The sequence below is a fragment of the Erinaceus europaeus genome, chromosome 2, assembly GCF_950295315.1.
Source record: "Erinaceus europaeus chromosome 2, mEriEur2.1, whole genome shotgun sequence".
NCBI classification, from domain to species: Eukaryota; Metazoa; Chordata; class Mammalia; order Eulipotyphla; family Erinaceidae; genus Erinaceus; species Erinaceus europaeus.
Window position 1 is genome coordinate 16,817,690 of NC_080163.1, and position 144,179 is coordinate 16,961,868.

Genomic DNA, 144,179 nt, shown 5'->3' on the forward strand with positions numbered 1-144,179 from the left:
GCAGTGTAAAGGGAGTGTCCGAAGGTGTATCAGCAAGTCCAATATAAGCATCAGTTGAATGTCAACGACCAGGGAAAAAATGCCGCATGTCTATCTCGATGGGGAAGGACAGCCACTGGAACTTTTCTTCTCTGTAGAGAGTGAGCTGGAACCACCAAAACATGACAGGCAAAGCAGAAGCAGGAAAAGCAGATAGAGAGAAAGGGTGAGAGAAAGGCAGTAGAAAAGTCTTGTCCTTTGGAGTCTGTGAATCAGCTTCTCCAGATCGTGTCAAGTCATATCATGGGTTTCAGGGGTGGGTAGCTGTAGTTGTGGGTGATGTCAGAGGACAGGGTCCAAGATGGATTTCTGAGGATTCCGTATGAGCAGATGCTTCTTCATGTGAAGGCTTGACATAGCTGTAGTCAGTTACTTGTGAAGAAAAAACTTGTAACAAATTAGAAACAGTGATTGCAGGCAGCTAGTAGGGAGATAAAGATACTGCCTAAGCCAATTTCAATTTCCAAGAAAACTTTGTAAAGAAGCAAGAGTGAGATTAGAAGGAAAAGTAACACAAGGTTTTAAAGGACGAATCTGTGTTAGAGAAATCTCTGAGCCTAAGAAAGATATTGGAGGAATTATCTGTACCTTCTCAGGAGCTACATTAAGGCCGCTTTTCTTTAAGGCAGAGATAAGAAAATCACGTAGGGCGGAGAGATCTGTATCTAATTCTCCCCATATTAATTAACACGTCATCCATATAATGAAAAACCTTAAGGCCCTTATGAATATATGGAAAAGGGGCAGATTTAACAGCCTCTTGACAAATAGTAGGACTATTAGCCATGCCCTGGGGCAGCACCACCCATTCACATCTATCGGCAGGGCTGGCATTATTAATAGAAGGAACAGAGAAGGCAAAACGTTTACAATCTTGTGGGTGCAAGGGAATACAGAAAAAACAATCCTGTATATCAATAGCTATGATTGGTATTCCCGTGGGAATTGCAGAAGCAAAAGGCAAACCCCTTTGCGGGGAGCCCCAAACCTGCATGATTTTATTAACCGCACAAAGATCTTGGAGGAGGCGCCATTTTCCCTAGTGCTTTTTAATCACAAAGACAGGAGTATTCCATGGGCTCCGGGAATGACGAATGTGTCCCAAGGACAACTGCTCTTGGACGAACTCTTTTAAAATTTCTAGCTTCTCCCTAGGCAAAAGCCACTGTTCCACCCAGACAGGCTTGTTAGAAAGCCAATCTGAGTGGGGAGTTCTGTTATGAACAGTGGCAGTTAGTATTGGGGGTGCTGGTTGGGTCTAGTAGTCTCACAGGAGTGAGTGTGGTGCCCTGCAGAGGCATCTGAGGATATTACTACATCCAGAGATTCCAGCAAGTCTCTGCCCAGTAAATTGGTACTTATATCAGCTATTAGAGGACGAAAGTGTCCGGTAGTCCCTTCTGGATCTTCCCACACAAGCGAATCTCTTGTGAGGAATGCTTGAGTCAACCCTCCAACAACATGTAAAAGCAGTCCTGAGAGGAATTCCCAACTCTGGGGAACCTCTGCTTGTCTTAAGTTTGTTTTGTCTGCCCCTGTGTCAAACACTTAAAGGGAATATTACCAAACCTTACCATCATAGGTGGGTGACCGCTTTCTAACACTGGTGGTCCACAAAATCTCAGACTCTGAATCCGAGCCGTTCACTTGCTCCAGCTGGTTATTTCTACGCTGGGAGTTCCCACATGCCATGCACTCCTCCCTCTGCTATTGCTACATGGCGTGGTGGGCAGAGTGATGGGTTGGGTCCCGGGCTGGGCTTTTGTTTATGGAAGAAGGGTGCAACACAAGCAGGTGACCTGCTTCACTCCCTCTTGAAGGCAGGGCTAAGAGATGCCCTACACCCAGTTTAAATCCCTGTTTACATTTGGCAGAGGCGTGCCGTTCATATGGAACCTTGACCAACAATCTCTCCTCCAATGAAACTCTTTCTGGCATCTGGGACACGGCATTCAGGGTCTCTGTCTCCCTGACTGGAGGCGGGGTCGCAGCTTATTTTCTGGACATTGGTTATGCCAATGCCCTTGGCGACTGCACTGAAAGCAAGCCCCCTTTCGCTTATGTAAGGTAGCTGCATAGGCCTGTGTTATAATGGGTGCCCGACAAGAGCTTGATCTAAGCTCCTGTGTAGCTAAAATACAAGTATCTGGGTGTTCGTTTTTAAGAATGAGACATGCCTGTCAGAAATCCGGAAGTATGCCATCCCAGACAATGGAAGTCAGTATTTAATCATAGTAGCATCTGCAACTTGGTGGCTGAAAGGCAGTAAGATTAGAAGCAGGACAAAATATTTAATAAACAACAATCATAAAGTACAAATAGAACAGATGACTGTAGGGAACTTTGGGTAAAAGGAAGCTAGGAAGTCTATTTTAGGAATGTTCCTAGGAGCCTATGTCTTAGTACTCTTTGCCTGAGCATGAGAGCTAACATGGGGATGGACTAGATGTATTGTCTGGGAGGATAGTTCAGAGTTAAGAGTGGAACTAGGAAGCAGGATTAGAGCAGAGAGTTGCTCAAAAACTTATCTATTCATATTTAGCACTGGAGCCTATACAACCTCTGAGTCTCTTGTCAGTCCGTAGCCACAGCTGGGAACATTCTAGGCTGCACTCACTTCAGAACCAGTCTTTCTCGTGTGGTAAAGTAGGATGGCCCTACTGTTTCAAGTTCACAGTGAGGGTTTAGTCCTGATGAAGCCCACAGAAGGGCTTATGATGACATTCCCAGTGGATGTGGCCAGTGATGGTAGAGAGAGACCTATTAGAGTCTAGGCCCATTGTATCTATGGAGGAATCCAAAGATTTCCTATCTAGGACCCCAGGTGATGGAGGTGGCCTGATAGTAGCCAAAAAAAGCCACCGTTAAGTGAGCCAGTCTCTTGACCTGTTCTATAGTCACTTCTTTATCTGAGGAACTTTCTCCCAGTTGTTAAAGCATTGAGTGTCATTTGTCATATCCAAGCTGGTATTAGGTTTATGGGCTCTGGTCTCAAGTTAGGGAGGAAATAGACCTAGGATTTTGTGGGGGGGTCTTAGCCTCAAGTTTGTCTGCATTTTACTTGTGTGATAAATCTAATAGAGGTTGTCCTAGGGACAATAATTATCCTTTCCTCGACAGATAGTTTTTACCAGTATAATTCTTGGCCAGTTGTATAATGTTTCTTCTAAAGCTTATCAAGGGGTGACAAGAATGCTGATGATATGTCAAAAGAGATTTAAAAGATGAAAGCATCTATCTTCTTTCCTTCCTTCTGTATAGATAATTGAATAAATAAGTGATCGAGGAAAATGAAATAAGAGGTAGGAGAGGTGGGTGTCTAGTAATAATGCCTTTTTAAGCCTATTCAACTAGATTGCCAGGCTTACTAGGTCTAAGTCTAATCATGAAGGGCTATTAAGCACATTTTCCTTGAATTATATAATTTCCCCCTTGCTTATGGATATAGTGTACATGTACTGCATATATATATATATATATATATATATATATATATATATCCATATCCAGTACTCTATGCCCTATGTCAGAACACCTGCCATGTAAAATAGAGCTAGGGGGAGTCAGGCGGTGGTGCAGCCAATTAAGCGCATGTGGCTCAAAACGCCAGGACCAGCGGAAGGATCCTGGTTCGAGCCCCCGGCTCCTCACCTGCAGGGGAGTTGCTTCACAGGCGGTGAAGCAGGTCTGCAGGTGTCTGCCTTTCTCTCCCCCTCTGTCTTTGCCTCCTCTCTCCATTTCTCTCTGTCCTATCCAACAACGACAACATCAATAACCACAACAATGTTAAACAACAAGAGCCACAAAAGGGAAAATAAATATTTAAAAAAAATTTTTTTGATTCCTTTAAAATGGGAACTAGGTAGCCCCATGTGTTAGGAGCAATCTCACCAGATTAGAGGAGTTGGGAGGTTGACATCTCAGGCGTGGCATCTCTGGAGACAATCCACAGTAACAAGTCAGTAGCAGCACAACCAGATATGGTGGCACTGGAAGCGTTGATTTGGTTGAGATCAACAGAAGCAGTATAACAGGTTATGGGATCAGAGAGAAGAAACATCAAGAAGTAGGAGCAAAGTCCCAGAAGCTCCAGAACTAGGAGAAATACAGATCTTAAATCTGTAGTCTTAAGAGTTTAAAATAGTAGTAGTTAGTTATTCTCCATGCTTCTATTCAGCAGCCCAGGACCATCTCATCAGCCTACAGAAAACGCCATGTCTAGTTCACAGGTGTCTTTGCTGGTGGCAAAGCCACCTGGACCAGATTCCTGTTTGCCATCATTAATTCCTGCTACTTGGGCATCATGTTGATCCTGTGGCAGAAGGAAATCATCTTCACTGTCTGCAAGAGGGAACCTGTCTGGCAGCTTTCCCTGTATGTCCTTATGCAAACAGCCTGAAAGGTACAGCAAGGCCGGTTCATAAGGACCTTCTGAGCCTCTGCGGGCACAAATGCCATGAACGTGTCTCAGAGAAGGCTCCGCAGCAGGGCCGCAAAGGACAGCGCCCACACCCTGCACCACCCTGTTCTACACATTACCACAGGAATGAGTCTGTTCAGACGTGGAAAATATTCCCTAGAACCACTTTTTGTGTGTGTGTGTGTGTGTGTGTGTGTGTGTGTGTGTGTGACACTTTTAAAGACATCTTTATTATTGGCTAGAAACAGAAATTGAGAATGGAGAGGGAGATAGAGAGGGAAAGAAACAGAGAAACTACTGCAGCCCTGCTTCACCACTTGTGAAGCTTTCTCCCTGCAGGTGTGTTGGTATGCATGAGACCCCTTATGTTTCATTTGGTTTAAATCCCCCCTGCTTAACACTATTCTATTTCATTCTATTTACATAACCGCTGTTAACAAGTTCCACCCTCCCTCCAGGGCATTTGTGGTTCAGTGATAGGATTCTCGCCTGCTCCACCCCCTCCTTGTCACACCCTGATCCCTTCTTTGTCACACCCTGATTTTCACCAGTCACTTTTCTCTCCACCCTCTCTATGTCACATCCTGTTTCCACCCTACTTGAGAAGTATATATAAAGACAGCATTGTGAGTTTTAGAGTACTTTACCTTGAGTTTAGCGTTCTGCATGAATAAAGAGATACTGCCTACAGCTCAACCATGAGTCCCTGGTGGTCTGTTACCCGCCGGTGAAGCCAGCCAGGTGAAAACAACATAACCCGTCGAAAACAATACAGGTGGGGACCAGGGGCTTGAACACAGCTCCTTGTACACTGTAATGTGCGCACTTAACTGGGTAGTCACTGCCTGGCCCCTAGAACCACCTCTTTAAATTTATTACTAGATGTCTTTTAGTGTTTCTTTTCCTTTTTCCACTCTGTTTCTTTTATGTGTTATGTTTGTTCCTGTGTTCCAAAGGTCATGCACACACCATGCTCATTTGTCCTCAATTACTTTGGTGTCTCTTACTAATTGGGATTTTATTTTGCTTGCTGGAAGGATTCTTCCTGCCGGGAGAGAGCCGCGGGAGAGAGAGATGACCCAGAAACCAAGCTTGTGGCGGTAGCAATACAAAATCTTTATTCATGCAGGCGCCCCAGAGTCGGGCCTGTAAGCACCTGGTTAAAACCATGTGGAACCCCAATCGCTGGCATCCACCTCCTCTTCCCCCCACACCGGAAGAGCCAAGCCTGCCCCAGAAGTGGCTTCACAATCTATACATATTTAGGAGAGGGGCGGAGAAAAATGGGAGGGGCTGGAAAGGTAGAACCTCCCTAGCAACCGTTGCTAGGGATTCAACTGGTGGCAATTAGCAATACACTGCGGGGATGGGCCATACTAGCATGAAAATAGGGTGGTTTGTGAGCCCTGCCAAGCTCAACCATATATGCACAATTTCCCAACACTTCCAATTAAAAATAAACAAGTGGCTGCAATTAGGTACCTCATAGAAATCTTCCTATGGGGGGATGGGTGGGCGGTAGCGCACCGTGTTAAACACACAAAGTGCAGGAGCCAGTGTAAGGAACTGGGTTTGAGCCCCTGCAGGGGGATTACTAAGCAAGCTGTGAAGCCTATCTGTAAGTGTCTTTCTCTCCTGCCTCACTGTCTTCCCCTCCTCTCTCCATTTCTCTCTTTTATCTAACAACAGTAACACCAACAATAAAAATGGAAAAAAGATGGCTGCCAGGAGCAGTGGACTCATGGTGGAGCACCAAGTCCCAGCAATAACGCTGGCGGCAAAAAAAAAAAAAAAAGGAAGGAAGGAAGGAAGGAAGGAAGGAAAGAAATCTTCCAGTTGGCAAAGAGTAGAGAAGTTCGGATGTATAAAGCATGTCACCCATCAACTTCTCAGCGTTCATGTACAAGGACCCCTTGCTGTATTTAAGAATATGCGTGCTATTTCTCTTCTGTCTCTCTAATATGCTTCATTAGAAAGTGAACTCTGTTGGTGTATTGCACTGAAGTAAAAGACTCTGGGGGTAGAGGGTAGTGTTTAAGTCATCATGGAACATGATGTCAGAGGAGGACCTCGTGGGGGCTGAATTGTTATGTGGAAACTAGGAAATGCTACACATGTACAAGCTATAAATAAAGTATTTTACTGTCAACCACTAATACCTCCAATAAAGAAAGAATACTAAAAAGAAAGTGAACTGTCCATCGTACCCCTTTCTTAAATGGCTCCATCCTCTCACTGTATCCTTTGTATCTCTCAGTATTGAAAATCTTTTGTATTGAAGAGAACGGAATGTCTAGTTCACAGGTATCAGAGCTGAAGGAGCAGCGGCCTGGACCACACCATTCAGTATCCTCAAATCCTGCCAGCACAGTGGCATCATGATGGCTGTGCAGCAGAAGAACCGGGGTGGCATCCCCTCCACTCTGTATAACAGGGACTGTGCCTGGCACTGCTTCATGTGCAACCATATGCATGTAGTTCCTGAGGTCCCCTAGGCCCCAGGCCCTGCTGGCCCACTGTGCCTCAGAGGGCACCAGATCCATGCTGGTCTCTAGGGACAGGCCGAACCCCAACTTGTGCCTCGTGAAGTGTAAACTGTTATCGATCCATCTTCCCAGGCAAGATAGAAGTAATGGATGTGATGGAATAAATAAACAGCACCCTTGAGAGTTGCCTCCTCCATCCTGGGATTGGGGACCTCGTTCAGAAACAGGGAGGGAATCTAGAAAGAATTTTTGGAGAGGGGACACAGCATCCTGGACCTTCATTCCTTCTAAAGGTGCACACCATTTAATGGCTGGTCCCAGAAGTATACATTTGCCCTGGAAGCTGTTGGCACTTCATGCTAGTAAATCTGGGATAGCCTGACTGTCATGCTCTTTATATGTGGCTTAGGTAAATAAATGAATAAATAAATAAATAAATAAATGCTGTGAGAAAATTGAGAAAAACAAGTGCCGTGAGAGGCTTTCAAACAACGACACAAGTTGCCTCATTGTTATGCCAGCTCATGATGCTCCAGAGCCGGCAGCATTAGCAGGGATAAAATAGGTGGTCGATGTGCCCGCTTCCGTTCCAGTCCTCTGCAGTGGCAGACACTCCATGCTCGGGCACGGGGAGCTGGGGCTAGTTTGGAGTCGGCTAGTCAAGGGCCTCCTCTCAGCCTCATCACTGAGGGGTGCAGAGCTCTGAGCCAAGTCTCCAAGCCTGTGGTTCCACAGTTTAAACAGCGGCACTGCTCCTGACTCCTCTGCTCCTCCTGGCCTGGCCTGGCCTGGGTGGCTTGGGCCATAGGATGGAGCAAACACGGTTCCAGGCACAGTGCCCTTCCTCCTTCCTTCCTCTGTGCCCAGCCAGAGAAATGCTGGGTCGACACTTCACCTCGGAAACCGGGTAGAGGAAATAATAAGAATCTAGAACCCTCTGATGAAGTCACAACTTGCTTTAAAGTCACAGCTCCTCCCCAAGATCACCCTGGGGGAAAAAAAAAAAACAGCATCATGGGAGAAAACACACACACACACACACACACAGCCTTTCCAGTTTATGAACTCCAAGTCACCTCCCGAGTCTGGGCAGTTACTCCAGCTCTGTCTCGGTCCCTTCTCTAAGCTGGGTCAACAGAACATGTAATAAGCCTTGGGAACTGTCTGAGGGTCCAATAAAAAAGTGGGTGGAAACCAATTTGTTAAATGACACTTTTGAGTTCTTGTAGCTTTTTCCTTGATGACGCAAGTTTTGATCACAGCTCACAGCAGGAGACCTGATACTAGATGAGAGAGTTGAGATTCGGGGCCTGGATTCATGTAACAGGAGTTCCCTCATATTTGGACATCTGGGCTCTAGTAAATTCCTCTCACTGCTTAGAAAATACATGTAGGGAGGAAACAATTACAGAAGCCAGACCTTCTACCTTCTGCAACCCTCAACGACCCTGGATCCATGCTCCCAGAGGGCTAGAGAATGGGAAAGCTATCATGGGAGGGGGTGGGTTATGGGGATGGGGTGGTGGGAATTGTGTGGAGTTGTACCCCTCCTACCTTATGTTTTTGTTCATTAATCCTTTCTTAAATAAAAAATTTAAAAAAAAAAAAGAAAATACATGTAGGGGAAGTCGGGCAGTAGCTCAGCTGGTTAGCACATGGCACAAAGCACAAGGACCGGCATTCTTCTTCTAGCGTTTGCCTTTCTTCCGTAGCCAGTTAACAGCATCAGGTTGAGCCTGATGTAAAGTTTCGAGACCTCCTTTGAATCTGGAGAGGTAGCAGTCATTGACTATGTGGGTCATAGTCTGTCTGTAGCCGCAGGGACCGGCATAAGGATCCAGGTTCAAGCCCCCAGCTCCCCACCTGCAGGGGAGTCACTTCACAGGCAGTGAAGCAGGTCTGCAGGTATCTATCTTTCTTTCCCCTTCTCTGTCTTCCCCTCCTCTCTCCATTTCTCTCTGTCCTATCTGACAACAATAATAACTACAACAATAAAACAACAAGGGCAACAAAAGGGGATAAATAAAATTTTTTTTAGAAAAAAAGAAAGAAAATATATGTAGGATAATCAATCCATCAAGAATCATAGTGAAATTAGTACCTGAGAGTATCCATAGACTACTATGAGATCTGTCTGATTTTTTTTTCTTAATTTTTTTATTTCCACCACAACATCAAACCACCACTGGAGTCTAATTCAGTGAGATTACCAGCAGACAAAAGGCACAACTGGAGGATGACACCAAGGCCTCCCTGTTTGGGGCCACACAGCCCACTGTCCACAGCTGTCTCAGATACTGAGGTCACCAGCACATCTGGCCCCACTCTTTCTCCCTGTACGTTCACTCTGCATCTGATATTCTGTTCCCTTTATTTATTATACTTCTCTGGTGAGCAGTGCCTTTCCTGATTCAAAGGATTACATTGCATTTGCCTTCAATGCCCAGGTCTCTTTGTGAAATCCATGCCATTTCTGCAGAACAACAGGCGTGACGTTTCACCAACTAATGCACTGCTGTAGATTCTTTGGGACATAAGCATCTTCCAACATCTCAGCTCATCCACACTGGGATTTTTTTTTTCTCCCCATCATCCCTTTTCTGCATATTAGAACATTTCCCCTTGATGTTATTCTGTCTCTCTTTCTTTCCTCCTCTCTGTCTTCCCCTCCTCTTTCCATTTCTCTCTGTCCTATCCAACAACAACGACATCAGTTACAACAATAATGAAAAACAACAAGGGCAACAAGAGGGAAAATAAATAAATATAAAAAAAAGAAAACCAGGCACAGTGTTCTTATGAAATGTATGCCATTGTCAAAGGCTTTGGGAAAGAAAAAAAGAAGGAGAAGGAGAAGGAGAAGAAAGAGAAGGAGAAGGAGAAGGAGAAGAACAACAACAACAACTACAACAACAACAACAATGGAAAAGAAATGTGAGAAACTTACACAGTCACTGAGCAATCCATGGGGATCCAACCTGCACTGATTAGGAGCTGAAATTCCGAGATCCTCTTCTCAGGGTTCCCTTCACTTACCTTACTGTGTGTAGTAGCTGCTGGGTTCTTCAGCTTCTGAGGTGTAATAGGATAACTTATTAACTTATTATGGTATCATAAAGACATAGTGCCTCCATTTGCCTTAAATAGTTTAGAGAAAGTATTGAACTAATTTGAACTTGGAATAAAACAGTAGTAGATTCAGCCTTTCTTGCTGAGAAGTGTAGAAAGTTGAGTTGAAAGACGTACTACAGTAAAAATTAGTAAAAGGGGGGAAAGTCAGGTGCAGTGGCGCACAGGGTTAAGCGCACATAATACAAAGCGTGAGGACTCGCACAAGGATTAAGGTTTGAGCCCCTCGGCTCCCTACCTACAGGGAAGTCACTTCACAAGTGGTGAAGCAGCTCTGCAGGTGTCTATCTTTCTCTCTCCCTATCTCTGAGTCCTCTCATTTTCTCTCTGTCCTATCCATTCAAAATGGAAAAAAAAAAAAAAACGGCCTCCAGGAGCAGTGGATTCGTAGTGCTGGCACAGGACCTCAGTGATAACCCTGGAGGCAAAAAAAAAAAAAAAAATTAATAGTGCAGTACCTCATTGTCATCTGACATCTTTTAAGCTGCACTATTTGAACTGAAAGTATCAGAATGAAACCAGTGATGGCTAACACTTTCTCTTTTCTTTCTTCCCTTTTTTCCTGTTTCTTTTGCTCTGTTTCTCGAGGCAAGTGGTTTATAGCACAGTTGTTGGCACATGGGTACAACTTCTCATTGCCCTGTAAGAGGTGGCTGAAAAACGTTTTTTCTGGGCTGGGCTAGCTTCAAGGGCGGTAGAGAGACGGCCAGGGACTCATGGCTGAGCTGGGAAGCAGTATCTCGTTTATTAATCAGATACATCGCCTTTTATATATCTCTTCACCGGAAGTGGCAAAGGAAAGGAAATGACTAGGAGAAGGGGCGGAGCAAAAAAAGAGCATGAACAGAACATAGAAAGCTTCCATCTACCCAGTGGGGATGAAACCAATCCCCTGCAGGCAGGCAGGACGGGACCCAGGTAAAACAGTGATCATGTAAATAGACCACATCTTAAGAAATACAGGCGAACCTAATGTGCTTATCAAAACAGAAGGTCTTATAAGCAGAATTTAGAAGCATACCAACAGTTCTCACCCCAAATTTATGTCCTGTTCCACCGTCATGCTCCAGGACCCGAAGGCTCCCTCCGGCTCCCTCCCTTCCTCTCTTCTCCAGAGTCCTTTGCTTTTGGTGCAGTACACCAAAACCAGTTTCACTTTGTGTTTTCCATTTCTGTCCTTCCTTCTTAAGAGCTGAATTTATGAAAGCTGTCAGATGTCCAAATGTGCGGGAACTCGTGCTACCCATATTCAGGCTCTGAATCGAAAATCTGTCTAAGATGACCTCCTGCTACTGTGATTAGCTTGGCTCAAAATTTGTTTTATCACATAAGATACATGTCTGGGGCTTTGTCTCACTGCAGTAGGGATATCCCAGGTTTCTGAAGCTGCCGTGAGGTTTATATAGTTCCAGTGAAAATCTGTCATCTGAAAGCAGCCATGGAAGGTTGCGTCCCTGGGGGCCGGGTGGTGGTGCACTTGGTTGAGTTCATGTTACCAGGTTCAAGCCCCTGGTCCCCACCTGCAGGGGGAAAACTTTGCAAGTGGTGAAGCAGGGCTGCCGGTGTCTCTCTGTCTCTCTCCCTCTCTATCGTCCCCTTCTCTCTCGATTTCTGGCTGTCTCTAGCCAATAAATAAATAAATAAATAAATAATGTTGTGTCCCTGTAGAAGAAATAAAAATGGAGGAAGGTGACTCTTACTTGATGCGCTCCATGTGTCTGCAAGAGGAAATCTAGTCCATGATGGAGGAGGAGATGGTGGAAATCTCCCTCTTTAGGATCAAGCTGGCACATTTCACCAGGTCCACCACTGCCATGTTGACTTGGAACATGAAGTCGTGCAGGTTATAGTCTGACAACGACGCATTGCAGGTGACACTCTCCCTAGAAGCCGTCACTGGTCTGGCGGTGCACTTGGGCTCAAGGTGTCAGCACAGCCCATCCAAGGTACACGATAGAGACCACATGCAGACTGATCTACATGCAGTGCTGCCAGGTGTAGGGGCTGGTAAAATGGCATCATGCTTCCTCTGAGTCACAGCCACCAAGATGCCAGCAGAGACACCTGTGAACATGACATTGCATTTTTGTGATGGCAGAGGATACAGTGAGAGAGGAGAGCTTTTACAAATGGAGACTATCAGGGAATCCCAGGATGCAATGGACCTACATCTCTTTTTTCTTTTTTTTTAACTGTTGTAGTTATTATTGATGTCATCGCTATTGGATAGGACAGAGAGAAATGGAGAGAAGGGGAGAGAAAGAGAGACACCTGTAGACCTGTTTCACCGCTTGTGAAGCGACTCCCCTGCTGGTGGGGAGCCGGGGGTTCAAACCGGGATCCTTACACCGTGGACCTAGATCCCTCTCTCCACCACCACTAGTCACTTCCACAGGATTGCCATCATAAGCCCTTTTAAGGGCCTCTCCAGGAACTTGCTTTCACAATAAAGTAGCAATGATAGGGATTGCCCCACTCTCTGAAGGGAGGCTGGGTCCAGCCTACTCTGCCACTCGAGGAAGACTGGTCCTAGCATGAGTGCAGTCTAAAATGTTCCCATCTGTGACCATGGAATGTGAGCTCAGATTAACAGGGACAGAGAAAGAAGAGGAAAAAGGGAAAGACATTCAAAAGTAGGTGTGACTTAGAAAGGATGAGAAGGTGGACCATGAAAGAAGTGGGCAAAAATATAGACAGATAGATAGTTACAGAAGTAACAGTCAACCCACATCTGTGACCTTGGGAGAATCACCACAGTCATTGGAGGCAATGGGGGACTGAACTCTGATGATGGTGACAGTGTCAAATTGTACCCCTGCCACCTTGTAATTTTATAAACCAATATTCAGTTACACACACCAAAAGAATGGGGACTATAGAAAGTTGGCTTTCTGATGAACCATTTAAAAAGATAGAGGGAAGACAACATATTCTGAAATATAGCACGGATTCCTGTACACCACCATGGAAATGTTTTATTTTTGTTTTCAATTTATAATATTTTAATTATTTATAATATTTTGCATTATGTTGTAATAGTACATGATAGAAAGATCTCCTGTCATTTCAGTTTCCACACAGATTTTCTGTTAATTAAAAAACCTAAATATGTACACCCACCCAAAAAGATCTGTGTATACCCATGTTCATAGAAGCATAATTTATAATAGCCAAAACCTGGAAGCAACTCAGATGTCTAACAACAGATGAGTGGCTGAGTACGTTGTGGTATATATACACAATGGAATACTACTCAGGAAAAATGGTGAATTCACCTTTACTTTATCTTGGATGGAACTTGAAGGAATCATGTTAGGTGAGTGAGATAAGCCAGAAAGATGAATATGGCATGATCTCACTCATAGACAGAAGCTGAAAAATAAGAACAGAAGGGAAAACACAAAGCAGAACTTGGACTGAAATTGGTGTATTGCACCAAAGTCAAAGAATCTGGGGTGGGCATGGGGGGGAGTGTTCAGGTCCTGGAATCTGATGGCAGAGGAAGACCTAGAAGGGGTTGAATTGTTATGTGGAAAAGTGGGAAATGTTACACATGTACAAACTATTGTGTTTTATTGTAAATTGTGAACCATTAACCACTCCAATAAAGAAAAATAGATACATATGTACACACACGTTAAGAAAACATATCTGCTGGGTCTATTTGACAGCCCTCTAGTAAAGTGAACATTCTAACCTTGTGCAAGTACCTGGGTTTGAGTTCCCAAAAGCACCTGGAAGCACTTTGCACAGCGGAAGGATCACAAATGGTGAAGCAGTGCTGTGGTTCTCTCTCCTCTCTTGTTCCTTTTATCTCACTTGTTTCACACTAGCTTTAATAAGCAAAAAAATGAAAACTCTCTGCCAGGTGGAGGAGGGAGAGGAAAAGGAAGAAGAAATCATCCAAGGGCTATAAACTGTTTTTTTTCTTTTTCTTTCTATTATTTTTTATTTGCCACCAGGGTTATCTTGGGGGCTCTGTGCCAGCACTTGATCCACTGTACCTGGTGGCTTTCTTTCTTTCTTTCTTTCTTTCTTTCTTTCTCTCTTTCTTTCTTTCTTTTTTCTTTCCTTTCTTCCCCCTTTCCTGCCTTCCTTTCTTTCTTCCTTTTTTTTTTTTTTTGCCTCCTGGGTTATTGCTGGGGCTCAGTGCCTGCACCATGAACCCACTGCTCCTGGAAGCCTTCCCCCCCCGTTTTGTTGTCCTTGTTGTTGTAGCCTTGTTGTGGTTATTATTGTTGTTGTTGATGTCGTTCGTTGTTGGACAGGACAGAGAGAAATGGAGAGAGGAGGGGAAGACAGTGAGGAGGAGAGAAATACAGACACCTGCAGACCTGCTTCACCGCCTGTGAAGCGACTCCCCTTCAGGTGGGGAGCCGGGGGCTCGAAAACGGGATCCTTAGGCAAGTCCTTGCGCTTTGCGCCATGTGTGCTTAACCCGCTGCGCTACCGCCCGACCCCCTCTTTCTTCCTATTTTCTTTGATAGGATAGAGAGGGATTGCGAGGGAGACAGAGAGGGAGAAAGTTACACACCTGCAGACCTGCCTCACCTCTCCTGAAGCGTCCCCCCTGCAAGTGGGGTGCTGGGGTTCCCACCAGAATCCTTGCACACGGTGACGGGTGACCTCAGCCAGGTGTGTCACTGCCTGGCGACTATTCCTTTCTTTTAAATTTTTTTTTTAATTTTTAAAATTTATTTATTAGATAGAGACAGTCGAAATCGAGAGGGAAGGGAAGGGAGGGATAGAGAGGGTGAGAGACAGAGAGATACCTGCAACACTGCTTCACCACTTGCAAAGCTTTCCCCCGTAGGTGGGGACTAGGGGCTCGAACCTAGGTCCTTGCACACTGTAACATGTGTGCTCAACCAGGTGCACCACCACCTGGCCCCGACTATTTCTTTCTTACTTGAGGAATTTCAGAAAGTTTCTAGTCCATTTCTTTCATTGTCTAGATCTACATAATCACGTCCATACAATCGGAACCGTTTGCTTGAGAACTTGATACTAGACAAGCAAGGGAAACTACTCAGGAATAAGAAGTCAGGCGGTTTCAACCTGGCTGCACAGAATCAGCTTCCAAACACCCCCCCAGGAGGCTGGCTGCAGGGGGTCCAGGGCGCCCCTTCCCCGCGGGGTCCCCACCTTGCAGGCTGAGAGCGCGGGGCACCGACCCCTCCATACACGTGCGAGTCCTCAACCCGGCCAGGCCGCCACCCGGGGGGCCCACTGCGGCCTGGGCACCACCCTGAGATGTTCTCTCTTCAGAGAGGCCCAGGGCCCTGTACAACCGTCGGGGCAGGGGCGGGGCCTAGGAGGAGGGGGGGCAACCGTGGGGGCGGGGCCCTGAAAACCCCCACCCACCGCGTGGAGCCGTTGAGCTGAGGTACCGGCCTGAGAACCTTGGCCTGGGAGTGGTGACGTCACCAGGCAGGGGGTGACATGATGTAAGCTCGCCACCTCCCAGCTCCTGCAGGTGCTCCTGTGGGCATTCAGCCCAGGACAGGCCTCATAAAGGGGCATGTGGTGGTGTGAAATGAACTTAATCTTTTCAACACCTCGAAAGACTTGTTTACTGTGCTTATCAGAATGTAGGCAAATAAAAATGGTAAGAACAAAAGTACGTTATTTAAAATATTACAAACCTTGAGAATTAGTCCATTTAATTTTACTGCAAGATTAAAAAAAAGCTGATTGACAGATGCAAAGGCTCCTGTGCTAAATATGAATAGACATGGGTCCTAGGCTAGATCCATGGGTTTTACAGTTCATGGTATTTACATACTTTACCCATATTTGGGAGCTACTCTCTGCCCTGATCCAACTTCCTAGTCTTATTCTCTACTCTGACACCATCTTACCAGACAATACTCCTAGCCCACCTGCATGTTAGCTGTCGGGCTCAGGGAAAAATTACTGAAGTCATGGCCCCTTATAATAAACCTAAAATAGACTTCCTAGCTTCTTCCAACATGAAGATCCCAAATTTCATCTGCTATGCTCTTACCTTTAGGTTCCTGATTATGAAACAATCTGTTCTGCTTTGTAGCTTAATACTTTTCAGCCACCAAGTTGCAGATGCTACCATGATGCCAATCTGACTTCCCTGGGCAGACGACCTCACCAATGTGTCCTGGAATCCCACCTCCTCAGAGCCCTACCCCACTAGGGAAAGATAAAAACAGGCTTCAGGTGTAGATCAACCTGTCAATGCACATGTCCAGTGGAGAAGCAACTATAGAAACCAGACCTTTCACCTTCTGCTCCCAATAAAGATCTTTGGTCCATACTCCCAGAGGGAGAAAGAACAGAGAAACTTTTAATGGAGGGAATGGGATACGGAACTCTGGTAGTAGGAATCGTATGGAATTGTACCCCTTTTATCCCACAGACTTTTCAATCATTATTAAATCACTAAAAAAAAAAAAACCTGTCGAGAGTTGTGGGGCTATGTGTAAGCTTGATAGAGCTTAGGGAAAACTCCCCCCATCCTTGGGTGGAGGTCTGGGAAAGACACCCCCTTGTTAGCGTCTCTCTATCTGAGATGAGCAAAGGGGAAAAACAGTCTCTCAGACTTAGTTCTCCCTTTTCAGACTCTCAAGCCCACAGAGATTTCACTGCCTCTCCCCATTAACTACAGGCCACATGGCTGCCTGCCTTAAGGTTCATTCAAAGTTCACATAGTCACCCAGAGTTCACACAGTCACCTCACTTTTGATCACTAGAGAAAGCATACTCCATCAAACACCTCCCTGACATCAGTCAGTGAAACTCCAAACTCTATTTCCTTATAGCCTTTGATAAATCTATCATGCTCTGTTTATTTTCTATCTCACCCTGCTGGTTTAACCCCTGTTTCTCTCAAATACCTTTGGATAATTAAGCTGCTTGCATCATGGAGAATAATTGTCTTGACCTTTATGTATCTCATCAATTCCTGTCATACCAGCCCCCTACCATAGGGTCAAGCTGACCTTTAAGAAACCTGTAATTTCTGACATATTTGAAAAATGTTCTTTGTTTGGTTCTCTATTTAAACCCATGTCCATCTGCCGATAAACGAGTGTTCCAATTCTCCCCGGTGTCTCTTGCCTATATCGCGGTGTCTCTTGAACGATCGAGTGAGAACCGGTCACCTGCCTTCATTGCTGAGAGTCACCCCACGGAAGCCCTGGCAGAGAGTAGATTGATATGCAGAGAGATAGCTCAAGCATTAGAGCGTGCATACCCTGCCACACAGAGACACTGGGCTTTGAGCCCTTGCACCACAGATGGTTTCAGGGTAAATTCTCTCTCTATCTGTTTCTGTCTCTCACCCTCCATAAAAAAGAAACTGAAAAATAAGATCATGAGGAATGGTGGAACTTTGCATGCACTGAGCCCAGCAAAAACCCTGGTGGTAAAAAAAAAAATTTAGAAGGGAAGACTTCTCAAAAAGGGGGAGAAAACAGCCTATGTATATGGTAACTAGGGGGGAGATGATTCTAGGGACAGCACAGTGATTTTAGATGCAGTGGATTTCCTGACTACTCTTCACCAACTTGAAGATTGTTAAGAGATACCCAGTGCAGTCAGTCATTTGTCTTATTTTTCTTTTAAAATTTTATTATCTTTATTTATTGGATATAGACAGCCAGAAATTGAGAGGAAGGGGGAGACAGAGAAAGAAAGAGAGACACCTGTACCCGTGCGTCACCACTCACAAAACTTTCCCCCAGCAGGTGGGAACCGAGGGCTCAAACCAGGGTCCTTATGCATTGTAACATGTGCGTTGAACCAGGTGTGCCATCACCTGGCTCCCATAACTTGTCTATAATAGGAAGAACTCTCTCAGCAAGAGATCTGCCTTTATTGATGTATATACCTTTATATCAGCTCCTCCTCTAGCGGTATAGACGAAAAAGAAATTGTCAGACTAAGCTCTTTAATCATAGATATTATTTGGTGGAGAGCTCATGATCGCCTGAGACCTATCGAAATAGATGATCTACTTGGCAGAGGTAAGTGGAGATTAAGCCAATTAGCTCAGAGAAACCAAGCAGTGTTTCATAGGTTAAGACATGATGTGTTTACTGTACTGGGCTGACCATTTTTTAGAAGGGGGCGGGGGGAGAACACACAGCACTGAAATTTACCACATTCACTCTGGCAGCGGCTGGGCTTGAACCTCTGTCTAGAGCAAGGCAAAGCAACACACTATGCAGTGCGTGCTATCTAGGAATATTAAGGCTGCTTAAGTATGCCTTGTTGCCAACGAGATCTGTAATTCTCTGTTAGATTACTTAACAACATTGTCCCTAACATTGCCCTTTTAAATTTTTTTTACCATCATCATCATTATTATTGGGGTTCCCTGCCTGCATGAAGAATCCATTACTCCTGACAGCCCTTTTCACCTTTTATTTATTGGATAAATTAGAAATTGAGAGGAAAGGGGAAGACAGACAGGGAAAAAGAAAGAGCAAACTGCAGGTTTGCTTCACCGATGGTGAAGCTTCCCCCTGCCAGGGTTGGGGGGCACCGACTAGGGCCCTGAACTTGTGTCCTTGCCCATAGCAATGTGAGCAAACAAGTGGGTGCACCACCCTAAGATTGCCTTTCTAAATTACGCTGTCACACAGATAAATTAAGGATTCAATAAATGCAGTTGCTGATACTGTTGTCAAGTAACTGGATAGACACTATTAGAATTGCCATGATCGGCATTCAGGTCCTGGAACATGATGGTGGAGGAGAACCTAGGAGGAGGGCTAGAGTGTTCTGTGGAAAGCTGAGAAATGCTACACATGTACCAATTACTGTATTTTACTGTTGACTATAAACCATTAATTCCCCCCCCCCTCAATAAAGGAAAGAAACATGCTGGGCTCGTTTCGCGGGCGGGAGAGAGACAACCTAGGAACTCATGGCTGAGTGGGAATGCAATCCAATATATTTATTGATCAGAGAAAAATCTGCCTTTATACCTTCCGAGGCAGAAGTGGCAGGTCAGAAAAAGGAAGTGACTAGGAGAGGGGGCAGAGTGTGGAAGTAGCAAGCTTCCATCTAACCAGTGGGGATTAAACCAATGCCCTGCAGGTAGGGTGGGTCTCAGACAAAACAATGATTATGTAAATAGACCACAGCGTTAAGCAATGCAGGGAGACTGGAGTAATAACCAACAGAAACAAACAAACAAGAGAGAGAGAGAATTGCCATGATCACTCTTCTCTCATTTGAATTCAGTTTAGTACTCAGATTTATAAATTTTCTTACTCTTTGTAACTGCCAGGGTCACATGCCAACATGAATGCACTGATTCCAGCAGACACTGTTTTTCTGTTGAATTTCCTTTAGAAAGAGACAGAAAGGTTGAGAGACAGAGATGAAGAATCACAGTATCTCTCTGCTGTTGACAGAGCCTCCCCTGGGTGCTGAGTGTGATGCTCCCCTGTGCTTCCAGGTGCGGGAACCCTGCCGTCCCACCCAGTGCAGTGTGCTTGACTAATTCGCCTATCCCAGCCCTAGAAAGTCCTTTCCTTTGGATAGTTTTAAGGTCAGGGAAACTCAGGACCAGTGGACAGCTTTCTCTATGCTCTTATCCCACTTAACCTCCCAGAAGGCTTCCCAGGTGGTCACTAAAGAAAGATTCAAGGGATTGACATCTCAGAAGCAATGTACAAAGCCAAAGTTAACAGGAGTAAAAGTCACACATGAAAAAACTTTTAATATTTTAGTCTACAGTTGATTTATCCCCCTAGAGTTGCAAGAACCTTCACTGTGGTGTGGATTTAATGTTTTTAAACAAGACTGATTTCTTTCTTTCTTCTTCTTTTTTTTTCAAGGTTGAGCTTGCTTTATTTGCATCAAGGGCAGGAGGAAGATTTGGCTGAACTTTTCAAGGGATGGCGGCTTGGGATTCTGGTTGATCCCACCAGGAAAGACTGATTTTTTAAAAAAATATTTATTTACTCCATTTTGTTGCCCTTATTGTTTTACTGTTGTAGTTATTCTGGTAGTTGTTACTGATGTCATCGTTCTTGGATAGGACAGAGAGAAATGGAGAGAGGAGGGGAAGACAGAGAGGGGAAGAGAAAGATAGACACCTGCAGACCTGCTTCACCACCTGTGAAGCGACTCCCCTGCAGGTGGGGAGCCAGGGGCTCATACTGGGATCCTTACGCTGGTCTTTGTGCTTTGTGCCACGTGCGCTTAACCCAGTGCGCTACCACACGACTCCCAGGACTAATTTCTTAATCACACACACACACACACACACACACACAGGGTGGGGGGGGGAGCAGGATGTCCCTCTGGCATATGCAATGAATGGTATTGTGTCAGTCAAAGTTCAGGGCGCCAGTATGCCGGGCTAGCTTCACAGGTGAGAGACAGATGACCAGGGACACATGGCTGAGCGGAGAAGCAATATTTCTTTATTCATGAGTGAACGATTCAAAAAACTAATCTAATCTAATCTAATCACAACCCAAATCTGTCCTCTTCTCTCTCCTCCTGCGGCAGAGTCAGGAACCCAGGAAGTAGGTAGGATAGGGGGTGGGGAGAAGCAAGAAGCGCCAAAAGGCAAAGACTAAACCAAAATCTCCTGGAGGCAGGGGGAGTGAGACCAAACCAATGTAACAGAATGACCATGTAAATAGACCACAACATCAAGCAATGTAACAGAAGGGATCCCAGAAGCAGAACTAGAAGCATCCCAACAGTATTGCATTAAACACTTCAGACAGCAGGAGCAGAGCTCTAGCCAGGAAGCTGGAAGCTGGAGTTCATTTTGTATGAAGAGAAGGAAAATTCCATTTCTTCCATTTGTGTTCTGTTTGTGAATCTAACTTGCTATCTTAGGAGAGGTGTAAGCTACTCAGCACTCAGAGAGCAGGAAGACTGGGCCTGAGAAACAGCACAGTGCAGGCGGACAGAGCATGACCTCCACAGCCTGAATACAAGGCTCTCGCTTTGTACGTCATGAGGAAGGTCCTGCCATGGATCAGGAGTTCAGGAAATGTTTGTGTGTAGGCTCAGAGTTATGACCGGCTTTGAGGGGATTCTCAAAACTAGAAGTTCCTTGTTTTTAAGGACATCCATTAGAGGATTCGTACTGGAAAATGAGAAAGGGCATGAGGAAACGAAAGTCTAATCTATCTCTCTTCAAATATCAAGAAAGAAATGATCAATGAAATAAATGAACAAGTTAACTGATTTTTACAAGACAGAACTTCTTGCTAAATAAATGGAGAGAAAAGTCACTACACCCCCCCCCCCCGCCTCCATACCATCAGGTAATATTACTGCCTGTGACACAGTAGTAGGTTGGTAAGTATGGGATAAACATGTGAACAGATGTAACATGAGGTGTTCACTGTAAAAAAAAAAATTAGTATGAAGCAGCCATTATTTTGAGACTTTTGAACTGCAGTTTGAATCCAATCACCCCACCATAGAACTTCCTGATACTCACCCATCAGTGCATGTGTGTGTGTGTTTGGGGGGGGGGGTGTGTGTCTCATTTTTCAGAAAAATCAATGACATGTTATGTTTTACAGAGACCTTGAAGACCAATATCAGGGTCACAACAAGCCTTTCACAGCATCTGCTTAAAGACAACATGCCTTTAGTTTCTCAAAGATTCAGAAAGAATGAGTTAGGTGCAGTTGTTTGTGCTCTTACTTCCACAGATTGGATTATGGTTTATAGTAAACACTGCTGATTTCAGTAACTTTCTGGCTGTTTGTATAGAATCAGGAGATATTTAGAGTACTAAAAATATCCATTTAGAATACTACTATCAACATAGGTATTTCTTCTGGCACGGTGTGTAAGCTAGCATCCAAATTCTAGCAAACTTAGCTCTTTGCAAGTAAATTTTGTTCAATTTATTTATTAAAATTTTTATTTATTTATAAATGAGAAATATAGGAGAGAGAAAGAACCAGACATCACTCTTGCATATTTGCTGCCAGGGATCGAACTCAGGACCTCATGCTTGAGGGTCCAAAGCCACCTCCCGGACCACTATTTTTAAAATTAAAAAAAAAATTTTTTTGATCTATTTTCCCTTTTGTTGCCCTTGTTTTTTTATTGTTGTTGTTGTTATTGATGTCATCGTTGTTGGCTCCCTGCAGGTGGGGATCCTGGGGCTTGAACAGGGATCCTAACGCCAGTCCTTGCGCTTCGTGCGAGTGTGCTTAACCCGCTGAACTACCGCCTGACTCCCTGTAAGTGCCGGGATAGCCTGAGGGTACTTCTTCCCGAGCTAGTGCTCTCTGGGTTGGAGAGAGCTCAACTGGAGCTGATCTAGGCTGCTGTGTGGGAGAGGGATCAGGAACTCGTGCTGCACCAACTTCCGCAGGAGATACACTCTGGAACTCTCGGAGCCGGAAAGCAATTTCCAAGTGTCTTTAATCAGAAGAGCAGCTGTTTTTATACTCTCCAAGTAGGGTGGAAACAGGATGTGATATAGAGAGGGTGGAGAGAAAAGTGACTGGTGAAAATCAGAGTGTGACAAAGAAGGGATCAGTGTGTGACAAGGAGGGGGTGGAGCAGGAGAGAATCCTATCATAGAACCACCAATGCCCTGGAGTGCTTTATGTAAAAGTGATTTATGTAAATAGACCAAAGCTTTGGATCAGTAAAATCCCTATATAGGCATATGGTTAAGCAGAAGCCAGGGGGAGATGGCAACTACCCAACATGTAAGTAAATTTTAAAATAGACCATAGCATGAAATATATCCTAAAGAAATATATTTTAATCACATATGACCTAAACGTATTGCTTAAATAATTGTTTCTTCATATGATAAGACCAAGAGAAATTGAGAGGCAAGGGGAATAGACAGGGAGAGAGTGACAGACAGACACCGGCAGCACCGCAGGACCGCTAGTGAAGCTTCCCTCCTGCAGATGGGGGACGGCAGGCTTAGAGATGAACAAGACGCTGGAGCCTAAGCACAGCTGTCCCACCTGCCTCCTGTGACCCCTTTTGAGTGTGACTGTGATCACCAGCAGCGGCTGCCACAGGGCCCTACCCTAGTGTCTTCATTTTTTTTTTACATCCAATGTAAATGACCATACTACCCCCAGATACTAATATTCTTTTTTAAATTTTTTTTATTTATAAAAAGGAAACATTGACTATACCATAGGATAAGAGGGGTACAACTCCACACAATTCCCACCACCAGATCTCTATATCTCCTCCCCTGATAGCTTTCCTATTCTTTAACTCTCTGGGAGTATGGACCTAAGATTAATATGGGGTGCAGAAGGTAGAAGGTTTGGCTTCTGTAATTGCTTTCCCGCTGAACATGGGTGTTGACTGGTCGATCCATACTCCCAGCCTGTCTCTCTCTTTCCCTAGTGTGTGTGTGGGGGGGGTGGGGGTGGGCTCTGGGGAAGTGGAGCTCCAGGACACATTGGTGGGGTGGTCTGTCCAGGGAAGTCTGGTCGGCATCATGCTAGCATCTGGAACCTGGTGGCTGAAAAGAGAGTTAATATACAAAGCCAAACAAATTTGTAGATAGCTAGTAGGCATATTTTTAGTTATATTCCAAAGGGCCTGTGGCTATACTAGTGCTTTTTTTTTTCCCCTGAGTCTGAAATCTGATATGCAGGTGGATCCAAGTTATTGTCTGGGGAGATAATGTCATAACTGGAAAAGGAACAGAAAGCTGGATCAGGGAAGAGAGTAGCTCCCTAATATGGGAAAGGGGTATAAATATTGTTGACTGTAAACCCCATTAATTTGATTTGTTCTGAGGCCCATCAGCTTAGGAGCTTATTTGACCTCTGCATCCCTGTAGATCTGGGCCTAGACCTCAAATAAATCCCTCTCTCCATTGTTACCGGTCATCTCTATCAGGAACAACAAAATATACCCCTTTGTGGCCCCTCCATAGGACCTTGCCCTCAACTTGGATCAACAACTGTAGAGAATGGTCCATCCTCTGAAGGGAGGCTGGACAGCATACTCTATGCTATACCTGAGGAAGATGGGTCGATATTAGAGCAGCTTGGAATGTTCTCATGACCACAGATACTAATATTCTTTACTCAACCCATTAACAATGAAATCTCATGGGCATCCACATCTTGAAGAAATTCAGAATATTCCACTAAATGACTGAATGAGTGTTCTGTACTGAATCAGAAACAAGAGAGATAATAAAATAGCATTGTGGGAAGGGAAATAACTCACCCAGTAGAGATGCTGGCTTTCCACCTTGGTACCACATGGGGAACTAAGGAATGCAGCTGGAATCCACAGATGGCAGAGGGGTACTGTGGTGTCTCTCCTCTTCCTGTCTATTTTCTACTCTTTTCCCTCAAAATGTAAATGTCCAGTGAACGGTATGTTTTTTTTTTTTATTTGCTACCTGTGTTATCACTTATGTTCTTGGTGCCTGCACAAACATCTTTTACTTATCTGTTTATTTATTTATTTGCCTCCAGGGTTATCACTGGGGCTCGGTGCCAGCACTATGAATCCACCGCTCCTGGTGGCCATTTATTTCCATTTTATTGGATAGGACAGAGAGAAATTTGTTGGGAACATGTGTGAGCCTGATAGAGCTTAGGGAGAACCACCCCCATCTTTGGATGGAGGTCTGAGAAGATAACCTCTTGGTAAGTCTCTCTCAACTGAGGTGAGCATAAGGGGGGAAACTCAGACTTGGTTCTTTCCTTCTTGACTCTCAGGCCCACAGTAACTCCAGTACTTCCCTCCATTAACCGCAGGCCACATGGCCGCAGATTCACTTATTCAAAGTCACCTTCTGATCACAGAAGAACACACCTTATCACACACTTCATCACACACCTCAGACCCCAGATAAGAGAAATTCCAAACTATATGGCCTTTTGATATCCATCTTCTCTCTGTCTCATCCTACGGGTTTAACCCCTATGCTTCTCTCAAATACCTTTGGATAATTAAGTTGCTTGTGTTATGGAGAATAACTGTCTTGTATCTCATCAATTCCTGTCATACCAGTCCCCTAACTTAGGGGCATGCTGACTGTTAAGAAACCTGTAATTTCTGTCATATTGCAACAATAATTACCTCCATTGCTTCTCTATTTAACTCATGTCCACTTTGCTAATAAACGGACTCTAGGATTCTGGGACTCTAGGACTCAGATTCTAGGCACGCTAAGAGTCCCCTGGTGTCTTTTACTTCGTGTCACCCCTGTCGTGAGCGAGAAAGAACCAGCCCGTTACCTTTCCCCTGGAGACCAACCCTGCCGGAGAAGGAGAGAGACACCCAGAAAGAAACTGAGAGAGGAGAGGGAGAAAGAAAGACACTTGCAGACCTACTTTGCCACTTGTGAAGCTTCCCTCCTACAGGTGGGGAGCCAGGGGCTTGAACACATATCACTGAGTGGATCCTTACGTTTAGTACTGTATGACTTAACCAGGTGTACCGCCACTGGCATCCAATTTGTATAGAAGAACTGGGGGCTGGGCGGTGGCGCAGTGTGTTAAGCAAACATGCCGTGTAGCGCAAGGACTGGCCTAAGGATCCCAGTTTGAGCCCCCAGATCCCCACCTGCAGGGGGTCCCCTTCACAGGTGGTGAGGCAGGTCTGCAGGTATCTTTCTCTCCCCCTCTCTGTCTTCCCCTCCTCTCTCCATTTTTCTCTGTCCTAACCAACAACAATAATAACAACATTGATAAACAGTAAGGGCAACAAAAGGGGGAAAAATAGCCTCCAGGAGCAGTGGATTCATAGTGCAGGCACTGAGTCCCAGTGATAAGCCTGTCAGCAAAAAATAAATAAAATAAAGAGCCAGAGAAAGATAGAGAGGGACAGTAAGCTAGACCGAGAGGAGAGATCCCTTCAGCACCCCTCCACCACTTACCAAGCTTCCCCTCTGCAGGTGAGGTCATTTGCCCCTGCTCCACAGACTCCTGTAGCTGGGGCCTCATGCATGGTATTGTGTGAGCTTTACTGGGTGTGTCATCACCCTGACCCAACGCCATGTTCCATTTAAATGGCTCCGGGTGTATTTTTGCTTTTGTTTTCCTTGCAGTTGGTACTGAAATCTTTGAAGACATTTCCAAAGCAGATTGTGTCAATGTCTTCTTCGGTGTATTTGGTGGCTTCTAATTTGTCCTTATCTGTGATCTATTTGGAATTGCCTTTTGTCTTAATATGGTGGTTCATGCCGGGATAGCCTGAGGGTGCTTCTTCCTGAGCAAGTGCTCTCTAGGTTGAAGAGAACTCAACTGGAGCCAATCTAGGCTGCTGCGTGGGAGAGGGATGAGGAACTCGTGCCGAGCTAACGTCGCAGGAGATACACTCTGGAACTCTTGGAGCCGGAAAGCAATTCCAAGTGATTTTACTCAGAAAAGCCGCTTGTATATATACTAGTCAAGTAGGGTGGAAACAGGGTGTGATGTAGAGAGGGTGGAGCGAAAAAGGACTGGTGGAGATCAGGGTGTACTAGGAGAGGGAGCGGAGCAAAAAGACATCATGAACCAGTGGGGATTAAACCAATGCCCTGGAGGGAGGGTGGTGCTTAGTTAACAGGGTTTATGTAAATAGACCTCAGCTTTAAGTGGGATTAAACCAATGCCCTGCAGGCATGCCAGTGTTTAGTTAAGCAGGATTAGAGACAGAAGCTTTAAACCGGGGGAGCTGGCATACTACCCAACAGGTTCAGTTTTATTCTTTTGCATACATTGACCCATTTTCCCCACCATTGTTGAAGACTCCTTTCTTCACATGATGTCTTGGGGGCTCATTACCAAAATTTAGTTGTCTCTAAGTGTGGGGGTCTTATTTCTGGGTTCAATCCTATCCCACTTGTCTGTTGTGCCTACTTTTGTTACAAAATTGGAGTTTTGATTACAGTAGATCTATGGTATAATTTGAGGTGAGGAAGTATGATGTTTACTTTCTTGTTCTTTTTTTTTTCCTCTCAGGATTGCTTTGGCGATTAGGTATTTTCTCATTCCAGGTAAGACTTGGGTACTATATTCCCTTTATAGCAATTAGAAATAAAAAACTTCTTCTCAATGATGCAACTCCAATAGATCCTTCTGAGCCTCCACTGGGGACTCAATAGCAGGGAGATGAAGAGGAAAAATAAAAAACAACCCCCGCAAAAAAAAAAAACAAAAAAAAACTGTGGACTTTTTGTTTTGGGGTTTAACAAATGGGGGAGGCTTATTATATCATAGGTTACTTAGGTACATAAAAAAACCATGACAGCAAAATGGGCTAAGGAGGAAAGAACAGTTAGTCATGATGGTGGGGAGCCATGAGTCTTTAAGCTTAGTTCCCAATGTCCAGATACACTAGTTCAGATTCTGGGGGAAGTAGCGTGGTGGGTCCAGGCAGAAGGCATAAGTAAGGGAAGAGCAGCAGAAGCAGAAAGGCTGATTTCTGCCAGACATTTATTTAAATAACATCCTATACACCTACAGTCCTCTGTGGGTTTGTGTGTGACTGTCATAAGCTTGTCAGGCTGCTATCAGACATATGCTAATTACATTCATATCTCAATACCTTTGAAGAAATTTGCTAGGGTCTTAATAGAGCTTGCATTAAATCCATATAGTGTCCTTGGTAGTATGGTCATTTCGATAGTGTTAATTCTTCCAACCCATGAGTATGGTATATCTTTCCATTTTTAAAGATTTTATCTACTTTTTAGAGTAAATTTTATCAGCCCCCATCTTTCCATTTCTTTGTATCTTTATCTTTCAAGAGTGATGAATAATTCAGTGTACAAATTTTCCCCAGCATTTATGTTTATTCCTAGATACTTTTTTTTTTTTTTTTGCTGCTGTAGTAAATAAGATTGTTTTCTGGATTTCTTCGGTTTGTATCAAGAAATGCCAGATTTTTATATATCAATTTTATAGACTGACACCTTCCCAGTTTTCTGCTGGCTTTTTTGGGTTGGGATTTCTTTCTCTCTCTCTTTTTTTTCCCGCTTTTTTCTTCCTTTATTCTTTTTAACCAGAGCACTACTCAGCTCTGGCTTATAGTGGTGTGGGGGATCTACTCTGGGACTATGTTATCTCCCCTGCTGGTTGGGATTTCTTAATATGCTAACATATCATCTGTAAACAGTGACATTAGTCCTCCTATCTGTATCCCTTCTATACCTCTTTTGTCTGACCGCTGGGACTTCCAAGATTCTGTTGAATAGTAATGGTGAGTAGACAGTCTTGTTTTGTACTCAATCGAAGAGGACAACCTTCCAGATGTTCACCACTGAGTATGATTCTGGTTGTTGTCAGCCATATACAGACTCAACTAGATTGAGGGCTTTTCCCATCAACTCCCATTTTTTAAAAAAAGTTTTGATTATGAAGGGTACTAGACCATATTGAAAGTTTCCTCTGCATCTATTAAAAACAAAAAAAAACATATGGTTTTTCTTTTTGTTGATGTGGTGGATCAGATTTATTGACAGATATTGACCCAATCATGCACCCCTGGGATAAATCCCACTTCCTAATAAATTATAGTGTTTTTAATCGTATTGTTGTACCCTGTTTGCTAGTACTAGATCAGTCTCTTAGCATCTGTGTTCATCAGGGATTATGACCTACAGTTTTGTTTTCTTATGTCTTTGCTTTTGGTATCAAGGTGATGTTTGCTTCATCAAAAGGGCTAAAGAATACTGTCTCTCTTTAAAAAAAATTATTTATTTATTGGATAGAGACAGAGAGAGATTGAGAGGGGAGGGGAGATTGAGAGGGAAAGAGAGAGAGACACCCACAGCCCTGCTTCACCACTTGTGAAGCTTTCCCCCTGCAGGCGGAACCAGAGGCTTGAACCTGGGTCGTTGCGTACTGTAGTGTATGCACTCAACCAGGTGTGCCACTGCCTGGCCTCTCTCTCTTTTTTTTAATTAAATATATTTTTCCCTTTTTTTATTTTCCCTTGTGTTGCCCTTGTTGTATTTTTATTGTTGCTGTAGTTACTATTGTTGTTACTGATGTCGTCGTTGTTAGATAGGACAGAGAGAAATGAAAAGAGGAGGGGAAGAGAGTGGGGGAGAGAAAGAGAGACGCCTGCAGACCTGCTTCACCGCCTGCAAAGCAGCTCCCCTGCAGGTAGGGAGCCGGGGATCCTTGAGCCGGCCCTTGTGCTTTGCATCACCTACGCTTAACCGCTGTGCTACCTCCTGACTCCCTTTTTAAATTTTTTATTTTTATTTTTAAGAGTTTGAAAAGTATAGGCAGCAGCTCCTCCTTGAAGGTACTGTCAAACTCACTGCTAAAACAATCTGGTCCTGGATTTCTGTTATTTGGGAGACTTGATTACTGTTTCACTTTATTGCAATTGGTCTATTTATGTTTTCATTACTTCTGGCTGTCTTGGGTGGTTGGGTTTCTAAGAACTTACTCATCACTTTTAGAATCTCAACAATGTTGAATATTGTTCATAGACGCCTCACATGATAGTTTGGATTTCTGTGGCATCCACTGTGATGTCTCTGCTTTCATTTACAATCTTTTATTAGTTCTTTCCTTTTTTTTTTTAAATTCTCTGAGTCTATGCACTTGTCAATTTTATTTACCCTCTCAAGAACTTAGGTTCATTTTATGTACTGTTTGCCTATTTTCAGTCACATTTGCTTCACTTTTAATTATTTCGCTCCTATTAATTTCACTGCTTTAGTTGTGCTCCAAAGGGTCTGCTAGTTTGTATCTTCATTTCCATTTGTTTCTGGGGCATTTTAAGGTTCTTCTTTGATCTCCCTCTTTCAATAGTTAAGGAGCATGCTGTTAAGTCTCCATATTTTTTTTTTTAGGTGTGTGTGTGGGGGGGAGTGTTTACTAGTTTTTCTTTTGGTGGTGAATGCTCTGAATCTAATAGGCCCAACATACTTATTTCCTTACTCGTCTCTTATTTATTTTCTGTCTGGTTGATCAATTTGGAAGAAAGGGTGTTAAACTCCCATAAAAGTATTGTGCTGCTATTAATACATCTCCTTAGTTCCTATAGTGAGTTTGAATAGGATCTGATTGTAATCCTTAGTTACATTTGTCTTCTGTGTGTTAAATGAGGTTTTCTGTACTTCTGGGGGGTGGAGAGGATAGGGTATTCAAACACTAATTAAAAAAAAATTTTTTTTTAAGTTTTTTTATATTTACTTATTTTCCCTTTTGTCGTCCTTATTTTTTTTATTGTTGTTGTAGTTATTATTGTTGTTGTTATTGAAGTCATCGTTGTTGGATAGGACAGAGAGAAATGGAGAGAGGAGGGGAAGACAGAGGGGGAGAGAAAGATAGACACCAGCAGACCTGCTTCACAGTCTATGAAGTATCTCCCCTGCAGGTGGGGAGCCGGGGACTCGAACCGGGAACCTTATGCAGGTCCTTGCATTTTGTGCCACATGCGCTTAACCCACTGCACTACCACCTGACTCCTGGAAACACTAATTCTTTTAGTTCCAAGGACTCTTTATTTCACAAAGTGATCATAAAGATTATATATGTCTCTATCTGATATCTAGGTTTATAGTTCTTCCTTCCCAGTATTTACATAGTGTTTCTGCCCCTTTGACTTACTGCCCCTGTCCTGCCCAATTTAGTTTTCAATTCTAGTGGCTTCTCCACAATGAATTTTTGTCTCACAACTTATAATAGCTCTACAGGGACAGGCATATAATTATCAGATGTCACTCTATCGAAAATGGAAACACTCAGGAACCTTGCAGTTGCAGCTTCTGAATTGAGCCTGGTCTACAGCTCATTTTAATGAGAGGCTGCAGGCAGTGTACAGTCCTATTCTCAAACAACCAAGTAGGCTGGGCTGTACCTCTGTCTGGTTTCACCACTGGGGAAATGAGGTTCAAGATCACACTTCTGAGCTGTCAGGGTTGGGACATACACCCAAGTCATCTGACTTCGGACACCGGCTTACTAAATTAAAACTCAGACAATGGTCAGTTTTCAAACTATTGACACTACTGGCTAAAGTCCTATGTGGATTTAAATTGAATATTTATAAATGATTTCAAGATCTGTTTAAAACTACACTATGTAGGTTAGACCTGAACACACTAAAGCCTGCTCCAGGAGGTGATGGCCAGGTTGGGATGAAAGGCAGCATACACTGCTCAGGTGAGCCATTTTTGTCACCCTCATCACCAAAATTTCAAACCCAGCTCTTTCAGCAAGGTTCCTTTCTCTACATCAGTACTAGGTACATCTTGGAACATGACTGAACAACCTGTGATGGCTGTGATTTACTGAGAAACTGATCATAATGAAGACAAGTCTTTACACTATGTCTTTTGTAGTAAACTTGTTCATACGGGGGGGGGGGAGAGTAAGAGTAAAAATTCAGTTCTTAACACCTAAATGATTGATTTCACTCCCACCTACCTGAAAATATAAAAATTCAAGTGACTATGTATGGCAATGCACCGTAAAAATTTACTTGAGTAATTCTGTTTTTTTAGTTTTTTTTTTTTTTACTTATTTAAGTTGCAAAAAAATATAAAACCACTGGTCTAAAATGAGAGCCATTAACACACTGAGAACTAACAAAACAAAAAAAACAAACAAGCCAGATGAGTAAAACCAACTCAGGTATAAAAGTATAATTTATAATATCACATATCTCAGAAAAATAAGCAAAAGCACTAAGTCTGTTGCCATCTAGATGAGGTCATCTTCACTCTGGGGAGTGGGGAAGCAATGATTTGAGATTAAAGGTGAACATGTAACGATTATTTACACACAAAACTTTTCCATACACAACCACACACAATTAAATTACTTTTCCCTTAGCTACGCATATAATAGTCTTCTTAAAATAATCTCCGTTTAGAAAAGTATTGTATTAGCTGAGGCTATTCATTCTTGTTAGGCAAATTTCATTTACATAGGCCCCAGGAGTCCAATTGGCAATTGGCACAGTTTTAAGACAAAATAAGTTATTCTTCCATCAAAGGTTTTATAGGATCATCTGTTTTCAAAGAATAATCCCAGATACTTCATTAAAAACAATTTTCTATTACCAGCCGTCAAGCATTTTAAGATGATCACAAAGATTATCAATGCTTTATGAACCGTAAACTTGTTTTGATGGTGTGTCCAGTTTATAATGGGATACGATTTGTACTGAAGAGTTGTTTTTTTTTAAAAAAAAAGATAACCTACATACCTACAATTAATTTGCTGAATTTTAGAAATACAAATATCAACACTGAAGACCACAACAGAGCTCACTGAGATTCCAACATCAACACGGATATTCTTGAAATCCAGTAGTACAAAGGTCACTGGCTCAAGACCGTCACCCCAAGTCAGTTCAGCACAAGATTTGATTGTAAGACTACCCCTGAAAAAAAGAGCACACTTGGTTATACATGGCTTTTACCCTTGGGCTACAGTTACCCGAGAGATTCCCCTTCTTCTCCTCCTCCTCCTCCAAAGTTAGTCATGTGGAGTTGTGGGCCTTCTCTAAGCACTGTGTAGAGTCCTTGGATTGCCAACTCTGATGAAGATCCCGAAGACGGTCAGAAGTCCGTGTGCTGACATTCAGGGCGGGGTGGACTTTACGAATTCCACTTTCCTCCATTAGTGACAGGCCACAGATGCCAAAGTATGCATGCAAGGCATCTGAAAGAGAAGCATTTGGGTCATCACAGGCATTCTCATTTGCACAACGGACAAAAATACTTTAGCTATTCTCAATCTGCATTTCTCCACATTGAACATAAACTCAATACATTAAACATAAACTGCATTTCTCCACATATTAAACATAAACTCGAAGGGGAAACATGAGTTTTGGAAACATGAGTTTCTGAAACATGTCCTCACATCATCTCCAACACCAGCATTTTAAATTTATTAGAGTATCTTTCCCCCCCCCCCCAGAAGACATTATTCGTAAGAGAAAACCGTTTTCTGTGGGAGAGGTGACCTTCTCAACATGTTTTGATTAGACGACAAAGAACAGCAGCTATACAAAACACCTCCTAACATCAGCCGTTCCCTCTTTTGCTTTCTACAGGATACAAAAACACAATGTTTTAAAAGTAACATAAAAGGGATTTTTTAACGCAACGATTGCCATCTCAACATGCTTCACTTCAGACTGTGTCCAGAGACTTCACGTGTGAAATGACAACCCTTCAGCTTCATTACTCGGGTGAGACCTTTCCTTTTATAATATACTCTAATTCCATCTCAGGTGGTTCACTTTCTAACAAGCTTTGGGTCCATGATTGCTCAACAATTTGGCTTCGTATGTTAACTCTCTTTTCAGTCACCAGGAGCCAGATGTCATCAGGATGCCGGCCAGGCTTCCCTGGACTGAAGACCCCACCAATGTGTCCTGGAGCTCAGCTTCCCCAGAGACCCACCCTACTAGGGAAAGAGAGAGGCAGACTGGGAGTATGGATCCACCAGTCAATGCCCATGTTCAGCGGGGAAGCAATTACAGAAGCCAGACCTTCCACCTTCTGCAACCCTCAATGACCCTGGGTCCATGCTCCCAGAGGGATAGAGAATGGGAAAGCTATCAGGGGAGGGGGTGGGATATGGAGATTGGGTGGTGGGAATTGTGTGGAGTTGTACCCCTCCTACCCTATGGTTTTGTTAATTAATCCTTTCTTAAATAAAAAGGAAAAAAAAAGGGATTTTTTTCTTTTTCCTTCCGTCCGTCCTTCCTTCCTTTTTTTGCCTTCAGGGTTGTTGCTGGGGTTTGGTGCCTGCGGTAAGAATCCATTTGCTCATGGTGGCCACCTCCTGTTGGTGTTGTCGGACAGAAGAGAGATTGAGAGAGGAGGGGGAAGACGGGGTGGGGGAGAGAAAGACAGACACCTGCAGACCTGCTTCACTGCTTGTGAAGAGACCTCCCCCACCCCGAAGGTGGGAAGCCGGGGGCTCAAACCGGGATCTTTGTGTGGGTCCTTGCACTTTGTACTATGTGTGCTTAACCCAGTGCACTACTACCCAGCCCCCAAAGGAATTTTTTTTTTCTTCTTAAAACTGAAAGCAAATCTTGGAACCTGGGGAACATTGCCCCTTCCCACTGAATCTAACCTCTGACAATTCCTGAACTATGCACATACGATCCTAATATGAAGACCTGTGTCCATAGCAGCACAATGTGTAATAGCCAAAGCCTGGAGGCAGACCAGGAGTCCAATAACAGTGTGGCAAAAAAACAAACAAGCAAACAAAACCTATGTCATATATACACAATGGACTATTACTCAGCTGTTAAAGATGAGGTCAGCACCTTTGTGTCATCTTGGATGGAACCGGAGGACATTATGTTAAATGAGTTAAGCCAAAAAGAGAAGACTAAACACCAAATGATCTCACTTCTTTTTGTTTTTTTTTAATTTTTTTAATATTTATTTATTTTCCCTTTTGTTGCCCTTGTTGTTTAACATTATTGTGGTTATTGATGTCATCATTGCTGTTGGCTAGGACAGAGAGAAATGGAGAGAGGAGGGGAAGACAGAGAGGGGGAGAGAAAGATAGACACCTGTTGCAGACCTGCTTCACCGCCTGTGAAGCGACTCCCCTGCAGGTGGGGAGCCGGGGGCTTGAACCGGGATCCTTCTGCTGGTCCTTGCGCTTTGCGCCACGTGCGCTTAACCGGCTGCGCCACCGCCCGACTCCCATGATCTCACTTCTAAGAGGGACTTGGTGAATAGGAACAGGGAGGGAGAACATGGAATGAAAAGTGAACTAGGCACGGTGTACTGCATCAATACAAAGGGCTTGGGGGAGAAGAAGGGTGTGGTGGAAGAGAACTGTGCAGAATGAAACTGTACTCACGTGTCAGTGACTGCACCGTAAAGCAGGAAGCCCCTCAGTTAAGAACAAAATCCACTCATTCAAGGGCCATATCCCTCCGCACCCCCCCCCCCCCCATGGTCATAGCTGCACTATTTACAACAGTCAAGAATGTGGAAGCAGCCTAAATGTCCAATGACAGGTGACTGGATAGAAAAGTTATGGGACATAGAGTCAAGGGAACACTACCTACCCTGGAATCAAAAAAGCAAAGACTGAACTGGAGAAGTGCGTGCCGAGTGACATGAGTCAAAAGGTACAAGTACTGGGTGGTTCTGCTCAGATGTGGAATGCTGATGACTAAAACAAATGATCTTGCTCGAACAACTGTAACCAAGTTGTCTCTCGGACTCTGTGAGAACACTGGCAAAAAGGTTATGGTGACTTACACTGATCATATAGGGTTATAAAGTTATTCCCCCTGAGGTTTCATAGCTTTGTAAAACTGTTAAATCACTAATGAAGGGAAAAGTTAAAAGTGTTTATCTGAGTATCATTTATTATTACAAACATGACAAAGAGTTGTGCTTACTCAAATGTTATCTGATTAAAGGTATCTTCATTAATGGCCTGCCCAATTTCCCTGGATAGCTTTCCATGGGATTCTTGGGTTTCATCTGGATAAATTTCTTTTAATTTCAGATCACAAAAACAAATCATATGTTCCCTGTAGAATTTTGATTCTTAAAGAGTTTCTTTGTCATTTTCATAGTTTCCTTGTAGCCATTTTAAAATTACTTAAGGCAGGAAGCAACTCCATTGGACCGTCCAGAAATGAGGAAACTTTACGCAGGAACTGACACAACAGAAAGTGAGAGAAAATACATTGGGAATGACATCAATGAGGAGCTGTATAAAATTTAAAATCTGGGAGTTGGGCAGTAGTGCAGCGGGTCAAGTTCATGTGGTACAAAGCACAAAGACCGGCATAAGGATCCCAGTTCGAGCCCCTGGTTCCCCACCTTCAGGGAGTCTCTTCAGAGGCGGTGAAGCAGGTCTGCAGGTGTCTCTCTCGTCCCCCTCTCTGTCTTCCCTCCTCTCTCCATTTCTCTCTGTTCTATCCAACAAAAATAACAACAATGACAATAAATAACAAGGGCAACAAAAGGGGAAAAATATATAAAAAATTAAAATTTTCCTAGATCTCTAAAATTATTTATTTCTCAAAAGGATTTTCATTATAGCCAATGAATCAGAATTTAACTACTGTATTTTACGTCTATGTTATATATGTGTGTATGTGTGTGATACACAGGAGAGTGAGACTCGTGGCCAGGCAGTGGTGCACACATTACAGTGTTCAAGGACCTGAGTTCAAGCTCCTGGTTTTCACCTGCACGGGGAAAACTTCACAAAAGGTGAAGTAGGGCTTCAGATGTCTTTCTGTCCCCCTCCTCTTTCAATTTCTCTCTGTCTCTATTCAATAATAAATAAAAAGATTTAAAAAAAAGCGAGACTCATCTGTAGATAATGTATTCAAGCACTTTAAATATTCAATACATTCTCCATAACAACATTTGATGATTTCTACATATTTCATCTATAAACATATACAAAAATTTATGTCAAACATACTAGCAGACTTATAGAAAGCAAAAGAAAGTTAATTTTAAAAGCAAGAATCATTTTGGTGGTCTGGCAAGTGAAATAGTAGTAGAATGCAGGATTGTAACCATGAGATTTGGAGTAAAGCCCTAGCATTGACCATACTAGACCGAAGCCTTGGTTTTCTCATTCAAAAAAAAAAGGGGGGGGGGAGGAATTTTAAACAACTAACAGTTTCTACAAGCTCTAGGAGCAGGCTTGTCATATAAACTCAATTCCACATACAAACGTAAGTTCTGTAGTACAGAAATTCTGAGGACATGGTGACGTATTTGTAAAAAGTATTACTTTCGTGGTCTGGGAGGTAGCGCAGTGGATAAAGCATAGGATTTTTAACCATGAGGTCCTGAGTTCAATCCCCAGCAGCACATGTACCAGAGTGATGTCTGGTTCTTTCCATCTCTCTCCCCTATCTTTCTCATGAACAAATAAGAAAATTTTATACACACACACACACACACACACACACACACACACACATATATTACTTCCAAGCATTTACACCACTAGTAAAGTCAACAGATTCTTTTGAGAAATGCTAACAATTTTTCTTTCTGTAAATTGATTATTATCATTTTATTATAACCAGGGTTACCACTTGGGTTCGGCGCCCACATAATGAATCCACAACTCCTGGCAGCTATTCCCCCCCCCCCCTTTCCTAAAGGTAGGGAGCAGGGGTCTTGAACCTAGATCCTTGGGTGCACCACTGCCTGCCCCACAAAAGAATTTTCTTGTAGAAAAAGCCACTGAGGCTGGGTGGTGGTGTACCTGGTTGAGCATACACATTATGGTGCGCAAGGATTTGGGATTAAGACCCTGGGCCTCACCTGTAGAGGAATGCTAAACTAGTGGTGAACAACGCTGCATGTAGGTGTCTTGCTCTCTCCCTCCCTCTCAATTTCTGTCTCAGTAATAGTAATAAAAAGGCTTCTCTAACTGCTCAGAAGGAATTAGTGTGTTTACACCAAAATGCTCCCAGGGACCATGATTGCCCTATGCCCAATCTTTGCTAAAACAGCACCATGCACTCAAGGAAAACCATGAGTGGCACCATGACCAAAATCATTCTTTTTAAAAAAGGTGTATTTATTGGGAGTCGGTCGGTAGCGCAGCGGGTTAAGCGCACATGGCACAAAGCATGAGGATTGGTGTAAGGATCCCGGTTCGAGCCCCTGGCTCCCCATCTGCAGGGGAGTAGCTTCACAGGCGGTGAAGCAGGTTTGCAGGTGTCTATCTTTCTCTCCTCCTCTCTGTCTTCTCTTCCTCTCTCCATTTCTCTCTGTCCTATCCAATGACGACGCCATCAGTAACAACAATAATTACAACAACAATGAAAAACAAGGGCAACAAAAGGGAAAATAAATAAATAAATATAAAAAAATAGAAACCGATATTCTAAAAAAAAAAAGAAAAGAAAAAAGATGTATTTATTTATTTACTCACGTGAAAGAGACAGAGAAAGAAGCAGAGCCTCACTGTGGAAAACGTAATGCCTTTGATCTAATTTGGATCTCAGGCTTTTTAGTTCAAGGCTTCAGTCACTGGGCCACTTTTCTTAAATAAATCTATAGCATTTTAGATAGATAAGTTTTAAATGTCATCTTGCCTTAGGAAAGGCTACAGTTTATTTCTAAAAGGGCACAGTTTGCATGTCAATACAGCCATGTATAGGTGTGAGAAACAGTTCGTATTCATATCAGTTACAGAAATAAAAGTTGTTTTTAAATGAAACAATTTTTTTAGGTTTTTTTTTCCCCTTTTGTTGGCCTTGTTATCATTGTTGTTACTGCTGTTATCGTTGTTGGATAGGACCGAGAGAAATCGAGAGAGGAGGGGAAGACAGAGGGGGAGAGAAAGACACCTGTAGACCTGCTTCACCGCCTGTGAAGGGAACCCCCTGCAGGTGGGGCCGGGGGCTCAAATCGGGATCCTGAAGCTGGTCCGTGTGCTTTCCGCCATGTGCGCTTAACCCACTGTGCCACCGCCTGGCTCCCAGAATTAAAAGTTTTAGGAATAGACAAGGTGATAGTTTCACAGTTTTGTGAGGACTCAAGCTCCAGCCCTTGGCCACCACATGGGGGCAGGATGCAAAGAAGCTTTGTGAGAAATAGAGCAGTGCGGTGATCTCTCCTGCTGTCTAAAAACAAACTAACAATTGCCAGATGTGGTGCAATCCTGTACCCATGAAGACCCCGAGGAAAGCTGGGTGGCAAAATCAATCAGTCTAACTGCAGCAGGACATTTTTATAGCCCCATTCTTTCTTTCTTTTTTTTTTTTTTTTTTAAATTTTTTATTTAAGAAAGGATTAGTGAACAAAAACATAAGGTAGGATGGGTACAACTCCACACAATTCCCACCACCCAATCCCCATAACCCACCCCCTCCCATGGTAGCTTTCCCATTCTCTATCCCTCTGGGAGCATGGACCCAGGGTCGTTGAGGGTTGCAGAAGGTAGAAGGTCTGGTTTCTGTAATTGCTTCCCCGCTGAACATGGGCGTTGACTGGTCGGTCCATACCCCCAGTCTGCCTCTCTCTTTCCCTAGTAAGCCCCATTCTTTCTTGATGCCTTCATACATATAGAACGTAAACGGACCTAAACTTATGCAAGTTAATAAGACACAGTTTTATCTAATCTGAGCTTTACAACAGTGGCTAAGTTTTCTATCATATGTTCACTCTGTAAAGATGTTTTAAGATCTACTTAAGGAGTTTAAAAAAAAAAAAATTACCTGGATGACTGTCTGGCCACTTGGCAAATCCCCCTATGAGACGATCTTGAGTTGCTAAGATGTAGTTCCTATTTTTCTCAAAGTTAGTGTACTGGAAAATTTTCAGAAGCTGAAACGACACAGAAACTATGTATTATAGACAACAAGCTTTCACATGGGCTCATTTTTCAGATACCATAGCTCTGAATGTGCTTTTCTCTTCAGAAAGTCCTTGGTCGAGCCTTTGGGAACTTCAGCTCATCATGATCTGTTTTATAGACTGTATTACTCAAACCTCTTGCTAGTCAGTGAATTTGGGATCTGTCCAGCTTAGTCTGTTCTGTTAAATAGTGAAATTTTGTCACCCAATTTTTAATTCTTATAGTAAAACTGTAAGCTTAGTTCCACTGATTTTTTTTTTTTTTTACTTATTTTCCCTTGTCTTTTTATGTTGTAGTTATTATTGCTGTTGTCGTTGTTAGACAGGGAGAGAGAAACGGAGAGAGGAGGGGAAGACAGAGAGGGGGAGAGAAAGATAGACACCTGCAGACTTGCTTCACCACCTGTGAAGGGACTCCCCTGCAGGTGGGGAGCGGGGGTTCGAACTGGGATCCTTATGCCGGTCCTTGCACTTCGTGCCACGTGCACTTGACCCGCTGAGCTACCACCCAACTCCCTCCCAGTTCCACTGATTTTTAAATCCATCAAATGGCACTCTTCTCCCCACTCCACCCGCCCCATTAGGTATATCAACATGTGGCAGAGAGAAATATGAAAAATGGGTGAATCTGAGTGAACAGGTTACAATGCACAAGGACCCAGGTTGGTTCAAGCCCCCGGTCCCCACCTGTAAGGGGAAAGCTTTGCACGTGGTGAAGCAGTGCTGGAGGTGTCTTTCTGTCTCGCTTCCTCTCTAAGTCTCCTTTCCCACTCAATTTCTGGCTGTCTCTATCCAATAAATAAATAAATGAAGATAATTAAAAGAGAGTGTGAGAGATGGGAAGGTTGGACGATTAAAAAAAAAAACAAAAAAAAAAAGAAAGAAAATACATAAACCTATCTGTATTTTTCAGAAAGTTTATACAAGTAATAATAATAATAAAAAAAGGAACATCTAAAAAAGGGTTTGACAGGAATAATCCACATTTCATCTTTTGATGGTAGTATCTTCCTCCAAAGCCTTTGCAGGCATGTTCAAAAATCCCTGCTCAGTGATGGACAACTGGTCAGTTTCAGTAGCAAGATTTGACCAATCTGATACCTTCTTTCTTACTTTAGTATTAGTCACCTGATTTTTATAGGAATGGACATTTTCACATAGCACAACAGATAAGTGAATTCTATGGGGAAACATAACAGAAGACTAGCTTGGCCAGAGAGAAACGGGAAAACAGAAAAAGCTTCGACCCAACAGTATTTGCTGAACAGCGCCAAGGTCAAACTCTTGGAATATGATTCATGTTAACACCAGAGTCCAGACGCCTCAGTTTTGCTGCTCCTCTTACCTTTAGAGTCGCTCCCACCCAAAAGGAATAACAGGTGTCCACAGGCTTATTGGGTCTTCCGTGGTAACCGTTCTGCTGCCTCATTATACACCATCGCTTTATCCTGTTCAGTTCTTTTTCGGAAAAGACTTCTTCCAGTTTACCCATCAGACACAATGAGGCAATGCCGCAAAAAGTTGATCCTCCTGTAAAGAAAAACCACGTACAAATTTAAAATTCAAATGAAATGCCAAGGGACATGTCCTAAAATGGCTGTGGGAAAAGGGATGAAAATGCTTAGAACGGGTGTTGGGCAGGGTGCAGCGGGTTAAGCACACGTGGCGCAAAGCATGAGGACGGGTGTAAGGATCCTGGTTCGAGCCCCCAGCTCCCCACCAGCAGGGGAGTTGCTTCACAGGCGGTGAAGCAGGTCTGCAGGTGTCTATCTTTCTCTCCCCCTCTCGTTTTCCCCTCCTCTCTCCATTTCTCTCTGTCCTATCTAATAACGATGACATCAACAGCAAATAATAACTACAGCAACAATAAAAACAAGGGCAACAAAAGGGAAAATAAGTAAAAATTTTTAAAAAATGCGTAGAACATAATAAAATGGTGGCCCGGGAGGTGGCGCAGTGGATAAAGCATTGGGCTCTCAAGCATGAGGTCCTGAGTTTGATCCCCGGCAGCACATGTACCAGAGTGATGTCTGGTTCTTTCTCTCTCCTCCTATCTTTCTCATTTAATAAGTCAATAAAATATTAAAAAATTAATTAATTAATGAAAAGTAATTTAAACCTAAGTGACAATTAGGTTTATAAGTAGTCACCAGGTGGGGGCTGGACAGCAGTGCATCTAATAAAGATCACTATGCTTAAGGACCTGTAGGGGAAGAAGCTTCAACGAGCAGTGAAGCAGTGTGATAGGTGTCTCTCTCTTTCCCCCTCTATCCCTCTTCTCTCTATTTATATCTCTATGAGAAAAAAGCCACTTGGAGCAGTTGATTCATAGTACAGGCATTCAGCCCTAGCAATAATCCTTGTGGTAATAAGAAAATAATTAAAAATCACCAGGCATTGAAAGGAAATGGTGAATTATTTTAAACCTATAATGAACATTTTACTCATGAGAAAAATGGAGTACTCAGAAAAAATAAAGACTTTTAAAATCATATATGGTTGATGACAGAGAGGAACTAAAATTTAGGACAATTCTTCCTGTTCACGACTCTGCTGAGTCTGATTTTAAATCTTTTAAAGACAGGATATTTGTACATTACTTATGAACTGGGGTTTTAGCTCTCTGAAACTACAGACGAATTCTTACATTTCATGTAAGCTAGACGAGGTTAATAGATAAAATGCTGAGTCAACACAAGAACACTGTGCTTAAACAAGGGGTTGAGGTAGGGAAAGAGGAAGAAACATTTCCTGGAATGTGCATGAGCCGGGAATTGAACCCGGGCCTCCCATGTGGCAGGTGAGAATTCTACCACTGAACCACCCAAAAATCTTCATCTACAATATTCTTGGCTTTAGGTTCACGATTAGGCAACACTTTGTTCTGCTTTATTATCTTAACTTTTTTTCAGTCACCAGGTTCCAGATGCTACCATGATGCCTACTTGACTCCCCTGGGCAGACGACCCCACTATGTGTCCTGCCTAGCGCCTTGCCCCACTAGGGAAAGAGAGAGACAGGCTGGGAGTATGGATCAACCTGTCAACGCCCATGTTCAGTGGGGAAGCAATTACAGAAGTCAGACCTTCCACCTTCTGCACCCCACAATGACCCTGGGTCCACACTCCCAGAGGGTTAAAGAATAAGAAAGCTGTCAGGGGAGGAGGTGGGATATGGAGTTTTGGTGGTGGGAATTGTACCCCTCATCCTACGGTTTTTGTCAGTGTTTCCATTTTATAAATAAAAATTAAAAAGAAACAAAGAAACCTTTCCTTCCTTTTTTTTTTACCAGAGCACTGCTGAGCTCTGGCTAATGGTGGCTGGGGGATTGAACATGGGACTCTGAAGCCTCAGGCACAGGCACTAAAGTCTCTTTGCATAGCCATTACACTATCTAGCCCCCTCCCCCCTCAATCCACTCTGACTGTGAGATATTGAATAATCTCACCTTCCCCAACATTCCACTCCCTGAATATGTGAATGATACCTGTCCAGGAAAAGGGGACTCTGCACATGTTAAGCTAAGGCTCTTGAATTGGGGAGGCCCCTTGGAATAGCTAGGAGTGCCCTAAGTACAGCCACAAGTGTCCTCTTAAGAGGGGAGCAGAGGGAGATGTAACTGTAGCCAAAGGTGGCAACGTGACTAGTGGAGCAAGGTGAGAGGAAGTCAAGGCAAGCCAGCAGCCAGCAGTCACCCGAAGCTGGAAGAGCAAAGGAACAGACTCCCTCTTCACCCCCATACCTCCAAGTAAGAACCAGCCCTGCTTACATGTCTCGGTTTCAACGATCAGGTTAAGAGGTGTGTGATTTTTAAGTCTATTTTCACATGTTAAGATGGTGCAAATGTGGTGTTTTGTAATTTTTAATGAGGAGCTGATCTATCAAAAAACATCACTTGAGTGGTCCAGGAGGTGGAACAGTGGTAAAACTTTGGACTCTCAAGCATGAGGGTCCTGAGTTTGATCCCCGGCAGCACATGTGCAAGAGTGATGTCTGGTTCTTTCTCTCTCCTCCTGTCTTTCTCATAAATAAATAAAATCTTTATATATATATATATATATATATATGTATATATAAAAACATCACTTGAGTCTCACCTTAAGAAATTATCCTGGGAGTCGGGCAGTAGCACAGTGAGTTAAGCGCAGGTGGCGCAAAGCACAAGAACCGGTATAAGGATCCTGGTTTGAGTCCCCGGCTCCCCATCTGTAGGGGAGTCACTTCACAGGTGGTGAAGCAGGTCTGCAGGTGTCTATCTTTCTCTCCCCCTCTCTGTCTTCCCCTCCTCTCTCCATTTCTCTCTGCCCTATCCATAACAACATCAATAATAACCACAGTAACTACGACAATAAAAAAACAAGGGCAACAAAAGGGAATAAATAAAAAAAAAAAAAAAAGAAATTATCCCAACATGTCTTCACACTCGTGAGGCTTGAATGGGTTAACAGAAAACACTGAAGGAGGGACTGGGTGGCCGCTCAGCCAGTAGAGAGCACACCTCACCGTGAGGCAGGAGGATCAAGTGTGAGCCCCTAGGATCCACCTGCAGGGGGTGGGAAGCTTCACAAGGAGTGAACAGTGTTGCAGATGTTTTCTTACCCTTTTCTCCCTTTCTCCCCTCTAACTCTGTCTCTCATACCCAAAACAACAAAGATGGCCACCAAGGGCAGTGAAGCAGTATAGGCAACAAGCCCTACTGATAGCCCTGGTGGTAAAGAAAGGGAAAATACTGTATGACTCCCTTTTTTTTTTTTTTTTTTACTTTATTGGGGGATTGTTTTACAGTTGACAGTAAATACAATAGTTTGTACATGCATAACAGTACAACCCCCACTAGGTCCTCTGCCATTCTGTTCCAGGACCTGAACTCCCCCCACACCAACCCACCCGAGTCTTTTACTTTGGTGCAATACACCAACTCCAGTCCAAGTTCTACTTAGTGTTTTCTCTTCTGATCTTGCTTTTCAACTTCTGCCTGTGAATGAGATCATCCCATATTCATCCTTCTGTTTCTGACTTACTTCACTAATATGATTTCTTCAAGCTCCATCCAAGATGGGCTCAAAGTGGCGAAATCACCATTTTCACTCTGAAAATGTCCAATAGTTCTAGTTTATCTATCTTCTCATTTAGCTCCTTCGTTTCTTTGTTTTCTGCCTGGATGATCTGTCAAGTTGAGAGAGTGGGGTGTTGAACTCCCCTACAATTACTGTGATGCTGTTAATATATTGCTGTAGCTCTTTCAGTAGATGTTTGATTTATTTAGATGGCCTCTCCTTGGGTACATAGATGTTAATAATCATTAAGTTCTCTTGATTGACTGATCCTCTGAGCACTAAGTAATGTCCATCCCTATCTTTTTATTTATTTTAAGGTCTGTCATGTCAGATATAATCATAGGTGTTCCTGCCATTTTTTTGTTGTCCATTGACTTATATGGTAGTTTTCCATCCTTTCACTTTGAGTCTGTGTTTGTCTTATTGAGTTAGGTGAGATTCCTGCAGACAACATATGGTTGGGCTGTGTTTTCTCATCCATCTTCCTATTCTGTGCCTTTTAATAGGTGAATCCAGGCCATTGGCATTTATTGATATCAAAGATTGAAGATATTTTAAAGACATTATTGTAGATTTTTAGAGTGTTCTGATATATGGCATGTTTATGGTGATCTGACTGTTTATAGGTGACCTTTCAGAACTTCTTGCAGGGCAGGCTTGGTGATAGGTAATTCCTTCAACTGCTGCTTGTCTGAGGTTTTTATGCCTCCATCTAAGTCTGAATGAGTCTAGCAGGATACAGTAGTCTTGGTTGAAAGCCTCTGTCATTGAGCACTTGATAGATATCTTGCCATTCTCTTCTAGCCTGTAGTGTTTGTGTGGAGAAATCTGCTGTTAAACTTAAGGGTTTTCCTCTGTAGGTGACTCTGTTTTTCTCTTGCAGCCTTCAGGATCTTTTCTTTATTCTTTTTCCTTTTCATTCTAAATATGATGTGTCTTGGTGTTTTTAAGTCTGGGTTAATTCTGTAAGGGACCCTCTGGGCTTCTTGAACCTTTATGTCTTTTACGTTGTCTAGTCTAGGGAAGTTATCAGCTATTATATCCTATAGATGCTTTCTTCCCCTATAATGCGTATATTACTTCTTTTGAAGTCATCCCATAGGTTTCTGTTGTTGTTTTCAGTATCTTTTAATCTCTTTTTTGAGATCTCTTACTTCTTAGTTTTCTCTAATTGTCCCCAGTCTTGCTAATTCTGTTTTATGCCCCATTTATTCTTTTTTTAGTCATAACATATATAATTTATAAAGCTGATTCCTTCATACAGAATGAAAATGAAAGGGTCATTATAAATCTCATTTGAAATAATTTATTTTTAGGGTCCTGTCTTAAAAATTATATTTAATATCAGCTTGGAATTCTAAGTCCCTGTGAAGGATAACTGGTTATAAATGTCAGAAGTGAGAAAGTAATTTGAGCTGCACATTTTTAACTTGTTGACTTTCTAGCAGTAGACTGACAGAGGTGAGATGCCTAGTCTGGCTCTCCTTGATGCCTCATTTATTCTATTCTCTCTCCTTTGCTGTTTTCTGTAGCTCAGCTGTTTTGCTACTCTTTTCTGATACTGTCTTGATTTTTCAGCTAGTTGTGCTCTTAGCTCAGCTATTTCAGCTTTCAGCTCTCTAACTCAGAAAGTTAGTGCTTTCTTTCACAGTCTCATTTGTTGTTTCTGCATTTCTGACGATGATTCTTTCAAACTCCTTCCTCACTTCTGTGACTAATCCTCAGCTAGCGTCTGGATATTGATCTCATTCTTCTGTGCTTCTACCTTTGGGGGGCTTTTAGCTGAACTTTTGTCCTGGTTCATTTCTCCAATGTTTCTCTTTGGCTTAACCATTATTATAGTGTGTTATAAGGTCCTTTCTCAGTACTTTTCAGTCAATTGATAACTTTTGCCTGGATTGACTTGTATCTAAATAAGACACTTAAGAGTTCACAGTTGTGGAAATTAACAGTTGTTTCAATGTTATCTCAATTCCTGAGTTGAAGCACAGTGGTTTTTAAAAGTTTCTTTTGTTCTTTTTCTTCCCTGTAGGCTATGATAGCCTGGGGGCTTTTTAGCTATAAGTGTTTTTTTTTTTTTAGCTTAATCACTCACTCTGGTGACTTAGTGGGTTCCCAAAGTAGTCCTAGTCTTGTCTTGTTGCAGTCTGAGGTGATCTTTGATATTCCTTGTTCTTTAGAGAAGTTTATCAACTGAATAGAGCTGGAGGTCTGGGCAGAATTGTGGTCTCTGGATGCTCTGGTGATTTGGTGGGTTCCCAAAGTAGTTCTAGTCCTGTCTTGTTCAGTTCCAAGTAGTCTCCTTTGATATTCCACTGTATGAATATCTTGGGTTGGCCACTTGCTAACAGAAGAGGGTCAACCTGGTACCACAGTGCCATCAACAGAGGAAAGGTTATTAAGCTGCACCAAAGGCTGAGACAAACTGCTGATCCCATGATGGTGACTATAAGAACAAAACTACAGGCTCTCACTTCTTTCAAGACGTCTTACCATGAGATTCCAGTCCTGCTCCCTGGGCCAGCCCATTGTCATAAGACTGAAAAAGAAAAAGAGAATTGTTCAGGTTATTCAAGTTACAAGGCCAACAATGAATGAACATATATGTTAATTTCTGTTTCTGGGTCTACTTTCTTTTTCTCTCTCTTAAAAAAAAACAACATACACACACACACACACACACACACACACACACACACACACACACATATATATATATATATTCCAAATAATACACTCTTTGTCACAAAGATACAGATCTAGGCATCTTCAAGTGCCTCACCTTGTCTTAGTCACTGAGTCAAGTCACCATGTCCTTACATTAGGCAACTTCTAAGAACAGACAAGCTCCTCTCCCATTTTTTCTGGTCACCAGAGCTATTACTGGGGTACAGTGCCTACAGAACTATATTAGCTGCCAGCAATGATATTCTTATTGATTGACTGATTGATTGATTGCTACCAGGGTTATTTATGGGGCTTGGTACCTGCACTATGAATCCACTACTCCCGGCAGCCAAATTTTTTTTCTATTTTTATTTGACAGGACAGAGATAAACTGAGAGAAGAGAAGAGATAGAGAGGGCGACAGAAAGACACCTGCAGACTTGAAGTCCCCCCCTCCCCCACAAAGGTGGAGAACGGGGGCTCAAATCCAGGTCCTTGCGCATGGTAATATGTGCACTTAACTGGGTGTGCCACTGCTTGGCTCTTCCTAGTAGCAATATTCTTCCCATTCTGTCTCTCCCCCCACCATCAAAATGTGAGAGACACAGAGATATACAGACAGAGACAAGGGAAGGGACAGATAGTATTACTTTATTACTAATGAAGCTTCCCTCCCTGCAAATAGGGACTTAGCAGTTTGGATAGCCAGGGTTTAAGGTGCCTACTTACATTTAATTCTCCCCATGTATCATATAACACTGAATCAGCATAACAACAGAGATGTAGAAAACTGGGCAGGGGTAGATAGCATAATGGTTACACAAACAGACTATCAACCCTCAAGCTCCAAAGTCCTAGGTTCAGTCCCCTGCACCACAATAAGCCAGAGGTGATCAGTACTCTGGTAGTAAAAAAAAAAAAAAAAAAAAGGGAGTTGGGTGGTAGCACAGTGGGTTAAGCGCAGGTGGCGCAAAGTGCAAGGACCAGTGGAAGGATCCCGGTTGAAGCCCCCGGCTCCCCACCTGCAGGGGGGTCGTTTCATAGGTGGTGAAGCAGGTCTGCAGGTGTCTGTCTTTCTCTCCCTCTCTGTCTTCCCCTCCTCCCTCCATTTCTCTCTGTCCTATCCAACAACAATGACCAATAACAACAATAACTACAACAGTAATAAAACAATAAGGGCAACAAAAGGGAATAAATATTTTAAAATAAATAAATAAAGGGGGGAAGGCATAAAACTGAACTTTAGCAAAGCTGCAGATATTCAAGAGCTCTGATCACCTGCTTTAGAAGAAACCAGCAGATCCTAGCAACTTGTCTCTATACTACTGACACACTTTATCAGAGCACAGAGGTAATCTGTGAGCAAGAGAGAGAGAGATAAGGGCAGGCTAGAAAAACCACTAGGTTCCAGATGATACCACGATGCCAACCTGAATTCCTTGGGGACAGGACCCCAGCACACTATGTGTCTTGGGGCCCCACCTCCCCAGATCCCTGCCTCACTAGGGAAAGAGAGAGACAGGCTGGGAGTATAGATTGACCTGCCAAAGCCCATGTTCAATGGAAAAGCAATTACAGAAGCCAGACCTTCCACTTTCTGCATCCCACAGTGATCTTGGGTCCATACTCCCAGAGGGGGTAAAGACTAGGAAAGCTATCAGGGGAGGGAATTGGATATGGAGCTCTGGGGGTGAGCATTTTGTGGAAATGTACCCCTCTTAAGATCCTATAGTCTTGTCAGTATTTCCATTATATATATGTAGCAGCAACAAATGCTGGAGAGGTTGTGGGGACAAAGGAACCCTTATGCACTGGTAGTGGGAATGACAATTGGTCCAACTCCTATGAAGAGCAGTCTAGAGAACTCTCAGTAGGTTAGAAGTGGACCTACCCTATGATGCAATTCCTCTCCTAGGGATATATCCTAAGGAACCAAACACACCCATCCAAAAAGATGTGTGTATACCATGTTCACAGCAGCACAATTTGTAATAGCTAAAACCTGGAGGTAACCCAGGTGTCCAACAACAGAAGAGTGGCTGAGAAAGTTATAGTATATATCTATATCTCTATATCTATCTATCTATATAGGAATACTACTCAGCTATTAAAAATTGTGAATTAGGGTGGGGGAGACAGCATAATGGTTATGCAAACAGACTCTCATGCCTGAGGCTCCTAAGTCCCAGGTTCAATCCCCTGCACCACCAGAAGCCAGAGCTGAGCAGTGCTCTGGTGTTTCTCTCTCTCCTCTCTTCATCTCTCAAAAATAAAATTAATTAAAAAAAAATTAAAAAAAAAAATTGTGAATTCACCTTCACCTCATCTTGGATGGAGCTTGAAGAAATCATGTTAAGTGACATAAGTCATAAACAGAAGGGTGAATATGGGATGATTCCACTTATAGATAGAAGTTAAAAAATAAGACCAGAAGGGAAAACTCAAAGTAGAACTTGGACTGGAGTTGGTATATTGCACCAAAGTCAAAGACTCTGGGGTGGGGGTAGGGTTCAGGTCCTGGAACATGATGGCAGAGGAGGACCTAATGGGGGTTGAATTGTTATGTGGAAAACTTGGAAATGTTACACAGGAACAAACTACTGTATTTTACTGTCAACTGTAAATTATCACTCCCCCAATAAAGAAATTTAAAAAGGGGGGGGGGAGGGAAGAAGGAAGAAAAGGCGAGGAAGAGATAAAAAAGGAAGAGAAGAGGGAAAGGAGAAAGGAAGAAAAAGGGAGGAACAGAGAGAAAGAAAGGAAGGAGAGAGGGGAGGAAAAAAGAGGGAGAGAGAGGGAGAGAGAAAGAATGAATGGATGAATGGATGGAAAGAAGGATGAAAGGAAGGAAGGAAAGAAAGAAGGAAGGAGAGGGAGTACAGCATAGAATCAATGGCATACACACACTGGAGAGCTAGGGAGAGAGCATAGTATTTACGCAAGGACTTTGATGCCCTAGATTCTGAAGTCCCAAGTTCAGTCCCCAGTACTATCATAAGCAAGAGCTGAGCAGTGTTCTTTCTGGTTTAAAAAAAGAGAGAGATAGGAAGAAAGAAGATGATAACTGAGGGCACTCTCTGTGACCTGATACAGACTGATTTCCCAGCTGTACTGCCAAGTTAAAAACAAAGAAAAAGAAAAAGGGGAGTCGGGCTGTAGCGCAGCGGGCTAAGCGCAGGTGGCGCAAAGCACAAGGACCGGCATAAGGATCCCGGTTCGAACCCCGGCTCCCCACCTGCAGGGGAGTCGCTTCACAGGCGGTGAAGCAGGTCTGCAGGTGTCTGTCTTTCTCTCCTCCTCTCTGTCTTCCCCTCCTCTCTCCATTTCTCTCTGTCCTATCCAACAACGACAACAACAATAATAACTACAACAATAAAACAACAAGGGCAACAAAAGGGAATAAATAAATAAAATAAATATAAAAAAAATAAAAGAAAAAAAAAGAAAAAGAAAAGAAAAAAAATGCAAACTGCAACAACTTGTCTACCGCATGCCATTTCTGAGTAAGGAAGGAGAAACATGAAGACACGTATTCATAAGAATGGTTACTTTCGGGAGTTGGGCTGTAGCACAGCGGGTTAAGCGCAGTTGGTGCAAAGCACAAGGACCAGTGTAAGGATCCCGGTTCAAGCCCCCAGCTCCCCACCTGCAGGGGAGTCGCTTCACAAGCGGTGAAGCAGGTCTGCAGGTGTCTATCTTTCTCTCCTCCTCTCTCCATTTCTCTCTGTCCTATCCAACAACAATAATGACAACAATAATAACTACAACAATAAAACAACAAGGGCAACAAAAGGGAATAAATAAAATAAAATAAAAAAAAAAAGAATGGTTACTTTCGGAGCGGATGTGAACAAGAAGGCAAAGCAGAAGACAGAAATAGGAGTCCCAGGAAGCTCACACATCTCCACAGGCACCTTTGTGCAGTTCGACTTTCAGAACCAACTCAGTATCTCACATGTGAAGTAAACAGAGTTAACCAAGGTGAGGAGAGTCTAAGACAGAATCTTAACAAATAGCTTGTATTTCAGATGAATAACAATAAGGAAGAAAAATAAAATAACTCCAGTATTTCTTTCTTCTTTTCTTTTTTAAAGATATTTTTCTTATTTATTGATTCCCTTTTGTTGCCCTTGTTGCTTTATTGTTGTAGTTGTTGTTGTCACTGATGTTGTTGTTAGATAGGACAGAGAGAAATGGAGAGAGGAGGGGAAGACAGAGAGGGGGAGAGAAAGAGAGACACCTGCAGATCTGCTTCACCACCTGTGAAGCGACGCCCCTGCAGGTGGGGAGATGGGGGCTCGAACCAGGATCCTTACAACGGTCTTTGCACTTGGCACCAACTGTGCTTAACCTGCTGCGTTACTGCCTGATTCCCAACCCAAGTATTTCTTTTCTTCTTTTATAGAGAGGCAGAGAGAAAAGGACTATATATGACGTTCCCCTCAATGCAGTGGGGGCTAGGATTGAACCTGGACCGTGCACATGACAAGCCACCCTTTGCAATCAATTCTAGATGGCAGTTCTTTTCTTTTTAGATTTTTTTTAAAAAAAAGATTTTATTTATTTATTCATGAGAAATGATAAGAGAGAGAGAAAGAACCAGACATCATTCTGGTACATGTGCTACCGGGGAATGAACTCAGGACCTCAATGCCTCATCCACTATACCACCACCCAGACCACTAGATGGCAGTTCTGACAAATGACACATGCAGAAAGCAATTTTTTGCCTCCAAAGTTTTGCTGGGGTTCAGAGCCTGCACTACAAATCCACTGCTCCTGGAAGCCATCTTTTTGTCACTGTTGTTGTTGTTGGATAGGACAGAGAGAAATTGAGAGAGATGAGGAAGACAGAGATGGGGAGAGAAACATCAGATGTCTGCAGACCTGCTTCAGCGCTCATGAAGCAACGCTCCCTGCAGGTGGGGAGCCAGGGGCTCTATGTGCACTTAACCCAGTGCGCTGCCCCCCCTGGTCCACAGCAGAGAGTGATCTTACTGCACCTTGTTACAGAAGGCCCCAGGTGTCCGAAAATAATAAATTATAGAAAATAGTCAAGGAACAAACATGACTCACCATACTTCTTCTGATATAACCGATAGCTTTCTTCATCTCCATGCCAGACCAGTCATTGAGCATGTAGCAGATACAGGAGGCGCAGTAGACAAAGCGCATGTCATTTTCACTGCCTTCAGGGACAGCGCAAAAACTGAAAGCAGTGGTGATATGATTTGTCATTCACATGGTACCATATAGCATGTGTATGCACGCACGAGCACACGCGCACATACAGAAGCTCACTTTTGGGAGCTGGGCGGGTAGCGCAACGGGTTAAGCGCACGTGGCGTAAAGCGCAAGGACTGGCATAAGGATCCTGGTTCGAGCCCCCGGCTCCCTACCTGCAGGGTAGAGCAGGTCTGCAGGTGTCTTTCTCTTCCCCTCTGTCTCTCTTTATTTCTCTCTGTCTTATGCAACATCATTAACAACAACAATAATAATTACAACAATAAAACAAGGGCAACAAAAGGGAATAAATAAATATTAAAAAAAATACAAGCTCACTGTTAAAGCAGGGTAAGAAAACACTTTCCCCATGTCTCTACTCAGGAAACTCTATCACAAATATGGATTTAAAAAATTAAGTACTTGTAAGAAATTAATGAGCCCTAGCTTAGCTCTATATATACTAACAACGCTTGGTTGACCTATCAGGCTTTTAAAATTTTTGTCTCCAGGGTTATCACTGGAGCTCGGCACCTGCACTAGGACTCCACTGCTCCTGTGGCCACCCCCCCCCCCGCCCCCTGCCCCCCCCCCCCATAGGACAGAGAGAAATTGAGAGGAGAGAAGATAGAATGAAAGACAAATGGGGCTCGGGTGGTAGTGTACCTGGCACAAAATGCAAGGACCGGCATAAGGATCCCAGTTCGAGCCCCAGGCTCCCCACCTGCAGGGGGGTCGCTTCACAAGTGGTGAGGCAGGTCTGCAGGTGTCTTTCTCTCCCCCCCTCTGTCTTCCCCATCTCTCTCGATTTCTCTGTCCTAGCCAACAACATCAATGGCAACAATAACAATAATGACGACAACGAGGGCAACAAAATGGGAAAAAATGGCTTCCAGGAGCAGTGGATTTGTGGTGGGGCACCGTGCCCCAGTGTTAACCCTGGAGGGAAAGAGAGAAAGAGAAAAAGAAAGAAAGAAAGAAAGAGAGAAAAAGAAAGAGAGAAAAAGAAAGAAAAAGAAAGGCAGGCAACTGCAGACCTGCTTCGCAGCTTATGAAGTGACCCCCTTGCAGGTGGGGAGACAGGGGCTCAAACTGGGATCCACTTGAGGGTCCTTGTGCTTCATACTATGTGCAGTCAACCCAGTGCACTTCTGCCTGAATCCCTCATACTTTCTTTCAGAAAAAATACACGTATTTAGTTATATAGTATTTCCAATGACATCAATCTATTGTACGTGCCACCACTTATTTCCCCCTCATCAATAACTGTGTTATTTAAACATAAAGTAATATACAGAATGAAATGCTAATCAGCTGTTAAAAATGATCAAGTCATCTCTTTCACTTCATCTTGGATGAAATCTTAAAGGCATTAAGTAAAACAAGCCAAAAAGAAGGGCAAATGTCATATGACCTCAACTATAGATGGAACTCAAGAAACAAAGCCCAAAAGGAAAACAGAAAGCATAACTTCGATTGGGTGGGGTATACTGTGCCAAAGCAAAGGACTCTGGGAAGAAGAAGTGGGGTTGGAGGGGATAAAAATGGTTTGGGGGGTATTGATGGATCCTTGTGTCAACACCGTAGTACAAGCCATTAACACCCCAATAAAATGGAAACAAAACAAAACGAAAAAAGCTAAATTCTGCTATTCTAGTTATCTTAATTCACATGAGAAATGTTGAGCTATTTCTCTGGTTAGGCACTTATTAACAAAATGCCTGTATGCACACAGTGGACTTTATACTCCTCTGCAATTCCATGCAGTACAGTGGCGGTAGTTACTCCTAGTAGTAAAAGATAAAAAAAAAAAAAAAAAGAAAAGAAAAAGGAACAAAGACTAGTCCATACCTTCCATCTTCCAGCTGAAGTGCTCTCAAGCCTGCTAAGCAAGCTTCTTTATTTACTCGGCTCAAGTCATCTCCAAGGATTACTAAACATGAAAGACCGGTGTAGGTCATTGCTATGTGGCCACTGTCATAAGGATGTGCTGCTCCAGGACTCTAAATTCAAAATTAAAATGCTAATTAGCAAGCAGGAAGGAAAAAAAAAAATCATTTCATTAGCTAATTCAACATGCAGTTTCAGGAAATAACACAATTTGAGAGGCCAAGTGGTGGTGCACCTAGCTGAGTGTACATGTTATGGGGTGAGAGTGGCTAGCATAATAGTTACGCCAAGAGACTTTCATGCCTGAGGCTCCAAAGTCCCAGGTTCAATCCCCTGCACCACCATAAGCCAGAGCTGCTCAGTGCTCTGGTAAAAAAAAAAAAAAAGGGTACATGTTATGATGCACAAAGACCCAGGTTCAAGCCTAATCCCCACCTGTAGGGGAAAAGCTTTCCTAGTGGTAAAGAAGTGCTACCGGCATTTCTTTCTCTCTGCTCTCTCTCTCTCTCTCTATCCTCTTGATTTCTGGATTTCTCTATCCAATAAAGATAATAATAAAAATCTATTTATCTATTTATACATGAAGAATGACAGGCAGAGAGAGAGAAAGAACCAGATTATCACTCTTGTACATGTGCTGCCGGAGATTGAACTCTGGACCTCACTCTTCAGAGTCTAACCTAACACTTTATCCACTGCGCCACCTCCCAGACCACAAAAGAAAAGAATTTATAAAATAACAATAACAAAAAACAAAACAAAACAAAAAAGGAAGCACATAAAAGCCAATTTGAGGAAGGGGGAGACAGCATAATGGTTATGCAAACAGACTCTCATGCCTGAGGCTCCTAAGTCCCAGGTTCAATCCCCCGCACCACCATAAGCCAGAGCTGAGCAGTGCTCAGGTGTTTCTGTGTGCCTCTCTCTCTGCATCTCTTTCAAAAATAAGATTAATAAAAAAGTAACAAAAGTTTTAAAAAAGCCAATTTGAATATTTATACTGATTTACGTAATCTGGAAATGTTTTTACTTATTTTTTTAACCAGAGCACTGCTCAGCTCTGGCTTATGGTGGTGCAGGGGATTGAAACTGGGACTTGATCCTCTAGCAGCAATTGTCTGTTGGTAAGCTTCTAATTCTGCTTCTAAAAAACCCTTCTGTTTCATTTGGTTTAATCCCCCCTGCTTAACACTACTCTATTTACATAACTAAGCACCTGTATGCCTGTATGGGATTGGTTTGATCCCACTCAAAGCTGCGGTCTATTTATATAAATCACTAACTATGCACCACCTTCCCTCCAGGGCATTGGTGGTTCAGTGGTAGAATTCTCACCTGCTCCGCCCCCTCTCCTTGTCACACCCTGATTTTCACCAGTCACTTTTCTCTCTACCCTCTCTACGTCACATCCTGTTCACACCCTACTTGGAAAGTATATATAAGGACAGCATTGTTCGTTTTAGTTTAGTTTTTAGTTTAGCTCGGCTTAGATTGTGCTGCATTCCGCATGAATAAAGAGTTACTGCATACAGTTCAGCCATGGGTCCCTGGTCCTCTGTCTCCCATCAGTGAAGCTCAGCCCAACAATTGTCATTTTGAAATATGACATGAAAAGATACAGTTGAAAACACTTATTCTGTTCATGAAGTTTACTTACGCTTAAAATAGCCAGAAATTTTTGTTTCAGCTGTCAAGGCTTTGCTGGGGCTTCATGGCCAGTGTTAGTCTACCACTGTTGGTGGACTCTCTCTTTCTCTTTTCTTTTCTTTCCAGATAGTCAAAGACAGAGAAGGATACAGAGATAGAGGGAGGAAAGATAGCAGAGAGCTGCCTGTGAAGTTTCCCTTGTGTGTGGAACTCCCATGTGATGACAGGACGTTTGAATTCATGTTGTCGAGCACGGGAGCATGGTGAAGTGTGAGCTTCGAGGTAAGTAAGCTTCTGGCCTTGGAGTGGAGCAGCTGGGAAAGTGACTCAGCCCTAGTGAGTAGGTCTTACATGCAGGCGTTCTCAGGTTTAGGGCCCTTACACATATGCTGGTGTGGTACTATAGGCTCGATCTCTTGCTAATTAAAAGCATATTCCTGGTATTTCAAAAATGTTTGGGGAATGATGGTGGTGGACGGAAGTGGAAGCAGGTGGCTGTCTTTTTAAATAATGTTACCAAAGTACAGTTTCAGTCCAAGTTTAGGTATACATATACATCTGGGTATGGAACTGTGAAGTGGTCATGACTACCAAAGGCATAATACCCAGATATACAATCCATTATGACTAAATAAAGAGGGATCTTTATCCAGGGCTGAGGTTAAACTGGACAATACTATATATATGTGAAAAGTTTTTTTTTTTTTTTTGCCACCATGTTTCTTGCTAGGGCTTGGTGCTACATAATGACCCCACTGTTTCCAGGGACCATTTCCCAAGGTGAGAGACAGAGAGGAGAGACACCTGAAGCAATGCTCCACTGCTCGTCAAGTCCCCCACATCCTGTAGATAGGGACCAGGGGCTTGAACCCAGGTCCACGAACATGGTAATGTGTGAGCTCTAGTTGGTGAAGGAAGGAAAATGAATGAATTCTTTGCTTTCAGATACCCTGCTAAAAGCAATGGACGCACATGACTGAAGATGGCCTCTGCAGATTCACACAACTTTCACACAGGCAAGCTAGCCTATAGCCTAAGACAGAGGAAGAAAGTTAAAGCAGAGACCCACCAGATCATTGCTATTCAATGCAGCATTTTGAAACAGATTACAGAAAAACTGGCAGCATGCCATTTACCTTCAGAATGCAAGTGGATGTAAACTCAAGATGTACTCAGTGCAGTCAGACACTGAGCCCACAAGGGGGAAAAAAAGTGTTTATGGTATGAGACAAAATTTCCTTCTGATAAAATGACGATACCCTGTTCTGCTTCGACTGCAGAAGAATACTTGTATTCTGTGCATTGATGAGACTCCTGCAGAGTTTGCTCCAGCTCTGTTTCTTTGAGGAAGAAAAGAGCTCTTCACTTAGTTAAGGTTTTAGGCCTGGTACCTTAGAGTCTGCCTGTCACCATGAAGGCTGTCGAATCCATCACTACTCAGGTCTGATATCATTGCCTTGGGCAAGACCTTTTCTCAAGGACAAGCGAGATAGATAGATAAAGCCCTTCTCTAGCACATAAAGCTCATTAGCATTTTAGAAAGCTCTCTGGGGGCAGCAGAGCACAATGGGTTAAGTGCACATGGTGTGAAGCACAAGGGCTAGCGTAAGGATCCCAGTTCGAGGCCCCGGGTTCCCCTCCTGCAGGGGAGTCACTTCACAGGCGGTGAAGCAGGTCTGCAGGTGTCTATCTTTCTCTCTGCCTCTGTCTTCCCCTCCTGTCTCCGTTTCTCTCTGTCCTATCTAATGACGATATCAATAACAACAATAAGAACTACAACAACAATAAAAAAAACAAGGGCAACATAAGGGAAAATGAAAACTATGTTTAAAAAAAGAAAGAAAGCACTCTAGGCCAACTTTTTCCAGCTAGGAGATACAGAGACAGAGAAAGAGGGGAGAGAGGGAAAGGCACCACAGCATCCAAGCTTCCTCCAGCAGAGCAGGCACCCTCCCAGGTGAGCTATCTCATTGGCCCAAGTCATTTAGTTTCTCCTTGAAATCATCAAACTACTGACACACACAGGAAAGAGAGATAATCTCTATAACAGGGATTTCTGTTGCCTGTACTGTGCATTCTTTTGGGTTACAAGGTGTAGGTGTTCACAGATTTCTGATATGGAGATGCAATTTCTAACATATGTTACTAAGCTGTATTTAGTGGTACTGCAACATGAACACGTGGTTGTTTTACTTGGTTTCTTCTAAAATGTCCCCAACTTTCACCCGACTCAAGCGGAACTAACCTTTGATGGATTGAACGGAATACCCAGGTATGAAGAGCCTCGGAAACCACAGCGACTTAGATTTGATCCTAGAAAATAAAAATGTACTCAGTCACAGTATACCTAATACTTTTATTTTTAAAGAATTTTTTACTATCTTTAGTTATTTACTGGATAGAGACACCAAGAATCGAAAGGGAAGGGGTGATAGGGAGAGAGACAAATAGACTGTAGCACTGCTCCATTCACCACTCATAAAGCTTTCCTCCTGCAGAGGAGGACTGGGGCCTTGAACCTGGGTCCTTGTACACTGAAGCATGCGCTCAACCAAGTGTGCCACCACCCAGCCCTGTATACCTAATTCTTTACTGATTCAGAAACAGCTCAGTGATATGGCCTTTCAGAAAAAGAGCATTTTAGTGTTCAAGCTTTGCCACCGTCTCTATTTTTATGTGAGATGATGGTGACTGAAACACGAGAGGGAAAAAAATGACAGGAAACTGAGGAACAAATTCTCGAATACTTTTCACAAAAAACAAACAAATGACTAATTAGAAGTAGAAACAGTGGGGAGTCGGGTGGTAGCACAGTGAGTTAAGTGCATGTGGTGCAAAGTGCAAGGACAGGTGTAACGATCTTGGTTCAAACCTTTGGCTCCCCACCTGCAGGGGAGTCGCTTCACGGGTGGTGAAGCAGGTCTGTAGGTATCTATCTTTCACTCCCCCTCTCTGTTTTCCCTACCCCTCTCCATTTCTCTCTGTACTATCCAACAATGCATGACATCAACAACAACAATAATAACCACAAGGGCAATAAAAGGTGGGGGGAAGAAGTAGAAACAGTGACAGCTACAACACAAATCAAATGTAAATACCACTTGCGAATAATCCAAAGCGGACATCAATGTGGAAGTGTGAAGCAGAACTTAGTGCTGTGATTATCTCTATTTAATTACAGATAATTATTAACTGTTTTCTTAAAAAGCAAATGACTGCTAAATGATGAGGTATTGGAATGGTATGAGAGTACTGGATTACCAAACAAACTTCAACAGATACTGATTTAATAGTTTGTGAATAAGTGATTAGGATTGGCTAGTTGAACACATGTTATGCAAATTACACTAAAAACTCACTCACTGTCTTTTGTGGGAAGAACCTGCAGGGAGTAAATCCACTCTATTATGTCATCTTTGTTCACCACATCTAAGGAGTCCAGCATATCCAGCCCAGAGAGTGCAAAAAATGCAATTGTCAACCTAGAAGGAAAAAAAAAAAAAGTAAAATTCCAGCCAAGCCATCAAATCGTTTAAGTTTTTCTGGCTCAGGAAGACAAGAAGCTCATTCTAATTTTATAATAATATAATCAATACTCACATCCTGCAAAAGTCAGAAGCCCAATTTATTTTATAAGTTAACAGTATCCATCAAACGTTGGTATCCATTTTTAATTTGTTTTTTTTTCCTGTTTTGTGGGGGGAGACAGCATAATAGCTAGTGACTTACCTAAAGTGCCAATGACCTGTAATATTCTACTCAACCTCCCCCTGCTCCTCTAATCTAGAATGGTTTTCAGTTTTGCTGTAGACCAAAACATGAATGGCTGTAATTTATTTGTAAGGCCTTATAATAGGGAAAAGCAAAAGAAAGTTGGAGATAGATAGAAACAGGCTGGGGTATGGATTGACCCGTCAGTGCCCATGTCCAGTGGAGAAGCAATTACATTATTCAGAACTCTTACCTTCTGCACCCCAACAATAATTGTGTGGTCTATTGCATCAAAGTAAAAGACGTGTGTGTGTGTGTGTGTGTGTGTGTTTTCAGGTCCTGGAACATGATGGCAGAGGAGGTCCTGGTGGGGATTGAATTTTTATGTGGAAAACTGAGAAATGTTAAACATGTACAAACTACTGTAGTTTACTGTTGACTATAAACCATTAATCCCCAATAAAGGAAAAAAAAGAAAGAAAAAAAGAATATTTTTGATCCATATTTCCAGTGGAAGAGAAATGAAAGGAGGAGGATGACCAGTGGGGATGGGGGGGGGAAGTGGGGGTTGATCCTGTATTCTAGCTCTTGGTAATGTGTGTTCCACCAGGTGCACCACCACCCAGCCCCTGCTACTCCCGTCTATGTTAAAGAATTGCAGAAAGTATCTAGTCCATCTCTAATTTTCTTGCTGTGAATAATCAAGCTCAAAGAACTCATGCCATCTGCCCGAGATTCTGATCCTAACACCTAACCAACTAACACCACTCAGGGATTCTAAGTCAGGGGGATTCTAAGTCAGAGTGTGCTGCTCTCCAGAGGGCTATTTCAGCCTGGCTGCACACAGAATCAGTTTCAAAACAAACAGCTAGAGCCCAGCAGCAAAACCTAGAGAGGCCCACCACACCCTACTCCACGACACCAAAGCTGAAGATTCTAGGAGCGTTAGGGGGATGTGAGTGGGGAATCCAAGCATCAGGTATTTTATAAAGTGTTTCCTGGTGAAGCCAGGCTTTCGAAGTACTGCTGTAGAGCAGAGGTTGTCCACTTGGGGCCATACTGCTCCCCTATGGCAGTTCTAAAAACATTCTTTTTTAATTTTTTTTTTTTTTTTTTTTAGTGACTTGCTTTTCTTTTCCTTGTTCTTGGCAATGGATGCACCGGAGACCAGCTGTTGGTGGGGACTGGGAAATAGCTCGCCAGGTGGAGGGCCAGGTGTGAGTCATTGGCCACTGCATGGGAGCAACTTCACTAGGAGTGGAGCAGGTCTGTGGGGTCTGTTGCTCTGTCTTGGGGAACACTTTGTGCAATGTCTTTAGGTGGGCATAGACAGCATAATGGTTAATGCAAAGAGCCTCTCATGCCTGAGGCTCCAAAATCCAGGCTCAATTCCCCCTGCACCACCATAAGCCAGATCTGAACAGTTAGCTCTCTGGTTAAAAAAAGGACGTCTTTGGGAGTCGGGTAGTAGCTAGTAGCGCAGGGGTTAAGCACACATGGCCCCGAAGAGCAAGGTCTGGCTCAAGGACCCCGGTTTGAGTCCCTGGCTTCCCACCTGTAGAGGAGTCGCTTCACAAGTGGTGAAGCAGATCTGCAGGAGTATATCTTTCTCTCCCTGTCTGTGTCTTACCCTCCTCTCCCCATTTCTCTCCGTCCTATCCAACAACGGCATCAATAACAACAATAACTACAACAAGGGCAACAAACGGGGAAGATATATATATGAAGAAGGTCTTTGTCTTCAGGTGGTCATTAGAAATAGTCTCTTTTAGAAAGGGTGATTAATCTCAAGAAATTTGGTTTGTTAATACTTACACTTCCTATAAGTTTTCAAAAGCCCTATTCTAGCAAGCAAACACAGGATTCTTTTGCAAGTTTTGCCTGTCTTCTTCAGTTGTACTCTAGGGTTTACTCTCATCTAATCTTTGTTTCTTGACCACAGGATGCAGAAGTATCACATAAAATGTGCAACACTGACTGACTCCGTCTAATGCAATGTCCAAAGCACAACAGAAGCTCAGAATTCAGGAACTGTGAGAGCACAACAAAATAACTCTCTTGTCCTCCAAACCCTTCCAGCTTGGGAGAGCTACGTTTCAGACAGCAATACAGAGTATAAAGATCATCTCCTCCTCCATCCTCTCTTTATCATTCCTAGACTTTGAAAACTCTGAATGATTAATGCACAATCTCCTCAGCCACTGCCAGATCATCACATACTTCAGCCAGCTCCAACTCACAAGATAAATGCACTTGAACAGATTGCTTCAGGCGACGTGGTGCCTTTCTGGCCAATCTTCTCTTATCCGATTTACAATTCCTGGAAAGTTAAGTCTCTACTCCCAAGCTTAAGCGGCTATGTCGCTCCTACGCACCGAACAGCCCCACACAAGTGAGAGTTCCTGGCTTTATGAAGGAGAGGGAAGCACGGGAGAAACGATTTGTTTGAAATACGATGACAACCTTGTTGGCTTTTTTTTTTTTTTTTTCTATTAGATGAAGGAACCAGGTCAAGTGACTCACAGGCTGGGAGAGGGAGCCAAGAAGCTCCGAGTTGACAATACAAATAGCTTGGATGTAAAATAAATAAATAAAATAAAATAAATTAGGGACCCCCAAGCCCCCGAGTTTCAATCCCACCCGGAACCTTCCCTCTGCAGCCCCGCGGGAGGAGGAGGCGCCCGGCGGCCGCAGGTGGGCAGCGCTGGGCGGACCCAAACTCCGTGACCACCCCGCCGCTCTGGCCACGGGTTACCTGCTGGTCTCCAGCGACGAATAGCGCTCGGGCAAGACGTGCAGGCAGCGCTGGAAAAACCGCACGTGCCGGTCCCGCAGGAAATCCAGCCGCTCTCCCTCGCCGTTCCCCTCCAGCTTCTCGTCCTCGGAGGCCGCCATGATGCTACGGAAGCTACGCCCGTCGCGACCCGGAAGCAGTTGGCGCGCGTTGTGCGGTAACCCGAGGGGTGGTGGCAGATGATGAATGGACGCAGAATTCTGGTCACCCTGTCACGGTCTCGGGCCGCTTCTTCTTCTTTTTTCCCCCCATTTTTTCCTTCGCTAGCCCCCCAGCCTATCTTTCTTACTCTAAACCTCAATGATTTAGCTCTCGTACATCTTGTAAAAGTGCTCCCCGCCCCCAACTCACAATTCCCCCCCCAACTATTATAGTTCCCTCCTTGGGTATTATGGAAGTTCAAGGTCAATAGATTGAAGTTCCATGAAAAAAAATAGGGTGCGTAGCTATTAACTTGCCAGCAGACTTTTAATTTTTCTTTGAAGGTCGGATTTTAAGGTGAAAGGACAGAGAAACAGCCTGCTTTGGACAGAAACAAATGGTTATTAAATAGCTGCCCATGCTACCAAAGTTTAGAAGTGTTCCATATCCTCTCTAGGACATTAAGAACCACCATACTGAATATACAAACGGGAGACTCACATACATTTATTCATGTGACTCGTAGCATCATCTTTACATCTTAAAATCTATTTTTTAAAGAATTATTAAATGGGACCGGATGGTGACGCACCTGGTTGAGTACACGTTACAGTGCTCAAGGGACCCGGGTTCGAGCCCCTGGTCCCCAGCTGCAGAGGGAGTTTTGCAAGTGAAGCAGGGCTGCAGGTGTCTCTCTTTCTCTTTCCTCTCTATCTCTCCTACTCTCTCGACTTTTGGCTGTTTCTATCCAATAAATAAAGATTAAAAATATTATTAATTGGATTGGGGAGATAGCATAATGGTTCTGCAAAAGACTTGTAAGCCCAAGACTCTTGAGGTCCCAGGTTCAAGAGCTGAGCAGTGTTTTGGTCTCTCACTCTCATTGAAGATATTAAAAAATAAATTATTTATTTACTAATGAGAGAGAACCAGAGCATCAGTTTGGCAAATGCGATGCCAGGGATTGAACTAAAGACCTCATGTCTGGGAGTCCAGTGCCTTATCCATTCTACTTGTGCAGAAGACAAAGCAGGGGCACTATCCGTGCATGCTCTCATTGATCTCTTGGGGAGTGGGTTGTGGCATGTCTGCTTAAGCACACACATAACCATGAGCAAAGACCAGGGTTCAAGCCTCTTTTCCCCTACCTGCAGTGGTGATAGTGGTGAAAACTTGCAGGTGTCTCTCTTTCTCCTTCTCTATCAATTTCTATCTGTCCCAGCAAACAAAATAGAAAGGGGGGGGGGAGAGGAAAAAGATGACTTCGGGGATCTGTGATTCATAGTGCCAGCATTCAGCCCCAGCCAGATTGCTGGTGGTAAAAAAAAAAAAAAAAAAAAAATTTTTTTAAAGCCAAACAGGGTAGCGTAGCGGGTTAAGCGCACATGGTGCAAAGCACAAAGACCGCTGCAGGTATCCAGTTTGAGCCCGGGCTCCCTACCATCAGGGGAGTCACTTCACAGTCAGTGAAGCAGGTCTGCAGGTGTCTTTCTATCCCCCCTCTGCCTCCCCTCATGTCTCAATTTCTTTCTGTCCTATCCAATGACAGCAGCAACAACAATAATAATAATTATCACAACAATGATAAAACAAGGGCAACAAAAGGGGGGAAAATGGTCTCCAGGAGCAGTGGAGGCACCGAGCCCCGGCAATAACCCTGGAGGCAAAAAAAAAAAAAAAAAGCCAAACATACCTAAAAACCTGTAATAGAAGATGTGTTTATTTTACTTCCTTTATATGAAGATTTATTTAGTGTTAATTTAAAAAAATATTTATTTTCCCTTTTGTTTGTTGCCCTTGTTTTTTTTTTTTTTTTTTTTTATCTTTATATTGGCACTGTTTACGTATGAATGTGGTTTACAGATACTGTACTTGTATGACTCTGTATCAGTCAACCGCTGATTTTTGTTTTCCAACATAAATTAACAACTTGTACATGTCATTCTTTCCCCCAGTCCTTGCACCTTGAGCCACATGCGTCCATGTTATTCTTTTTTTTTTTTTTCATCCAGGGTTATTGCTGGGCTCGGTGCCTGCACCATGAATCCACCGCTCCTGGAGGCCATTTTTTCCCCTTTTGTTGCCCTAGTTGTTGCAGCCTCGTTGCATTATTATTGCCATTGTTGATGTTGCTTTGTTGTTGGATAGGACAGAGAGAAATGGAGAGAGGAGGGGAAGACAGAGAGAGAGGGGAGAGAAAGATAGACACCTGCAGACCTGCTTCACCGCCCGTGAAGTGGCTCCCCACTAGGGGAGCCAGGGGCTCGAACCGGGATCCTTACGCCGGTCCCTGCGCTTTGCGCCACGTGCGCTTAACCCACTGCGCCACTGCCCGACTCCCTCTTTAGGTGTTTTTTAAAAATTATTATTAAACAATTTGTTCTGCTTTATATCTTACTGCTTTTCAGCCACCAAGTTGCAGATGGTATCATGATGCCAACCTGCCTTCCTTGAACAGACAACACCTTTTCGGGGTATCTCTCTCTCCGGCGGGGTGGTCTCCAGGGGAAAGGTAATGGGCTGGTTCTTTCTCGCTCACAACAGGGGTGACACGAAGTAAAAGACACCAGGGGACTCTTAGCGTGCCTAGAATCTGAGTCCTAGAGTCCCAGAATCCTAGAGTCCATTTATTAGCAAAGTGGACATGAGTTAGAGAAGCAATGGAGGTAATTATTGTTGAAATATGTCAGAAATTACAGGTTTCTTAACAGTCATCATGCCCCTAAGGTAGGGGGCTGGTATGACAGGAATTGATGAGATACAAGACAGTTATTCTCCATAACACAAGCAACTTAATTACCCAAAGGTATTTGAGAGAAGCATAGGGGTTAAACCCGTAGGGTGAGACAGAGAGAAGATGGATATCAAAAGGCCATATAGTTTGGAATTTCTCTTATCTGGGGTCTGAGGTGTGTGATGAAGTGTGTGATAAGGTGTGTTCTTCTGTGATCAGAAGGTGACTTTGAATGAGTGAATCTGCGGCCATGTGGCCTGCAGTTAATGGAGGGAAGTACTGGGGTTTCTGTGGGCCTGAGAGTCAAGAAGGAAAGAACCAAGTCTGAGTTTCCCCCCTTATGCTCACCTCGGTTGAGAGAGACTTACCAAGAGGTTATCTTCTCAGACCTCCATCCAAGGATGGGGGTGGTTCTCCCTAAGCTCTATCAGGCTTACACATGGTCCCAACAACACCTCATGAATGAGTCCTGGAACCTCATCTCGCTAGAGTCCTATCCTATCAGGGAAAAATAGAAATAGGCTGGGGGTATGGATCAACATGCTAATGTCCTTGCCCAGTGCAGAAGCAATTAAAGCCAGACCTCCCTCCCATCTTGTGCACCCCATAAAGATCTTTGGTTCATATCCCCAGGGGGATAAAGAATAAGAAAACTTCCAGTGGAGAGGATGGGATATGGAACTCTAGTGGTGGAAAAAGTATGGAATTGTACCTCTCTTATCCTACAATCCTACTAATTATTATTAAATCACTAACAAATAAATTAAAAAATAGTCATAAGAATCACATCAACCAGTATGCTTATCTTAGAAGTAGAACCTGAGGGAGTCAGGTGGTAGCACAGCGGGTTAAGCGCAGGTGGCGCAAAGCACAAGGACCTGAGTAAGGATCCTGGTTTAAGCCCCTGGCTCTCCGCCTTCAGGGGAGTCGCTTCACAGGCGGTGAAGCAGGTCTGCAGGTGTGTGTCTTTCTCTCCCCCTCTGTCTTCCCCTCCTCTCTCCCCTTCTCTCTGTCCTATCCAACAATGATGACAACAATAATAACTACAACAATAAAACAACAAGTGCAACAAAAGGGAATATTTTTTTTAAAAAGTAGAACCTAAAAGTTGTATTTGTGTGCAACAAAAAGCAGCATGTTTGAAAGCAATAAAACACATTAACTTTTCACGTAGTGGTTGCGCTTTGTTTTGAAATTTCCTTGTTCTGAATTTTTATTATTGATTTAAAAAAAAATTTATTCATGTATTGGATAGAGATAGAGAGAAACTGAGATGGGAGGGGAAGGTAGAGAGGGAGAGACACCTGCAGCCCTGCTTCACCACTCATGCTTTCCCCCTGTATGTGGGAAGTGGGGATTTGAACTGGTGTCCTGACTCATGAGAATGTGTGCGCTCATCCAGTCGTACCACAACTTGGCCCTTTTTTCTTTTATTAAGATAGAGATGTGGGGGGGGGGGATAGAGACCACAGCACTGAAAAGTTTCCTTCAGTGTAGTGGGGGCCAGACTCTACCCTGGGTCTCATGGCAAAACATGAGCTATTATTTTACCATCCCTACATTTTACTTCTTTTTTTTTAAAAAAAAATTTTATTTTCCCTTTTGTTACCCTTGTTTTTTATTATTGTTGTAGTTATTATTGTTGTTGATTATTGATGTCGTCGTCGTCATTGGACAGGACAGAGAGAAATGGAGAGAGGAGAAGACAGAGAGGGCGAGAGAGGGCAACACCTGCAGACCTGCCTCACTGCCTATAAAGCGACCCCTCTGCAGGTGGGGAGCTGGGGGCTCGAACCAGGATCCTTAAGCTGGTTCTTGTGCTTCACACCATGTGCGCTTAACTTACTGTGCTACTGCCCGACTCCTGCTATATTTGACTTCTATACTGCCTCAAATGTTTCTACAAAAAAAAAATTATGGAGAACATATACTACAAATAATATATGTAGTCCTGATCATGGATATTTTATGTCAACTCATTTTATAGGAGTAATTGTATGGCCAACTGAATGTTGTGTAGCCAGTGGAAGCCTCTTGCTTTGAATATTAACTCAGATAAGAAAAGTTTCTGATCCTAGTCATATAGTAAATGTCTGGAAAGTTTGACTTAAATGTTGCAAATTACAAGCAAAAACTCTCTAAAGGTTAAAAAAAAAGTTAAGAAAAAAGTTTCATTACATCTATTATGCACATAGTTGCTTTTCTATAAGTTGAGAACTAATGAAAGTTAACAGTTAAGATTTCCTACCAGGAAACGTTGAGCCAAGTTAACTTAAATTGTGTTCTCTTATACAAAAGCTTAGAAATCATAAAACTAGCATTTTGGGCTAGCAACTTTGTTTTTCTTATTTATTAATTTTTTAAAGGACAGCTTGATTCCACCTAAGTTGTGCACACACATTATAGTGCACAAGGACCCAGGTTCAACCCCCCTCGTCCTCATGAGTGGTGAATTAGGGCTGCAAGTGTATCTTTGTCTCTTTATCTCTCCTGCCTTCTTAATTTCTTTTTGTTTCTACCCAATGTAAGTAGTAATAAGTTTTCTGGGTTTTTTTTTTTTTTTTTTTTTGCCTCCAGGGATATTGCTAAGACTCGGTGCCTGCACCAAATCCCCTGCTCCTGGAGGCTATTTTTTTCCCCTTTTGTTGTCCTTGTTATGGTTATTATTGTTATTATTGATGTCGTTGTTGTTGGATCGGACAGAGAGAAATGGAGAGAGGAGGGGAAGACAGAGAGGAGGAGAGCAAGACAGACACCTGCAGACCTGCTTCACCACCTGTGAAGCGACCCCCCTGCATGTGGGGAGCCGGGGGCTCGAACCAGGATCCTTACTCGGGTCCGTGTGCTTTGCGCCATATGCGCTTAACCTGCTGCACTACTGCCCAACCGCCTTCTGTTCATTTTTAAAGGTGAATTTATTTATTTACTTATTTATGAGAAGGAGAATCCAAAAATTGCTCTGGCCCATGTGAATCCAGGGGTTGAACTTGCAAATCATGCATTTTACTTGCTGTGCCACTTCCTGGGATGCTGGCCTTGAAATTTTCAAACACTTTTAAATGCCACTGTATTCTAAAGTTAGCTTATTTCCGATAATGTTTCAGGACAGAGAATTTCCAAATTTTGCAGCAGAAAGAAGCAGAAAAGGAAACTGCATCAGCCAGGCGGGCGTGCAAGACACAGAGATTTTATAAGTGTGTGAAGTCCAGATAGGCCGAAGCTGAAATTGGGACCAGCTCAAGGGAACCACAAAGGTTTTTCTCGATAATACAAATCATGGGTTATATATAAGGTGAGAGGCATATTTTTTAAATGAGTAATTTTCCATATAAAACAAAGCATGCTTCAAACAAATACAAAATATTTATTACACAAAAATGTAACCATTGACAAACTAACTTTTTAAATATAGAAAAAGCACTACCTTTTTTTTTTAACTTAAAAAAATTTTTTCCCCCACTTTTGGTACTATATAAAATTGTGGCTTAAAAATGTCAATCTTTGATTGCACCATTTCTTTTTTAAGTACCAAGATGAAAACAGTGTATCTGAAATATTCTGAGCATTTAAAGGAAATAATGCTTGTAACACAAACTCTTAAAGAAAAAAAAAAAAAGAGACCACATCAATAATAATCCAGCACATACATCAAATACCTTCTCAGTATAACTAGGAAATAACTAATTCCAGTGCTTCAGGGAACTTAATACCTGTCTACAAATTCACATATGACAAAATAAGCAGTCTGACTAGGCTAGTGATACTTAAAGAACATGGTCAGGCCACTCTCTTCGGCACAGTTGAGTATGTTAACATCATCATCATCATCAACTGAGTATCAATTTTCATGATCTCATATTCTTTCCTTTATTCCTTGTCTCCAGGCTGGAACAGCCCTAAGGATAAAAAGAAGAAAAAGAGGTTCAAGAAAGAACAATTATAAATATATAGGAAATATATATATATATATATATATATATATATATATGTAAAATCTTAGCAGATTGAACATTAACTTCAAAGAGGTAGATCACAGGATTCTCTAAATCCACTTTGGCTGGTTCACTTACTAACAAAGCCCCCAAACCTAGATATAGACCAGGTCCCATGAGATAGGGCAGATGTACACATGTATCCATAAATTAGGGGAAAATATATACTTGAAAGCAAAAGTGCACAATAGTCTGCAGTGAGTCAATAAATGAAGCAAGTCAGTAGAAAGACCTAAAAAGACACCATAAAGTTCCTAATGAAATAGTTTATTTTTTATAAATCTATTTAAATTTTTTAAAATATTTATTTATTTTCCCTTTGTTGCCATTTTTTTAAATTGTTGCAGTTGTTGTTGTTATTGATGTCTTCATTGTTAAGATAGGACAGAGAAAAATGGAGAGAGGAGGGAAAGACAGAGGGGGAACAGAGAGGGGGAGAGAAAGATAGACACCTGCAGACCTGCTTCACTGCCTGTGAAGTGACTCCCCTGCAGAAGGGGAGCCAGGGTCTCAAACCAGGATCCTAGCACTGGTCCTTACCCAATGCGCTACCATGCGACTCCCATGAAATAGTTTCTACTTAGACCTAGATACCCTCCTCACCTATATCCTATTACACTTCTCTCACTCACTCCAAAGCTAACCGTATAAAGTAAAGACTACAAAAGCTGCATAAGGGTAAGAGACTGGCTTACTTTAATGATGACTCCTTAGTCACTATCAGGCTACCCCATCAGATGGGGCCCTAGTGGGGGGGAGTCCTGGGATTCCCCCACATACATGATGAGCCTAGACCTCGAATAGATCCCTCTTTCCATTGTCACTGGTCATCTCCATCAGGAACAACACAATGGACCCCTTTGTGGGCCCCCATAGGACCCTGAGTTCAATGTGGATCAACAATGATAGAGAATGTTCCATCCTCTGAAGGGAACATATTCTAAATACCACCTGAGGAAGATGGGTCCTGAAATTGGGGCAGGCTGGAACGTTTCTACTCAATGACCACAGAATGTGAGCTCAGGTGTAGAGGGATTCAGAGGTCACATAGGCTCCTAAGCTGAATATGGGCCCCAGATCACATCAAATCCATGGGGTTTACAGTCAACAATATTTATACACCTTTCCCATATTTGGGAGCTACTCTCTCCCCTGACCCAGCTTTCTGGTACTTTTTCTAGCCATGACATCATCTCCCCAGACAGTAACTTGGGTCCACCTGTATATCAGAGGTCAGGCTCAGGCAAAAACTAGTATAGTCATGGGTCCTTTGGGATATAACTAAAATATGCCCACTAGCTATCTTCAAAACAGGGACCCCCAACTCTTCATCTGCACTAGTCCAGCCTTTAGGTTCATGATTAGTCAACAACTTGTTTGACTTTGTATGTTAACTCTTTTCAGCCACCAGGTTCCAGATGCTAACATGATGCCAACCAGACTTCCCTGGACAGACAACCCCACCAATGTGTCCTGGAGATCCAATTCCCCAGAACCCCACCCCACTAGGAAAGAGAGAGACAGGCTGGGAGTATGGATCGACCTGTCAACACCCATGTTCAGTGGGGAAGCAATTACAGAAGCCAGACATTCCACCTTCTGCATCCCATAATGACCCTGGGTCCATATTCCCAGAGGGTCAAAGAATAGGAAAGCTATCAGGGGAGGGGATGGGATATGGAGTTCTGGTGGTGGGAATTGTGTGAAACTGTACCCCTCTTATCCTATGGTTTGTCAGTGTTTCCTTTTTATTAATAGAAATTAAAAAAAAAAAGAGGTAAATCAACAAAATTGGAGATGACAGGTGTTGGTGAAGATTGTGGCTCTGATGGTAGGAATTCAAAGTGGTGCAGCCCCTTTGTAAGACTGTACAGAGAGTCCTTAAACAAATAAAAATGGAATTACAGTGGTCCGGGAGATGGCACAATGGATAAAGCATTGGATTCTCAACCATGAGGTCCTGAGTTTAATCCCTGGCAGCACATGTACCAGAGTAATGTCTGGCTCTTTCTCTCTCTCTCCCCCTATCTTTCTCATGAATAAATAAAAAAAGTTTTAGAAAATGGACTTACATTATGATCAGTACCACTCTTGGGCATCTATCCCAAGGATACTCAAACACTAATTTGAAGGGACATATTCACCCTCTATTCATAGCTGCATTATTCCCAGTAGCCAAAGAGTGGAAGCAACCTAAATGCCCATCATCAGATGACTGGCTAAAGGAGTTATGGGATATCTAGTCTATGGAATACAACTCTGCAGTCAAATAAGAGGATATTGTGTCCTTTGGAACAAAATAGATGGTACTGGAGGTGATTATGCTCAGTGAGAAAAAGAGATGAAAGACAACCACCAGAAGGTTTTACTCGTATGTGGAATCTAAAGAATGGATACACACATAAACTTGTAAAATCAATCAATCAATAAATGAACCAATCAATAAATAAAAGAAAACAGCAGAAGCAAACAAATTGTCTCTTAAGGCTCTGTGAGGATTATGGCGGTTATCTTTGGGAGGGCGGGGGATGGCACAGAACTTTGATAGTGGGTAGGGTGCAGAGCTATGCCTTACAAAGCCACTGTTAATTACAAAAAATTAAAAAGAAAATGACTTGGAAAAAAGTGGACGCCTCAGGGAAGTAAAATAAATAAATAAGTAAAATAAAAAGATATAGATACTTTATCAACGTTTTCATACAAGCTCCAACACAGAAGTAGAAACGGTATCAAAGAGGCACGTCTAGTTATTATTATTACATCATCCTGACGCAGCCACCATCAAACTCCTCTTTACCTGTGTGGTATATGGAGAAGGGGCCCAGAGCCTGTTGGTCCTGTCTTTTTGATTCGTTCCTCCCAGCCTTTGGTAGGTTTGTAAAGCCTCGTGGGATCTCTACTAACATTGTTTTCTACCTGGAATCAGCAGTAAAATGAGTGTCAATTAATTTATATGAACTGTTTCATTAATACTAGTAAGTGAGATCCTTAGTAACAGAAAGCAGTTTTTTTTTTTTGTTGTTTGTTTGGTTTTTTTTTTTAACCAGAGCACTGCGTAGCTCTGGCTTATGGTGGTGCGGGGACTGAACCTGGGACTTAGGAGCCTCAGGCATGAGAGTTTGTTTGCATCACCACTATGCTATCTACCCCTGCCCAAGAAAGCATAGGTTAACACATATTTCATATTAGCCAAACAAACAGAAAGACTGTGGTGAACTTTTTATTGTGCTAAAAGCAAAAATAAAATTTGGGCCACGTCATAATAAGCCGTGATGTTGGTTGAATTTTCTAGCTAAACCTTTTTTTTTTTTTTCTTTTTCATTCTGTTACGTTGCTTTCTGTTTCTGTTATGAGATAAGTGAAATCAGCAAAGTTCTGATTATGGCACTGACAGACAATGAGTTAGGATAAATAGTCATCAGGAGATACCCGTAGCTTTAGATCTGAGCAGTGGTCATCACTGCCATACATCTAACGGAGATGTTCACACAGGAATACATGAATATGAAGAGTAGGAAGAGGAGAACTAACAAAGGGAGAAGAAAATGAAGGGCTTACAATATGAAATGATGAGAATTCAAACAGTTTCTTAAACTGTACTAAGCAGGGTTGGGTGGTGGCACACCTGGTTGAGTGCACATATTACAGTGCACAAGGACCAGGGTTAGCATCTCCAGTTCCCATCTGCAAGGGGAAACCTTAGCAAGTGGTGAAGGGTTGCAGGTGTTTCTGTCTCTCTCCATCTTTCTCCCCCTCTTAATTTCTGGCTGTCTCTATCAAATAAATAAATAAACCAATAATTGAAAACTGTACTAAGCTATTAAGCTATATTTTGTGATATTTATTATCAAAGTATGGAATTTAAGTTTGTATTTTATTTTCTTTTTTAAATTTTTGTTATCTTTATTTATTGGGTAGAGACTGCCAGAAATTGAGAGGGAAGGGAGAGATAAAGAGGGAGAGACACCTGTTGGGGAATGGACACATTGCCCGGGAAAAGTCCAGGCAGTAGTTTCTATGAGGTCTGAGTGGGTCTGACCCCCACTCACCCACCCCTCTCACCCACCCCCCGCGGTTGAGATATGGCTGGTTCCCCCGACCTCTGGAATTTATGATGGCTGGACCCCCTAACATGGGCACCTCTCTCACATGCCACACCTCCCCCCTTTCCTTCTTTAATTAGAAGCCATGGATTACTATGTGTGGTTAACTTACAAAACTGACAACAAACATCCTGATTGCTCAGCTGCCCCCCCCCCCCCCCGCCCTAAAGTGCCTGTAATCTATCTCTGGAAAAATGTACATTGTAAGGTTTGTGACCAAACCTTGTATCATAATCTTTTACTTGTGATCAAACAGTCTGTGACTATGCATTGTATTGCTCTGTGTTTGGGTTAATGGTTACCTCAACCTCCCCCTAGAATTTGGGGTATATCTGCCTGCCTTTTCTTTTAATAAACGGGTTGCCCACCTTTTCGAGGCTGCTCCCGGAGTTGAATGAATCTGAGATTTCTCTGTACAAGTTGCCCCCGACACGCAGTTACCCCGGGACTCCCTGGGGAGCCACTCTGACCCTCGTCCCTTGTGACCAGGGAACCAAGAGTGGCCTGCAGACACCTGAAGCCTTGCTTTACCACTCGTGAAGCTTGCCCGCTGCAGGTGCTTGAACCCAGGTCCCTGCTTACTATAACATATAGGCTCAACGAGGTACGCCACCACCCGGCCCCTAAGTTTGTATTTTCTAAATTAATTAATGTTCGGAAATTGTGAAGATGTGGTTGAGTTAGGCAGGACCCACAAACCACCATATTTCCATGTGAGTATTATTATTTACATATCAATCTTCTGCCTTGTTTAAAAAATGACTCCTCTGCCACCACATTATCCCCTCAGGGTATTGCCCGTTCCAGCCAGCAAAAAAAACTATAGCAACCATTACTAAGGAAGTTACCAGAATGCCTTTTTCTCTTCTCTACCCTCTTCCTTAGCCAATTTCATCCTGACTTGCCACTTCCGTTTTTACCCAAAAACACGCTGCTGTTTCTGGTTTTGCCCTGTTTTTCTCTTCTGCTTCCAGACCTGAAGAAGACCTGGAGAAGGGCTGGTGTGCATAGTGGGAGTCAGCCATTTTGCTAGCTCCACGTGGCCTAAACCCGCTGTACTCACAGCTGACTCTGGGGCGTCCACATGAATAATTTGTGTTCCCACTCTGCCACGAGTTCCTGGTCTCTCTCTCTCTCTCCCGCAACACAACCCCGACAAATTAACTTGCTGGGGCTGACATTTTCAGATAGACAGAGGAGGAAAGATACTATAGGTTCACATATTGTGGTGGGGGCTCAGTTCCAACTTGGGTTGTGTGTATGACAACCCTGACAAGCAGGCAACCTACCAAGTATGCCATCTTGCTGACTCTATGTTTGTATTCTTGTATATGTATTCTGACTACTCTCTGGGTTCACCACTGGGGCTCATTACCATTCCTGGTAGCCACTTCTGTTGTTGCTGTTTTTAAAGATGGTGAGTGACAGAAAGAGACAGAGAGGGGTCTCTACTAGAAAGGCAAGAAAGGTAGGAGTAGACGGCATAATGGTTATGCAAAAAGACTCATGGCTGAGGCTCTGAAGTCCCAGATTCAATCCTCTGCAACACCAAAGACAACTAACTGCACCAGTGCTGCACGTACCCCTTGAGGATGAGGGCTGGGGGCTCAAGCCCAGGTCTTTAAGCATGATAACATGTAGTAGGTGAGGCACTACCCAGCCCCTATGTTTGTGTTTTACAAATCAAGGAATTAGGAAAAGAACAATAAAAATAAACTAATCTCAGCACAGAATACCTTTTCTTTTAATTTTGTCAGTCTTCTTTGCTTTTCTGCCTTTTCATTGTCCTTTGATTGCTTATCTAGAAGTTTCAATTCAAGTTTATGTAAATCCTAAAAAATAATACCACCAAGGTCAGTAATTTGAAAAATACTGAGAGAGGGACCTCATAACATACTATACAAAATGGTTAAACCAACAAGAAGAAATATTGCAGAAATGAACCAGGACAAGAGTCCACCTAAAAGTCCCCCGAAGGTTGAGAACAAAATAATGATGTCAACATCCAAACACTAGTTAAGTATATAATAACAGGAGTAAGTAAAGAGTTTGAACAAACTGTCATCAGAAATGCAGAAACAACAAATGAGACTCTGAAAGAAAACACTAATTATCTCAAGGTTATTACAAAGTTGAAAGCTGAAATAGCTGAGCTAACAACAAAACTAGCTGAACAAGCTAGTTTTTCCCTGTATCAGAACAGGGTAACAAAATAGATGAACTCCAGAAAACAGTAGAATGGGAGAGAGAATAGAATCAATGAGGCTGAAGACAGATTTAGCAAGATCGAGGACGAATTAGAGACAACTAAAAAAGAAGAGATCTTAAAAAGAGATTAAGAGATACTGAAAACAACAACAGAAACCTATGGGATGACTTCAAAAGAAATAATATACACATTATTGGCTTACCAGAGAGAGGGAGGGTAAGAAAGCATTCTTCAGGACATAATAGCTGAGAACTTCTCTAGTCTAGACAACATAAAAGACAAAGTTTCAAGGGGCCCAGAGGGTCCCAAACATAATTAACTCAAGACATACCATATTTAGAATGGAAAGGAATAAGGATAAAGAAAGGATCCTGAAGGCTGCAAGAGAATAAATAAAGAGTCACCTACAGAGGAAAACCCCTAAGATTAGCAGCAGACTTCTCCACACAAACAACACAGGCCAGAAGAGAATGGCAAGATATCTATTGAGTGCTCAATGAGAAAGTCTTTCAACCAAGAATACTATATCCTGCTAGACTGTCACACAGACTAGATAGATGCATAAAAACTTTCTCAGACAAGCAACAGTTGAAAGAATCAACTATCACTAAGCCTGCCCTGAAAGAAGTTCTGAAAGGTCTCCTATAAACAGTCAGATCACCATAAATATGCCATATATCAGAACACTCTAAAAATCTATAAGAATGGCGTTAAAATATCTTCAATCTTTGATATCAATAAATGTCAATGGCCTGAATTCACCTATTAAGAGGCATAGAGTAGGAGCATGGATCAGAAAACACAACCCAACAATATGCTGTCTATAGGAAACCCATCTAACTCAATAAGACAAACACAGACTCAAAGTGAAAGGAGAACTATCATACAAGCCAACAGCCCACAAAAAGGGGCAGGAACAGCTATTCTCATATCTGACATGATAGATCTTAAAACAAATAAAATTTAAAAAGATAGGGATGGACATTACTTAGTGCTCAGAGGATCAGTAAATCAAGAGGACTTAACAATTATTAACATTTATGCACCCAATGAGAAGCCATCTAAATACATCAAACATCTACTGAAAGAGCTACAGCAATATATTAACAGCAACACACTAATAGTAGGGGACTTCAACACCCCACTCTCTCAACTGGACAGATAATCCAGGCAGAAAATCATTAAAGAAATGAGGGAGCTAAATGAGAAGATAGATAAACTAGAACTATTGGACATTTTCAGAGACATTCACCCCAAGAAACTGTAATACACATTTTACTCAAGTCCACATGGGTCATTCTCAAGGATAGACCATATATTAGGCCACAAAGACAGCATCAGCCAATTCAAGAACATTGAAATCATCCCAAGCATCTTCTCAGTCCACAGTGGAATTAAACTAACACTTAACAATCAACAAAAGATTAATAATAGTCCCCAAATGTGGAAGCTCAACAGTACAATACTTAACAACTACTGGGTCAAAGAGGAAATTAAGGAATAAATCAAAATGTTTTGAGAGTTCAACGAAAATGAAGACACAAGCTATTAAAATATTTGGGGCACAGCTATGAACTTCCCTCTCAGTCCTGAGAGGGAAGTTCATAGCCATACAAGCACACATAAAGAAACAAGAAAAAGCACAAACAGCCTGATTGCACATCTTAAAGATCTAGAAGAAGATGAACAAAGGAACCCTAAAGCAACCAGAAGGGCACCCATATAAAAAGATCTGTGTACACATGTGTTCTTAGCAGCACAATTTATAATAGCCAAAACCTGGAAGCAACCCAGGTGTCCAACAACAGATGAGTGGCTGAGCAAGTTGTGGTCTATATACACAATGGAATACTACTCAGCTGTAAAAAATGGTGACTTCACCATTTTCAGCTGATCTTGGATGGACCTTGAAAAATTCATGTTAAGTGAAATAAGTCAGAAACAGAAGGATGAATATGGGATGATGTCACTCTCAGGCAGAAGTTGAAAAACAAGATTAGAAGAGAAAACACAAGTAGAACCTGAACTGGAATTGGTGTATTGCACCAAAGTAAAAGACTCTGGGGTGGGTGGGTGGGGGAGAGGATACAAGTCCAAGAAGAATGACAGAGGACCTAGTGGGGGTTTTATTGTTACATGGAAAACTGGGAAATGTTATGCATATACAAACTATTGTATTTACTGTTGAAGGAAAAACATTAATTCCCCAACAAAGAAAAATAAAAAAAAAAAGCAATTTAGGTCATGGATCTACTTACTCTTTCTTGAAACCTGGAAATTTCATCAGCAGCAGTTTTCCTTCTTTCTGCCTTTTCTGTTTTTTCCCTCAGCTCCTTCTCAAGTCTCAGAAATTCTTCCTGCTCTTTCTTTTGCTGGTTGTAACTTTCTAGTAGTAGCTTCAGTTTAAATTGGCGCTGCCGCTCTCTCTGCTGCTTCTTCTCTTTCTCTTCCTCTTCTTTTAACTGGGAAGCGTATTTCATGGACGTTTCTATGCTTTTCTGATTCCTCCAGGCTTCCACAGCCAACTTCTGTTTTTTCCTTTGTTCTTCCTTTTGCTTCTGGCTATTTTCTTGTTTATTATGAAAAGGCATAGGCATGTTCTCTGCCTTTTCCTTTAGCTTGAAGAACTCCTCTTTCTTTTGCTGCTTTTTAGTTTTCCAGTTCTGAATAGACTTGATTACAAAAAAATAAGATATCAAGAGAAAAATATTTACTCACCAGATATTTGGGTATATGCACAACCCAATACAATATTAGGCATAGTGTGAAGCTAAGCTGCGACAGAGCAGATGCTCAAAAAAGAAAAGTTAGGGGGCCAAGTGGTGGCACAGCTGGTTAAGTGCACATACGATAGTGCTCAAGGCCCCGGGTTCAACCACCTGGTCCCCACCTGCAGGGAGAATGCTACACAAGTGGTTACTGCAGGTGTTTCTCTATCTCTCTCCGTCTCTACCTCCCCCTTCCCTCCCAATTTCTCTCTGTCTCTATCCAATAATAAACAAATAAATAATAAAAAAAAAAAAGTTAGAGGAGAACAAACATATATCTTGGACTTATAACTAGCAAAAATCACAATAAATGCTTTATACTCATTCTATCTTTTTAAAAAGTATTTTGAATGAAAAAAAGAAAAATATATATTTACTTACCAAAAACCAATTTATCTATCAATATAAGCAAGTGAGAGAGAGAGAGAGAATATCAGAGTACCTCTCTAACCCATGTGATGTCAGGGATTCAACTCAAGACCTTATGCCTTTAAGTCTAATGCTTGAATCACAGCACCAACTCACAGACTATTAAAAAACATTTTAAAATACAGCCTCAAGTCCATAAAAAGAATATTGATTGTGGAATGGTGTTTGCTTAGGTCTAAAAGTGTTTTTTTCTAATATATTCATTTATTTATTATTTGATAGAGAACGAGAGAAATTGAGAGGGGAGGGAAAGATAGAGAGGAGAGAAACAGAGAAATGCCTGCAGCCCTGTTTCACCACTATTGAAGCTCTTCGCCTGCAGGTGGGGACCAGGCTAAGTGTTTTTAAAACCAATGTAATCAATATAAACGTTGAATACATAATAGTCTGGCAACCTACTAGGTATTGTAAGAAAAATAAGAACACTCTCCAACATGTGTGGGGAAATTGTGAGGCATGGTTGAGCATCGGGTGGGACCCCCTATTGAAAAGTGGGAACCCGGATGACACGACCTTTCTGTCAGTCTCTCTACTTGAGATTGAGCATGGAAGAAAACAACCACCAGGGAAAAGTTCCCTCTATCAGCCTCTCTGCCTCACAAAAGACTCTGCTTGCAACCCATTTCCTCGTTCTTAAACCAGCTGGTTCATTTACTCAGAGGTTAATAGAAGTCCATCTTCTCTGATCATATGACCCATACATCATTTTTCTTCTCTGTCAAACTATAATCAGTGATAGTCCCCTTACTCTTGCACCTTCTCTGACCCTTTTAATCCTACATGATCTGTCTCCTCTCTTAAGTCTTCTCTCTGCTAGTTATTGATAACCCTACTTCCCTCATTCCTTTGATCAACTAAACCCCTTGTTCAACATTTACTAGGGATGCTCTGACCTTTTCCCAACCCCGTTTCTCTTTGTCCCTCTCCTCCCAAACCATATATGGAATGGATAACTTACTTCCTCCTACAACCCCTTATAAGCCCTACTTTGCTGTTCAATAAACGGATTGCCCATGAGACAAGTCCCCAGGTCTTCTCTTGTCATGACACTAGCATCGGGCATAGAGAGAGACCTGTATGGCTCCACCCCTGCTGCCCTGGAACATTCTTCTAGGCCCCTGCATCTGGTGCGCAACAGAGCAGGTAAACCAAGAGTCTGTGCCCGGGAAGACTCTCCACCACAGAAAGTCCGACAAACATGTGAATGAAATAAACGAGAAAAAAACTGCTGCAGAGTGGATGAGATAGTATATATCATACTGCAAAATTAATTTGAACTCATATAAGAAGCATGGCAAATAAAATATGCATGATAGGGTGGGGTTAGATAGCATAATGGTTATGCAAACTCTGTGCTCCAAAGTCCCAGATTCAATCCCCTATATCACCATAAGCCAGAGCTGAGCAGTGCTCTAGTAAAAGAAAAAAAAAAAATTGTTAAAATAAAAAAAATATGCACAATAGTGGTAGAACTCAGCAAAAGAATATGAAAAGGGGAGGGGAGACACACAAAAAATACTTTTAAAAATAAATGCCAAGTGGTCCGGGAGGTGGCGCAGTGATAAAGCTTTGGACTCTCAAGCATAAGGTCCTGAGTTCGATCCCCGGCAGCACATGTGCCAGAGTGATGTCTGGTTCTTTCTCTCTCCTCCTATCTTCCTCATTAATAAATAAATAAAATATTTAAAAAAAATTAAAAAAAATAAATAAATGCCAAATTAAAGAAACTCAAGGTAATATGTGTAATAAGAAGCATAATAATAAAAAAAAAAAACAAAGATGTAAGAAAGATTAAAATTTATTGGGATGCGTCTTCTGGGACAAACTATTCTAACTGAACTGGGGGTGGGGGTGGTGGGAGACATTTGCTCTGCCATGTGTGAAGGCTGGGCGTGAGCCCTGGCAGTATAATGGAACAGCACAGAAGGCATCAGGGAGCTCCATGGATGGCGGAGCAGTGCTGAGACATCTCTCCTGTGCCTCCCTCTCTTTCCCCCCTTACTAAATTAGAAAAAGAAAGAAAAGAAGGGAGGGAGGGAGAGAGGAAAGAGGAGTGAAAAAAGAAAAAAGAGCGACAGGAAGAAAGATTAAGTCTATAAGATAGCTCGGTGGTATCCTCTATGCAAGAGGCCTTGAGTTCCTTCAGGACTGTTTCCTTCCTTTCTTTCCCAGCTCCCCCTCCCTACAACCCCTTACTTTCTTTCTTAATTTTGATACTGAGAAAATCCAACTAGAGTTCCATTAGTTTGGTAAAATCATTTAACCCTGCACACCTCTGTTCATTCATAGCAGTACAATGTGTTCCAGGCTAAACAGCTTTTTGGAAGCAATCCAGATGCCCAACAACAGGAGGAAGTGTAAGAAATTTATGGTATATCTCCAGGAGAGCACAGTTTGCAACTGTTAAAAAACAAAACAAAACAAAACAACGAAGCCATTTCCCTTGCCATTTTTGGATGGACCTTGAGGCTCTCATGCTGAATGAGATCAGCCAGAATGAGAAGGATGAATGCTGGATGATCTGACTCGCAGGTAGGTAGAAACAAAGCAGTAACAGCAGGAAGAGAGAAACAAGAGGTGAAACTTGGACTGAGTGAGGTATTTTGCACCAAAGCAAAAAGCCTCTGAGGAGAGAGGGAACAGAGGTTGTATCTATGTGTCAACAACTGTGCTGCAAACTATACTCCCCAATTATAAAAAAAAAAAAAATTCAGGGGCCGGGTGGTGGTACACCTGGTTGAGTGCACATGTTACAGTGCCCAAGGACCTGGGTTCGAGCCCCCGGTCCCCACCTGCAGGGGGAAAGCTTCACGAGTGGTGAAGCAGGACTGCAGATGTCTATCTCTCTCTCCTCTCTCCATTTCTGACTATCTCTATCCAATAAATAAATAAAGATAATAAAAAAATTTTTAAACTTCATTGAACCTATAAGATTGGGGGTAGACTATAAAATACCTTATGAAGTGGTGAGATTAGTAAACTAACTAACCATGTGGTCCTGAAGTAGTGTACAGAACTTCATGGCAGCTACGTGTACCAGACTCCTTTAAGCCACCCACCAATCTAAACTTAACCCCCACTCCACCTCCTGGTGTTTGTAAAAGCCCTGACAGCTTTTGACCTTCTATGAACTCTGCCCATCTCTTAGACCTTGTATGCATAACTGAATTATTTTTGTCAACTTTCCCTTTCGTATAAAAGGAAAATTCTGCTGAAAATCAGGGCCTGGAAGATCTTGAGCATGAGCTAATTTTGGGACAGTGCCAATAATAAAGTCTATTTCAGGAGTCTGGGTGATAGTGCTGTGGGTTAAGCGCACGTGGTGCCAAGCGCAGGGAGCGGCATAAGGATCCAGGTTCGAGCCTCCGGCTCCCCACCTGCAAGGTGGTCGTTTCACAGGCGGTGAAGCAGGTCTGCAGGTGTCTGTCTTTCTCTCCCCCTCTCTGTCTTCCCCTCCTCTCTCCATTTCTCTCTGTCCTATCCAACAACGACGTCAATAAGAACAACAACAATAAAAAAACCAAGGGCAACAAAAGGGAAAAATAAATAATATAAACAAACAAAAATAATAAAGTCTGTTTTCCAGCATGCCAAGCGTCATGACGCTTGGCATGCTGGAAAACAGACTTTATTATTTTTGTTTGTTTATATTATTTACCAATTGTTTACAATTTACCAATTAATATTTTTTACCAATTCCCGGTTTAACACCCCAACAGAGATGTATGCAACAAAATAACAACAACTGTGATTATTATTACTATTTTCAGTACCTCTTTTTTTCTTTCTTCCAGGGTCAGAAACTTTTGATACCACTTTTCATGCTGCTGGACGTCATCCTGCGTCCTTCCAGGAAGGTGTTGTAGCACTTCGCCCATAAATGTCGGCTTCCCTTTATGTTTGTTTCGAAACTTGAGGAAATTCTGGTGATCACAGTCATCCCAGCCTCCTTGCCGCCCTCCTGTCTGCTGGAGGAACTTTTCAAAGTCGACTACTTCTTCGGGAAGAGAAGCCCCCACTGTGACTCTGTCTATGGGAACTTTGCTGGACATGGCTCTAAAAGCTTTCTCTGCTTCTGAATTTCCCCGCTCCCAGGTGTCGATTTTTCTTGATATGGCATTCAACTCGTGGCTAGTTGTTTTCTCTTCTTTTAGAAGCTCTTCATATCTAGATGTTAACAACGTGGGAATGATAAGATATAAGCCTGTGTATTTTGTCTTTTCATTCTTTTCCCTCAAATTGAATTTTTTGAGTCTTTTCATGTCAGCTTCCCCATCTGCCATTGCTGAAGCCTGTATAAATCTAAGCCTTGAAAGAGTTTCCTTGGAATAACAACAAGGGCAACAGAAACGGGAAAAATGGCCTCCAGGAGCAGTGGACTCAGAGTGCAGGCAATGAGCCCCAGTGATAAGCCTGGAGGCGGAAAAAAAAGTTGCCTCGGAGACATGAACAAACTTTCAAACTCTTATGTAGGATGGTATTGTGTACAAATGGACATGCAAATAAAATTTTACTCTGGGGCGGGGGTAGGTAGCATAATGGTTAGGCAAAGAGACTCTAACGTCTGAGGCTCCAAAGTCCCAAGTTCAATCCCCTGCACCATAACAAGGCAGAGCTGAGCAGTGCTCTGGTAAAAAAAAAATTAAGGGAGTCGGACGGTAGCACAGCGGGTTAAGCGCACGTGGCACAAAGCGCAAGGACTGGAGTAAGGATCCTGGTTTGAGTCCCGGACTCCCTGCCTGCAGGGGAGTCACTTCATAGGCGGTGAAGCATGTTTTCAAGTGTCTGTATTTCTCTCCTCCTCTCTGTCTTCCCCCCTCCTCTCTCCATTTTTCTCTGTCCTATCCAGCAACGATGACATCAATAACAACAACAATAATTACAACAACAATAAAAAACAAGGGCAACAAATGGGAAAACAAATAAAAAAATTAATAATAATAATAAAATAAAAATTTACTCTGAACATGAAAACAGTTCTAAAACAAGACATGTTCAGTTGCTTTAAAAAAAAAGACTAGTATTGATGTAACAATAAAATGATCTGTGTACAACTTATGCAGAATAACTGATAAAACTGAACTTCATATTAAAATGAGTTTAAAACATACATCAGCCTTTGCTCTTCTTTGAAAGTGTTAATTGCATTTTCAATTTCTTCCATCATTTCTCTGAGCTTTTCAACAACTGTAAAGAGAAGAACATGAAAAAATTATGTTATGTCATACTTTAGTAAGATGAAAAAAAAAAATCAATGTTAGGAAAAAGTCCAGAATTTTCCAAAGGTTAATCTCAGGGCCTGAGATGTAGCTCGCACTTAAGAGGACATACTTTGCATGTATGAAGTTCTGGGTTCAATTCCCAGCACCAAAGGATTAAAGAAAATAAAGTAATTAAGTTTTTAAAAAAATATCATTAATTTATTGAGTAGAGACAGCCAGAAATCAAAGGGAAGGGGGAGATAGGGAGAGAGATAGAGAGACACCTGCAGTACTGCTTCACCACTTGAGAAGGTTTCCCTATGCAGGTGAGGACTGGGGGCTTGAACCTGGGTATTTGCACACTGTAATTTAAGCACTGAACCAGGTGCGCCACCACCTGGCCTCTCAACCACCTTTTTTTTTTTATACATATACATATACATATTTATTACTGCACAGGTTCTATTTAAAGATTTCTCTTTGAGGCCTGGAAATAGCTTACACATTAACTTGTAAAGGGACCCAGGTTTGAGCCCCGGGACCACAAGGCAGCACTATGGACAGGGGGGGGGGTGTCCGTAATGCACCTTAATCAATTAATTTATTTAGCTTTTCAATACATAAGCCTTTCTTTTTTCTCTCTCCCTGCAAGGCTCAAGCCCCTGGTCCCAACCTGCAGGGGGAAAGTTTCATGAGTGGTGAAACAGGGTTGCAGGTGTCTCTCTCTCTCTCTTTCCTTTACTACCTATCTCCCTCTCCTCTCTCAATTTCTGTCTCTATCTAATAAATAAATTAAATAGTAAAAAAAAAGGGAGTGATTGATAAAACTTGAAATAATACATAAAGATACTGTCCACATCAAACCATTCTTCAAAAACCACTCTGTAGGGAGTCGGGCGGTAGTGCAGTGGGTTAAGCGCATGTGGCGCAAAGCACAAGGACCCACAAAGAATCCCAGTTCGAGCCCCTGGGTCTCCACCTGCAGGGGAATTGCTTCACATGTGGTGAAGCAGGTCTATCTTTCTCTCCCCTTCTCTGTTTTCCCCTCCTCTCTCCATTTCTCTCTGTCCTATCCAACAACAACATCAATAACAACAACAATAACTACAACAATAAAACAAGGGCAACAAAAGGGCAACAAATAAATATTTTTTAAAAAACCACTCTGTAGGTGACCAGGTGGTCATATGTCCAGTTGTGCTAACACATTACCATGTGTGAGGACTTGGGTTCGAGCCCCTGGTCCCCATCTGCAGGGAGGATGCTTCATGATTGGGAAAGCAGGCCTGCAGGTCTCTTTCTCTCTCTAGCCCCTGTCTCTTAATCTCTCTGTGTCCTATCAAATAAAATAGAAATAGAGAGAGAAAAAAAAAAAAGCAAAAATGGCCACTGGGAGTGGCGGATCTATAGTGACGGCACTGAGCCCCAGTGACACTTTTGGTGGAAGTCGAGAATTGTCCATTCCAGCTACTTTTACTGATTTCTGAAATTTCAGGAAGAATATGTCATTGAGTTACTGACATCTTCATGATCATTAGCAAGAGCACTTTCATCACTTGCCTCATATTTCTTTTTCTACAACAATACTTTATTACTTTCACTGACTTATTATTATACTTTATAATCATTGCCAATTTTTTCTATTCCGTTACTTAACCTTTGCTGTTTTAACTTGTAGGCTTTATAGATGTTATGAATATTAACTTTTAAGTTTGATAAATGTCACTCTTCCCCTAAATTGCTTACTGAGTTTTTTGTTTATATTTTTTTTAAGATTAAAAAAAATTTATTTATTCCCTTTTGTTGCCCTCATTGTTTTATTGTTGTAGTTTTGCTGTTGTTTTTGATATCACTGTTGTTGGATAGGACAAAGAGATACGGAGAGAGAAGGGGAAGACAGAGAGGGGGAGACAAAGATAGACACATGCTTCACCGCCTGTGAAGCGACTCCCCTGTAGGTGGGGAGCCAGGGATTCGAACCAGGACCCTTATGCCAGTCCTGGCATTTTGCGCCACGTGTACTTAACCCGCTGTGCTACCTACTGCCTGACTCCCTGTTTGTTTTTTTTTTAAAGTTAAAAGAAAACTACATAAATACCAGATATTAAAGTTTCCCAGTGCAACTTTATTGATCTCTAATCAACCAAGTAGGTCTTAGTTTCACTAGTGACAAACAGAAATAACTTTTGACTAATTTATTTTTATTAGTGACCTAGTCACGCTTTTTAAAAATTATCTTTATTTATTGGATAAAAATAGCCAGAAATTAAGAGGAAGGGGGAGATAGAGAGGGAGAGAGACAAAGAGACACCTGCTTCACCACTTGTGAAGCTTTCCCTCTGCAGATGAGGATTGGGGTCTTGAACCCGAGTCCTTGTACATCGTAACGTGTGCGCTCAACCAGGTGCAGTACCACCCGGTCCCCTAGTCATGGTTTACAAAAATATTTCTTATTAGCAAAGTATAAACTTTGCTGAAGAACAGCAGAAAATGCTACTTCATAAGACTACTGAGGATGTGAGGGCGACCTGGGTGTGATATCTGTCACCCCACTGATCACCAGTTGATTCGGCTGATCTGGCTGGCTAGGCAGGTGTCCCCTTCCTCCCTCACCGCTCCATGTGCGTCCCTCCCGAAGCTGCATGCTCGGTCCGAATAGAGACAATCGGTCTTCGGTCGAGGGTATCCGAGTAGCTGCACTCCCCTGCTAGAACCTCCAAATAAGCTCTCAAGAAAGACTACTGACTCTAAGTTTACTTACAATCAGGTGTAGGCTTTACATCTTTTAACTGATGCTGAAGTTTCTTTACATTGCTATGTATTTTGGCCAACTGTTGCTGGATTTTTGCTCCTGTGAGAAAGAAGCACGCACTTTTAAATATCTCATCTAGAACAGGTGCTATGCACAGGCAAAGAGGTCCCCCCCGACTCCCATTTTTATGCCTCAACTATGAATCCACTGCTCCTGGAGGTCATCATCTTTTTTTTCTTGCTTCCATTGTTGTTGTTATTGCTGCTGTTGTTGGATAGGAAAGAGAGATGTGGTCTGTGAAGTGTTACACTGGCTAAAGGACAGAGAGAAATTGAGAAAGGAGAAGATAGAGAGGGGGGAGAGAAAAGTGAGATACCTACAGACCTGCTTCACCGATTGTGAATCAACCTCCCTGCAGGTGGGGAGTCAAGGGCCCGAACCAGGATCCTTGCCTAGGTCGCTGCACTTCACACTATATGCGCTTAACCCAGTGTACTACTACTGCTTAGCCCCCAGGTAGAGTGTTAAGTAATCGAAAACTGTGACATGACACTTGAGGTAATATATACATATTTACTATTTCTAAGCTGTAATATGTGAAGAGGGAAACTTCTATATCCTTTTTATATCCTTTTCCTAGATAAAGGTGTTAAGGAATATTAACCTAGTGGTAATACATAGGACGTGCATGTGAGAGGTTACAGGTCAACCCCAGGCATTACCAATAGCCAGAGCAGAGTGGCACCCTTGGTCAAGAAACCAACAAAGAAATATCAAGTGAGGAATGCTGAAATTGCTCCAGAAATCAAGGAGAACCAGAAATCTAGTTTTCTTTGTGTGTGTGTGGCATAAAGTATTTTATTAGAAAAATTTAGATTAATGAATACAGATTGTACATATTTGTTATTTAACTGGTGTATGTTAAGATTTTTCATAGTGTTCAGACACCACAGAAATCCAGTTTCCTTACTCGTTCCTATAGTTGTTTCAAAGGAAGAGGAAAAAAAAAGTGGCAATTGCTACAAAAGATGACTTTGTGTTTTGTTTTGTTTTGTTTTCAGGGTTACTGCTGGGGTTCAGTGCCTTCATTCTGAATCCACTGCTCCTGGAGGCCATTTTTCCCATTTTTGTTGCCCTTGTTATTGCTGTTTTTGTTGTTAGATAGGACAGAGAAAAACTGAGAAAAGAGGGGAAGACAGAGGGGGAGAGAAAAGTAGACACCTGCAGACCTGCTTCACTGCTTGTGAAGTGACCCCCTTACAGGTAGGGAGCCGGGGGCTTGAACCCAGGCCCTTGCACATAGTAACATGTGTGCTCAACTGGGTGTGCCACAGCCCAGCCCCCTAAATACAACTTTTGAAAATAGTGCAATCTTATAATCTAAAGGAAAAAAAATTATTGTCTTTTAACTGACCTTAAGTAAGTACCATAAGCACTACAACTTCTACGTAACAAGTCTTAATAAAGCTTAATTAGTTGATAATTGTTATTTTTCCTTTTAACCAACTTTTTTAAAGAAAACTTTCTCAAAAAATATTTTTTAAAAAATATTTATTTATTCCCTTTTGTTGCCCTTGTTTTATTGTTGTAGTTATTGTTGTTACTGATGTCATCATTGTTGGATAGGACAGAGAGAAATGGGGAGAGGAGTGGAAGATAGAGAGGGACAGAGAAAGAGACACCTGCAGACCTGCTTCACCGCTTGTTATGCGACTCCCCTGCAGGTGGGGAGCCAGGGGTCCGAACCGGGATCCTTATGCTGGTCCTTGCACTTTGCGCCATGTGCGCTTAACCCGCTGTGCTACTGCCTGACTCCCTGCAAATCCTTTTTATAAGGATTTCATGACATATAAGATCTATAATACAATGAAAAAAGGTGTGTGTGTGTCCGGAAACGCCCCCAGGACCTCGTGTTTTCTTAGCTGCTTCCTCAGCCCCCAATAGGTGATTCTCCAAGAATTCTTTTTTTCAGGTCAACTTTCCTCACAGTGTCAGGATAATTTATATTCCTAACAAACATCAGAAAAACCCTGCAGTACCATTCCTAAGGCACTTCCTCATGCATCATCTCACTGGGTGAATAAACAATTCTCCGGAATTAGCAATGGTTGTTAACCTGAGCATTACCCAATCACGTGACTTGTTCCCTCTGTGCCACTACTAATTATATGCTCCGAATCTGTTGATGTTTACTTAATCCAGGGGTCAGTCAACAATACAAAGGTAACGAGCGGAAGTCAGATATCTCAGCTGTCTAGTCCCCTTTATTTGAAGAAAAGCGAGTGGTATCACTTGCCTCTCAACCTAAAACTCTCTTTTTTCCTGAACTACATTGGAAGAAACATACAAAGAAAGCAATCCAATGCAATGTGATGTGTTAATGCCTGAGACAATAATCACATGTAAAATACTTTCCCAATAGAAGTCAAATTAAAAAAAAAAAAAAGCCTCCATCTAATTAGAACGACTGAACAGTGACATAACAAGTGATAAAAATCATACCCTCCAAAGACAAGCTTATTACCACGGTAAAGTGTTTTGCTAGTAACTGTACCACAGCCAGTGCACAAAGACAAACACATGGCAACACTACAGTGCGTAGCCCTTCATGAGCGTAACTTACTTTCTGTTTTCCTGCTGTTAATCAGTTTGTTCTCCAACTCTTCCAGCGCACTATGCTCCGCTCTGAAGTCACCTTTTTGGCTGTAGAAATGACTGTGTTTCTCTTTCTCAATGCTGATAACTCTTTAGGAAAATAAGCAAACGGTATATATATATGTATATATGTATATATATATTACATTTTTTTCAACAGTTGAAAATATGAAGACACAACGGTCAGCACTTTCATATTTGGTTTAATTCAGCTAAGAAGTGGCAATATAATTCCATGGATTCATATGGCTTACAAGTTGTAGTTACGAAAGAGTTGCGTTCAACCGAAATCACAAGTACTTGGGATTTCTACTGAAACTGTGAAATGTTAGCTTGGGAAAATGCTTGCCGACTTGCTATGAAAACACATACATAAGCCTTTGGCTACTGATTACACCATAACCACACAGGTGACCTCTGAGAAGGACCCTCAAGATACTCAAACTGTCCTGGGGTGAACCATAAAATATGAATAGTAACAATCTTCCACTGTCCAAAGGGAGGGGTGTAATTAATATGAGGTGAAATTATATGTAGGGGTCCTTTTCCTGTAAAAAGTCCCCCCCCCCCCCGATGGTGGAGCCAAGTGGTGGTGCACCTGGTTGAGTGCACCAGTCCTCACCTTCAGGGGGAAAGCTTTGCAAGTGGTGAAGCAGGGTCGCAAGTGTCTCTCTGTCTCTCTATTTCTCCCCTCCCCCATGATATCTAGCTGTCTCTACCCAATAAAAAAGATAATTAAAATAAATACACCGTGGCAACTCAAACCATTAACATTATTAATAAGATCAAGGCTTTAAAAGAAAAACACTTGAGGAAAAAAGGATATTTATTTAGTTTGTTTTTAGGCATATTGCCGACATTTACTTCAAAGCTCATTTCAACTCATCTCTGCCCCTGGGATTTAGTCAATAAACCAGTAAAGAGTTCTAATTGTGGATGGGAGATAGATAGCATAATGGTTTTGTAAAAAGACTCTCATGTAGAGTGGGAAAAACTGATTGAATGTCTCAAACCTTTTAATGCACAGACCTTGGGGTGAAGTCTAAGCACTTAAGACTTCAAATGTTCAACCAGACTGAATTTTAACAGTGGTTTAAAATTGGTAACACATTTCTTTTTTTTTTTTTTTTTTTCCTCCAGGGTTATTGCTGGGCTCAGAGCCTGCACCATGAATCCACCGATCCTGGAGGCCATTTTTCCCCTTTTTTGTTGCCCTAGTTGTTGCAGCCTCGTTGAGGTTATTATTGCCATTGTTGACGTTGCTTTGTTGTTGGATAGGACAGAGAGAAATGGAGAGAGGAGGGGAAGACAGAGAGGGGAGAGAAAGATAGACACCTGCAGACCTGCTTCACCACCTGTGAAGTGACTCCCCTGCAGGTGGGGAGCCGGGGGCTCGAACCTGGATCCTTACGCCGGTCCCTGCGCATTGCGCCATGTGCGCTTAACCCACTGCGCCACCACCCGACCCCCTGGTAACACATTTCTAATAATGACTTCTTCTTTGAAATGTTGTCTTCTTCTAAAAGCTTGGATCAGGGAGAAAAGAAGCAACTGGTGGCATTACTTTATAAGACAAGCTATATATATAGTCAAGCGACATAAATTGTGGTGATGTCGTGTATGATGCAGCAAATCCTAACAATGGTATTTTCAAAGTTAACCCAATTGCAAAATAACTTGATTATAGCAATAACTATCTATTGCCGTCTTAAACTTGAAGACAGCAGGAACCTCCCGCTTCCTCTATAAAGGCCTATTTCCCCCAGTCCTGGAACCTCTAGGGTGGGGCTCACTTTCCTGCATGCTTCTCTCAATTCATACCAAATGATACTGCATCTGCTGATCCCAACCTAAATAATGCAAGGAGTACCACCTCAGCATGCCTCACTTCAGACTGTGTCCAGAGATGTCAGGCATGGAATGTCAACCCTTTAGCCTCATTACTTGGGTGAGACCTTTCCTTTCATAGGATCCTCTAATTCCATTCCAGAAGGTTTACTTCCTAACAAAATCTCAAAAAACTAGATATAGACCAGGTCCCATTAGATAGGCCAGATATACACATGTATCCATAAATTAGGGCAAAATATATACCTGAAAGCAAAAGCACACAATAGTCTGCAGTGAGTCAATATATGCAGTAAGCAAGTAGAAAGACCCAAAAAGACACCATAAAGTTCCTAATGAAATAGTTTCTACTGAGACCTAGATACCCTCCTCACCTATATCCTATTACACTTCCCTCACTTACTCCAAAGCTAACCTTATAAAAGTAAGGACAACAAAAGCTGAATAAGGGCAAGAGACTGGCCTACTTTAATGATGACTCTTTAGTCACTATCAAGCCACCCCATCATCTGGGGCCCTAGTCAAGGAGTCCTGGGATTCCCACACAGACATGATAAGCCTAGACCTTGAATAAATCCCTCCCTTCATTGTTACTCGTCATCTCTATCAGGAACAATACAATGGACCCCTTTGCGGGCCCCCACAGGACCTTGCCCTCAATGTGGATCAACAACAGTAGAGAATGTTCCATCCTCCAAAGGGAGGCTGGACAACATACTCTATCTACCACCTGAGGAAGATGGTCCCTGAAACTGGGGCAGCTTGGAATGTTCCTACTCATGACCACAGAATGTGAGCTCAGATCTACAGGGATTCAGAGGCCACATAGGCTTCTAAGCTGAATATGGGCCCCAGATCAAATTGATGGGGTCTACAGTCAATATTTATACACCTTTCCCATATTAGGGAGCTACTCTCTTCCCTGATCCAGCTTTCTGGTCCTTTTTCCAGCCATGACATCATCTCCCCAGACAATAACTTGGGTCCACCTGCATATCAGAGGTCAGGCTCAGGAAAAAACTCGTATGGTCATGGGCCCTTTGGAATATAACTAAAATATGCCTACTAGCTATCCTATGGTTTTGTCAGTGTTTTCCTTTTTATATATATAAAAAAAAGACTCTAATGTATGAAGCTCCAAAGTTCCAGGTTCAACTGCCTCTCTCCCATCACAAGCTAGAGCTGAACAGTGCTCTACTAGAAAAAAAAAAAAAAAGCTAATTGTAAATTTGAGCTGGGGGTGGGAGCTTAAAGAAGAATATCAATACACTATTTTTGTTGGATTAAGATTTTTCTTTTAAATTTCAATATCAATCTTCTTTATCCCATATGGTGAGGATTTAAAATGATTTCTCCACTAATACTGGATTTATGAGTGGTTAAGTATCTTTAGGCATTGCCTTTATTTTTTTTTATTGTCTTTATTTATTGAATAGAAATAGCCGGAAATTGAGAGGGAAGGGGAATATAGGGAGAGATACAGAGAGATACCTGCAACACTGCTTCACCACTTACAAAGCTTTCCCCCTGCAGGTGGGGACCGGGGGTTTGAACCAGGTCCTTGCACATTGTAACCTGTGTGCTCAATCAGGTGCCTAGCCCCCTTTAACTTTTTTTTTTTTATTGCCACTAGGGTTATTGCTGGGGCTTCATGCCCATGTGGCAAATTTGCCACTCCTTTTGAAAAAAATTTTTAATGTATTTTAAAATTTATTTATTCTTTTTATTAGACAGAGACAGAGAAATTGAAAGGGAGGGTGAGATAGTGAGGAAGACAGAGAGACACCTGCAGCTTTACTTCACTACTTGTGAAGCCTTCCCCCTGCAGATGGGGGTCAGAGGACTTGAACTTGGGTCCTTGCGCGTTGAAGTATGTACACCAACTCCTGGCCCCCCAAATTTCTTAAACTTCCTTTCTTTCATTGATAGAGAAACTGAGAGGGGGAAAAAAAAGAAAGAAAAGAAAAAAGAAAAAGACGGTAGGGGGTAGATAGCTTAATGTTTATGCAAAGAGACCCATGTCAAAAGCTCCAAAGTCCCAGGTTCAATCCCCTATACCACCGGAAGCCAGTGCTGATCAGTGGTCTGATTAAAAAAAAAAAAAAAAAAAAGGAAAAAGGAAAAAAAGAAAAAAGGATATTTGGTGCTATATGTTTACAACTACTAAATACTGTTTGAGACCTTCTACACCCCATAATGACCCTGGGCCCATACTCCCAGAGGGATAAAGACTAGAAAAGCTCTCAGGGAAGGGGATGGGATACGGAGTTCTGGTGGTGGGAACTGTGTGGAGTTTCCTCTCTTATCCTATGGTTTTTGTCAGTGTTTTCCTTTTTATAAATAAAAATAATTAAAGAAAAAAAAGAAACTGAGAGTTAAGGGTGGGAATAGAGAGAGTAAAAAAGTTAAGACACCTGCAGCACTGCTTCCCTGCTCACAAAGCTTCCCTGCTGCAGGGGAGGGCTGGGGGTTTGAACCCAGGTCCTTGTACGCAGGGGCAAACATGTAAGACTGCTGGGCTCCTAACTAACCGCGCATGTGTTTGAGAAAGGAAGCAATGAGAGAGGACGTCAAGACAGCTTTCCATCTGCAGCTCAGCTCTTAACAGATGGAGGGTGGCCGAGAAGCCCGTAGAGGCTCTGGCAGGACGTGGGGTGGGGTGTAGAGGGGAAGTGCACTGGTCAAACAGAAATATTGGCCGCCGACGCAAGGTGTGCTTGGATCATAATGGAGTTATGTCTTGCCATTCCAGGACTAGCTGGATTAACCTATACACACTCTAGATGTACTCATGGAGGGTTAGGGAGATAGCATAATGGTTATGCAAATGGAGTTTGTGCCTGGGGTGCTGAGCTCCAGGTTCAGTAGTACACTGCACCACCATAAACCAGAGCTGAGCAGTGCTCTAGTAAAGGGGGAAAAGAAAGTACTAATGGAGGTCAGTTGTCAAGCAGATAAAACAGATGCTTGGCCTCACGCAGATACGTCCATGAATGTTGAGACATCATTTACCACGCTGACATGTTACTCTTGTACACATCACCATTAGACATCTATCAGGTTAGTCCCCTCCCCCAAAAAAGTCACATTTAAATAATATATTCTGTTGATAAAATCTGTTGATTTGGATTCAGGCAGTAGCGCAGTGGGTTAAGCGTACCTGGCGCAAAGTGCAAGAACCATCGCAAGGATCCTGGTTTGAGCCCCAGCTCCCCACCCGCAGGGTGGTTGTTTCACAAGCGGTAAAGCAGGTCTGCAAGTGTCTGTCTTTCTCTCCCTCTCTCTGTCTTCCCCTCCTCTCTCCATTTCTCTCTGTCCTATCCAACAACAACAACATCAATAACAACAATAACTGTAACAACAATAAAAAACAAGAGCAACAAAAGAGAAAATAAAAAAAGTTTAAAAATATATTTTTAAAAAAATCTGTTGATTAAAAACGCAGTGAAGTAGGTTTTCTTATCTCATGCGCTGTTTGTGGCACTGCCAATCCCCCATTAAGGATAATTTAGCCAAGCTTATCACATATGCAAATTTACACACCTTTGGACCCAGCAGTTCTATAAGCTTTTCCAAAAAACAAAAACATCACACCCACATATATTCAACATGATTGCAATTAGTGGCACCACTGTTTGCCATGACCTAAATACCTACCGCCACCAAGTAGATGAAACAACACAGATTTAATATAAAAATATTAGCTGTAGCCCCAAAGCAGAGAACAGTCAATTGGCTCTCTTCATATATCTTCATGCCACTCTGGCTTTACTCTCTGGTTTTTTTTCACTCTGGTTTTACTCTCTGGCTTCATGTATCATTCTTTGTTTTCTTATCTTTGTTGAGTCATTTGTGTGTGTGTGTGTGTGTGTGTAATTTTTAAGTGTGGTTCTTTATGAAGTGATTCTTTTTTTTTCTTTTCCCCCCAAAGTACTGTGCTCAACTCTGGCTTAATGTAGTGCTGGGGACTGAAGCTGGGACCTTGTAGCTTCATGCATGAAACTCTTTTTGCATAACCATTATGCTGTCTCTCCAGTCTGAGGCTTAAAAATATATATACATATATATTTATTAATTATCTTTATTTATTTATTGGCTAGAGATAGGCAGAAATTGAGATGAAGGCGGAGATAGGGAGGGAGAGTAACAGAGAGACACCTGCAGACCTGCTTCATCACTTGCAAAACTTTCCTCCTACAGGTGGGGATCAGGGGCTCGAACCTGGGTCCTTGCCCATTGTTAACATGTGCGCTCAACCAGTTGTGCCACCAACAGGCCCCGAGGCTTAAATATATATATATATATTTTATTAAATATATTTTTAAATTTATTATTTATTTATTCCCTTTTGTTGCCCTTGTTGTTTTATTGTTGTAGTTATTATTGTTGTCATTGTTGTTGGATAGGACAGAGAGAAATGGAGAGGGGAGGGTGGAAGACAGAGACAGGGAGAGAAAGATAGACACCTGCAGACCTGTTTCACCACTTGTGAAGCGACACCCCTGCAGGTGGGGAGCCAGGGCTTCAACCAGGATCCTTATGCGGGTCCTTGTGCTTAGCGCCACCTGCGCTTAACCCGCTGCGCTACAGCCTGACTCCCGAGGCTTAAATATTTTTAAAGTACATCAGCTATGTTCTATAATTTCATACCAACATACTCTGGTGTACATTCCTAGAGAGGACAGAAATGTTCTACTTACTCAACTATAATGTTATTGTCATGCCCAATGAAATCAATGATGTCTTTAGTATCCAAGACATAATACTTTTTTTTTGTTTCTTTAAAATTTTTTTTATTATGTTTATTTATTTATTGGATAGAAATAGGCAGAAATTGAGAGGGAAGGGAGAGACAGAGAGGGTAAGAGACAGAGACACTTGCAGCACTGCTTCACCATTTGTAAAGCTTTCCCCCCTGCAGGTGGGGACAGTGGACTCGAACCTGGGTCCTTGCACATCTGTGTGCTCAAGTAGGTGCACCACTACCCGGACCCTGACATAATACTTTTGTAAAAACCCAACAGGGGCTGGGCAGTGGGGCACAGTTGAGGGTACACATTATCATGTACAAGGATCTGAGTTCAAGTCCTTTTCAAAGATTGATTTTACTTAATTTTCAAGAGAGAGAGAGACAAGACAGACACCAGAGTACTGTTCAGTCCAGGTACTGTACCTGGGACCTCCTGATCTGTATTACAGAAAGATTAGTGCTCTGCTGCCCCACACTTCCCAGTACCCCTCCCTCCTCCTGAAATAGGCACATTTTCTCTTGAGAAACAAGTCTTCTCTTTATTCTTTTACTTAAAAATATTTAGTGAGATCTGACCTGGGCAAGTGCACCTATATTCAATCTGTTATCTGATATGTCAATTATAAAGAAATAACTTTTGTTCCCTTCAAATATGCTAATTAAAATTGTAAAATGAACTAAGATTTAAGGAGCTACTTGAAAGTAACTTTATTTAAGTGTTCTCTTACCCTATGCCAATTTCATACTACCCACCTTCCTCACTCTCCCCTGTCTCTCTCTCTCTCTCTCTGTCTTTCTCTCTCTTCTTCATATCTGTAAGGCCAATAATTACCCCAATCTTGCAAGTTGATACGGGGTTAGGAGAGGTGGAGTAGAATTAACTTTATATTATTCACAATAAATAGCTGGAGACCGTTTTGGAGACGATGCTCTCCTACTTACTGATTTTTCAGTTTTTCTGCTGTGCGTATAAACTCCGTTTTCTTGGTCCGACTAACTTTCTGCTTCCAGTTTTGAAGGTGAAATGCATGAATTCCACTGGGAGCACCAAAACAGCCATCGTTCTGCAGAGAGAACAAATGTGTCTTGCCATCGGTAAGAGACAAAGGTGGATTTTATTTTCCCCAGAAATAAAATATTAATAATTGGATTTCTTGGGAGATAACTTTGAAATTAATCTTATTTAACTATTTTTTAAAAAATATTTTTACAGGGAGTTGGGCGGTAGTGCAGGGGGTTAAGTGCACATGGCACAAAGTGCAAGGACTGGCTTAAGGATCCCGGTTCGAGCCCCCGGCTCCCCACCTGCAGGGGAGTCGCTTCACAAGTGGTGAAGCTGATCTGCAGGTGTCTATCTTTCTCTCCCCCTGTCTTTCCCTCCTCTCTCCATTTCTCTCTGTCCTGTCCAACAACAATGACATCAATAACAACATTAGTAATAACTATAATAACAATAAAAACAACAACGGCAACAAAAGGGTAAATAAATAAATAATAAAATAAAAAATATTTTTATGTTAAATTACTGAGTGAGAACTGTTAGCAGTCTCTAGGGATTTTTTTCAAAAATATCTAACTCCTGTGTACTACATTATATAACATGGTGAAATGTACTGAGTAATTACATCACGTGGGGCTACGGAGACACTAGGAAAACAAAAATGGCCCCCAGTTCAGTGAGGGAGTCTGATCTGAACAGAGCAAGCAAGCAAGCCACCAGTCGATCAAAAACACAGGCTCAGGCCACTGCTATTAAGAAACATCAACTGTGTTGAGGTGGAGCTAATGGAGCAAAGGACTGTTTTCTCAGTCAGAGAGGCCACAGAAGGTCAGGGAAGAGTACAGTCTAAGGAAGAATGGAGTCCATTGTGCAGCATGGACCAAGTGTGGCTGTCCCAGTGGGAGGAACCAGCAAGTGTAAATAACCCTTGCACAGGAAAGATGCCTAGGACATGAAAATAGCAGGTGGGGAGCTTGGCAGGTGAAAGTAGATCACTCACATAGGGAGTCCAGAATTTTTTTTTTCTTTTGCCTTCAGGGTTATAGCTGGGGCTCAGGGCCAGCACTATGAATCCACTGCTCCTGGTGGCCATTTCTTCTGTTTTATTGGCTAGGACAGAGAGAAATTGAGGGGGGGGAGGGGAAGCTAGAGAGGGAATGATAAAGAGAGACACCTACAGACCTGCTTCACCGCTTGTGAAGCTTCCCACCTGAAGGTGAGGAGCTGACGGCTCAAACCCAGATCCTTGAGTGATTCCTTAAGCTTAGTACTGTGTGCACTTAACTGGGTGCAACCACCACCCAGCCTTGGAGTCCAGATTTTATTGAAGGGGTTTGAACAGGAGGTATTGAAGGGGTATTGAACAGGAGGATGGTATGATCTATTTAATTTGACAAAGATTTGTTCATTTATTAAGGACAAGAAAATGAGGCAGGAAACATCCATGTCCAGGGGGAGAAGCAATTACAGAAGCCAGACCTTGCACCTTATGTACTCCATAAAGAATTTTGGCCCATACTCCCAGAGAGGGATAAAGAATAGGGAAGCTTCCAATGGAGGGGATGGGACACGGAACTCTGGTGGTGGGAACTGTATAGAATTGTACCTGTTATTTTACAATCTTGTTAATCATTTTTAATCACTAATAAAAAATGAGAGAGACTGGAAGAGAGAGTATGTGAAAGAGAGGGAGAGGGAAAGGGAGAGAGAGCCAGATTACTACTTAGATCTGGGACAAGGTGGTGCTGGGAACTGAACCTGTAACCTCTGTGACTTTGAGCATGCAAGCAGGTATTCTAACAGGCTGGACTATATCTCCCTGGCCCTACATTAAAGATTCTTCTTTCAGCCACCAGGGATCTTGGTGACTGTGTGATGACTCCACAGCTCCCATTCTTGTTATGATACAGACAAAGAGAAATAGAGAGGGACAGAGAAGGGAAGAGAGATCGGGAGAGGAGAGATAGCTGCAGCACTGCCTCACTGAGTCTGGAACTTCTCCCACCTTTGTCTCCATTATTTTTTTCAAATGTCCTTACCATAGCAGATTTAAAGTCTTTATCTATTATGTCTAATATCTAGTCTTCATTAGGAATCGTTTCTTTCGACTCCTTCAATTAGTTTTACCCTGTGTGTTCATATTTTCTTGTTATTCTGCATGCAACATACTTTTTTTTTGTTTAAAAATGAACACTTAGATAATTTAATGTAGCAATGAAAATGAGATCCTTTTTTCCTTTCCCCCAGGTCTGTTATTGCTAAGGATGTAGTTACTTTCTTGAATAAATTCTGTAAAATCTATATTCTTTGCTGAGCAGCTGGAATCTCTGGGTTATCTTGGTTCTCAGCTAACAACTGGCTGGTCAGGGATTTTTTTTTTTTTCTTTTTTCTTTCACAGTCTCTGGTGAAGTGGTGTGCATGACAAGGCATGCTGTCTATTCTGGGGTAGGTGATTACAAGTCTACCACAGACTTCACTTTCTGTTTGCATAGATCTTCAAAGTTACCCAAAGATGGTAGCCTACAGTCTTCTCAAATCTGCCCTGACATATTAGTTTCTTCTTCTTCTTTTTTTTTTTTTTTTGATATTTATCCCCTTTTGTTGTCCATGTTGTTTTATTGTTGTAGTTACTATTATTGTTATTAATGTTGTTGTTGTTGGATAGGACAGAGAAATGGAGAAAGATGGGGAAGACAGAGAGAGGGACTGAAAGACAGACACCTGCACACTTGCTTCACCACTTGTGAAGCGACTCCCCTGCAGGTGGGGAGCCAGGGGCTTGAACCGGGATCCTTACTCTGGTCCTTGTGCTTTGCACCACCTGCGCTTAACCTGCTGCGCTACCACCCGCATATTAGTTTCCTATTGCTACTGTAACAAACTCACCAGAAATCAGTATATGGCAATCACAGTTGCCTACAGAACACAGAATTATTCTCTTCTGGCTTGGAGACCAAGTTTGAAATTAAGAAGTTAAAGGGATTATGTTTTTTTTCTGGGGTATTATGTTTTTGGGAGTGAGGGAATCCACTTCACTTTTTTTTTCATTTTAAGATTTTATTTATTTATTAATGAGAAAAATAGGAGGAGAGAAAGAACCAGACATCACTCCAGTATATATGCTGTCAGGGATTGAACTTGGGACCTCGTGCTTGAGAGTCCAAAGCTTTATCTGCTGTACCACCTCCTGCACCACACACTTCACTTTAAAAAAAAAAAATTACTGAAGTATATATTATTAATTTTTGTTTATGACATCAGGGAATGAACCCAGGGTCTTATGTATGTGCAATCCCACTGAGCCTGATCCTTTCTTTCTTTCTTTCTTTCATTTCTTCAGGAGAAAAATATGAAGAGAGAAGATAGGAGTGGCAGACAGAGTAGAAACACCATAGCATCCTTCAACCATCCGTGGAGCATAACTCCCACCCCAAGTACTATCCATGGTGATCCCATGAGGTGTCAGAACAAAAATATAGTTTCACACAAGGTAAGTCGTTAGTTCTATAGGGTGAACTATGTCCCGGTTCCTTAAATTTTTTTTAAATGTTTATTCCCTTTTGTTGCCCTTGTTTTATTGTTGTAGTTATTATTATTGTTGTTAATTGATGTCATTGTTGTTGGATAGGACAGAGAGAAATGGAGAGAGGAGGGGAAGACAGAGAGGGGAAGAGAAAGATAGACACCTGCAGACCTGCTTCATCACTTGTGAAGTGACTCCCCTCTAAGCAGGGAGCCAGGGGGCTGGAACTGTGATCTTCATGTCTGTCCTTGCGCTTTGCACCATATACGCTTAACCCTTTGAGCTACTGCCGGACTCCCGGTTCCTTAAAATTTTAAAAGGGGGCCAGGCAGCAGCCAGCCAGGTTAAGCTCATGTGGCGTGAAGTACAAGGACAGGTGCAAGGATCCCCTTTCCAACCTCCTGGCTCCTCACCTGCAGGTGGGTCGCTCCATGTTGGGTGAATACCTCCTCTCTGTATTTCTCTGTCCCATCCAACAACAACAACAACAACTATGGCAACAATAACAATAATAACAACAAGGGCAACAAAATGGGAAAAATGGCCTCCGGGAGCAGTGGACTCATAGTGTAGGCACCGAGCCCCAGCGACAACCCTGGAAAAAATTTAAAGACTGATTTTCATATTAGAGAGAGTGTCATGAGAGAGGGGGAGAGGGAAAAGAGAAGCCAGAGCAATACTCCTGTACCCGCAGCCCTGGGGATCAAATGCTCATGCAAGTCCTGAGTACTGCCAGACAGTTGAACTGTTTTCCTGGCCACAGTCCTTTATTATTGAAAAAAGAGCACTGTTCAACTCTAGCTTACAGTGGTGCTGGGGACCTCTGGTGCCTCAGGCTTGAAAGGCTTTTTGCATAAGCATTATCTTATCTCAGCCGTCCTGAAGTAACATTATAGTTTCAGTTGTATGTCATTATAAATTTACATGTGCATGAACTACCTTAAGTTCATCCTATCCTTTCTGCCAGCTTTTAAGTGTCACCTTCAATGCCATCTCAGGGCCCTTTCTTACCATCACTCCATCCTCTGGATTCCATTGTGTCACATCTCCTGGTTCTGATCCCGCTGACTCTCTTGCATAATCACCTTTGTCAATACACTAAGTCTACTCAGATAATTTCCTTACCTCAATACCCTAAATTTAACCATATCCACATAGTCCCCCCCCCCCCACGGAAAGTTACATATCCACAGGTCAATATATCTGAGGATATCTCTTTTTAAAATATATTTTTAAATTCGCTATTATCTTTGTTTAGTTGATAGAGACAGCCAGAGATCAAGAGGGCAGGAGGAGACAAAGAGGGAGGAACACACCTGGGGCAGGGCTTCGCCATTCACAAAGCTTCTCCCCCAACTCCCACCCCACCCCTCCCAGTAGGTGAAGTCCGAGGGCTTGAACCCAGGTCCTTGCCCATTGTAAAGTGCGCTTAACACGTGCACCACCACCTGGCCTCTTAAAAATTTTACTTATTTTTAATTATCTTTACATATTGGATAGAGACAGCCAGAAATCGCGAGGGTAGAGGGAGCTAGGGAGAGAGAGAGAGACAGAGACACACAGAGAGAAAGACTCCTGCAGCCCTGCTCCACCACTCTGAGATATTCACCCTGTGGATTATCTCTGGGGAGGTATTGTACAGTCCATGACACTTGGATATGCACAGTCCTGTGCTTTTGTGTAGCCTTCAAGAAGAAACTCATTTTGAATTTGTGTTCAAATGCGTGAAGTCACATGCTACTATTATGTGCAAGGACCCGGGGGTTTCAAGCCCCTGGTCCCCACCTGCAAGGGGGTAAGGGTGGGGCCTGCACGAGCAATGAAACAGGGCTGCAGGTGTCTGTCTCCTCTGACATCTCCTCCCAATTTTTTTGTCTTATCAAATAAAATAGTAATAAGAATAATAATAAATAGATACATAAAAAGGGAAAGACAGCTCAGCACCAAAGCCCACCTGCGCCCCCCTCCCCCGCCCAGTGCGGTTAGCGCCAGTCTCGAACCCGGGTCATGTTTTGCTCTTGACAGAAGCAAGCACCTTCGCAGGTGAGCGATCTCGCCGGCCCTGCCACCCCCATATGTTGTTCCTCAGGTGTTCCCGGCGCCCCAACAGTAACACAGCAACCACCCACAGCTGGGCAGCAAATCTGTCACCGAGCGCGGTGCAGGGGCTTCCCAGGCGAGAGTGCCCGCTGCCCCGCACAGGTCAGAAGGAGAAACTGAGTCACAGCAGGCTCACCCGGCCAGGGCGCTGCAGAGCCGGGCTCCCAGCAGATTCCCCCCGCAGCTCCCAGACCGCGGCCGGCGGCTCCGGGGGTGCATTGCACAAAGCCGGGCGCCCGCCCCCCGCTTACCTGCGGCTGCGCGCCCACGCCCGCCCCCGCCACCGCCCCTGCCACCGCAGTGGCCGCCGCCGCCACCACGACCGTTGTCAGGGCGGCCATCTTTCCTCGCCAGCCGCTCGCCGCCGCGGCCGCGGGGTCCTGGGAGTGCCGGCCGCTGTGCGGGGAGCTCCAGGCTCTGCAAAACGACGCGCCCTGTACCGCGGGGCTCAGCCCGGAGGGACCCACCGCAGGCTGAGGCGGGCGCGGGGCTGGAAGCCCAGGGGCGAAGGCGGGGGCGAGCTGGGGCGGGGCCAAACGGGGGGCGGGGCCTACGGTCCAGAAGGGTCTTGATACGGGAGGGGCCAATTAGAGAGGCGGGGACGTCTGGGGAGGTGGAGGTGGGCAGGGCCAATGGGAAGAGCAGGACCAGATTGGGGGGAAACGAACCGGGTGGGCGGGGCGGAGGTGAAGCCGAGCCCAGGGATGGGGGAAATGGTCTGGAAAGATGGGCGTGTTTGGGGGCGGGGCCACAGTGAGAGGCGGGGCCTAACGGCAGGGCGGGGCCCAGAAAACTTGGAGCTGCGGGGTCCAGATGTGTAATGAAGCGGCTCTGAGCCCTGCAGGATGGTAGTAGACAGAACTGGGGCTCACGGTGGTGCGGGGTTTGAGCAGGAGCACATAGATGTGAGAACCAACAGAGATACAGGGCGGTGGTCGGGGAGTGGGCAGTGCATGAATCTATTTCTGCCCACTTATTCTTTCTTAGTCCCTAACCGCCAAGAAAATGCATTGCCTAACTTATACTTATTTGTGTCCTTTATATCTATATATCTTTACATCAATGTCTTAACTGTAAATTAAAGGAGGTTTTTGGGGTTTTTTTTTTTGCCTTTTTTTTTTAGGGTTATCACAGGGGCTCGGTACCTGCACTACGAATCCACTGCTCCTCTTTTCATTGTTTTTGGATAGGACAGAAAGACAATGAGAGAGGAGGGGGAGATAGAGAGGGAGAGAGAAAGATAGACACCTGCAGATCTACCTCACTGCTTGTGAAGTGACCCTCTGTAGGTGGGGAGCTGAGGGCTGGAAACAGGGTCCATGCACTTAGCACTATGTGCACTTAACTCGGCTCGCCACTGTCCGGCCCCCAAAGGAGATATTTTACTTAACAGAACTATTGTGTATTTCTAGGTTTGTACTAACTGCTAGTGGAACTGAAGCTCAATGGAAAAGCATTTATTGCTGGGCTTGAGCAATATATCACAATTTCTTTCTTTTTATCTTGGCATATGTGAAAAGATGTATTCATTTATTAACAAGAGGCCAGTCTTCCTTTTTGAAATGATAGCATAATTTTCCAAAACCAATCTGAACATCAAAATAAAATGCACTAAAGTACATTTAAAAATGTTCTGCAAATCATTAACTGCTTGAAAAGTGATTTTCAGAAACTATGTCACATTTTCACAGAAAGCAGGGTAGACGCTACCCTATCAATACAAGAGGCCACAGTTGCTTTCCTGGATCAAGGATAAGAGAGATTCCAATGGCTGTGATGGGAAGTTACCAAAAAAAAAAAAAAAAGAGTAAGAGAAAAAGCGGGAGGAGGAAGATGAGAAGGAGGAAGAGGAGGAGGAGGAAGATGAGAAGGAGGAGGAGAGGAGAAGGAGAAAATAAAGGATTCTTCCATTAAAGACAAGGCAACCAGAGACGATTCAGCTGGTCTCTGAATGCTCTGCTTTCCCTCCTTTAAAGGAGTTGATTCATTCATTCATCCCTTCAGACCATCCTAGCTCATAATATATGCCCTGTTATAAACCTTTAGGATTCACTGATGAATCACAGGCGTGCTCCTTCTCTCATAGTTTCTGGTAGAGAATTTAACCAATTTTGCAAATGGGTCATTTACTGAACACTTACTTTGTTGTAGTTCCTTCCGTTCTAAATGATCTAGTGTGATAGGTACTAACTACCATCATATTGGTTTCACATATAAAGTAACATGAGGCCACATGTTGGAAATGGGATTCAAACCTTTTCTAAGTCTATATTCTATCATTCTTCATGAGTATACATCTTATTTATTTTCTAAGTTTATGATGATTATTATATTTGTGGCCACAGGGGCTTTGTGCCTGCATGATTCCATTATTCCCCATGGACTGATTCTCCTTCCTTTATTTTCTTTTCAATCTCATAGAAACAGGGAGAGAGGAAAGAAAACAGCACTGCTGCAAAGCTCACTGCTCCAAAGCTGGTGAAGCCTTCCCTGGAGTCATGCAAGGCGTTCCCATGTGGCTTCTGGGGGCTTGAACCAGTACTCTCCTCAAGCATGGTAAAATGTGAAAGTGTGTGCCCTACCAGCTATCTCTCAGCTCCTGAGCATACACTTAAAAAAGACTTGATTTTTTACGAGAGAGGTAGAGATAGAAATAGAGAGAGAGAGATAGAAATAGAGAGAGAGAGAGAGGAAAGAGAATCAGAGCATCACTCTGGTATGATGCCAGGACTGAACTCAGGACCTTATGCTTCCAGTCACCCCACCACTTTACAGATTGCTGAAGATACACTTTTTAAATTACAGGAAGGCCAGGCGGTGGTGTGATTGGTTGAGCGCACATGTTACAATGCTCAAGGATCCAGATTTAAGCCTGTCGTCCTCACTTGCAGGGGAAAAGCTTTGTGAGTGGTGAAGCAGTGCTGTAGGTGTCTGTCTCTCTTCCTCTCTATCTACCTCTTCCTCTCTATCTACCTCTTCCTTATGATTTCTCTGTCTCTGTTCAATAAATAAATTAACGTATTTTAAAATAAAACAAATTTCAGGAGCTTTATAGAATACTTTACTATTATCTTACAGGGCTAAATCCTCTCACTATTCTCCGTTTCTAGGATTTTTCCTACCATTCCCTGTTCATTCATTTCCTGAAACAACTTAGAATCTTTGGAAAGAACATTTTACCATTCTTCTTGGAGTCACATTCAATTTATATATTAATATGTATGATGTGGGGTTCTCTCAGCCATGAGCAATGTATCCCTTTATCCTGGCTCAAGTCTATTTCTACATCATTGAAGAATAAAGATTTTAAGTTTATTACTTAGTTTAAAAAATTCTTTCTTATTGAAATGTCACTGTGATTTCTTTTCCTGGAAAAAGGAACTATGGTTCTAGATGGTTATTCTTTGGTGATAGGAAGAAATTAAACCTTGGGGCTGGATGGTGGCGTACCTGCTTGAGCACACATGTTACAATGCACAAGGATCCAGGTTGGAGCCTGTGGTCCCCACCTGCAGGGGGGAAACAATGCTGCAAATGTCTGTCTGTCTCTCTCTCTAGTACCCCCTTCCCTTTTGATGCCTGGCTGTCTCCATACAATAAATGAACAAAGATAATACTAAAAAAAAGGGGGGGAGTTATATCTTTTAAAATTTGTAATGCCGTTTTTAAAAAGGCTTATTTATTTATTTATTTATTTATTTATGGGGAGGTGGAAAGGGAACCACAACACCATCATGGCACATGCAACACCACAAATTGAACTTGAAACCACATGTTTGCAAGTCCAGTGTTCTAGCCACTTCACTATTTTCCTGTTTAGCACTTTTATTTAATTAATTAATTTGTTATATATTTTATTGATTTATTATTAGATAGAGGCAGCCAGAAATTGAGAGGGGGAAGAGGAGATAGAGAGGAAGAGAGACAGAGAGACATCTGTAGCCCTGCTTCACCACTCGTGAAGCCTCCCCGCCTGCAGGTGGGGACCAGGGGCTTGAACCAGGGTCCTTGCACACTGTAATGTGTGCGCTTAATCAGGTGTGCCACTGCCTGGCCCCATTACTTATTTATTTATTTTTTTATCAGAGCACGGGTCAGCTCTGGCTGATTTGGGGGGAATTGAACCTGGGAATTCAGAGCCTCAGGCATGAGAGTCTGCTTGCATGCCTTTATGCTATCTCCCCCACTCAGCACTCATTTAAAAATTTTTTTTATTTATAAAAAGGAAACATTTACTAAATCATAGGTTAAACGGGGTACAACTTCACAAAATTCCCACCACCAGAACTCTGTATCCCACCCCCTCCCCTGATAGCTTTCTTATTCTTTAACTCTCTGGGAGTATAGACCCAAGGTCATTGTGGGATGCAGAAGGTGGAAGGTCTGGCTTCTGTAATTGCTCCCCCGCTGAACATGGGCGTTGACAGGTCGATCCATACTCCCAGCCTGACTTTCTCTTTCCCTAGTGGGGAAGGGCTCTGGGGAATCGGAGTTCCAGGGCACATGGGTGGAGTTGTCTTTCCAGGGGAGTCTGGTTGGCAAAATGGTAGCATCTGGAACCTGGTGGTTGAAAAGAGAGTTAACATACAAAGCCAACAAATTGTTGACCAATCATGGACCTAAAGGCTGGAATAGTGCAGATGAAGAGTTGGGGGTTCTCCATTTTGTAGATAGCTAGTAGGCATATATTACTTATATTCCAAAGGGCCTGTGGCTATACTAGTTTTTTTTTTTTTTTTACTCTGATTCTGAAATCTGATATAAAGATGGATCTAAGTTATTGTCTGGGGAGATGATGCCATGGCTGGAGACGGAACAGAAAGCTGAATCAGGGAAGAAAGTAGCTCCCAAATATGGGAAAGGTGTATAAATACTGTTGACTGTAAACCCCATTGATTTGATGTAATCTGGGGCCCATATTCAGCTTAGGAGCCTATGTGACCTCTGCATCCCTGCAGATCTGAGCTCACATTCTGCCAGAACTCATTTTTAAAAAGATTCATTTGCTTATTTCACATGAGAATTCACATGAGAGACTATATATATATATATATATATATATATATATATGGGGGGGAGCACTATGGTCAGACTATCACTCTAGATAAATCCAGGAGTCTCAAGCATTCAAGTACTGTGCTCTACCAGTTAAACTATTTTGCTGACATTGAAAATTGATTTGTATTTATTATTTTTTGTTTTACTTTTTTGTATTTATTTGTTGGTATGCTTCTAAATTCTGTTTATAAGACCTTCTGTTTTGATCATCACATTAGGTTCACTTGCATTACTTACGATGTGGTCTATTTACATAATCACTGTTTTACCTCTGTCCTGCCCTGCCTGCAGGGTATTGGTTTAATCCCCACTGGTTAGATGGAAGCTTTCTATGTTCTGTTCGGGCTTTTTTTTTTTTGCTCTGCCCCCTCTCCTAGTCATTTCCTTTCCCTTGCCACTTCCGGTGAAGAGATGCATAAAAGGCGATATATCTGATTAATAAACAAGATACTGCTTCCCAGCTCAGCCATGAGTCCCTGGTCGTCTGTCTCCCGCCCGCAAAGCTAGACCGGCAAATGGCACCCTGAACAGGGACTGGCATTTATTATTATTTAAATTTTTATTTATAAAAAAGAAAACATTGACAAAACCATAGGATAGGAGGGGTACAACTCCACACAATTCCCACCACCAGAACTCCATATCCCATCCCCTCCCCTGATAGCTTCTCTATTCTTTGTCCCTCAGGAAATATGGACCAAGGGACATTACTCATCTGCAATATTTATTATTTTTTTAAAAATATCATTACTTGAATACTTCCTCTTCATCTAAGTATTATTTTTAGAATGACCATCTTGGTTCTTTCTTTCACACTATCAGACTATCTGCAAACAGAGATCACCTTATCTCTTTCCATTTTCCACACTCAGGAGGAGGGAGGAAGAAGGCTGTCAGCTTGAGTTTCCCTGCAATCAGCTCCAGAGACAAGGGCTTGGCTGGAAGACAGATTCTTCAGGAAATGAGCCCATGAGGCCAAGTGAGGGGCAGCAAGAAAGGAGACAGGCAAAAGAGGAAAGTCAGTAAAGAGAGCTTTCATGGTTATTGCTGTGGGGCGTTGGGGTCTCTCTCTCTCTGGACCTTCTGAGGTGTCTCCCAGAACACTCCTTGGCATTGATCCACTAAAGGGAAACTGAAATATTGACCTACTGAATCTCAGGTCCCTTTGGCTGAGGGTTGCTCTGGGGTGGGGGGATGGCGTGAAGCACCAGCATTTGCAGGGAGGGTTGCCAAGAGGCCTGTCCAGTGCCCTCCACTTAGGCCATCACTAGTGGTAGCTGAGTCACATGCTTCTACAAATGATCCGGAAGAGGCACTTCCTCTGGGGTGGTGGAGCTCTTGGTTGCTAGCATGAGACTCTTTCTCCTGGTTCAGTATTCATGTCACTAACAGACTATCTTAGTAGGGCCAGGTGGTGTGCATATGTTATCATGTGCAAGGACAGCGGTTCAAGCTCCCCTCCACTCCCCACCTACAGCAGAGATAGTTCACAAGCAGTGAAGCAGGTATCTTTCTCTTTCTTTTTCTTCCTTCTTTTTTTTTTTTTTAATGATTTTTAATTGTTTTTATTATCTTTATTTATTTATTGTGTAGAGGCAGTCAAGAACCAAGGAGGGAGAAGGTGACAGAGAGAGAAACAGACACCTGAAGCACTGCCTCACCACTCACAAAGCTTTCCCACTGCAGTGGGGACCGGAGGCTTGAACCTGGGTCCTTGCGCATTCTAACGTGTGTGCTCAACCAGGTGCACCACCTCTTGGCCCTCTTTCTTCCTCCCTTCCTTCCTTTCTCTCTCTTTCTTTTTTTCTTTCTTTCTTCCTTTTGCTTCCAGGGTTATCGCTGGGGCTTGGTACCAGCATTATGAATCCACTGCTCCTGGTGGCCATTTTTTCCCATTTTTGTTGGATAGGACAGAGAGAAATTGAAAGGCGAAGGGAAGATAGAGATGGGCAAAAAAAAAGGTAGACACTTTCAGACCTGCTGCACCATTTTGTGAAGTGCTCCCCCTGCAGGTGGCGAGGGGTGGTAGGTGTTCAAACTGGGACCCTTTCATGGGTCCTTGTGCTTCATACTACCTGTGTTTAACCTGGTACGTCACCCCCTCAAATCCTTCTTTTTCCTTCTCTATCTCCCTTTTCCCTCTCAGTTTCTCTCTATCAAATAAAAGAAAAGGAAAAAATGTATATTGACAGCTGTGGATTCATCATACAAGCACCAAACCCTAGTGACAACCTTGGTAGCAAAAAATAAAAATAAAATAAAATAAAAAACCAAAACAAAAAAACTACCTTAGTAATATTATTATAAATCAAAACTAGTTTAGTTTATAGTCAATTTGGCTCCATTATCATTGTATTTCCTGTCAACTCTTGATTTTTTTTTTTTTTAATTCTTAATCTGTTATAAACCAAGAATGTAAATTAAAATGTCCTGTCCCAGAGTTTTCTGTCTTTGTTTGTATCTCACAGTCTTCAGGACTGTCAGTGCTGTGTTATTTCATGTGCACACACACCTACTAGCTCTTCTCTGTGGATTGCACTTGCTATTCTGGGAAGCACCATTCTTGTTTCATGATCTTGGCCCTGCACTGAATCTTATCTTCTAGTAAGAGCATTATCTGGTGACATACTTTATTTCCATCTTTTCTGGGATGTCTTTGCCTCCCCACTTGTTTCCACAGTTCAGAGTCACTTCCCACAAGGCCTGGAGTCTCTTGTGTATAGCTTATCACTGAACTTTGCTTTGTGACCCACATTTGAGTCAAGTTGCTGTCATGCTTGACTTTTGTTGTCAGTTTTGAGGAAACAACACTTGATGCTGAGTGCCATCACTTCCTAACTTCCTGTTGGCTCCTCCAGGATGCCTTGGTCCTGAATGATCCAGCCCTCAGTGCTGAAGTTCAGAGAGGAGGTAGATGAAGAGAATGAAAGAGAAATGAAACAGAGGAACTCCAGGGAATTATAGATTTAGAGAGACTACCAGAGACAGACTACAGAAAGCTCATTATGAGGACTCTCCAAGAATCTAAGCAAGACTTGAAAGAGCATTTTATTATGGAATTAAGACACACAAAAGAGGAACTCCGATTAGAGTTCACTAAGAAGCTACAAAGCTTGAAAGAAGAACTTCAAGCAGAATTCACTCATCAGTTAGGAAGCATGAAAAAAAACAAACAAACAGAACTGCAGGGAGTGAAAGACACTCTGAGTGCAGTCCAAGCTCAGGTAAAAGGCTTAGGAAGTAGACTCACTTATGGAGATGAAAGAATTTCCAATCTAGAAGGTACAGTTACTCCACTCTTTTTATTCAAAGATGAAGGAGAGAAAAGGTTAAGAAAGAATGAAATGACTGTCTGTGAAATTGCAGACTCCATCAAAAGGTCAAATGTAAGATTGATAGGAAGATCTGAGGAAAGTAATCACTATTTTTTTTCTTTTTTTCTCCTCCTCCTTTTTTTTTTTTTTTTTAAACCAGAATACCACTCAGCTCTGCTCAGCAATGTGGTTGCTGGGAATTGAACCTGGAACCTTAGAACCTCAGACAGGGAAGTCTTTTTGTATAACCATTATGATATTTCCCTGGCCCCCTGATTTACAATTTAATTAAGTATTTAGTCTTGTTTAAGGGAAAAAACAAACCAGATTCTTATAAGTGTGGAAATTAAGAAGCTGTGCTTTGTGGCCTCCAAGCAAAATGGACTAGACTCCATTTCAGGCATCACCTATGCTCTGGTCCTCTCTTTCTCTCTTTCTTTCTCTCTCTCTTCTCACTCAATCACAAATAAGTAATTTTTTTTTTAAAAAAGAACTTGCTTAAACACATGAATAAAAGTCTGGGACTTCTGGAGCTCTGGGAGGTGGCACAATGGGTAAAGTGTTGGATTCTCAACCATGAGGTCCTGAGTTCAATCCCCAGCAGCACATGTACCAGAATGATACATGGTTCTCTCTCTCTCTCTCTCTCCTCCTATCTTTCTCATAAATGAATAAATTCTTTTAAAAAAAAGTTTAGACTTCTGTATGCTAGATTTTTTTTTTCTGCTAGGGCTTTACTTGGAGCTTTGTACTTTTGTGATTCCCACTGCTCCTGATGAATTTTTCCCCCTTCCAGATAGAAGATGAGAGAAAGAGACACAGAGAGAACAAGAGACACCACAGCACTGTCCCACCACTCATGTGGTGGGCTTCCTATTTATTTATTTATTTATTTATTTATTTATTTATTTATTTATTTATTTATTTTTTACCAGAACACTGGCTTATGATGGTGCAGGCAGGGAATTGAACTTGGAACTTTAAAAAAAATTTTTTTTAATTTAATTTTTTTTATTTAAGAAAGGATTAATTAACAAAACCATAGGGTAGGAGGGGTACAATTCCATACAATTCCCACCACCCAATCTCCATTTTCTGCCCCCTCCCCTGATAGCTTTCCCATTTTCTATCCCTCTGGGAGCATGGACCCAGGGTCATTGTGGGTTGCAGAAGGTAGAAGGTCTGGCTTCTGTAATTGCTTCCCTGCTGAACATGGGGGTTTACTGGTTGGTCCATACTCCCAGTCTGCCTCTCTCTTTCCCTAGTAGGGTGGGTCTCTGGGGAAGCTGAGCGAACCTGGAACTTTGGAGCCTCAGGCATGAGAGTCTTTTTGCATAACCATTATGCTATCTACCTCTGCCCATGGGCTTCCTTTTGTATTTAATTATTCTCTTGGGTGGCTGGGGGCTCAAACCTGGGTCCTCATACATAGTAAAGTGTGTGTTCTGCCAGGTGAGCTATCTCCTGGTCCCTGTATGCTGGACATTTTTATACTTATTATATGTTAGTTTGAGCTGTTCTACTGGCTACTTCCCAACTTCTTGTTATGTGAGAAAAATAATTCTTTTATTTATTTATTTTTCATTTTTTGTGATTAATGGCAGGTTAAAGATTGTAAGATTCCAGTGTATAGTTCCACACCAAATATCTGTGTTCCCACCCTCTCATCTCCCAAAGATAACCACCATAGTTCGAAACGTCTTAGGAACAGTTTGCTTGCTTCTGGTGAAGCCATCTGGTAGTTGTCTTTTATCTATTTATTTTATTTCCTCCAGAGTTATTGCTCCTGGTGGCCATTTTACTTTTTTTTAATTGGATAGGACAGAGAAAAATTGAGAGGGAAGGGGGAGATAAAGAGGAAGAGAGACAGACAACTGCAGACCTGCTTCACTGCTTATTGTTGTTAAAATTCGTAGGCTCTTGCTGGGTGGGTAACAGAGACGAACAGACACACGGCTGGGCAGGGAAGCTGTATTTCTTTATTCAGGAACAACGATTCATAAACTAAGACAAACTAATCACCAAACAGAACTCCGCTGTCTCTTTGCGGCGGCGCAAGCACTCTCTCCAACTCTGCCACTCTCGAACTCAGGAACCCTGGAACTCTGAAACTCTCCAACCCTGGAACTCTGGTGGGGTTTCTAGGGGCGGGGCCAAGTGGGCCCGCGAAATTAACAGGACTGATCTAATTCTCTTGGCGGGGGAGAACTAGAACCCAATGTAAAGCATACAACAATTCCCCCTTTTCTTTTTAACTAAATGGCTACAGTATCAAGGGTGTGGGGTGAACAGAAACCTATATCGTACAGGCATTTTTATAAAAAGAAACTGGCACAAACACAGAGAAACATGTAAGCAAGTAACAAGAACCAGTGTGTAAAACTTTATCAGCTTAAAAAAAACATTACTTGCCTCTGGGGGGGCGTACTTTCTCGACGGACATTTGCATGGGGGCGGGGAACGGCCTAGAGTCCCAAAGGCAGCTGGCTGCAATTTACTTACTATGAAACAAAACTTGTTATTAGCATATTTCTAATAGAGAAGGAATTTGAGACTTTTACATAGCAACAACGCCTTTTTAACCTTTTGTTACACCCATTTAAGATGGAGTCAGGAAAGGAAACCTCAGGCATGAGAATAATTAGCATAGCCATTGTGCGATCTACCATTTCTAATAGAGAAGGTAATGGAGAGTTTTACATATCAACAAGTCTATTTAACCTTTTGTTTAGACCAACTTAGTTAAAATATATTGATTGTTAACTAATTTTTACCTCAGACTTTAAATGTAAGTTAATTTTATCTTTATGAGAATTACATTGAAAACCTTTTTCATTTAACTTTGTCTAGTAAGAATTTAGCCTTAAAGTTAATGTTTACCAAACTTTAAACATACACATAAACATGGTCATTAATACACAAGGAGAGAAACCTTTCTTATGAAGACATGTCATTTTAAACACGAATTTAAATCTATACTGTCTTAGTTGTTGGGGGGGGGATTCATCATCCAGAGGTGGCTTCCCGTGCAGCTTCACTTTTAGGAATTGCAGGTTGTGATCCCTGCACAAATCTCTGAGTACTCCAGCTTGTCTGTCTTCAGACTGGACCGGCGGCTGGAGATCTCGTGTGCCCAGTTTCCACAGGGATCCCAGGGGTCCAGGAGGCCCGGGATCATTCTAGAATTTATAGAAAGAGGGCAGGCGGGCCAGCATTGTAAAAGGCGTGGGCTTAGGTGCCCAGGGGTGGCGGTCATGATAGGCCGCCGCGGCCCTGCCCCATGGTCCTGCCATGTCTGTTGCCCTGCTCGCAGTGGCCGAGCAGCGTGGAGGGATCACGTGTCCAGTGCCCTGCGCCACGCAGTGGAGAGCCGGCTCCTGTGGGCTGGCCTCGGGCTCTTGCGTGTTGGCATCGGGCTCCAGAGTGTTGGCATCGGGCTCCAGCATGTTGGCATCGGGCTCCAGCGTGCTGGCGTCGGGCTCCTGCGGGCTGGCGTCAGCCTCCTGCGGGCTGCGGGGCTGCGGGGCTGCGGGCACGGTGCGCGGGGTTGTCTGGACGCAGCCGGCTGGCTGGCTGTTTAACCAGGTGGAAACAGCAGCTCCGCGCCTCGCCTCTTGCCCGCTGGCTCTACCCGCTGGCTGTTCTGAGTTCGCCCGAGCGAGTGGAAACCACAGAGTGGTGCAGAGATAAATATTCCAGAAACAGCAAAACAGTCTCATGAAGAAAGAGCAGAGGCCTTTGGAGATCTCTTCACAAGCAGAAGAGAAGGCCATAGTGCGTAGGTAGCCAAATTGTCTTTACTTATCTGAGAGATGCGCAGGTCAGGTCCACGTGGGTGCCATTTGTTGTTAAAATTCATAGGCTCTTGCTGGGCGGGTAACAGAGACGACCAGACACACGGCTGGGCAGGGAAGCTGTATTTCTTTATTCAGGAACAACGATTCATAAACTAAGACAAACTAATCACCAAACAGAACTCCGCTGTCTCTTTGCAGCGGCGCAAGCACTCTCTCCAACTCTGCCACTCTCGAACTCAGGAACCCTGGAACTCTGCAACTCTCCAACTCTGGAACTCAGGAACCCTCGAACTCTCTTTTACTCTCGAACTCTGAAACTCTCCAACCCTGGAACTCTGGCGGGGTTCCTAGGGGTGGGGCCAAGCGGGCCCGCGAAATTAACAGGACTGATCTAATTCTCTTGGCGGGGGAGAACTAGAACCCAATGTAAAGCATACAACAGCTTATGAACAGCTCCCCCCTCCCAGGCAGGAAGCCAGGGGCTCAAACCAGGATCCTTACATCCTTGCACTTTGTACTATGTGTGCTTAACCTGGTGTGCCACTGCCTACCCCCCTACTTATTTTGCTAAGCATAATCACCTCCAGTTCCATCCATGTTGTCCCAAAGGACACATATATCTTTTTTGTTTGTAGAGTAATATTCCATGGAATACATATCGCATAGCTTCTTTAGCCAGTCATCTGTTGGTGGGCATTTGGGCTCCTTCCACTCTTTGCCTACTGTGAATAATGCAGCTCTGAATACAAGGTGCATATGCCCCTTTGAATCAGTAAAACAGTCCTTTCAAAGTCACTGCTAGTTGGGCTGTGACCTGGATCACCTGGTAGAGTGTACATGAGGTCCTGGGTTTGAGTCTCAGTGCAACATGGGAGCACCAGTGATGATTCTAAATTCTCTGGATGACGTTACAGTGTTTTCCTCACTCTGTCTCTCCCTTTTTCCCTGTCCCTCTTGCAAAGAAATAAAGAATGACAAAATTTGGGGTATAGCACATATGTGAAGCCTTGAACTGATTTCCCAACACTGAAGGGTGGGGTGGGGAATAACTTGCCCAGTCAAGAGCACACTTTATCATGTTTAAGGACCTGGGTTTTAGGCCCCAGCCACCACATGGGATTATCTGCACAGGGGAAGCTACAGGAGGGATGAACCTGGCAGTGTTGGAGAGCCTCTCCTTTCTCTTTCTATCTCATGCCCTCTCTCTCTGAAAAGGTGTGTGTGTGTGTGTGTGTGTGTGTGTGTGTGTGTGTGTGTGTGAGAGAGAGAGAGAGAGAGAGAGAAAGAGAGAGAAGCACCTACCCAGTACATTGAAGTCATGCAGGTGCAAAATATCCTGGAGGTAAATAAGTAAATTACTGATTGTTTGTTGGTCATCACTTCTCCTTTGGCTAATTCTGCTTCTAAAGACCCCTTCTGTTTCTATCTGTGTTGGTCATCATGCCAGGTTCCCTTGCATTGCTTGATGTTGTGGTCTATTTACATAATCACTCTTTTGCCTGAGACCCGTCCTGCCTGCAGGGCATTGGTTTAATCCCCACTGGTTAGATGGAAGCTTGCTATCTTCGAGCTCTTTTTCTACTCTCCACCCCCTATCCTACCCATTTCCTTTTCCGACCTGCTACTTCCGCTTTGGAAGGTATAAAGGCAGGTCTTTTCTGATCAATAAAGGACAATTGCATTGCGTTCCTGCTCAGCCACGTGTTCCAGAGTCTTTCTCTCCGGCGGCGCTAGCCTGGCAATTCTTGATTTTTATTACACATAGGTGGAGATAATTATAACTGTTCAGTTTGGCATTACTCGATGTCTACAGAATATAGCAGAAATTAGTTACCCAGTGAAGAGCATCATTTGATAGACAGGAATGTTTACTTCATAGCTCTCTCCCATGAGTGGGGAAACCCACAGCATTGGGATGCTATTATGGATACGGAAATACAAGGAAATAGATGTCCTGTCTGGATCTGGGCATGGAAATAGAAGTATTGAGGGACTGCTCAGAGGGCCTTCTGGAACAGCCTGAAGCCCACAGCAGGTACAATCAGATTGGAAGACTGGTCTGGAAGAGCAAAATCCTACACATTAAACATAGAGGACTTCTGGGAGAGGAAAAAAAACTGTCAACAAGGTAGACTTTCACAGAGCACCAGACCCAGAGGGTATCACTGGCTCCTTTTACTAAGCCTTGCAAAATAAATAGGTGACAGAGCCCTTTACATGGGCTCAGTGGAGAGATGAGAGTAGAGGATCCAGATACACTTGCTACTGGAAACCAGAGGCAACAGCAGACACTGAGGAGGCTACGGATGAAAGCTGATGATAAATATTGAGGCCAGAAAATGTTGACCAACATTTTAGTAGATTGAGTCCACTTGTACCTTAGAACAATGTATAGAAAAGCAGCCCTCAGGAGCTGGGCAGTAGCACCGTGGGTTAAGCGCATGTGGTGCAAAGTGCAAGGAACGGCGTAAGGATCACTGGCTCCCCACCTACAGGGAAGTTGCTTCACAGGCGGTGAAGTGGGTCTGCAGTTGTCTCTCTTTCTTTCCCCCTCTCTGTCTTCCCTTCCTCTCTCCATTTCTCTCTGTCCTGTCTAACAATGACAACAGCAAATAACAACAACAACAAGGGTAGCAACAAGGGCAACAAAATGGGAAAATAAATAAATATAATAATAGTAAAAAAAAAAAGAAAAGCAGCCCTCTCAGCCCCACCTCCAAGGATCAAAGAATGAGCCAATATTATTCAGTTTGTTAAGTGGCAAGGGGGTTAATGGATTGGTTCCTTCAGCATCTAGCCCAACCTCTCTGTTGTTGTGGTTGTATCAATTATCTATTTGTTATATATAACCAAATAATAAATATATGATTATATGATTGGTTGAATGATTAATCTGCATGAGAAAGAAGCAGAGCATCATTCTGGCCCCTGCAATGCTGGGGATTGAACGCAGGACTTAATGCTTTCAAGTTCAATGCTCTAGCCACTGTGCTACCCCCTGGATCATGTTTTATTTGATCTTTTCTTTATCTGTGCTTAACAGTGGTTTGCAAGATGGTAAGATTACAGGCTCAAACCGGGATCCTTATGCCAGCCCTTGTGCTTTGTACCACATGCGCTTAACCCACCTGACTCCCCCCATCTTTATTTCTTTAAGGACTCTCCATACAATCTTCCAAAGTAACTCAGTCACTTTTTAAGGTGCTATCCTACATCACAGAGCAACAATTGGAATCCTTGTCTAGACTACCTTGCAGGTAGAGGTTTGTTTTTTTTTTGCTTTTTTATTTTATTTTATTTATAAAAAGGAAACACTGACAAAACCATAGGATAAGAGGAGTACAACTCCACACAATTCCCACCACCAGAACTTTGTATCCCATCCCCTCCCTTGATAGCTTTCCTTTTCTTTCTTTTTTTCTTTCTTTCTTTTTTTTTTTAAATAATTTATTTATTCATGAGAAAGATAGGAGGAGAGAAAGAACCAGACATCACTCTGGTACATGTGCTGCCGGGGACTGAACTCAAGACCTCATGGTTAAGAATCCAATGCTTTATCCACTGCGCCACCTCCTGGATCACAGCTTTCCTATTATTTAACCCTCTGAGAGTATGGACAATTTTTTTATATAAATGATGTACTATTGTCAATCAGATGTGCTTCGGTGAAACCTTGTGAGCCCAGTTAAATAGGCAGAGAGGTGAAGCTAGAGGCACCTCTTCTCCTGGGGGGAGATGATAGCTACCAGGGAGAAATTTTAGGGTTGACAGACCTAGATCGGTTTCCTGATCCAGAAACAACCTATAAGGATGTTCCTGGAATAGGAAAGCTATCAGGGGAGGGGATGGGATACGGAGTTCTGGTAATGGGAATTGTGTGGAATTATACCCCTCTTGTCTTATGGTTTTGTCAGTGTTTCCTTTTTATAAATAAATTAAAAAAAAAGAATGTTCCTAGAGATAAGAATTCCAGTGATAAGTTTTTCCTACTGGGATTGCATTGAGAGAGTACAGTGTGGGGCAGGGAGTTACCTTACCTGGTAAGTCACACACCTTACCCTGGGATCAAGTCCCAGTCCCATGCAGGAATACCATGGCTGACAGCTCTAGGCATGGCGGAACAGAGCCATGGTGTCTCTCTGCCTTTCTCTCTAAACAGAAACACATAGATATATGTCACAGTGCACTCCTGCTTTTTAGTGGTGTACTTAAAGTAATATATACAGATGTGGATTTATACTGGTGCACACCTGGAACTTACATTATGTTATAATGCAATGTTATTTCAATTAAAAAAAAAAAACCCTGGAAGAACAAACCCCTACCCAGATGGTGAGTTCCCAGAGGTAGTTAGCAGATGAACGCATAGCATCATGGCAGGGGACCTAGCACGTTATGATTGGGCCCTCCACAATCGCTATCAAACACGCCATGGCCGGTGCGCCGCTATGTTCCATCGCTGGGGAGCCAGAGACGACCCGAACTGCCCCTGCGGCTCCAGACAGACTATGACCCACATAGTCAACGACTGCCACCCTGGAGGTCTCGAAACTTTACATCAGGCTCAACCTGATGCTGTTGACTGGCTACGGAAGAAGGGCAAATGCTAGAAGAAGAAAATGGCAGGGGAGGCAGGCTCCTTGGCGAATCAGTTCTGCGGTGCGGTTCTGAGAGTCGTTTTAGCAAGCCTGCTTCTCCAGCTTTTCACCGATTTATAAACAACTGATTGCATTTTAGTACAGCTATATCCTTGTGGGTAGCACAGATTAACAGAAGACAACTGCATGATTCCCACCCCACCCCCCAGATTTACTAGAAAGGTATTTGACAAATTTCAGTATCTGTGCTTGATTTTTTTAAGTCTTCAAAAAGAAGGAAAGATAATTAATTCTTGGAAGCCGGCAATATGCTTCATGAGAAGACACTAAAAGCCATTCCCACTGAAATAAACAGCAAGGTAATTCAGTGTGTGGTCTACACTAATATTTAGCATTGTTCTGGAGGTCTGACCAATGGAGTTTGATGAGAGAAAAACACAAAAGGAACAGCTACTAGGAGAGAGGTATAAATATATTTACAGTTAATATAGACCTAGAAACCCCAAGAAATAATTATGAAAACTTGTAACCAGTAGGTTCCAAATTAATGCATAAAGCTCACTTGCCTTCATCTCTACAAATAAAAATCAACTATAAAAATAATTATGGCCTAGACCAGGGAGAACAGAAGCAACCGGTGGAACAGCTATATACAAATAATGTCAAAGGACATAAATTACGGTGATGTTGGGGATTATACAGCAAATCCTAACAAGGGGATTTTTCAAAGTTAACCTAATTACCAAATACTCTATGATACATCTGAGGAAGATGGGTTGATATTGGGGCAGCTTGGAATGTTCCTACTCATGACCACAGAATGTGAGCTCAGATCTAGAGGGATGCAGAGGTCACACAGCCTCCTAAGCTGAATATGGGCCCCAGATCACATCACATTGATGGGGTTTACAGTCAACAATATTTATACCCCTTTCCCATATTAGGGAGCTACTCTCTTCCCTGATCCAGCTTTCTGTCCCTTTTCCAGCCATGACATCATCTCCCCAGACAATAAGTTGGATCCACATGCATATCAGATTTCAGGCTTAGGGGAAAAAAAAAACTTGTATAGCCTCAGGCCCTTTAGAATATAACTAAAACATACCTACTAGCTATCTACAAAATGGAGGACTCCCCCCCCCAACTCTTCATCTGCATTATTTCAGCTTTTAGGTCCATGATTGTTCAACAGATTGTTTGGCTTTGTATGTTAACTCTCTTTCCAGCCACCAGGTTCCAGATGCTACCATGATGCCAACCAGACTTCCCTGGACAAACGACCCCATCAATGTGTCCTGGAGCTCCAATTCCCCAGAAACCCCCTCCCCCCCCCCCCAGGGAAAGAGAGAGACAGGCTGGGAGTATGGATCAACCTGTCAACACCCATGTTCAGCAGGTAAGCAATTACAGATGCCAGACCTTCCACCTTCTGCATCCCACAGTGACCTTGGGTCCATACTCCCAGAGGGATAGAGAATAGAAAAGCTATGAGGGGAGGAAATGAGATACGGAGTTCTGGTGGTAGGAACTGTGTGGAGTTGTACCCCTCTTGTCCTATGGTTTTGTTAATGTCTCCTTCTTATAAATAAATAAAAAAAATAATTGCGGATGCTGGGCGGTCACGCACCTGGTTAAGCACACAAGGACCTGCACAAGGATCCAGGTTTGAACCCCTGCTCCCCACCTGCAGGAGGTCACTTCATAAACGCTGAAGAAGGTCTGCAGCTGTCTATCTTTCTCTCTTCCTCTCTATTTACTTCTCTTCTCTCCTTCTGTCCTACCCACTAAAATGGAAGAAATGGCTGCCAGGAGCAGTGGATTCATAGCACCCACAGAGTCCCAGCAATAACCCTGGAGGCGGGGCGGGGGGGGGGGATGGAAAAAAAAGAGCCTAAGTGCAATAGCAAAAGCAACAAAAAGCCTAAAATTCAGTGCAAATGTAGGATTTGACAAAGACGGCAATTTTAAATTAGGAATTCATTCCAAGAACTTGTGAAAAGATCATCTTTGATATCCAAGCATGTCTGAAAATGCTCTTATTTTGCTCACATCTGAAGGAGAGTGTGTTGGAGAATGGGCCCACTGTCTCGAAAGTCCCCTTGGACATGGGTGCCTGCCTTTCTAGGCATGCCACTAACCCCCTCCCCCTCCTTTTCCTTCTTTAATTAAAAGCCATAGATTACTGTGTTAACTTTAAAACTCCAGCAAACATTGCTCAGTTTTCCCCCTCTCTCTTACTGCTCTAAAGTGCCTGCAATTTACCTCTGGAAAAATGTACATTGTAAAGCTTATGATCAGACAGTCTGTCGGTAAAAATGTTAACTATGCATTGTCTTGCTCTGAGCTTGGGTTAATGCACATCCCAAACCTTCCCCCTGAGTTATGGCCTATATATATCTACTTTTCCTTTCAATAAACGAACTGCCAAAAAAAATAAATAAATAAACGAACTGCCCTCTGAGGCTTTTCCCAGGGCTGAGTGTTTGTCTCCCTGTGCATGTTGCCCCTGGCACACTGAGCTACCCTGGGACCCCCCCCAGGGGGCATTCTGACCCTCCGTTGCCCAATGGTAGGTGAGGTGGGGAACCTGGAGTGTGGAAAATAGTGCAAAACACACTATTTCTATGCCTTAAAACAAAGACTGAGAACTTAGAGTCATGAGCAAAGCAAAAATTTTACATATATATCTATATATCTATATATCTGTACAAGGGTGCAAGGGTATACACCAGCAAGCACAGCAAAGGCCATCTTCAGAGCTTTTTGATACATCACTGGTCATGGGAACAACCTGTCCTCTTCCTCTTTGGCCAGAGGGAATTGGCTCACAATCTAACCACGTTCAGGAAAAGGGGGATGGGAGCGGCTATTAGGAGGGCCTATAGTGGGAAAGGAAGTGCAAGGAAGGGGATTTTGGCCATGACAAAGTGACTCTACTGGGAAAGACAGATTGAGGAAGGGACTTCTGGCCAGGAAGTCTGAGTTTACAATGTGGCTCTAATGGGAATGGGAGATTTAGGAAGGGGTTGGGAAGTCTAAGGTAATTTTGAAGAAAAACAAGGCATCATTGTAGTCACGTAGACCTGTGAAAGTCAGGGGTCTGTAGTCAGACTGGATGGATAGACATCAATGAAAAGGCTACAACCAACTGGGCTAGTTCTCACATGGGGCAAGCCGCCCCGCAAGAGTGGGCTGAGAAGAGACCCATACACAGAATGAAAATTTCCCTCTGTTATGGGGACCAGCAGCGGCAGAGCTGGCTAAGCTCGAATGTTACCATGTGCAAGAATGTGGATTTGAGCCCATCCTCCAGCCCCTCAGGGGAGGCACTTCACTAATGGTGAATCACGTCTGCAGGTCTCTCTCTCACTCTCTCTCTCTCTTCCCCCAGTTTCTCTCTGTCTTATTAAATAAAGAACGACAAAAAGAGAGTGGGGAGTAGCAGTCAGCAGTGGAATTCTCATGCAGGCATCAAACCCCAGTCATAAGCCTGGTGCTGAAGAAACAAATAAAAACGTATTTACTTATTTATTGGGTAGAGACAGAGAGAAATCGATAAGGAAATGGGAGATAGAAAAGGAGAGAGAAAGAGAAACACCTGCAGTATTGTTCCGCTGCTCCTGAAGCTTCCCTCCTGTGGGTGGGGACCAGCGGCTTGAACCTGGATCCTTACAGATTCTGTTGGGTGCACCACCGCCTGACCCCCATCAATTTGCTTCTCAGCTGCCTGTTAGCTTGACTATGCTGTCACATCTCATAACGCAGTGCCTACTTATTGTAGGTATTATGCTAGAAATATCAGCAAAATTCATCTCCAGCCACACTTAGCTCAAATTCAGTCATGATTTCCTACCAGTGGAATTTATAAGCCTCACCTTTATGAAATAAAACTGCATTTCAGCCATTGTCCACCAGATGGCAGATAAGAAACGGTAAACCACTTCCGGCTCTGTATTCCAAGTCTTTGCCAATGAGAACTATTTTAATCTCTCATGCACAAAACCTAGAAAGTTCTTGCTATGATATATCCTCATTAAGGGCAGACAGGTGCAAACGCTGGCAAAAGAAATAAAAACATTTACTTTCCCACTCTTCAGACTCTCCATTACAGATGACCGACAATTTACCTCTTCATTCTGTACCATTTCATGTGCCACCTGGGAGTTCTTTTTGTTGAAAATCGTTAGAAGTTTTCTCATGCTACGTATTTCTATGTGAACTCAATAGTTTTTTTTTTTTTTTAAATTTCAATTGCTTAGGGTTGGGCAGTGGTGCACCTGGTTGAGCTCACGTGTCACAATGTGCAAGGACCCAGGTTCAAGCCCCTAGTTCCCACCTGCAGGGAGGAAAGCTTCAGTAGTGATACCAGATAGTAGTAGTACTGCAGATGTCTCTCCTTCTCTCTCTCTCTCTCTATCCTATAAATAAATATATATACATATTTTTTTAAAAATTCAATTGTAGGGCCTTGCATTGGTGCACAGAGTTAAGCACACATAGAACAAAATGCAAGGGCCCATGCAAGGATCCGGGTTCCAGCCCCATGCTCACCACCTGCAGAGGGGACCCTTCATAAGTGGTGAAACAGGTCTGCAGGTGTCTTTCTCTCTCCCTCTCTCTCTATCTCCCCTTCTTCTTTCACTTTCTCTCTGTCCTATCCAATAAAATGGGAAAAAATGGCTATAGGAGCAGTGGATTCATAGTGCCAGTACTGAACCACAGCAAGAACTAGAGCTGAGACCAGTAACTTTGACATTTGTGAACAATTTTCTTTTTTTTAACCAACAACTCCATCAAATCTTCTGTTATCTCTTATTCCTTGATTTAAGTGACCAGACAGCCTACAAGACCCTGCATCTCTTTCTGGCCTCCTCCTTTTTTTTTTTTTTTTTTTTTTAAATTTATTTATAAAAAGGAAACATTGTCTAAACCATAGGATAAAAGGGGTACAACTTCACACAAGTCCCACCACCAGATCTGTGTATCCCATTCCCTCCCCTGATAGCTTTCCTATTCTTTAACCCTCTGGGAGTATGGGCCCAAGATCATTGTGGGATGCAGAAGGTGGAAGGTATGGCATCTGTAATTGCTTCCCCGCTGAACATGGGCATTGACAGGTCGATTCATATTCCCAGCCTGTCGCTCTTTTTCCCTAGTGGGGTCTGGGGAATCGGAGCTCCGGGACACATTGGTGGGGTCATCTGTCCAGGGAAGTCTGATTGGCATCATGTTAGCATCTGGAACCTGGTAGTTGACAAGAGAGTTAACATACAAAGCCAAACAAATTGTTGACCATTCATGGACCTAAAGGCTGGAATAGTGTAGATGAAGAGTTGGGAGGTCCTCCATTTTGTAGATAGCTAGTAGGCATATTTTACTTATATTCCAAAGGGCCTGTGACTATATTAGTTTTTTTTTTCTTTTTCTTTTTTCCCCTTAGCCTGAAATCTGATATGCAGGTGGACCCATGTTATTGTCTGGGGAGATGATGTCATGGCTGGAAAAAGGACCAGATAACTGAATCAGGGAAGAGAGTAGCTCCCTAATATGGGAAAGGGGTATAAATATTGTTGACTGTAAACCCCATTGATTTGATGTGATCTGGGGCCCATATTCAGCTTAGGAGCCTATGTGACCTCTGCATCCCTGTAGATCTGAGCTCACATTCTGTGATCATGAGTAGGAACGTTCCAAGCTGCCCCATCTTCCTCAGGTGTAGCACAGAGTATATTGTCCATCTTCCCTTCGGAAGATGGGACATTCTCTACCATTGTTGATCCAAGTTGAGGACAAGGTCCTATGGGGGACCCACAAAGGGGTCTATTGTGTTGTTCCTGATAGAGATGACCGGTAACAATGGAGAGAGGGATTTATTTGAGGTCTAGGCCCATCATGTCTGTTTGGGAATCTTAGGACTCCCTGATTAGGGCCCCAGCTGATGGGGTTGGCCTCCTTCTTTTGACTTGATTTTCCAGCTCCCCTGGTCTTCTCTCAGAGCATCCGGAAGGAACAATGTCCCCTTCTGTCTGGAATGAGCTTCTCACTCTTGCTTCTTCTTGTCAGACAGGACCCTTGTGAACAATGTTTGATCCTGGGCCACCTCCATCCCCATCAAGATGGGGACTCCAGGGGCCGGGTGGTGGTGCATCTGGTTGAGTGGTGCACATGTTACAGTGAGCAAGGACCCAGGTTCAAGCCCCAGGCCCCCACCTGCAGGGGAAAAACTTTGTGAGTGGTGAAGCAGGGCTGTAGGTATCTCTCTGTTTCTCTCCAACTCGATTACCCTCTTCCATTTCAATTTCTTGCTGTCTTTATGCAATAAATAAAAATAATAAAATTTAAAAACCAAAACCAAAACCAAACCAAAGCAAAACAAAAAACCAACCAACCAAACAAAAAGAACAGGGGGGCTAGGCAGTGACGCACAGGGTTAAGTGCACATAGTACGAAGCACAAGGACTTGGTTAAGGATCCAAGTTTGAGCTCCCAGCTCCTCACCTGCAGAGGGGTCTCCTCGCAAGCGGTGAAGCAGGTCTGCAAGTGTCTATCTTTCTCTCTCCCTCTCTGTCTTCCTCATCTATCTCAATTTCTCTCTGTCCTACCCAATAAAATGGAAAAAATGGCTGAGAGGGGCAGTGGATTTGTAGTGCAGACATTGGGCTCCAGTGATAACCCTGGAGGCAACAAACAAACACACAAAACCAAGATAGGGACCCCCTGTGGTTTGTTTTTACTTTACAATGATCACCATTTGGGTGGCAGTTTGATCTAGAGGGTCCTTCAAGGGGTGTCCGGTATCTCCATTGTCCGTCCATGATAGCGTGCCGTAACCATCTGGGGGAGAGGAAGAGCTCTTAAATGTGGAGGACAGCGGGAATATGAGAAACCCATCCCCCTGCTCACTGTGGCTCCTCCAGCCTGGAATGGTTCCAGCGTCAACATCAGTTAAGAATTTGTTAAGTGGATCGATGAACAAATGAATGAGCATGTGTTATTTTACCCCAAATCATGACATACTGAGATATGGTAAAACCACACTAGCTGTAGGGGCCCAGGTGGCCATACTGCCAATACAGTGCACATGGTTTCATGGTTTCATATGCATGGACCCAGGTTCAAGCTCCCCATTCCCCACCTGCAGAGGGCAAGTTTCCTGAGTGGTGAAGCAGTGCTGTAGGTCCATCCTTTCTCTTCCCCCTATCTTCCCCTCACTTCTCAATTTTTTCGTACCAAAAAAAAAAAAGTAGAAAGAAAAATAGAAATAGTTGCTGGGAGTCATGGATTTGTCTTGCAGACAGTGATCCGCAGTGATAACCCTGGTGGCAGTCATAAAAATAAATAAACAAACAGAACACTAACCTTAGATACAGAGGGCAAAGGGCCAATAAGTCAGATGGCAGCTGTGTTATTATTATTATTTTAAACAAGAGACACCAGACCACCACTTCATCATGTGAAGTGCTGGGGATAGAATCCAGGGCTCTACCCATTGAGCTACCTCCTTGGCCCCTAAATGCTTTTACTTAACGAGTTATCTTTGTCAGCTGGTGAAGTGGTATGGATGCCAGAAACATGCGTCCTCCTCTAGGAGACCAGTTCTAAGTGGAGTTACACTTTCCTTATTTATTTTTGTTTAGTAGAAATTTATTTTCTAAACAAATTATTTCATGAACGAGAGAGAGAGAGAGAGAAAGAGAGAGAAGGCCAGAGCAACACTGATATCTACAGTGCTGGCTATCAAACCCAGGAACCCATGCCTGTAAGCCCTAAGCTCTAGGATTGTTCTGGAAAATGCAGGTTTACAGATGGAGACCTGAGCTCAGATTCAGCTGGCCTTGGAGGCCAGTCCAAGGTTCCAGTGAGGTTGTCTCCCCTGTAATCCATGTAACCTCAACTCTTAGAAACCACACCCTACATGAGGCGTTTCCCAACAGCCACTTCTTAAGGAGATGCAGAGCCAGGGAAGCCACAAGGGGCTGAGAAGCAGCTCAGCAGTATTATTCTTCTTTTATTTTGTTCTTTTTTACCAGAGCACTGCTTAGTTCTGGCTTATGGTGGTTCTGGGGATTGAACCTGGGACCTTCGGTGTCTCAGGCATGAAAGTCTTTTTGCATCACTGTTCTACTCTGATGGGTGATACTGGACATGGGCAAGGCCCTGAGTTCATTTCCTAGTGTCACATAAAATCTAGTCTGCCCCATGGGACACTGCCCCCCACCCAAGAAGTGACTTCGGCCTCTCCAGGCCCCTGAGCAAGCTGAAGATGTACCACTTGGCTGAAATGAATCTTCGTCATGATTTCTGCTCACCCCCTTACCTTGGAAATCATTTAATATTTGGAGGATGACCTAACTTCAGGGAGCCCAAGCTTCAGAAAAGTCAGATGCTTGCTTGATGGCTCAGATCTGAGGGGATCAGGTCTAGGGCTCACCATTCACCCAGTCACATCAGCATCCAGAGTGCTCCATGCAGAAGGATTCCCAGAATCCTTCACAGCAGCCAGAGGGACATAGGGCAGCTCCCACCAGAGCTGGTGCCAGTGGTTCCAACAGCTGCCTCTGGTGTCTGATGGAGCTGTGAGTGTGTGTGGAGGATCTGGGCCACGCTGCTTATGGACAGGGGGGTGTGTCCCCTGGAGCCTGTCATGTCGCTCTGGGTCGCCATGGCTGACTGGTTCTCTGGGAACTTCTGCAAGCTTTCAATCAAATTCCCCTCTCCAGCCCCTTTAAATTAGCTAGAGTGGGCTCAGTTAGTCCCTCCCTTCCCCTCCCCTCCCCTCCCCATCCCCTCCTCTTCCCTTCCCTTCCCTTCCCTTCCCTTCCCTTCCCTTCCCTTCCCTTCCCTTCCTTTCCCTTCCGTTCCTTCCCCTCTCCTCCCCTTCCTTCCCCTCCCCTCCCTTTTCTTCCCCCTTCCCTTCCCCCCTCCCCTCCCTTCCCCTTCTCTCCCTTCCCCTTCTCTCCCCTCCCCTTTCCTTCCTTCCCCTTCTCTCCCCTCCCTTTCCCTTTCTACTTTATTGGACAAGATAGAGAGAAATTGAGAAGGGATGGGAAGATAGAGGAAAGAGAGAGAGAGAGAGGCCTGCAGAGCTGTGCCACTGTTTGTGAGGGTCTCCCCTGCAGGTGGGGAGTGGGGGCTTGAACCAGGGTGCTTGTGCATGGTAACGTTCACGCTCAGCAGGGTGCACCACTGCCCATTCTCCTTGGCTTTGGTTTCTAATAGTCAAGAACCTTGAGAGAGTCTTGCAGTTTAAAAATAAAATCTGGGTTGTCTTCAAGTGCCAGCACACTTCTCATTTTGGATTGGTAATTCTATGTGGAACAGGGCTGGTTAATTTCCAGCCCATCATCCAGCCTCCGCCATGGTAATTCTGCAAGAGAGGAGGCAGAAGGATGGTTTTACTTCATTCTGTGACTCACCATTTTGGCCTTAAGCAAATCCTGAACCACATCTACTACAGGGAACTAGACTTCTCCTTAAACATACAAAGGAAAGAGAGTGTGTTAATACTATCTTTTTGATGAATAAATTAGCTAACTAGGGGCCAGGTGGTGGCATACCTGGTTAAGCACTTACATTACAGTGTGCAAGGCCCAGGGTTCAAGCCCCTCAAGCCCCAAGTCCCCATCTGTGGGGGGGGGGGGGAAGATTCATGAGTGGTGGAGCAGGGCTGTGGATGTCTCTCTGTCTCTATCCCACTCTATCTCCCCTCCCCTCTTAATTTCTCTGTCTTTATCCAATACTAAATAAAAACAAATAAAAATAAATTAACTACTGGATAGAGACAAAGAGAAATCAAGAAGAATGGTGGTAGTAAAGAGGGAGAGAAAAAGAGAGAGACATGCAGACCTGCTTCATTTCTTGTGAAGCTTCCCCCCTACAGGTGGGGACAGGTTACCTGAAGAAGGTCTTTATGCGCTCAACCGGATGTGCCACCGCCCAGTCCCAACGTGTGTCCATTTCAATGTGGGTTAACTTAAACAGACTAAGATGTCTGAGCCAGGTACCCAGTGAGAAGGGCTGACTGGGTGCTCCAAGGAAGCTTGATTTCTGTGAGAGATGGGAGGAATACCAGCAGGCTGTGGCCCAATTGAGTCACACAATTCTGGTATGAAGTAAACAAAACACAGGTCTGGGGAGATAGCATAGTGGTTCTGTGAATGACTTTAATGTCTGAGGCTATAAGGTCCCAAGTTCAATCCCCACTATAAGCCAGAGCTAAGCAATACTCTGGTTTCTGTGTGTGTGTGTGTGTCCTTCTCTGTGTGTCTCTCATTAAAATAAAATAAATAAGATAATTCTTAAAAGATGTAAGAGTATTATTTAAAAAAATAAAGTGATAGGCTCTGATCACAAAAAGGGATGGATATAAGTGAATCATAGCTGCAAACACATGTTTTGTGGCTTCATAAGAGTGTGTTTCCTTTTCCAAGGATTCTGTGATCACACTTCTGGGAAAGAAGGCTCCACTAGTTCTTCCTCCATTCCTCTCAGCTCAAGCTCAAGGACACTTGTCCTGTTCTTACGGGGCATGTAGCCTCCAACTGAGAATTACCTCCAGAAGTCTCTCTCTGTTCTGAATTGTGTGTGTGTGTGTGTGTGTGTCTTCAGTATACTGGACCAAAACCATACTAAGAAACATTAATTTAAAATAAATTAGTGTGGTCCAGGATGTGGCACAGTGGATAAAGCATTGGACTCTCAAGCATAAGGTCTTAAGTTCAATCCCTGGCAGCTCTCCTCCTATGTTTTTCATTAGTGAATAAATACAATATTAAAAAAACCAGAAATTAGAGGGGTTAGAGGAACAGCAAAATGATTATGCAAAGAGTTTCTCATGCCTGAGGTTCGAAAATCCAGGTTCAATTTTCCCACAACAGGCATAAGCTAGTCCTGAGTAGGGCTGTGGAACAAAGACAGAAAGAGAGAAAGAGAAAAACAGAGTGAAATAAATAAAGGGCAGAGAAAGAAAGAAAGAAAGAAAGAAAGAAAGAGAGGGAGGAAGGAAGAAAAAAAGATATCAATTTTAAAAAGAAGATAGTCTTATAATATCTTTACTTCTCTTTCACCTTACTTTCAAATGACAATTGCGAAGCTCTCCCTGGGTATTTCTTCTGCCTTTGCAATACTATTCTCATGGCAGTAAGAGTGACTGTAGTTACTTTCTGTTTCTCACACTTAAACACACACATGCACCTGTGCTTACACACACACACCACCCCCCTACCTAAAGAAGATCACCTGCGGTAGGACTGGCAAGACAGCTCACCTGAGCAGAGCATCTCTTTCTCATGCACGTGATATCCAGGTTGGTGTCCAGCCCCCAATACACTGGAGGAAACTTCAGTGATGAGATGTCTTTCCCTCTCTGCCTAGTGTCCCCGTTTTTCCATCTCTCCATCTCTCTCTGAGAAAGTTGACCTCAGGAGTTAAATCCCACAACAACAAAAATAAACCAAAAAAAAGAGAATCTGGTATGTTTTCCACTCTGACATTCGTACCTTTCATGCCATATCATCTCCTCACTCAGTGGCTGGAGCATTGGCTCATCAGGCAGAACACAACTTTCACGTATGAGGTTCCAGGGTTGATCCTGAGCAGTGCATGTGCTAGAGCAGGGTTCCAAGCTCTGTCTATATTTTTTCCCATTAAAAAAACTAACAAAAAGTAAAGCGGCATCTGGTAGGGGGAGATAGCATAATGTTTATGCAAAGAGACTCTCATACCATAGGCTACAAAGTCCCTGGTTCAAAATCCCTCACCATCATAAACCAGAGGTGAACAGATCTCTGGCAAAAATAAAATAACCCTAACCCTAACCCTAACCCTAACCCTAACCCTAACCCTAACCCTAACCCTAACCCTAACCCTAACCCTAACCCAAACCCTAACCCTAACCCCTAACTCTAACCCTAACCAAAACAAAATAAACTGAAACTGTTACCTGCTTCTTGCTTATAATCTCAGAATCATTCTCTGTTAAATGAGCAAAGGTATAAGTGTGGTTGAAACATCCATCAGCAAGAACCCAGACAACTCTGTCACAGATAAGAAAATCTTTGGAGAGGGGAAGTCCAGTGGTAGCACAGCGGGTTAAGCGCTCGTGGCGCAAAGCGCAAGGACCAGCGTAAGGATCCCAGTTCGAGCCCCCAGATCCCCACCTTTGAGGGAGTTGCTTCACAAGTGGTGAAACAGGTCTGCAGGTGTCTATCTTTCTCTCTCCCTCCTCTCTCCATTTCTCTCTGTCCTATCCAACAACGACGACATCAATAACAACAGCAATAACTGCAACAACAATAAAAAAACAAGGGCAGTAAAAGGAAAAAATAAATAAATATTAAAAAACTTAAAACAAAAGAAAATCTTTGGAGAGGATAAAAATAAACTGCCAAGGTCAGAGCACTGGTCTGTCTGGTTGAGTCCACATATCTCCCTCTCTATCTCCCCTTTCTCCCTCAATTTCTCTCTGTCCTATCAAATAAATAATAATAAAAAAGAAATATACCCCAGTCCTTCCTCAAAGTCAGTGTTGCCCTAATCCTGGAGGTGGTTCTGGCAGCATCTGTCATGTCATTTTCTGTACTCATCTGTCTGACAGATTTAATTGCAAAAACGCGAACTGAAATTCGTTAACATTAGAAATGCCAGAAATGTTAACTCACCCAGTTTTTCACATACATTACCATGTGCAAGGACTGGAGTTCAAGTTCCCAGTACCCATCCCCAGGGGGGAAGCTTCACAGGCAATGAAGCTGTGCTGTCTCCCTCTCTTTCCATCTCTATCTCCCCCTCCTTCTCAATTTCTCAATTTCTATCCAACAAATAAATTGATTAACTTAAAAGGAAAAAAAGAGCTTCCTAACTACCCAGAAAACCTTGTCAGACACAGAATACACCCTTCACCACTGAGAACTCACATGCCTTAAAGCACAAAGACCAAATATCTGCCTATCCACATGGTGACAAGGAGCTCTTGACTTCGTATCTCTGGGATCTTTGCTGTGGTGAAGCTGCCAGGCACACAGCACCGGCCAGGCTCAGCTGTGAGTGCAACTGAACTTTCTTGCTTGAGAGTGGGGTGCAGGGAAGTGACTGTGTGTTTATGGGCCTAAATTCCCATCAAGGTTTTTTCATTGTGTACAATGAGGGCAAATGACTGAGCTAAGCCTCCTTCAATTCCTATCTGTGTGGTTGATTGTACATTTTCAATGCTGGGTGGAGGGGGTGTACAGAGCAAAGAAATAGGCAAAAATATAACAAAAAGAGCTCTTAGATACTTAAAAATATGGCAGGGACATGAGCAGAAGGGCAGAGGGGTGGAAAGGGTGAGTTAAAAAATTATTTGTATTAGTGATTTAATAATGGTTTACAAGTTCATAAGATTACAGAATTTTGGGGTTTAGTTATTTTATTATATTTTATTTTACTTGATAGAGACAGAGAGAAATTGAAAGGGATAGGGAAGATAACAAGGAAAAAAAACAAAGTCACTTGCTTCACTGCTTCACCACTTGTGAAGTCCTCACTCTGCAGACTGGGACTGAGGTTTATTTCCACACTACACCCAGCGCTATAATTCTGTGCCCTCCCCACTCTGGCCTCTTCTCTAAAGATAACCACAATAGTTTTCAGTCTCTTTCTTTCTTTCTTCTTCTTTTTAAAAAAAATATTCTATTTATTTATTAATGAGAGGGATAGGAGAGATAAAGAAAGAACCAGACATCACTATGGCACATGTGCTGCCGGGGACTAAACTCAGGACCCCATGCTTGAGAGTCCAACATTTTATCCATTAAGTCACCTCCTGGATTACCTTCCTTCCTTCCTTCCTTCCTTCCTTCCTTCCTTCCTTCCTTCCTTCCTTCTTTCCTTCCTTCCTTCCTCCCTTCCTTTATAGTTTTTATTAGTGATTTAATAATGATTAACAAAGTTGTAAAGTAATAGGGGTAGAACTCCACACAGTCCCCACCACTAGAGTTCTGTGTCCCATCCCCTCCATTGGAAGCTTCCCTATTCTTTTTTATTTTATTTTGTTTCTTTTATATTTATTTATTTTCCCTTTTGTTGCCCTTGTTGTTTTTTTATTGTTGTTGTAGTTATTATTGTTGTTGTTATTGATGTTGTCATTGTTAGGACAGAGAGAAATGGAGAGAGGAGAGGAAGACAGAGAGGAGGAAAGAAAGATAGACACTTGCAGATCTGCTTCATCTCCTGTGAAGCGACTCCCCTGCAGGTGGGGAGCCGGGGCCTCGAACTGGATCCTTATTCTGGTCATTGTGCTTTGAGCCATGTGCGCTTAACCCACTGCGCTACCGCACGAATCCCTATTCTTTATCCCTCTGGGAGTATCTCCAAAATAGTTTCTTGGGTACAGAAGGCAGCTTCTGTAATTGCTTCTCTGCTGGACATGGGCAATGGCAGGCGGATCCATACCTCCAGCCTGTCTCTATCTTTCCCTAGTTGGGTAGGGCTCTGGGGAGGTGTGGTTCCAGTACACATTGGTGAGGTCCTCTGCCCAGGAAAGTCAGGATGGCATCATGGTAGCGTCTACAGATGGATGGTGCTCAGTGCTCCTTTGTCTTTTCCAGCACCTTTTTGCTGGAAAAATGGACGGGTTATAATTTTCCATTTTGGTTTCTCTCTTTTTAAATTTCTTTATTGGGAGATTAATGATTTATAGTTGACAGTAGAATACAATAGTTTGTACATGTATAATATTTCCACACAGCAATACAACCCCCCTCTAGGTCCTCCTCAACCATCACGTTCCAGGACCTGAACACCTCCCCCCTTCCCAGAGTCTTTTACTTTAGTGCAATACACCAACTCCAGTCCAAGTTCTGCTTAGTGTTTTCCCTTCTGATCTTGTTTTTCAACTTCTGTCTATGAGTGAGCATTCCATATTCATCCCTTTGTTTCTGGCTGATCTCACTTAACATAATATCTTCAAGCTCCATCCAAGGTGGGGTAAAGAAGGTGAATTAACCATTTTTAATAGCTGAGTAGTATTCCACTATGTATATAAACCACACCTGGGTTGCTTCCAGGTTTTGGCTATTACAAATTGTGCTGCTAAGAACATAGGCATACACAAATCTTTTTGGATGGGATTGTTGGGTTCCTTAGGATACATCCTCAGGAGAGGAATTGCCGGATCATAGAGTAGGGCCATTTCTAGCCTTGTGAGAGTTCTCCAGACTGCTCTCCACAGAGGTTGGACCAATTTATATTCCTACCAGCAGTGTAGGAGGGCTCTTTTGTCCCCACAACCTCTCCAGCATTTGCTGCTGCTACCTTTTCTGATGTATGGCATTCTCACAGGAGTGAAGTGGGATCTCACTGTTGTCTTTATTTGTAGTTGTGGTTTCTCTTTGCATCCTCTCTGCAATTTCTTTTCTACTGGCTTGGAAATCCTGCTTCCATTTAGAATTGCCAGGATCTGAATAGATTTTTTTTGGGAGAGTTAGCCTAGTTGCTGTCTTCATGCTTCTTTCTTTCTTTTTACCAGAGCTCTGCTCGTCTGGCTTCTGGCAGTACTGGGGTTTGAACCTGGAACCTCTGGTGCAATATACATGAAAGCCTTCCAGCATAACTACTATGTTATTTCCCTGTAGCCTCTGTGCAATCTTCTCTTCACAAAGTCTTAGCGATAGTTTGATTTTATTAGTTTTTTTTCTTTTTAACAAGTTCACATGTTTCAGTTCTTTCCATTGCACATGTAAGTGAAACCATCTGGTTGTTGTCTTTCAGAGAATGCAGGTCATCTGATAACAGATAGAGACTATAGCAATAAGAACACTTGAAAACAGATGCCAAACTAAACAGCCTCAAGAGATTATATCTTAGAAGGATTAAAAAAGCAAGCAAACAAAAAAGATGTCTGAAAGACTGAAAGTACTAGAGAGAAAATGACATCAATGGGGACCGGGTGGTGGCACACCTGGTTGAGTGTACATGTTACAATATGCAAGGACCCAGGTTCAAGACCCCAGTCCCCATCTGCAAGGAGAAAAGCTTCACAAGTGGTGAATAGTGCTATAAATGTCTCTCTGTCTTTCTTCCTTTCTATCTTCCTCATCTCTCTTGATTTCTGTCTCTATCCAATAAATAAATAAATAGAAAATGGTTTTAAAAATTTAAAAAAGGAAATGACATCACTTACAAGGACATAGAGACTGTATGCATGCAAATGTATCATACATAAAAGTATTATACATATATAATTTATGTGTAAACATATTATGCAGGCTCGCTCTGGGTCTGTCTGTCTCCCCGGCTGTTGACAAAGGTTAAAAGCAGCCCCTGGGGGTCCCAGGGTAGCTCAGTGTGTCGAGGGCAAAGTGCGCAGAGAGACAGAACAGTCAGCTCTGGGAAGGCCTCAGAGGACAATTAGTCTATTGAAAGAAAAATCAGGTAGATATAGGCCATAACTCTGGGGGAAGGTTTGAGGTATCCCTTAACTCGAACACAGAGCAAGACAATACATAGTCACATTTTTACCAACAGACTGTTTGATCATAAGCTTTACAATGTACATTTTTTTCAGAGGTAAATTACAGGCACTTTAGGGCAGTAAGAGAGTGGAAAAATGAGACAGCTTGAGCAATCAACATGTTTGCTGGGATTTTAAAGTTAACACAGTAATCCATGGCTTTTAATCAAAGAAGGAAAGTGGGGGGAGGTGGCATGTGTAGAGAGGTGCTCATGTCCAGGGTGTCCAGCCGTCATAAATTGTAGAGACCTTTTCTTGACCTGAAGGGAGAATTGGGGGTCAACCCATTTGGATCTCATGGAAACAATGGCCTGGACTTTCTGGTATAGTCGGCCTATTCTCCAACAATATTATATATAATTACATATAAGAAAGTCTTTTTAAAAATTCTTGTTTTCATCATTCTTTACTTGAACATTCTCTTATCCATTTTTTTCCAGAGTAGAGTCGTATTTATTTATTTGCTTATTTATTTATCCTACTTTATAGAGCAGATAAAAACTGAGAAGGGAGGAGAGAGGCCTGATGGTGGTGCACCTGGTTGAGCACACATGTGATAATGTGCAAAGACCAGGGTTTGAGCCCCCAGTCCCCACCTGCAGGGAGATAGCTTTGCAACTGGTGAAGCAGTGCTGCAGGTCTCTCTCTGTTTCTATCCAATAAATAAATAAAGGCAATAATACAGAATTTAAAAACGAGAGATAAGGGAGGAGAGAATAGAGAGGGAGAGTAAAAGAAATGTTGGTATGCATGAGACCCCTTCTGTTTCATTGGTTTAATACCCCCTGCTTAACACTGTATTCTATTTACATAACTACTGTATTCTATTTACATAACCACTTCATTCTATTTACATAACCTCTGTTAACAAGCACCACCCTCCCTCTAGGGCATTGGTTCAATACCCACTGGTTCATGATATGTTTTTGCTCTGCCCCCTCTCTTTGTCACACTCTGATTTTCACCAGTCACTTTCCTCTCCACCCTCTCTATGTCACATCCTGTTCACGCCCTACTTGGGAAGTATATATAAAGACAACGTTGTTCGTTTTAGTAGAGTTTAGCTTAGCTTGGTATAGATTGTGCTGTGTCCTGCATGAATAAAGAGATACTGCGTATAACCCAGCCATGAGTCCCGGGTCATCTGTTACCTGCCTGTGAAGCCAGCCTGTCGAAAACAACAAAGAAACACCTGCAGCCCCATTTTACCACTTGTCAAGCTCTCCCCCCCATAGGTGGGGATTGGGGGCTTGAATCTGGGTCCTTGCACATGGTTATGTGTGCATTCACCCTGGTACATCATCACCATGCCCCCTCAGGGGTGGGTGGTTTTTAATAATGTGTTGACATAGGAACTTTGGTGGCAAGTGTGAGGCTATACTCCCATAGACTTACAGTGCTACAAACTGATGGTAAACCACCACTATTAGATTAAGAAATACTCCATTTCTTAGGTGAAAAGACCATAGCAGTTTCCTTGTACTTGGCAGAAACAGAGCAATCCAGCCACCAGGCCCTGACCACCCCTTGGGGGTGGTGCTCTGTAGGGACAAAGGCATGTGTCTCTCCAGGAAAGACAAAATCTTTCTTTATTTTTTTTCTCCAGGATTATCACTGGGGCTTAGTGCCAGCACTACAAATCCACTGCTCCTGGTGGCCATTAAAAAGAAACAACATTCTATTTGATAGGACAGAGAAATTGAGAAAGGTGGGCTAGATAGAGAGGGAAAGAGAAAGACAGACACCTGCCAACCTGCTTCTCCGCTTGTGAAGTGTCACTGCTGCAGGTGGGGAACGGGGCCTTGAACCTTGATCCTTACATGGGCCCTTGTGTTTAGTACTATGTGTGCTTAACCTGACCACCTGGCCCCCAGATAAAATCTTTCTAGTCCACAAAAAACAAACAAGCACTAACCAAAATTTCCCGGATTCCAGAATGAGAGAGAGATGGGAGAGAGGGGAAGACAGACACCACAGTACCGCAGATGCTTCTCCCAGGGAAGTGGGTGTCCAACCTGAAGGAGGATTGTACCCATGGGTGAGTTATCTTGCCAACCACCCCCCCATTCCCATTTCTAAAGTTGAATCCACTTGCAAGGATTATGCACACTTGACACTGCATGCAAATGCAAATGTGTTTTCAGTGATAATATCCATGTATCATTGACAAGCGCACTGGGCATGCCTTGAGCCTAAGGCCAGCTTTCACAGCAGCCTCGGCTCACCAGGAAAGGTAATTAGAGGGACTACTGAGAGCCCTTATTCTACATACAGCGTTTGTCTAATTTTAGTTAGAGTGGCCAGAGACCTAGCTCGCTACGTAAAGCTCAAGCCTTGTCATGCTTGGGACCCAGGTTTGAATTCTGCCACCACAAGGAAGAAGTATAAAAACACTACGGGAAACTCCAGAGCTGTCCTGTCCTCTCTCTCTGTCTCTCTCTCTCTTGCTCTCTCTTTCTCTCTCTCAGCTGAAAATGTTGACTGACGTGGGGACAGTCAAATAAACCATGTGTGAGGTCCTATACTTCCCCCCACCCCAAACTTAGTACTAGTAGAAGAAAAAATTCTGTTAGAGATCTGGCCAATGACCAACACCACGCCCACACCCACACCCACACTGACACAACGACTTAGCGTAATCAGTCAAATGATGAAAGACAACTACGTTGACACTTTAGGATGATGAGAGGCCTCAGCTGCAAGGCTATATTTTTCTAAATGGGCTTTCATTAAGTTAATAACTTTCCCTGTGTTTCTGGAAACTGGAAATGAAGCCTTAAACAAAGAGTTCAGAGAAAGTTCATTAAGTGATTCCTGTTCTCTTTAAAAAGAGGAACTCAACCTTTCAGCCAGGGTTCCAGAGACCTGAGGGGAGGGAAAAGCTGCCTGCAGCCACTAAGGGGATCAAAGTGCCTGGGGAGGTGCCTGTGTCTGATGCCTTAAAGGCTCTTTGAGGGATCAATCTGGAATGGTCCCACTCATAGACAGAAGTTGAAAAATAAGAACAGAATGGAAAACACAAAGCAGAACTTGGACTGGGGTTGGTGTGTTGCACCAAAGTAAAAGACTCTGGGGTTGGGGGGGAGGGAACAGGCCCTGGAAAATGATGGCAGAGGAGGACCTAGGTGGGGGGTGGAGGAGCTAGAGTGTCACACAGAAAAACTGAGAACTGTTACACATGTATCAACTGCTGTACTTTACTGTAAACCATTAATCTCTCCAATGAAGGGGGGGAAAAAGGCTCTTTGATGACGAGTAACAAGAAGGAAGGTCATTGCCAGTTGAAACACTTGCAGAGACTTTACAGCAAGCAGAGTCTAGCCTATTTTTTATTATTTTTTATTTTTTTTTTATTTAAGAAAGGATTAATTAACAAAACCATAGGGTAGGAGGGGTACAACTCCACATAATTCCCACCACCCAATCTCCATAACCCACCCCCTCCCCTGATAGCTTTCCCATTCTCTATCTCTCTGGGAGCATGGACCCAGGGTCATTGTGAGTTGCAGAAGGTAGAAGGTCTGGCTTCTGTAATTGCTTCCCTGCTGAACATGGGCGTTGACTGGTCGGTCCATACTCCCAGTCTGCCTCTCTCTTTCCCTAGTAAGGTGTGTCTCTGGGGAAGCTGAGCTCCAGGACACATTGGTGGGGTCTTCAATCCAGGGAAGCCTGGCCAGCATCCTGGTGGCATCTGGAACCTGGTGATTGAAAAGAGAGTTAACATACGAAGCCAAACAAACTGTTGAGCAATCATGGACCCCAAGCTTGGAATAGTGGAGAGGAAGTGTTAGGGAGGTACTCACTGCAAACTCTAGTGTACTTCTGCTTTCAGGTATATATTTTGCAGTAGTTTATGGATACGTGTGAACATAAGCTCTCTCTCACAGAAACTGGTGTATATCTAGGTTTTGGGACTTTGTTAGAAAGTGAACCACCTGAGATGAAATTAGAGTGTACTATAAAAGGAAAGGTCTCACCCGAGTAATGAAGCTGAAGGGTTGTCATTCCACACGTGAAGTCTCTGGACACAGTCTGAGGTGAAGCATGTTGAGGTGGCAATCGTTGCATTGGTTAGGTTGTGATCGGCGGATGCAATATTATTTGGTATGGATTGGGAGAGGCATACAGGAAAGTGGGCCCTATCCAAGGGTTCCAGGACTGGGGGAAGTAGGGGCTCTATAGTGGAGATGTGAGGTTCCTGCTGTCTTAGGGTTCAAAAAGACAATCGATAGTTAATGTTATCATTACATTATTTGGTAATTGGGTTAACTTTGAAAAGTCCTTTTGTTAGGGTATGCTGTACAGTAACCAGTATCTTGTATATAGCTGTGCTATTGGATGCTTCTAATCAACTTGGTCTAGGCTTTTGAGAGAGTCCGCATATCAAATACACAGCCTATATATTAAAAAGATTCAGTTTGTGTTTTGAAAAACTTTGAGACATACAATTGATTTCCCCCTCTCATATTAATTAACTAGTGATTTGTATGTCTACATTTTGCTAGGAGTGTACATAAACACCATTCCCACCACCAAAAGACTGTGACCCATCCCTCCCACTCACTCCCACCCACCACTGTCCCAGGAAGCTGCATGTCTACCCCTCACCACAGGGTTTTTACTTTGGTGCCCTACTTACAATTTGGTCAGGTCCTGCTTTTAGTTTCCCTTTCTGTTCTTCTTTCACAACTTCTGTTGATGAGTGGGATCATCCCATACTCATCTTTATCTTTCTGACTTAGCTCACTTAACATAATTCCTTCTAGCTCTGTCCAAGATGGGTCAGAGAAGGTGGGTTCATTGTTCTTGATAGCTGCATACCTATTTTTTGTTTTTACCAGAGCACTTCTCGGCTCTAAGTTATGGTAATGCTGGGGATTGAATTGGGGACTTTGGAACCTGAGCCATGAAAGTCTTTTTGCATAACTACTACTGTGCTATCTCCTCCTCAGCCTTATTGCATATTTTAATAATGGAGAGAGAGAGAGAGAGAGAGAGAGAGAGAGAGAGAGGCTATATTGCAAAACTACCCTTCAGTGTGGTGGGGACTGGGCTCGAACCTGGTTCTCAATTACTGCAAAGCAGCATACTAGCTAGTTAGGCTATTTGGTCAGCCCAGGAAGACTGAATTTTGAAACCACATTCTGCAGTTACGTGAGGCACAGTCACTTTGTCACTTTACTGAACTCCCACTCCCTGATTTCATGTGCTCCAGTTCTGTCTGTTGCTTCCCTATTTGGGGAGCAACCCTACAAGGAAAAATCAGTAAAAACTGGGGGTGAGAGTATTTTGCAGACATCCATCATGGAGAGATGAGAAATTGTACCCATATGTCAACAACTGTTCTGTAAACTATTAACCGCCCCTCCTCCATAAAGTTAAAAAAAAAAAGTCAGTGTTGGTCTCTTCAAATACGTCAGTGATGAAATCTAGGAATATCTTAATAATAACCATATTTTTTTAAGTCTGCAACTCATTATATGTAAAATTCACAGTGAAAGTCAATTTTTTTCAGACTGATATTTCTTGAAATCTTTCCTTTTCTTTCTTTCTTTCTTTCTTTCTTTCTTTCTTTCTTTCTTTCTTTCCTTCTTTCCTTATTGTTGGATAGATAGATACAGAGGGAAATTGAGAGAGGAAGGAGAGATAGAGAGGAAGAGAGACAGAAAGACACCTGCAATCCTGCTTCACCATTTGTGAAGCTTTCTCCCTGTAGGTGGAGACCAGGGGCTTGAACCCAGGTCCTTGCACAATGTAATGTGAGTGCTTAATCAGGTGCACCACTGGCCCTCAAAGATCATGCTGTTTTTATGAAACAGATAATAGATAGACAGATGATAGACAGATAAGCTAGAGCTCGGTTTAGCTCTAGCATGAGTTGGTGCTGGTGGTTGAACCTGGGGCCTCTAGGACCCCACACATCCTGTGCTCTGACAATTAGCTTTCCAGTTAAATAGTAACCAACTCAAATTTAAAAGGCGATCATAACATTTCTTTAAAAAAATATGCCCCGAGTTATTTTGTAGGCAAAAAAAAAATTATTTTTACTGTGGGGTAAAAATCTTGTTGGTTCACCAAGTTACTCAGTCAGTGAACAATTATTTACTACTTACTCACATGGGAATTTGCAGGCTCTCACAGAACGTGCTCAAAGCAGGGAGGGAGACAGATAATGAGTGAGTAAGCAAACAAGTAGGTGAAATGATGAGGGTGATAGGCCAGGTCAAATAGGAAGATGTGTGGGACCAGGTGAGGGCACACCTCAAGAGAAAGTTGGTGTGGGAAGCGCCACTGGAGATGAGCCCTGAAACCAGACTGCATTCCAGGCAGAGGAACGAGAGCACCACAGCAACAGGGGAAGCTCAGGGGATGTAGTGTCCTTCCCTGCCTCTTTTTTTTTTTTTCATTTTAAAATTTGTGATAAATTTTTAAATTTTTGATAGTAGTTTACAAGATTGTGAGATTACAGTGTATAATTCCACACCACAACCCACTGCCAAATGTCTCTATCCCCATCCAGAGATAACCACCACAGTTCTCACAAGCCTTAGAAACAGTTTTCTTGGGAGTCGGGTGGTAGTGCAGCAGGTTAAGCGCAAAAACCAGCCTAAGGATCCCGATTTGAGCCCCTGGCTCCCCACCTGCAGGAGAGTTGCTTCACAGGTGGTAAAGCAGGTCTGCAGGTGTCTATCTTTATCTCCCCCTCTCTGTCTTCCTCTCCTTTCTCCATTTCTCTCTGTTCTATCCAACAACAATGACATCAATAATAACAACAATAAAAAACAAGGACAACAAAAAGGGAAAACTAAATATAAAAAAATAAAAAATATTATTTGGTTTGAATTGAGAGAAGCATGCAGGAAAGTGGGTCCCACCCTTAGGTTCCAGGACTGGGGAAAATATAGGCTCTATAGTGGAAATGTGAGGTTCCTGCTGTCTTAGGGTTCAAGAAGACAATGGATAGTTATTGTTATCATCTCATTATTTGGTAATTGGGTTAACTTTGAAAAGTCCCTTTGTTAGGGTTTGCTGTATAGTACCCAGCATCTTGTATATAGCTGTGCTACCAGTTGATTCTGTTCTCCCTGGTCTAGGCTTTTGAGAGAGTCAACATATCAACGACTCAGCCTATGTATTAAAAAGACTCAGTCTGTGTTTTAAAAAGTTCTAGACATATGACCAATTTTTCCCCTCTCATATTAGTTAAATAGTGGTTTATATGACTACACTTTAATAGGAGTGTACGTAAACACCATTCCCACCACCAAAAGACTGTGTCCCATCCCAACCACCCACCCCGCCACCCTGGGAAGCCAAATGTCTACCCTCCCCCTCACCACAGGGTTTTTACTTTGGTGCCCTACTCTCGATTTAATCAGATCCTGCTTTCAGTTTCCCTTTCTGTTCTTCTTTCTCAACTTCTATTGATGAGTGGGATCATCCCATACTCATCTTTATCTTTCTGACTTAGCTGACTTAACATAATTCCTTCTAGCTCCAAGATATATCCACCGATCGCAACCTAATCAACGCAATGAGTGCCACCCCAACATGCTTCACTTCAGACTGTGTCCAGAGACTTCAGGTGTGAAATGACAACCCTTCAGCTTCATCACTTGGGTGAGACCTTTCCTTTCATAGTATTCTCTAATTCCATTCCAGGTGGTCCACTCCCCAATAAAGTCCCCAAACCTAGATATAGTCCAGGCCCCCTGAGATAGAGCATATGTTCACACGTGCCCATAACCAGGGAAAAATATATACCTGAAAGCAGAAGTACACAAGAGTCTGCAGTGAATACCCCCCCAACACTATTCCAGCCTTTAGGTCCATGATTTTTCAACAATTTGTTTGGCTTTGTATGTTAACTCTCTTTTCAGCCACCAGGCTCCAGATGCTACCATGATGCCAACCAGACTTCCCTGGACAAATGACCCCATCAATGTGTCCTGGAGCTCCATTAGTGGGGTCCTCTGTCCAGGGAAGTCTGGTTGGCATCATGCTGGCATCTGGAAAAAATACAATGAATCAGATGTCTGCATTGTGCACATGAGGATGAGATGGACATGGCAGGCTGGGGCCTCTCAGGCTAAAGTGAGAAGCTGGTTTCTGGGATAGCCTGAGGGTGCTTCTTCCCGAGCAAATGCTCTCTGGGTTGGAGAGAACTCAACTGGAGTCAACCTAGGCTGCTGCGTGGGAGAGGGATCAGGAACTCGTGCTGAGCTATCATTGCAGGAGACAAACTCTGGAACTCTCGGAGCTGGAAGGCAATCCCAAGTGTGTTAAAACAGAAGAGCAGCTGTATATATACTCGCCAAGTAGGGTGGAAACATGATGTGACGTAGAGAGGGTGGAGCTAAAAGAGACTGGTGGAAATCAGGATGACTA

The 144,179-nt window shown here is 43.0% G+C and overlaps 2 protein-coding genes and 1 non-coding gene across 6 annotated transcripts; 1 reads left to right on the top strand and 2 right to left on the bottom strand.

Annotated features, from left to right (window-relative positions):
* The first annotated feature begins 27,084 nt into the window (after nt 1-27,084).
* On the top strand, nt 27,085-27,167 carry LOC132537337 (small nucleolar RNA SNORD62). Its single transcript, XR_009548785.1, has one exon. It is a non-coding gene; the product is annotated as a small nucleolar RNA SNORD62 (small nucleolar RNA).
* A 4,460-nt stretch (nt 27,168-31,627) lies between these two features.
* PGGT1B (protein geranylgeranyltransferase type I subunit beta) lies at nt 31,628-62,453 on the bottom strand. 2 transcript variants are annotated; one of them, XR_009545662.1, is made up of 10 exons: nt 62,291-62,453; nt 59,188-59,306; nt 58,070-58,137; nt 54,139-54,290; nt 52,141-52,273; nt 46,891-46,936; nt 40,686-40,870; nt 39,202-39,310; nt 32,209-32,666; nt 31,628-31,721 (listed from the first exon to the last, which is right to left on the bottom strand). XR_009545662.1 is itself a non-coding variant. In XM_016187615.2 (9 exons), exons 1-9 carry the CDS (start codon nt 62,428-62,430, stop codon nt 32,485-32,487), a joined length of 1,134 nt encoding a protein of 377 aa, XP_016043101.1. In that variant the 5' UTR covers nt 62,431-62,453; the 3' UTR covers nt 31,628-32,484. The 2 variants fall into 2 exon arrangements, 1 of the variants encoding a protein (XP_016043101.1); XM_016187615.2 differs by having other exon boundaries at nt 31,628-32,666.
* A 6,090-nt stretch (nt 62,454-68,543) lies between these two features.
* On the bottom strand, nt 68,544-103,055 carry CCDC112 (coiled-coil domain containing 112). Of its 3 annotated transcripts, XM_016187616.2 has the most exons (10): nt 102,787-103,055; nt 96,854-96,975; nt 89,282-89,403; nt 86,668-86,757; nt 83,817-83,892; nt 82,479-82,872; nt 77,767-78,180; nt 75,036-75,131; nt 71,994-72,112; nt 68,544-69,100 (listed from the first exon to the last, which is right to left on the bottom strand). In XM_016187616.2, exons 1-10 carry the CDS (start codon nt 102,874-102,876, stop codon nt 69,058-69,060), a joined length of 1,566 nt encoding a protein of 521 aa, XP_016043102.1. In that variant the 5' UTR covers nt 102,877-103,055; the 3' UTR covers nt 68,544-69,057. The 3 variants fall into 3 exon arrangements, with proteins under 3 accessions (XP_016043102.1, XP_060033167.1, XP_060033172.1); XM_060177184.1 differs by lacking the exon at nt 86,668-86,757; XM_060177189.1 differs by lacking the exon at nt 75,036-75,131.
* Nucleotides 103,056-144,179: the final 41,124 nt, after the last annotated feature.

Excerpts from the sequence above, each read along its gene's own strand:
- PGGT1B (XM_016187615.2), bottom strand. The coding sequence starts at position 62,430 with ATGGCGGCCTCCGAGGACGAGAAGCTGGAGGGGAACGGCGAGGGAGAG. Across the intron at positions 59,307-62,290 it reads TCGTCGCTGGAGACCAGCAG|GTTGACAATTGCATTTTTTG; the intron begins GTAACCCGTGGC and ends TTTTCCTTCTAG. Across the intron at positions 39,311-40,685 it reads GGGTGGGAGCGACTCTAAAG|CTTCTGAAAATTTTCCAGTA; the intron begins GTAAGAGGAGCA and ends GTGTCGTTTCAG.
- CCDC112 (XM_016187616.2), bottom strand. The coding sequence starts at position 102,876 with ATGGCCGCCCTGACAACGGTCGTGGTGGCGGCGGCGGCCACTGCGGTG. Across the intron at positions 83,893-86,667 it reads TGTAAAGCCTACACCTGATT|TTGTTGAAAAGCTCAGAGAA; the intron begins GTAAGTAAACTT and ends TTCTCTTTACAG. Across the intron at positions 69,101-71,993 it reads CTTCTCCATATACCACACAG|GGCTGTTCCAGCCTGGAGAC; the intron begins GTAAAGAGGAGT and ends TTTTATCCTTAG.